Source organism: Lampetra planeri, chromosome 11 (genome assembly GCF_965212315.1).
Source record: "Lampetra planeri chromosome 11, kcLamPlan1.2.h2, whole genome shotgun sequence".
Taxonomy (NCBI): Eukaryota; Metazoa; Chordata; class Hyperoartia; order Petromyzontiformes; family Petromyzontidae; genus Lampetra; species Lampetra planeri.
In genome coordinates, this window is record NC_136117.1 from 5,935,635 (window position 1) to 6,079,813 (window position 144,179).

The following is a 144,179-nucleotide window of genomic DNA, read 5'->3' on the forward strand; positions in this document are numbered from 1 at the left end:
CGCCAGGATTAGCAAAATAAACTTGACCTTCCAGCAAAAATGGAAGTCGGAGGCACGGAACTCCATGGGTGGAAAAAACCCGATTTTCCAGCGGCAGGCATCGGGTTTTTTCTTTAATACAATTAAACCTGATTTCGGGGAATTAAAACCTGGTTTAATGAATACGAAACTCTGATCCAAGGCTTAGGCTGCTTCCTCGTCGGTGCTGCGATCATCGTACTCGGGGCCGTCAGGCACGGGATAGTCGTAGAATGCGGGCAGGTTGGTCTTGATGAACACGAGCTTCTCCACAATCGTGTGCGCCAGTGAGTTCCTTAGCTTGGAATGGATGAAGCCCATCGTTGAGAAGTTGGCGAAGTGCGGTTCTGCAATTAGAACCAATTAAACCGGATTTCTCCCAATCTCAGATGATCTGGTTTAATATAAAAGACAATTAAAACCGATTGTAATAAACCCGACTGTGCCACCCTTGCGGAACTCACAACAATCATCAGGATGCCAGATGGCACAAACACAGCAGGTTGTCGGAGTGGCGAATCGACTCCTGAGCTCGGACCTTTGAGGTCATATGTTGAACAAAGACAAGGAAGGACGGTTGCATCGTTACTAATGACGCCACGGTGGCGAGATGTTAACTACCTTGCCTGGTATACAGGGGGTCGTTGGTTTAATCCCAACCCTGACACCTGCTGTATATTTGGAGTTTGCATGTTCTCTCTCTCCTCGTGGTCGCGTGGATTTTTCTCCGGGTCCTCTGGTGTTTCCCTCCACATTGTTTAGAGTATTTGGCTGCTATACATTTCCACGTGACAAGCCACTTCCTTGGACGATCATTTGTGGTCTGAAAAAAGAGCTACATATTAAACGTAGTTAAGAAAAGAGTTTGTCTGGGTGTATTCGTGCTCTTGCCGTCTTGTATGACCAACTAATGACGGGAATTATTTGAAGGATTATGGCAACCGTCAAGTATAATACATTCGTCAGAGAGCCACGTTCACCAATCGCACACGCAGTCACAGCAGGGGGCGCTATAGACACACCTAGGGCACACATACACAAAGATACAAAGACAAAGATCCCCCTTATAGCCTTAACAGACTGTAGGGGTAAGTGCTGTTAGCGACCACCTATGAAGGCCAGAACGGTACACGAGGGGGTGGGTGGCCAGCACCACGCCCGACCGCCTTTGTCTCCCCAGTGGCGATGTTTACACACCGCACCATTCGACACATACACAAATACAGCAACACATGCAATGCTGACATACTGTAAATAAACCATGTGTTCAGCTTAAAGTGTGTTGCAAGTGTTTATGCATAGATTGTCGGCGGTCAACTCAGTCTTTGATAATTTCTTCATCATAAAATATTATATCATGTTGGGGAAGTCAACAGTCGTTATCCTCTGGACAGAAAAGCCACTGCCACGGCACAATGACTTTTCCACCACTTCTCCACGGTTACCAATTTAGACGAATAATAATATACTATTAACAAGCCTAGCCTCGCTTAAGTTTCTAAAATGTTCTCAGGAGGGTCCTGTATTGGGATGTTTCACCGATTCCATTCATGGGTGTTTGGCATGTGTGGATAAATCAGTGCCCAGAGAAAACCTGTGCTCTGCGAGAGGACACCACGCAATTCTCCATGCAGAAGGATTCAATCATCCATTTTTTTTCCTGTGTACTGCCATCCCCCTGGCCGCCTTACTGCCCAGCGGGTGTGTGTCAGCTTCACGAATCTGTATGACCTGACGACCCTTCCTTTCACAGCGACGGAGTACAACCACTCGCGGCCCAACACCGGCTCACGCGCTCGAGTGTCACCCAAACCTTACACATAAACACGCGTTGTGTATACAAAGCAAGCCAACGTGCATTCAACGTGAACATGCACGACGGGAATTTATTCAAGTGTTGTCAAAACAACAGCAAAAACCATCACGAGCAGCTCGTGGAGACAGTGAGGGAGCAGGCGCAGTAGATGTATCCAGTTTACAGTTGGGGTAAAACGACGTGGCATGCCGCACAATGCCTCGTAGGTGCATGAAGCTGGGGAAGCATTGGCATCCTGGTGTAGAATCACGCGCCTCCATAGGCTGGCTATAATGTTGGCTGATCATTGATAGACTGCGAAAACATTCTTAGCTTGTTAATGGGTATTTGTTTGGTGTTTACTCATTGACTGGGACCTTTTTAATGGCTCAGCGGATGCATCGTTGTCTAAAAACTGGCTATTTTAAAGGGATAAGCTTGATTTTTTTTCCCGGAAGAGCACTGCCCTGCCTAAGCAAAACAAAGTTGGGACACCCACATGTTTTCAAATATATTTAATGTTCCGCCATCATTATAAAGCAACTTATAGGACAATTGTAGTTGTTGCTCTACATCAACATCAGCCATACGAAGATGAGGATGGGCAGTTGTTGCTACATCGTAGATGTGTTCCTTAAAACATCAAAGAGGTAACGGAGGGGCATTACGGTGGCGAGATGTTAACTACTTCGCCTGGTATACAGGAGGTCGTGGTTTCGATCCCGACCCTGACGCCTGCTGTATATTTGGAGTTTGCATGTTATCCCTGTAATCGCGTGGATTTTTCTCCGGGTCCTCCGGTTTTTCCCTCCACATTTCGAAACATGCATTTGGAGTATTTGGCTGCTATAAATTCCCACGTGATAGGCCACTTCGTTGAGCTATCATTTGTGGCCTGGTCGCTTCTGAAAAAGATCTTACCTGGTAAAATAAACATAGTTTATCGTTGTATTTGTTTAACTGTGTGAAGCATGTGGGCCATTGGTGGCCGATCTCATAAATATTAGAGAGCCGATTCTATTCCAACTTGAAAGATAGCAAGTGCTGTACTGCGTCCTTAAAAGTAACTAATCCACGTTGTATCAATAAAACCCGACACATGAAAATAACTGCAGCCTTCTCAGCAACAGGCGGTCTTAATTGACCTGCCACATTCAAATGTCAATTGGAGGTCATCCGTGTAGCTAGATAGCATGTTGGAGAAAGAGATGTTAGCTAGCGTACATTCGGGCTGCGACAGGTGTGCAAGACAGCACTCAGGATTGGTGTCGTCCAGGGGTCGGGATTGGTGTAGTTCAGAGGTCCACTTTGGTGGAGTCTAAGGGTCGGGATTGGTGAGGTTCAGGGGTCGGGATTGGTGAGGTTCAGGGGTCGGGATTGGTGTAGTCCGGGGGTCGGCAACCTGCGGCTCTTCAAGGACTGCTTCGTGACCACCACCATCTCGTATTCACATGGCTCTTACCAAATTCAAACACAAAATGGCTCTTCTTGATATTTTGGTGTCTCCCGGTATGGGCAGTACATGCACACTCAGCCTCCTTTGTCTCACAGCAGTACGTGCTGAGATTGGCATCCCGCTGCACCAAGTACATTCCTGTCAAGCATCCCTTTGAGATGGACAATCTCATTTGCAAGGATGTTCCAGGGTAGTGGGGCACACACGCACACACATACATCATATGAGCCCTGCGTATTTCGCCTGTATGCAAAGGAATTGCAACCGTGCACATATGCTCTACATATGGTCAATTACACTTTAATGGGATTGCAGCCTGGGACACAGAACCTGATCAAACAGCGTAAGCTTCATTTCGGGTTCTACAGTGTCTATTTTTTGTTATGTAGCAGCTTGGCGAGGTACATAAAAGAGCCCGTTTCAGTATGCGTACCTGTCAACCCCTTATCAGTGCCCTACCTTATTACAGACCAATTCAGACCTTATTAGTCACCCCGTGCCCCTTATACATCTCAACGTTCATCCTACAAAGTCCCATCAGAAGGGAGAAACACAAACGCATAGACACAAAAAGGTGTTTTGTTGTTGCCCGTATTGAAACGGCTGTACGCCGTATGAACCTGAAAACTCAATTTCCCTGTACAAGAATACGGGGTTGAACCGTATGGGTTTGACAGGTTTGCATTTATTCCATTGAGTCCGAGTTGACCTATGACAGGCGTAAAGGCTCATATGCCGTTTCCATCTGGTGCTATCTAGATCGGGCATCGAACGTGGCTTGAATGGGCTGGTGGTATTTTGCAACAATCACGACACTACACTACCCTATGTAAACACATGGTGTGTGTTTGTGTGTGTTGGGATAGTGGCTGGTGTGTTGTCAGGGGGGTGGGGGAGCAGTAGTGTTGTGGTTAGTGCTCTGCGCTACGAACCCCATGAAACCAGAGTCCGATTCCTACTCACAACCAATTAACCGTGGGGCATATGTGGAGCAGTCCTGGGCCTCCCCTAGGTCGACTCAGCCTTAGATGAGTACCTGGCACTGTGTAAACATCAGCACATGGAAGACAAAGGCGGCCGGGCGTGGTTTGGCCACCAACCCCCTCTCAAGGTACTATGCTGGTCTTTGTAAGTGTTCGCGAACCTCCCCTAGGTCGACTCAGCCTTGCCCCAACAGTCTGTTTTAGGCGAGAAGGGGTAGGTCGTTGCCTATAAAGTGGTTTAGTGGAGTGATACAATCTAAGTGACCCAGGTTAAACCCATCCGAAGAGAACATCGATATCGGTGGCAAGTGGTATCCGAATCTGACCCGGGCATCCCCTAGGTTGATTCAACCTTAAATAATCGCCCGGCATGCCACGCAAACATCATTATTACTGGTGGTGGTGCCCACACCAGTGTCCTTAATAGGTGTTCGCTAACAGCGCCTTGTCTCTGTAGTGGGTTCGATTGCGGCGCACACTCAACGTGGAGACGAGACTATTTATTAACGCATAACAACCAACGTGAACATTATATACAGGGTGGTGACCACCGTTCCTAATCTCACGAACACTCGGGGAGTACTACACAGCGTGGCCAGGGCAGGTGACGGGCTGGCTAGTCACGGACGACGATCGGAGACTCGAGGACCGCTGATGGGGGTTTGAGAAATGTGACGTCACACCAAAATGCGGAACTTTAAATAAATATAGACAACACTTCTACTTAATTTAGACTTTTTGACACATGTTTTATCCTACAACATCAGAGTGCATCGCCACATTAAATACGCACTACAATGACAATAGTTGAAAGCGATTTGAAGCATTTTTTTTGGGGGGGGGGCAGAGCTTTGTGACGTCATATTTGAGGGGGGCGGGTTTGACTTTTTGTGACGTCGTGTGACATAGCGGGGGTGGGTCAAATTCGTCCAAAATAGCGTGACATCATTTATGAACGGCCCCCTACGTCGGTCGCGTTCTAAGTTGGCAACAGTTATAGTGGTCACGGGGTGGGCTCATCGCCGTCCGTCACCTCAGTGGGGGCGACCGCGTGGCACCTGCTGGGTCTGTCCACTCGGTCTGTCTCCCTGCCAGCGAGGTGTTCGACACCCGCCCCCCACACACGTGGCCTTAACGTGCACTAAGCCTGGCACAGGCGCCGTGGTGACGTCACCGCCGAATGGCGGGTGTTGTTGGTGCTCGTTGTTGTTGTGTAAGTTGCGGGGTGGAGTGGTTAAGGTGCGCTGCTCGCTACGAACCTCGATTCCCCCGCTCACGGCCAACACCGGTGACGATTATATTATCTGAACCTCCCCTAGGTCGACTCAGCCTCAAATGAGCACCTGGGTTGCGATGTGTAAAACATAAACTTCCCAACTGGGGGAGACAAAGGCGGCCGGGCGTGGTGCTGGCCAGCCAACCCCGTCGTGTGCCATTCCGGATATCATCGATGCTACTTGCTCACAGCACTTGCCCCAACAGTCTGTTCAGGCGACAAGGCATCATCTTCGTGTGAGTTGCCAGAGTGTCGGGTGGTGGAGGGTGACGACACATTTATAAATAACGCGATCTAACCCAAAAACGTGTATTATGTCCAAACAGAGAGTTGTTAGAGAGTTGATGGAGGAGCTCTCTGCCTTTTTTGGGGGGGAAGATTTGCTGGTTTATCCAGGATGTTTCTGTTGCGCGTCGTCGCTTTAAGATGTTCTCCGTTCATATTTTGTGTGTTGCGGTTGCACCCGACTTAAGAGCCGCATGGCTCACAGGGCTACACCAAATAAATGAAACATCACCAGAGCTGATGAGCAACGACTCCTCTGGGCGTGTTCGTGTTCACCGGCGTGTCCAAAGTGTAGCACTGACTTGCTGCTACTGCTGCTGCCGAAAGCTGCACGTGCTTTTTAATTGTTTTTGCCGAGGGCGTGTGTCTCCGTTTGTTGTAGTGCAGGGGTCCTCAAACTACGGCCCGCGGGCCACATGCGGCCCGTCGAGGACATTTATCCGGCCCATGGTCACTAATTGGGCTGCGCTTGTGAGCACTAATTGGGCTGTGCTGGTGAGCACTAATTGGGCTGCGCTGGTGAGCACTCATTGGGCTGCGGTGGTGGGCACTGATTGGGCTGCGGTGGCGAGCACTGATTTGGCTGCGCTGGTGAGCACTGATTGAGCTGCGGCGGTGGGCACTGATTGTGCTGCGGCGGTGGGCACTCATTGGGCTGCGCTGGTGAATGGTTCAATGGGCCAATTGACTGGACTTGCCCCCCAGGCCTAAGGCTGCCAGCCCTCCCCTGGCTGCGCTTGACTGGCTCTCCCTCCCTCAGCTCCCTCACTTGCCCCTCGGCTCCACTCCCAGTGATGTTCCTGTGTGCTGGGGATGTAGATCCCCAGCACACGCACCGCTGAGTAAATGATAGAGGGGTAATAACAGAGTGATCTCTGATCTCTGGAGGGGCTGCCTGCTGTTTTCCCGTGCTGGTCAGTGACATACAGCCGAGGAGTAGGAAACCCAATTTAAATGACAGTAAGTGCATTTATATTCTGATTGCTATTCAGTTGTATGAGGTTATATGTTGTATGTTGTGTAAACCCCGGTTCATACTGTTGCAATCTCTGAGCAGTGCGAGTTCAGCCATATGCTTGTATGGCTGAACTTGCATTAGATTGGGAAGAAAAAAGGCACATGTGCCTTCTTTTTTCCTGCAGTGGAACCGGATCGCATGGGTCTTCTCCACACTGCGATCTGTGAACAAAACTGCAGGTGTAATTAACTTTTTAATGGCACCCGCACCAGTGTGAGCCTGGGGTAAAAGCGGAGTTCCCCCAATCAGACTGCATTGATGGGCAGCGCAGTCTGTATGTCTCTGTGTGGGCAAAGTTATTGCTGGTATATTGTTTTTGTAGCGCTGTATATATATTGGTATTTTACTAATAGCAATTTTGACTCCCTAGGAACAGTGGACTTATGATTACTTTTCCATGCAGTACAAGGAAAGAGCTGTGTGTCTGATATGCCAGAATATAGTGTCTGTGTTCAAAGAATACAATTTACGTCGACACTATGAAACTCAACATAAAGATAAATATGATTGTTTGGTCGGAGAAGTGAGAAAAGATAAAATATTAAAACTGAAAAATACATTAACAACTCAGCAAAATCTTTTGTGAAGCAGAAGCAGCTAAATATTTCATCACTGCGAGAAAGTTTTCAAGTTGCCAAGCTAATAGCGTGCACTGGCAGACCATTCGTGGAGGGAGAATTTGTTAAAGAATGCCTTCTTTCTGTTGCCAAAGAGATGTGTCCAGAGAAGGTCGATTTATTTAGTACAGTGAGTCTTTCAGGACCTACAATTACACGGAGGATTGAAGAAATGGGAGACAATTTGCATCAGCATTTGCAAAACTCCACAAAAAAACTTTCCTATTTTTCCTTGGCACTCGACGAAAGCAATGATGTTCGTGATTCTGCACAACTTCTAATTTTTATTCGTGGGACGAATGACTATTTCGAAGTCACAGAAGAGCTTACTGCACTGCAAAGCATCAAAGGAACAACTACAGGAGAGGATATCTATGAAAAGGTTTGCCAAACTGTGAATGGTTTGGAGCTGAACTGGGCTAAACTAGCCAGTGTGACAACTGATGGTGCTCCTAGCATGGTGGGGTCTAAGAAAGGAGTAATTGCTCGCATTAACCAAGAGATGGACAAACATAACCATTCTCATCAAATAGCCATACACTGCCTCATCCACCAACAAGCGCTGTGTAGTAAATCACTGAAGTGGGACTGTTATGAAAATTGTGGTATCTTGTGTTAACTTCATTAGAGCTCTTGCACTAAACCACAGACAGTTTCAGGAATTTCTGTCTGAGCTAAATGTTGACTATGAAGATGTTCTGTACCACACTGAAGTCCATTGGCTGAGTCGAGGGAGAGTTTTGAAACGTTTCTATGACTTAATTCCACAGATTACAGCTTTTCTGCTTTCAATAAACAAAGAAGTACCAGAGCTCAATGATGCAGAATGGAAATGGCACCTTGCCTTTCTGACAGATGTAACAGAGCTACTCAACAATTTTAATGTGCAACTTCAAGGAAAGGGGAAGCTCATCTGTGATATGCAATCACATGTCAAAGCATTTGAAGTAAAATTAGGCCTCCTCATCAAACAAGTGAAGGAGGAAAACTTCTGCCATCTCCCCACAACTCAAAATCTGTTAGCAGAAAACCCATTGGTTGCATTCCCAAACAAAACATGTGTGGATTCACTGGAAAAATTGCAAAAGGAGTTCCAATTTAGATTTAAAGAGCTTCATCTCCATGAACAGGACATACAGGTTTTCCGTAACCCATTTTCTATTGACATTGAAAATGTGGATACAATTTACCAAATGGAACTGGCTGAACTGCAGAATTGTGACTCTCTGAAAGACGCATTCAAGTCAAGCAGCCTTCATAATTTCTATGCATCTCTCCCCTCTGAGACATATCCTCATCTCAGGAACCATGCACTCAAAATGGCAACCATCTTTGGCAGCACTTATGTCTGTGAACATAATTTTTCCAGAATGAAACATTTGAAATCTCCAACCAGATCTAGACTAACGGATGCACACTTGCATCACTTGTTATGAATAGCAGTGACAAATATGGAACCGGACATTGACCATCTCATTAGCCAAAAGCAGGCCCATAGTTCCCATTGAAATACTGGCAAGTTTGTTGATTTAACTTTACTTGTTCTTCATTTTAAATATTGTATTTGTTCCCGTTTTGTTTCTTCACTTCAAAATAAGATATATGCAGTGTGCATAAGAATTTGTTCATATTTTTTTCTAACTATAGTCTGGCCCTCCAACGGTCTGAGGGACAGTGAACTGGCCCCCTGTTTAAAAAGTTTGAGGACCCCTGTTGTAGTGTGTGACGTCGACATCCTCCCTCCCTCCCTCGCTTTGAGGGGGAAGTCTCTTATCGATCGACATAGCCGAGGCTGTGGCCAAAAGTGAAGCCACCCACTTGAGAACTTGCAAGCGCCAACAACTGCAGTCCGCCCTCACCCCTCCGTCGGCTGCGGGACGTTTGTCCGACAGGAGGAGAAGAAGAAGATGATGATGGCAAGTAGTGGCGTTATCTTTGCCCTTCTTTGCCACGTCGGTGTTGTGCTCTTTAAATTACTATTATTACACGCTTTTATTTAACTCACTCCGTCTGTTGTCGTATCCTCAAAAAAATCTTGTAACTCAATTTTTATCCACTTCTCAATGCGCTATCGACGGCAAACTTTGTATACTTATGTCAAACTGATGACAAGACTATATTCTATCATAAAAAAAAAATCCAAAAGATTTTTTGTTTAAACATTTTACACGCTTTTATTTAACTTTGTTGTCGTATCCTCAAATCTTGTAACTCAATTTCAACCTTTCTACAATGTTGTATCGACTACAAACTTGGTATAGGTATGTCATACTGATGACAATACTATATTCTATCATTAAAAATTAAAACTATATATTTTTTAACAATCTTTTTTACGGGTCTAATTGTCCACGCTCAACTCACGTTGGCTTTAAATCACCACGCTCCCTTACATTATGGCAAGCTTCGGGGCCACTTCCTGAAGTCGTGGAGTTCTGCCATTACTCGTACGGTACATTTCATTAAAAAAAGTATTTTTTAATGTTTTATTAATTCACCCCACTCGTGTAGCTCCATGTCAAACAAACTGCAGTTTTCGCGTTGCTGTTCGCCGCACTGTGGAAATGCGGTGCTGCAATTGCGGAGTGTTAAGTTCAACTCACTGTGGGAAGGTCGCGAGGTCAAATACCCTTTCAAAGGGGGTCATCTCGGTTCCGTCATCCGTTTAAGGTCAGATTCAACTCGTATCATTTTGGGGGGAAGGCAATCGTCGTCGTTTTTTTTCATTATCACAGATTAGCCCACGAAACTTTAATCGGCATCATCTTCAGACATGTCCAATCAACTGCTGGTTGAAGGCCTCCCCAAACCATCACATTATATCACGTTCGCAATTCTGTCCTGTATAATCCACTTGGTACCTGCACACGAGCCGATGTCATCACTCCATCGACTCTGTTGGTGTCATGTTAGGCGTGTTCCATTCCTTACCTGCCAGTCCCTTATTATTATTCATCACTGGTCATCATCCCTTCTAGCTACATTTCCTGCACAAGTCCACTTAACAAATTAAGTTATGCCATTGACCTGAATGCGTTATTTCATGTGTAAAGTTATTTTTCTGTCTCTAATAGACATTCCAAGCATGCATCTCTAATCCTTGACACACGAATGGTAGAATTTTATGTTGGAAGCCACTGGCTTTGGACTACCAACAGCGATACGTGCCATCCGATTGCTAATTTTTTTTTATCAGGGAAGTGCTTAGATTTTGTTTTCAGCTCATGATAAGATCAAGGTTACCTCTCAGGTGGTAAAGTAGTGTGCTCTTGTGAGCTCCCCAAATCAAATCCGTCATCTCACTAGGGTTAAGAATATAAGACCATTTGATGAGGCTGCACCACTGAGTTGGAAGTTAACGTTGACTACATTGTAACAGACTGGCGCTTGCCATAGTAACGTAGATTGTCAGCAGTGTTGAGAAAGAGCATTGGAGATGCATACCAATAAGTGCTCAGTTGACTATATAGACACGTTGACTTTTGCAACGTAATATTATACATCGTAATATTATTTTGTATTTTTTACGTGTTTGGTTTGTCCACGTAAAACACAAGTTAGAAATGAATGACAGTACTGTTTCACTCGATCTGTTTAAGATGTTTATTATGTGTTAATGGCCATAGCTGAAGCCCAAGATGGCATTAACTTGGCATGGACATTAAAACAACGTTATCAATGTGCTGGTCACAGGGTGTCACAAATACCAGTGGTTTGTAGACTTTCCTAAAGTTGGAATTTAAACAAGCCAAAGTTGTTGAAAACAAATGCAATGTATTGAAAATGTTATATAACAGTTTTACACATGACAGTACAATCCATGCAGTGCAACTTGCTTATAAGTAGTTTCTATTTTAGGCTTGCAGAGACATCAAGTCTCAGGATATGCAATCAGCGAAACTGTACATACATCACTGTAGAGTAGCTATTAAACTAAATAGTAACGTATGAAATAGTGTTGGTAGTCCTCTGTATATATGTGTATCCTGTTTTAGATTCGTAGAGCCACAAACGTGATGAAAAATCGAGTCAACCGAGAGTAGGTTAATAATGGAACGCAACATACCATTGTGCCTAAATAATGTTTTAAATATGTCAAGCATGAGCCACAGAGCCAACTGGATGGATGTACATATATAAATTATAACACGATACTGTACTCATCATCAATTCTTGTATTTTTATCGGCGTTATCATCACACTCCATGGCAGGAATAAGTTCTGTCATTAATGATGGGCATCATTTATATGTAAGTGTTCAGCATGATACTTAAATCAGTTTAGAACTTTAAGTTGACTCAGCCGTGTGTGTGAAAGCATAAAGAATGGACGATGTTTGTGCCAAATGTAAGCTTTCTAGCCCTTTTATAACATCATTCAATCATGTGTGTATAAGTCACATGCCAAAAGCTCAAAACAATATACTAGGAGGCACGTGAGCTCACATCCCAATAGTCACAGAGCGCCACAACATAAGCACACACCACACGTGACACTCACAGAACCATGGTGATTTCCTCACGAGGAAAGTCGGTGAAAATACCTGAGTCTCAAAGAAGCCAACCAAAGTTGCTCCTATGGTACAGGCAAAGGCACGTGATGAGGTTGGTTAATGAGTGACATTACACTTTGGCTGGTTAATGGGTGATGTACTACTTTGATCGTGTACACTATAACGTCTTCCTTATGACCCACCAAAAGGGAGACACAACTATGGTTACCACCTCTGAGCTACAAAAAAAATACCTGTACGTAGCATGGGAAGAAGAATATCTCAAACTATCGAAAGAGGGGCGAACTCATGCAAATGCATCGTCTTGAGTGGTCTATTCTTACCAACTGACAAAAAGTGGGACTTTTAATGACCCGTGAAGATTTTGAGACGTATCAGAATAGCAGCTAACTCAATGAAAGGATGATTCTGGGAAAATCAGGACAGGTGGCAACCCTAAATACAAGCCAAAACACGTAACTCTAAATCTTATTTTGTAGATGCGTACCGATGTTCTGTGTTCTTGGTTGTCTGACGCGGTTTAAGGTTTAGTAATGAGAAAAAATATATATTCTAAAGTGACTTGCAGGTGCTTCTGTAGTAATGCCATATGAAATGGTGCAGCAGGTATTTTTTAAAATTGTATTCAATTAGTATAAAAAATATAAGCACCACATATTGGGAAATAAACATTGATTATGCTGTGGATATACTGGCCCCAACCAGCATAATGTGAAATTTCCGATAGAGATGAGTTTATATATGAGAGGCTCAACACCAAATGCTTGTTTGAGGCCTACTTTGAATTGCTAGGGTGTTATCCTTCCAATATACGTGCGCATCTAGCAACATGTATATTGGAAGCTCCGTTGAGACACAATAGAGATTTTGTTGTGAATCTGGGAACGGTTTGTTTTTATGGATTATTTACAGAGATGTTATGGCGCTACCACACAAAGACCTGGTCTTACAAACACAGCCCCGGGATCTCTAGATAGATCTCGATATAAATTAATGCTGCCGTCAAACAAAGACACCTCACATGAGCCCAAGAAAGATGGAATGTGTAAATGCTGCCTTTCATATCACAGGGAAATGGCTGGGTTTATATAAAGTACGTTTAGAGAAAAGCATTTCAGAAAGCAGCACTGATAAATATTATAATTCATCTGCATCTTCTCGAGCATTGCATATACGCATTTGACACCAAGTACTATACTATAAACGCAATACAGACGATTGTGACTGAGACATTGATGTAAATTATAATGATGTTCTGCAAGGAGCCTTGCAGATTAAATGTTACACAAATATAGTGGAGTATGTGCTCATAGGGGGAGTGGTGACATGGTGGTTAGCACTGCATTACACTGGGAACCCAGCAAACCTGAGTTTAATTTCTGGCCTGGGCTAATTAAACAGCAAGTTACATCTGAAATAGCTATGTGATCTCCAATTAACTAACCCAGCCTTACCAGTGTGGTGAGGTATGGTCAAACAATCCACAAAAAATACATGTGGGTTTATCATAGGAGTGTAAATTATTAGTGTATGCTCATACCTAGATAAATCCAAACACAAATATTTTTTTAATATGGGCTCCTCCAAAATTATAGCTTCGAGGTTAATTTTGCTCACAGGACTGGGCAGCCTAAAGTTCTAAAATGCATTAAGTCTCGTGATAAACACATAGAAATATAAAATTGTCATATTCGGGAACCAAGTACATTTCCTCCCATGGGTTGTGACACTGTCAGTTTACAATGTCGTTCAAACTAGAAGGCACACTATTAATTAGAATACATTACAGGGGTGGTACAGTCGTCAGCACACTGCATGCACTATTAACCTGTCGACCAAAGTTCAATTCCTGGTCATGGATAACATCAGTGGCAAGTGATATCAGAACCGGTCCTGCCCGCCGTCTTCACCAATTCAAAATGGTGAAGTATGGTAAACAATACCCACGGCCAACATGGTGTTTGGATACTACTGTATACACACATTCAAATTTTTATTTTTGCAGACACCTTTTTAACCTTACAGAATACGACCGTTGGAGCATAACTCTGTTAGCGAGCTCATATTTTCCCACACCTCCGATTAGCACGGTGTGAAAGAAGTTCAATATTAATAGATTAAAATACATCTGCCATGTGGTATAAATAATTTACGTAAATAGAGGCCAGCAAATGGAATAGAGGTGGTGTCCATGGTGTCAATTGTCACATACATATCAAACACAATGACATGTACACAAACATTTAACATCTATAATAGCGGATACATTATGATCTCTCCACGATGAAGGGCCACTGCCAAAAAAAATCGCACGTGTATTTACTTCTTTATTTATTTCAGAATGTGTTGACTTATTTCAGCCCATTGAGCTCAGCAGCTCTTTTGCAAGGATGACCACAGCCCAAGATTCCCAACAGTAATGGCATCGTTATTGACGAATGTGTTGAGTTTTTCTTTTTTAATATATACGTGTGCTTATGTGTTCAAAAGGAACCATTATAATTTTAATGTCGGTCCTGCTTGGGATGTCTGGCCAACATCCTTATCGTGAAACAGTATTCTTACGGGCGCGACAAAACTTGAGTGCCAGGGAGTGGGAAAACAAAAACAACCCATGTGTATGAGGAGGTAACCCACAAACACACATCGGTTAGCATCCTGCTTCCCATACTGCATCATAGATGTCGCCTATTTAGCTGTGCAAGTAGATGTCTCGTGCATGCTGCATATCTCAGCGATCACCCAAAAAAACACCTTCAAATTTCCAATGACTGGTTTTCTCCAATACACCAAGCAAGCGTTTATGTACTGTGGCTCAATTGACATTTGGTGTAAAAATAAATAAATAAATACGCTCTATTGACTTCACGTGAACAGATAATATTTTTTTTCTTTCTAAAATACGGTGTTCAAGTGAGGAAGGCCGCGCAGAACTTCAAACTCTAAAAATCCCATTAGAAAACGGTCGAACCAGGAGACGTATGTCAGTTTATGGCAAGACCATGTTCATTTTTCAGACTGCAGTGTGTTTTTTCCCCATGCTTATACGGCCATTTGTCGGATTTTCTCAAACTGTGTTCCGTGAGCCCATTATTTTCTGATCGTTATGTAGGGGGGGGGGGGGGTGAAGGATTTTACGTTTTCAAAATCGAGACTTCATTCCAATTGATCCGTGAATAAATGGGGGTGCTTACGGGAACATCATATACTGTGCACTGTAACGGCAATCCCTTGGTGTTCGGAAGTGATCAATGCAGCTGCGGCTGAAGACAGAAATCACATCCAAGGGACTTTTGAAGTGACGTTACAAGGTTGCAAAAGGTCAAAATGTCATGGATTTTGGCCATTCAAGTCTTATATGACACTGATGTATTAAGTTGAAAGCTGATTCGACTGCTGTGTCTCATCCTGGTCATTTTAAGAATAAGAAAACTAAGAATAGTCGAAAAAAATCGTACGATACTTTATTTCTTGGAATAAACTGCACCCAGCCATAGCAATGTGGAATTTCCACAGCTGTCTCATGGCCTTCAACGTCTTCGAAGGGGAGAGCCACTGGCTATTGTTCATGTGAACAGGGCGACGCTTTGATAATTAAAAAAATAAGTTGCAAAATGAACTCTATGTGTGTGGAGCCCGTTTACTGTAGGTGGGGGTAGTGTTGTGGTTTGCTAACTGTGGAACAATTTGAGTCACGTGTGTGCAACGTATGGTCACTAGACACGGTTGTCTGAACATTTCGTAAAATCTCTGTAGGCTATTGGAGCAAATGCTGTTAGCGAGCATCTGTTAAGGCCAATACAAGAGATGAAGGGGAATGAGGCCAGTGATGTATATGTCCATCTGCATGTCTCCTCAGCCCTGATGTGTTGCTCAACTTAGGCTGTTAGCCTCGCAGAGGCTCCGTCCACCTTCAGAATACAATTAACAAGTGGTGTTTTCATTCTTGCCAAAGGAGTTAAACCCAGGTCACCGGGGATCAGTCCACAGTGTTGCTAACCACGATACCACTGCTCTGCAGAATCACGCAAACATAGAGTTTAGTCCATTGGAACCTCATTTGCCACTAAAATAATATGATAATTGTTTTTTTACCCTTCTATCTGGCAACAAAACTGACACCTTTTTTTGCGCGTCTTTTGGCGTCCTCTGGTCCAACCCATGTGAGACTAGGCTCTAAGGAAAGCTGTCTCGGGTGTGAATCAATCAACTTCAAGGACAATGCATATATTATCAGAGTTGTGTTTTTTGTTTGCATTATGGCTGCAGGTATTGTGGTCTATGCAAACATGACTCCTTGTAAAAAAAAGGTGTCAGTTTTGTTGCCAGATAGAAGGGTAAAAAAACAATTATCATAGAATTAGTCTCAATGACTTGCTGGCACAGGTACATACTGTAAGCAAGCACCTATTAAGGGCTGGCATTGTGCATTAGATGGGTGGTGAGGCCCAGTGCCATGCTCAGCTTCCATGCCTTTGCACAAACTCACACAGTCAAAAGCCTGATGTCACTGCATCCTGTTTACATCTTAGTTTAAAGTGCCGAGGGGATGCCTTGCCACAAAAAAAGCACTCCCCTCTCCTCCAGCTGCCATCGACCATCTACAAGAGCGTTGCCATTGAACCCGCTCGAATGCGGGGGGGGGGGGCCTTTGTGTTTACAGCTTCTATCGCTCTGGCGAGCACTGCCCCATGAATAATTCACACGAAGATCAATGACCGGCCATTGGCGGTCACGTTCACTCGACAATAGGGTTACATTAAGTGTACAATACGGCTTTGATTGTTGAAGACCAACGCTGCAATTGGTTAACAGCACTGCTAACATTAGCATTGCGATACAACAAAACAGGGGTTAATTTGCCATACACAAGAGCTATATTGTTCTGTATTTACAACACAGTCAATAAAATAAGTGTAATCCATTAATCCAAGGTGGTGGTGCAGTGGTGTTAGTGGTTAGTGCACTGCGGTATGAACGAAGCTACCCTAATTCAATTCCCGACCACAGCTAACACTGGTGCAGAGAGATGTGATCCGGTTCCAAGTCCCTCCTTACAATCCTGCACGAACCACTGTGACGAAGTATGGTCAAACAACTTCCATGACCAACATGGTGTGTGGGATGCCATCATCTAGCGATGAAATTGAAAAGGTTGTAAATTCTGATTTTATTGCAGGCAGAGGCGTTGTTGAAATTGGAAATGTTGGATATCACATTGCATAGCTGTCAACCCATACGGTTTACCCGTATTCTTGTACAGGGAAGTTTTCAGGTCAATACGGCGTACAGTAGTTTTAATACGGGCAAACTATCATATTTTTGTCTATTTGTTTGTGTTTCTCCCTTGTGATGGGACTTGGTAGGATGAACGTTGAGATTTATAAGGGCACAGGGTGACCAAAAAAGGCTTGAATTGATCTGTACTAATTTAGGCACTGTTAAGGGGTTGACAAGTACGAAATTGGCATTAAAAAACTCTACTTTTGCAAATTATACCATAGGTTCCTAGATATTCACTTCACGGTTGGGGGGGGGGCTTTGTTAATACAAGGCGGCAGCGATTACAGTGCTTGGCAAGTGCGGAAGTTAAGTTGCCAACTCAGTGAAAGCGAGCCCAGTATCCTGAAGCCAAATGAAAAACACCCACACTTTGCATGCTGCCTCTGCTTGTTGAAATTTAACTCCAGTGCTGTGTATATACAGTGCTGAGAAAAAAGGTTGTGAACCCCAATGATAATTATGGAAATTCCATAGTTTTACCATGATAGCCTTCAATCAAAACTGGTCTTTTCCTAAATACCCAATAGGGTTTATATTAACAAATTCCATGTCTTTTGAAAGAAAATGATGTATGAATTAAACAAACAATGAGTAATTAATGTTCAGTGTATGTGAAAAAGTAGATTAATCCTTGGTTTCATTAGCTCAATTAAGGGATTAATTAGAATTAGGTGTTTAAATAATTAGGTAGCTCTTCAGGGATGAGTTTGGGAGGCCCTACCCTATGTAAAGATCATCAACTTTGGTCTTTACCATACAGGTGTGTGGAAACAAGTCATGTCACGATCAAAATAAATATCTGTGGACCTCAGAAAAAGAGTAATTGATGCTCATCAATCCGGAAATGGTTACAAAAATTTCTAAGGATTTGTAGTTCCACCAATCCATTGTCAGACAGTCTACAAATAGAGAAAGTTCAAGACCACAGTCACTCTACCCAGGAGCGGTTGTCCACCCAAAATCTCTCCAAAAACAAACCGGAAAATCGTCAAGGAAGTCACAAAGAACCCCAGATAAACACCCAAGGATCTGCAGGTCGGCTAATGTGAGGGTTCATGACTCAACTATCGGAAAAAAACTGAATAGGAATGGTGTTCATGGAAGGATAGTAAGGAGAAAACGACTGCTCTCCAAAAATAACATTGCTGCCCTTCTCTAGTTCGCCAAAGAGCACACAGATGATCCACAAGACTTTTGGAACAATGTTCTCTGAACAGTTGAGTCAAAGGTAGAACTTTTTGGCGTCAATAAGAAACGTTATGTTTGGCAAAAACCAAAGACTGATTTAGAACAGAAGAACTTCATCCCAACCGTCAAGCGTGGTGGTGGGAATGTGATGGTTTCGGGCTGCTTTGCTGCCTCAGGACCTGGATGGCTTCCCATCATTGACACAACCATTAATAATGCATTGTATCAGAATATTCTAGTGGAGAATGTCAGGCCATCCGTCTGTGAACCGAAGCTGAACCGAAGGTGGGTCTTGCAGCAAGGCAATGATCCTAAACATACGAGCAGATCTGCAATGGCTGCAGAAGAAGAAATTCCGCGTTTTACACTGGCCTACTCAAATTCCAGATCTAAACCCCATCGAAATGTTGTGGCAGGACCTGAAGCGATCTGTCCATGGAAGGCAACCCTCAAATGTCACAGAGTTGAAGGAATTCTGTCAGGAGGCTGTCAGGAGGAATGGCCCAAAAGTCCTCAAATCCAGTGTGAGAGACTGACGAACAGTTACTGGAAATGTTTAGTTGCAGTCATTGCTGCTCAAGGGGGTGTCACCAGTTACTGAATCTAAAGGTTCACAAACTTTTTCACACATGGTTATTGAATGTAGAATCATTTGAGGATGAATCAATGTTGAAAGATTATGTTTTTGTGTCATTTGTTTATTCAGGTTATCTTCATCTAGTATCAAGACGTAGATTAAGATCTAATAACATTTTAGGTTTGAAAGATGTAAAATATATGAAAATCCTAAGGGGTTCACAAACTTTTCTCGGCACTGTATACTTATCGCATTTAATATTGCCATTTTCAAAAGCTCATTCCCTCTACAATCTTGAGTCTGAGGAAAAAAAAGGTTTTCCTTAACATTATTTTAAAACACTTGCATTACACTCCATCCTTCTCCACCTAATGTGAGTTTGTATACTTATAATAAATGTTGATAATTCTGATTGATCACAAGACTCAATACTGTATGTAGCCTATTTGAGTGCATACCTCATAATGGCATATAGGTCATGAGCTGCCTGGTTGGTTTTGGGGTTAAAACTGTGGTCAGTACACTGAGCCAACACTCCTGAGATCAGATTTCGAACGTGGGTTTAGCACTTTTGGCTACGTACGGTGCAAAAGAGGTTCCACATAAATACAAACCAGGTTGTCAAGTCTAACTTGGTCTAACTACAGCAGAACTTCACTAATCTGTGATACAAAAATAATCAATGGTTTACGACTGCTCCTGTCATCCAGAAATCTACGACACACAGCGTCAGCAGGGTTTGTGCGGATGAAGTTACCTAACCGGCTGCACCAACCTCGTAATCCGCACATTTTTTGCGGATTTTTGGAATATTGCAGCCGGTTCCTCTCGAAATTTGCGGCACATTGACAACGAACCATGGTCACGAAACCGCGATGCGTAGGAGTGGGCAGGGCTTACGGAGAGCTACAGAGAGACAAAAGAAGCTGCAGGGGAAAGTGGAGCTGCGGTGGGGAAAGCGAGGTTGCAGAGGGGAAAAATTGAAGGGATTGTTTTTTGATAGAAACTTTTTGGGGTTTACGTCGCACAGACTAGATGTACTGATGTGATATGTTAAGTAGAAAATTGTCTTTGCATTTTTACTGATTTGGATAATAAATCTTAACAAAAAAATGGAATATTTCAGCTCATGGGTTTAAGCAAACATCGTCTCCTATAATCCATAAATTCCGCCCATCGTGACAACACACAAACACACACATTAAAGTAATTCTGAGAGTTTGGGTTAGCGATGTTAGCAAGTACTTTTCAAGGGTGGTGCAGTACACGGTGATGGGCTGGTGTGACCAGCACAGCTGAGTGCGCCTAGGTCAGGCCCAAGACGCACACACACACACTCTCTGAGTAAAATCAAGGGCTTTTAAGTTCAGAGTGCTAACTGGCCTATCAGAATTGTGTAGGTCATGCACACAAACACACAGTGAATTCAGTGAGCCATTTAGTTTGGTTCATAAATGCATGACACGATTAACACAAGTAAATGCGCCTGGGCATAACACATGGCTAGATGAGATACAACTAAAACTATTTTTTATTTTACCAGATAAAGCTCACTGAGCTATATAGCTCTTTTTCAGAAGCGACCTGGCCACACATAATGGCTCAACGAAGTGGCTTATCATGCAGAAATGTATTGCAGCCACATATTCTAATCGCATGTTTTTAAAAGTGGAGGGGGAAACTCGAGGACCCAGAGAAAAATCCACGCGACCACGGGAAGAACATGCAAACTCCAAATATACAGGCGTCAGGGTTGAGATCGAACCCACGACCTTCTGTATACCAGGCGAGGTATTTAACATCTCACTACCGTGGCGCCCAAATGAATGAAACTGGTGATGGATTGGCAACTGAAGGAGGGAATGCTTCGAAGAGGATAACCACCAAATATATAGAGCAATGAGGTCAGTTTATGTGCAGGTGATGAATGGTAGCAGCACTCGACTGTAATGGATGTCAATAGCGTGGGGAGACCTTCATCCAGCAGTTGATAGACAATGGTTGCTGCTGCTGATGACGATGAGACATGTGTATTCGAACAATAACAGCTGATGTGCGGAAAATGAAATGCAAATGAGGATGTGATTTTTTGTTTGTTGTCAGCAAACTCCACAGGTTACATTATTAATTACAGGGCCAAGGAAAAAACGGAGAAATGTAAAAGCTGTGTGGACCGAGGAAGTGATTAATTTTAAACTCGACGGCAGCAGGTGCATAACTGCTTACACGAAGATTTTCAATTGCCAACAAGTAATTTCGTACGTTCATACTGCAGTTAATGTTAGATTAACATGAAGACATGAAAACAAGATTACAGTACTGCAAAATAGATTCATTTCACCATGGCTACCATTTGAGCAGTGTATGTAGGTGGATGTTGAAGTTGACTCAATGCTAAGATATCCATTCATTCATCACACATAATTAGCGAAGGACCCTTGCCCCAAACGTGTGACCTCTTGCGACAGCGTTTGCGTAAACTGCTCTTGCTACCATATACTGGCGTCTCGAGTAATTTGTTGGATCCACGGATCACGGGGGCGACCACGGGGACGACCACGAGGGCATCACGGGGGCGTCGCTTTTGCTTTGAGGGTCGCAGTCCACTGTGAACGTCAACCGCCAACCGAAATTGGAGTTTGTGCATGCGCTGTTCCTATGACAGATAGTGCATTTGGTTTTCTGCTGTCCTACATCGAGGAACACAGCATCGAGAAAATGCGCGGGCAAAACACCGGACACACGGGAACCGACAGTGATGCTAGCTCATTCATGCACAATTTTGTACACTCAACGTATAACAAACTGTGAATTGGATTACTTGAAAGAAGTCCTTATTTTTTCAGATGGCTTAATCACGGGGTTCATGTCACGCTTACGAAATGCCAACTGGCACTGACTGTAACTCAACTTAAAATACAGTTAACCCTTGGCAGATTCTCAGGGTTGCGAGGTTGCAAATTAACCACGCTTGGAAATAAATATGTTTACGCATGTGCCGGTTTCATTATGAACAGCTCCCTCACTGCTGAGGGCCCGTGACTCTGCGCACTTGATGACAAACGAGTTGGCAAGTGACACAGTGTGTGTTCACCCCCATGCTATGTAACTAAACAATGAATCTTGATCTTCTTGGTTCACGTAGAAGGGAAATAATAAAAATAAAACATAATCAAATATATAATATTATTTTATTGTTTTATTTTTATTATTTTATTATTTCCCTTTTACGTGGCTTTTCACGTAGAAGGGAAATAATAAAATAATAAAAAATAAAACATAATAAAAGATATTATATTATTTTATTCTGTTTTATTTTTATTATTTTATTATTTCCCTTCTACGTGACTTTACCGAAAGAACCAAGAAGATGAAATCCTGCAGTCACGAAAGCTTTACATTGAAATTTAATGAATCTTGACTTAAAGCTTTCGTGATTGCAGAAATTCATATTTTTTGGGTGTTTCGGTAAAGCCACGTAGATAGAAAAAATAAAAACAATATCACGACGTTTCGATCGCAACACAAGCCATCGTCATCAGGTGAAAAAAAGAGGGGGAAAGCTGCTGAGGCAGGCTGTTTATAAAGGTTTAGCGATGGGCGGGGCAGCTAATGTTAATGTCGGAGAGGTCTCCGTAACCGGCAGTAGGTCTAACCCAATCAAAGAGCCGTTTACAAAGGTTTAGAGATGCTTGTAAATGTTAGCTCGGAGAGAGCTAGGAAAGAGCTATTGTCACATGGAAGTGGAAAAGGATGGCAAGCCGCCATTTACTAACACAACTAACGGTGGCTGTGTTAGTGAATGTAACTCAGAGAGTCGAAAATAACTGGTAACATAGGTAGGTAGGAAGGGAACATCACAGCCAGTTATGACCTAAACTGGTTAATAACGTCCTTCCAATGATTGCTCAGTTTGTACCCATCTTCTCAGTTGAAATTGTGTCTGTGTTTATATATCTGGATGGCTTCATGAACAAATTTTTTTTCACCTGATGCTGATTGCTTGTGTTACGATCGAAACGTCTTAATATTGTTATTTTTTTTCTATCTACGTGGCTTTACCGAAAGACCCAAAGAATATAAACAATGAATGTTTCTGTAATTTACATGTTTTGTATTATCCATGTTTTTTGTTAACCACCCCTCCTCCCCATCACCCTGGATAATCAAGAATTGATTGCACTTTTTTGTCAACGTACATTTGAGAACCTATTAGTATCCATAATAGAGTTTTTTTTGGTTATTATTACTAGTTGAACATGTGTGCAAAATGTATCCTCAAACGAGCAATGTAGCTTTGATAACCTCGATTAGGCAAGCCCTGAACCGTGGCTAAAATTCCACTTTAAAATGACGAGGCAGTTCCAATTAAATTCAGAGGTTGATATTTTGCAAAGCAGTAATGATTTTATCTACCTCGAAGGAATGGTGGACAACCTTACAACCGTGATCCATGCAGTCTTAGCAGTGTCACCCAGATAGTCAATTGTTGTCTACTGATAGACATGTAATGATTCACCCTTTGAATGAGATAAAGGGTTCATCCTGGCAACGACGAAAAAGCTCAGAGCCGCGGCAGACCCCAGTGTGTCACTTACGAAGGTGCTTGTGCAGAAGCAACAATACAGTTCCGGTCTCGAGCGGTACCAACTCTCTGATCCCCGTTCACACGTCGCTCACTCCCATACCCACTCTCCCAGGAGAGCGACGGCGAGGATGGCGATGTCAGACAGAACGTCGCAGGACTCCCACGCTACGGCGTCACCATCGCCACGGCTTCACAGGACGGAGGCTCCACCATTTACGTCATCAAGTCGACTGCGGTGGGTGGACTTAAACCTCAATATACTCCGCCACACCAGCGAAACAGATCCACTTCATCTTCTTGGTTCTTTCGGTAAAGTCAAGTAGAAGGGAAGTAATAAAATAATAAAAATAAAACATAATAGAATAATTCTCACGACGTTTCGGCCACAACGCAAGCAGCCGTCCTCAGGTGAAGACGCTGTCTCCCCGACAGATCTGGTCTTCACCTGAGGACGGCTGCTTGCGTTGTCGCCGAAACGTCGTGAGAATTGTATTTTATGATGTTTTATTTTTATTATTTTATTATTTCCCTTCTACGTGACTTTACCGAAAGAACCAAGAAGATGAATCCCTGCAGTCACAAAAGCTTTAATTCGAGATTCACTTCAATCAACGGCGAGCAGCGCGAGACTTTGAAATCCCAAGAACCACTGCATGAAGCCGATGAGCTCAAGTGAAGCGTATTATTATTATTATTTACTCCAATGTTCATCTTGAAGATTGGCGCTGTGGTTAGAGCACTTGACTCATAGCCTGGAGGTTGTGAGTGAGAATTCCAATCGAAATTAAGCCTGACTGATTATAATCATCCCACTGGGGTCAATCACGAGACTCATGACAGCGTGGCAACCAAAGGGGAGAACACTTCCAATAGAACGTCCACTGCCAAGACGGGGCAATGACATTGGCTCGTGTGCAGGTGCTCGATGGATTGTTGCTTCGCAAGAGCGTGAGAGATAGCGATGGCTTGTGAAGGCCTTCATCAGCAGTCAATAGAGCATGCCTGATGATGATTATTAGCTTGGTAAGTGAGTTCTACCATTGGAACCTCATTTGCCTTTTGGCGTCATCTGGTCCAACCCATGTGAGACTAGGCTCTAAGAAAAGCTGTCTCGGGTGTGGACCAATCAACTTCAAGGACAGTGCATATATTATCAGAGTTATGTTTTTTTTTGCATTATGGCTGCAGGTATTTAGTGGTCTATGCAAACATGACTCCTTGTAAAAAAAGGTGTCAGTTTTGTTGCCAGATAGAAGGGTAAAAAAACAATTATCAAGTGAGTTCTATTTTGTGGGAAGTCAACATCATTTGTCTCATGTGTATACTGATCCCCACCATGGAAATGTGGGATTCTCAAGTTTGAATCAGGTCTGCCTGATTTGCGTACTTTCTCAGGCTTGTCTTAGTACAGGGCCATACTGATGATTTTCAAGAATGTGTCAATTGGGTCTCAGGACTAAGGAAAAGCTCACTAGGGATGTTTGGCATATTTGTTGTCAAGTAATGTTCCATGTTGAATGAAATCTATTTTGAATTAAACCAAAGAAAATCTAGATATTCGAGTTTCCAGTTTTCACAGAAATGAGAATTAGCCAATCAACGTTGAGTGGCCTCAATTGGCAGGCCTCAGGCAGAGTTGGAAATTCCACATTACCATTGAAGGTATTATTTATTTTTATTGCGCAACCACAGTTGACTTCCGACAGAAATAATTTCCATTTTTAACTGGCTGAATTGCTCCTCAACTTGAATGTGAACTCACAACCTTCTGATTGAGAGAGAAGCGCTCTGCCACAGAATCACCTGGCCTGACATTATTGAGTGTGGTGGGGCGGTGACACAGTCGTCAGCACACTGCGCGAAGAACCTGAGCCCCTTAGTTCACATCCCGACCACTGATGGTATCAGTGGCGAGTGAAATCTGAACAGGTCCTGCACTTGACCGACTTCTTCACCAACATGCACTGATCAGTGGGGTGGTAAGGTTTGAACAAACAATCCCCAATGATCGACACAGCATGGGGAGACCTTTCATTCAGCAGTGGGTTGACTAAGGGTTGTATATTGCTATTGCTATAGACAAGTGAATGAGCCGCACTCCGCTTGCTATATTAACTGCACCGCGCTCGTTGTGTTTGTGGTTGCGCGATTGCATCGGCAGCTGGAAAGTGGCGTTTCCCAGAGCGTGGACCGAGAGTATGAGGACTTTGAGTGGCTGCACCAGAGTCTGCATGAGCAGGAAGGAATAGCAGGCCTGTCCGGGGTCGTGGTGAGTTGCGCGTGTGCAAGGAGCGCCTATCACGGTCAACGTTTGCCAATTTTAACACGCAGACTTTCGCGACCAGTGTTATCCATAAAATGAGTTTTGGGTTAGATTTCGGGAATATACATTATGTCATGAACCCGCCACCACTCGGCAAAGTCAATGAGCCAATTAGTAAGGTTTGTTATGTAAACCAAACGAGTCAATTAGTTACTACTTCAGTACACGGGTGTGTTGGAGAGTAAACCCAGAAACATTTACAATTTGAGTACGACTTTTTGCTGGTGATTACAATCAGCTTCATCAGGCGATTTTCCAAAATTGTACATGTTGTTGGGTTTACTCTCCAACACACCCGTGTACTGAAGTAGTAACTCATTGGCACGTTCTGTTTACGTGACAAACCGAACTGATTGGCTGTGTCGGGTGGTGGCGGGTTTAACAACACGCAATCTAACCCAAATAAAACGTTATTATGAACATTTGCCAACTATGAGCTGTACAGCTGTTTGATGTGTTTTCATCATTGCAAAAAGGGATGATGTCCGATGGTCAAGGGTGATGATGGAATGGCAGCCAAAGCATGGAGCATACCTTAGCGGAGGACCACAGTGGGCATGAAGCGAAGAGATCGGCTCAATGCATTGTTGCATCGGAAGACTGAGTCCTTAATCCAGCAATGGACAGATCAAGTTTGATGATTATTATTATCATGACTGGCAATGCCTGTTGGGTAATAAACGAGGAGTGCATGCATTAACACAATGTGAGTGCTGGTAAAAGAGACCTACTGAAATTATCTGAAGAGTAGTTCTCAGTTCTGTGTCATCATCCCCTGGAGCCATTTGCGAACAGGACATGATGCTCTACTGACTTGAAGGAGTTCCAAAAAGTAATTGCTGTGCCTCGTGACACGACTGCCATAATAGCACAACGGATGTAACTGCAACGTGTGTGTGTGCGTGCGCGTGGCATGAACACTGTTCAGTTCCCTCCGCTGCCGCCCGAAGCTGGCACCCCCATCACCAGCGCAGAGGCCAAGATGAAAAAGCAACTTGGTGAGAGTTTTTGCCCACACCAACACTATGACGCCCATCAAAGACATATACAAAGATAGGCTCATGTAGCCTCAACAGTTTTGGAGCCAGTGCTGTTAGCGAGCACTTATGAAGGCTGGCACGGCACAAGGGCGGCCAACACCACGCATGGCTGCCTTACTTCTCCTTTGTGGAGGTGTTTACAAATTGCACTGGGTACTCATTTCAGGCCGAGTCGACCTAGGGGAGGCTCAGGACTGGTTTAGATAATCGACGTTGGTGTTGGCCGCTCTCCACTAAAGCCCATCAAATCACACACACACGTCAGACTACGATGATCAGTAGTGGGTGGTGGTGCTCGCCCATTGTGGGGCCCTAAGGATTTTATTGGTAAAAACTTTATTGAGAAGACATAGACAAGAGATATAGATATCATGAGAGGAGGGAAATGTAGACAAAATAGAGATGTAGTGAGATGACAGATGCAGACAAGATAGAGACGTGATCAATTATTTGGCGTTTATGTTAATGAATCTGTTTTTGTTTATTAGGATTTTAACTTGAGCTGATATTGATGCACCTATATGTTTACATCAATCCGGAGCTCAATTGAGTATACTTAGGCTTTGGATTTGTTATCTTTCTTAAACCTAGTGCCACTACCGACGAATCACATGACGTGCCACGCACAGTTGTGGGGAAGACATACCACAATCTATTTGCAAATCCAACAGGAGATGTGTCAGATGCATACACAACAGGCGATTCATATTTGAGTGAATTATTTTTATTGTTTTCCTCCTCCACACGTTCTTTCAGGTGATGGGGAATGTGTATGATTGGGCGAGATATGTTATTTTCATGCTTGTGTTACACTACAGGGGGCAAGTCAATAGGTTTTGAGTGCAGAATATTAAAAAGTAAACATAGTCGCGCACACTCATTCCATGGTTTGTAAGGGTTTTATAGGATACTGAATGCTGTGCCTGGGCAGTATTGCAGCTGATGACACTTGGCATGCTTCCGTGCAACAATAAAACGCAAACCATACTAATGATACTATCTCTGTTTCATTACTAATGCCCATGGATGACTAAGACGTTCAAAAGAAAGTGTACCTATTAATGTGATAATACATGCCAGTGTGGCTAGCGCGTGTGGGTCTAAAGTGTAAGCACATAATTGGATGGAGGTTTTCTTACTGGAATGAATTGCCAGATTGTTAAATACACGGTTTCCAACCATCAGTGCACTTTTTTTAATGATGAGTTCGTAAAGGAGCAAAGTCGTCTTCCTCAATAGCAGTGGTGACATTTACTTTAATTTGTTATTTAAAAAACGACATAGTATTTTTACCGATTGTTGTATTTAATGCATTGCATACTATAGACATGTAGGTTTTCTCGACCAATATTATCCACAAGAGGTTTTTTTTTTTGGCGGATAGATCGCATTAATATAAATGTGTCGTTAAACCCGCCACACCCGCCACAGCAAATTAGTAAGGTTTGTCCTATAAACCAAACATGCCAATTTGTTACTAGTACAGCACACCGTTGTGTTTGAGAGTAAACCCACAACATTTACAATTCGAGTACGACGTTTCACCAGTAATTACAACTAGCACCATCAGGCGCTAGTTGTAACGGTTGTTGGCAGGTTGAATGACACATTTATCTTTACGCGATCTCGGTCAGCAGGAGAGCTACCTTTAAGGGAGTTTTGTCAATACTTAATTTAGGAGCTTTCGTGACTGCAGGAATTATTCTTTGGTTCTTTTCGGTTAAGTCACGTCTAAAAATAAAATAATAAATTAAAATAACATATTACGACGTTTCGATTGCAACAATACATTTTCCAGTACTATTTCATGTGCAGAAAAACCCCCCACATGTTACAGGGGGGATACCTCTCAAGATTTGCACACATCGTTGGATAATATATTTTACTCTCCTGCCACCTGCAGGCACTATCTCGTTCCCCCGTAAAATACATCTTATTCACACATCATCCCTCCATGTCTAGATGATCCACCAACCCTGTCTCTAGGTTGAAGTAATTTCATGACACCAAACCCTTAATGCTACAGTACGTACATTCATTTAATCTTGAAGAGCATACCTTCCTTTGTCAGATTCTATCAACACAATGCAGATATATTTAGGCATTGAACAGATCACGGTTCATGTGTGTGTAGTGACGTCAGCCCCACAATGGCTTAGGGCTATGATATACTGTATACCACGTGGGTACAATTGAATTCAGGAGTCACCTTGCTAAAGTGTGACAGCCCTCTATAGCGGTCTCCACTACATCGGCATTCCCTACCCCATACACCCCGATACCAATCGGTATGACCGGTATAAGCCCAGAGGTATGAAGAGAGGGGATTGGTGGCTGCGAATGAGAAGACAGGGACGAGGGGAGGGAATGGGAGAGGGGGCCGCGTGGATAAGAGGGGACATCAGCAGGAGTGAAGGGGAAAGAGAGCTGTGGATGAAGGAGGGAGCTGTATATGATGGAGAAGGTGGAATAAAAGTATTGGAACTCCTTACCTGTCTCTGCTGGTTGGTGAGGAGTATCTGCTATATAAGCATTGGAGTACGACTCTTCTCTGTTAGTTGCAGAGGCTGACAGGGGCCAGTCCCTGATCAGTGCTTCTTTTGTTAAATAAGTGACGAAAATATTCATCAGCAAAGTGTTTATTTATAGATTTCAGTTTAGTTTAGTCAACTATGACCATGTTCGAATTAACATCTAACATGACAATTACTTGACTTTAAGCTTTCGTGACTGCAGGAATTCATATTCTTTGGGTCTTTCGGTAAAGTCACGTCGATAGGTTCAAAGAAAATAACCAAAAAGAAAAAAAACTACGACGTTTCCATCGCAACACAAGCGTTCGTCATCAGGAAGAAGCTAACCCCCTCTTCCTGATGACGAACGCTTGTGTTGCGATCGAAACGTCGTAGTTTTTTGTGATTTTTTGTTATTTTCTTTGAACCTATCTCCGTGACTTTACCGAAAGACCCAAAGAAAACGACAATTACTTTGACCGTCCACCAAAGACCCAAGCGTGTGACCGACTGTGGCGAGATGACATTAACGATAATTTAGTAACATTAATAGTGACTGCAGGGGGGGGTGGCGGCGAGTGGGGTGATGCCCCTCACAGCAACATTTTATAACAAAGGCTACATGAACACTGGGGTTGAACTTCATCAAAGCACCTGAAACTCATGGCCTTCAGATTTTGTAACCTAGTACTTAGTTCAATTGGAAAACCCTTTCTTGACGTAGTTTGCCGCTGTAAGTTACAATATAAATGCCGATTCCTGCCGTTAGGCAATGCTATTTGTATTGTTAGAGTTTGGCTCCGGCTCACTGAACAAATTGCCCGTGAGGTTACAAAAGCAGCTCTTGTTGCTTGTACAATAGATGGCGGCTACATGCACGTCAATACAATTGCTACACCCTCACAGCCCCCTAACCACTCACAAACCACTGGCACAATGTAATAGAGTGCAATAAGCCGCTTATGCTGCTGGAGCATGTCATGACCGCACGTGTGTGTGGCACATTGTGGCTCGTGTGCACATGTTCACGAATAAAGCCCGAGTTCCTAGAGCATTTGGTTTGATACCCGCTCTAAAGGTATGTACGGATGTATGTTGAACTTCTTTCGCACCGTACATGGCTAACCACGCATAGTCAACCACGCTAACTGGTATTTGCACAACAAAATAAACCACAAAGCACAGTGTAATACCGTTAATGTGGCGATGTGGTGTGAGTGCATGTATTTGATGAAATGTACTGGGATGCACGGTTCGGTGGACTGCACAGAGATGGAGCTGACACGAAACACCCACTTGTAAGCGATGAGAATGGAGCACAGCAAATAGTATTTGTTTTCACGCACCTGGGTTTAGATTGTGCGATATTCGCCCTCGTTCTTTTGGGTTCTCAAGATTCTTCCAAAATGCACAAATACACTGAGCAGGAATTGACAAAACATCCAAAATCAGATTCCATCGAGGCTTTTCTTGTGACATTAAACAGATTGAAAATATTTTTTTGTTTAGTGGATATTGAGTGTTTTTGTCTGTTATTTTTTTTACAAGTTTTCTCCAGACACTGGTAATACCCCACATGTAATGAGGATAATTGGCATATTCCCAGTTGAATCTTGTCTGGCCAAAAAAAAACAATGATCAATCATTAATATAACATAATTTTGTGACACCGCTGCCGTGTGCCACCTTATTTATTGACGCTTGAGTCTCGCACTGAGGCTACAGAATTGGCATCAAAGGGCATCGCAGCAAAATCCATGTTTGTATTGCACTATGTTCCCACGTCTATGCTCCCCACCTTCACCAACCCTAATATATAAGCAGCCTAATCACAATAACCCGATGACCCGCGCAGAGTGAGCAGGCCCTTATCCAGCAGTGGAATGACAACAGGGCTGTACATGTACACGTGTAACAGAACTACCGTTGGTCTCCTGTTTAATGGATGCCTGGCTGGCTCTGCGGAACAGGAGAGCTGTTCACGGCAGATGAGAAGAAGAGGGAATGCAGGGCTTTGGAGAACTACGTCCTTGCTGTGCTGTCTCATCCCATCTTGGGCCACAACCCTGCCCTGCGCAGCTTCCTGATACAGAGAGATGTAAGTGCACGGGCACTCATCAGCACTAATGCCAATAGCAACGGTTCTTAGGGTGGTGATGTGGCCTAGCGGTAGCGCGTTTGCCGCTTATTGCAGGTGTTTACGGTTCGAATCTAGCGGCCGCCCTGGTTATTACTGCGGGTGTAATAACCGAAAGGATACTACAAGCTATCTGCTTCACAGTGGATGTTAAAGATCCCTTTATGTGTTGACTTAAAGCTTTCGTGACTGCAGGAATACATATTCTTGGTTCTTTCGGTAAAGTCACGTAGATAGAAAATAAAAATAATAAAATAAAATAAGATGTAAATAATACATTGAGAAAAAAACATTTTAATTATATTTCATTATTTTTATTTTCTATCTACGTGACTTTACAGAAAGAACCAAGCATATATCCCTTCATGTGGTTCGCAAGGGGAGGCCATTGTGTGCCGGTGTCGGGGTCCAATTGGAACACTCGCAAATTACATAATTGGGACGAGACATCGCAATCATCGCCCCCTACTAGTCGGTGTCATTGCCCAGGTCACTCTTGCAAAGTGACTATCCTGGCGTCTTGAGTTCTCAGCTGATTAAACAAAATAAACTTGAACTAGACTGCAGACTCAGTCCACTGCTCGATGTAAAACCCATCACGGAGCAACACGAGCCTGTGCTTCCTCTGCTATGATGTATGGATCCGGAACGTGGATGCTGACAAAGAAAATGGAACAAAAGGCGAAAGTGCAATATGAATGGAAAGTGTACGTTTGGAATTACACTGACAGAAAAAAAAGATGACCACATGGATCACAAAGCAAATACAAATGACAGACGTGATATTGACTCAAGACAAATAATTGGGCTTTGGCAGAGACACCTATTGAGATGATCTATGAAGTCAGACTGTGTTGTCATCTCCAAGGGCCAATCCTGATGATGAGACTCAGTTATTTGATTCCTGCTGTGCTTCAAATTTTAGGCATTAGTCTTTCCTCTGGGGTAAAATTATTTTATATGCATTTTGAAAAAAAAAAATCTGCTTTGTCAACGCGCATGACAATTACCCTTTCGGGTTTAGACAGTGAACGGAATAAAACTAACCTGTAAAATGTGTAATTGTTTCAATAGACCAGAATTAGCTTTCGATTTTGAAAAAAATTATAATTCTTGCACATTACCCATCCAGATGTGCCATGCTGTGTTGTGCTGTGCGGAGTCCTTGACTCATAAACGGACTAATGAGCTCTAATCCTGGTTCAGGATCAACTCAGCCCATCATTATTCTGGAATCAACAAATAAGGATCACTTTGTGGATAGCCAACAATGGTCGTCCTTAATGCTAGGTCCTGCCATATGAATGTGGAATTATCTTCCACTGGAAAAGAGCTATCAATTGAAATAAGCACAGCCCAATTACATTATGAGCACAGATTTGCTATTGAAAAATGTGGTTTGCTTCAAACTTAAAATGCAGCAGTAAAATGTGTCCAGTATTTCATATCTGCGAAGTATAAAACACCATCTGGACAGACACCTATGCTAGTTAAGTACATTGCACTTGTGAATTATATAAGCCGCCCTTCACTTAGCGGTCATATCTCTGCTGGCAGAGGGCCTCTTTCATTTTAAGGAATATTCACTTCCGCATGCACCTCTTTTGATCTTCGTTCTTTTAGTTAACGCCAAGGACAAAAACCAGGAAAGGCATTTTCAGCAAATTCTCACTGGCAATGGAAGAAATGAGAAAAGAAAACCACAAGGTAAATATGATTGACGATCAAACAAATCAATGTGTTTCTCACTTATTCTGCGTTTCGCTGTCACGCATAATGCACCGTGTGCCTCTACCATAGGACACACATGTTGTTTTCAGCTTTTATAATCAATATTGCACTGAGAATGAAGGATTTAAAGTAAATAGTTGCGTTGCTGACAATATATTCCAGCGACCAGATTATCAGGTTTAATATGTGTAGTCTATGCACAAGATATTCGTTATTTAACTTAAAATGTAGGTTTTTATAATTAAAAAAAACTAGCACTTGATTTCTGGGTTCATTACCTAATGAAACTCAAAGCAGTTTGAAACGTCGTTATACATGGCGCACTGAGATCCTTGGATGAATTGTGCATTACAAATGGCAACTAATTATTGATTCAGTCGTGAGAAGATGAGCTTCATTGGTCGGAATTTTATCGATATGGTAACACAACAGATATGTTTGTGAAGGTGACCATCTTGTTGGGTGGTGGAGGGCTAACGACGAGAATTTTGGCATTAATACTACTACGTGGCCTAAACAAAAAAAAGCAAAAATGAATTACTCCTTATTTCCTTCATAAATGAAAAGATAAGACAATAAAACTAAATTATAGTAACTTCACTGTTTTAAGGAATCTGCCGATAATTCTCAAGCAATATCCTCCCGAACAAAATATATGAGATTCAGTGGCATTTCCCACGACTTATAAAGTAATTCTGAACGCGTACCCAACCAACCTCTCTTTTTGTTTTAATACCAGGCTTGAAAGCGTCAATGATGTGCCCGCTTGTGTCAGTACGGCAGTCACGCCACCGGGTGGCAGCAGGGTAATAGCGCAGAGGGTTATTCGGAGACGTGCAACACGGTTGGTGAACATTTGCAGACTTGTTGCTCACTGGCAACGGAAAATCCGAAATAATTCTACCTGTGCGCCAATACACGGCCCACGGACGTGACCTGTGAGAGAGGCTTCTGACACCACGCACAAAACCTGCACAAACGCATTCTCTTTAGTCACCTACGTGCATTCATTCCCCGCGGTCGGGTACACCCCGCCACCGCCCACCGCCTCTTTCCAACCAATTTCAACTCAACCCCAAGATACAATGGCTTCGAAGATTAGTTTGAGCGGTGTGTAGATTCATCACTGCAATGTCGGCATGATAAAATTGATTAGCGGGAGAATTGATTCATTGCCTAATCGTGATGAACGGACAATTTAATGCGACGTGACAATTTATTCATGCTCACAGCCATCGGCCACGTGTGCGTTGCATTTTTGGCTGGCTGGTCAAGAAGATCAATTTTTTCAACTAGTTCAGAATATAACACGATACAATGTAGATGAATCGATATGGGACCGCCGCTCAAGATGCTGCTCAAATAGAGGGGGGGGGGATGTGCACGTTGCTCCGTGTAGCTATGGAAACATGGAGGGTTCTCTGTTCAGGAGGGGAGTGAGTTGAGCGGTAGGAGAATACAGGGCGGAGAGGAAAACGAGATGGTAGGATGGTGAAGATGAGAAGAAATGCACTTCGTAGACAGACACACAGTCAGCTGTGGAGGAAAACCTTGAGCCTGAATTTGAACAGGGGAAGGATGTCAGCAGTGTATGAAACTGCCAAAGGAAGAGACTTCTAGACAGTGAAAAAAAACAGTTTGCATCCTTGCATTCACGAAAGCTTCAAATCTAGACAGTGATTTTGCAGTCTTTGGTAGAATGCAGATAAACAGAGCACGTCTTTGAATAACGATCTGCAGGTAATGCATAGGCCTGGACAGTATTCAAGCGCAGCCATTAAGAATTTAAACAATCTTGCAAGAAGACGAATCTTTCTTTTACAAAAAAAGCATCGCCGAGACTCAAGACTTTTTAAATCCTTTTTATTAAGTTCACTTGCGCGCTTGCTTGATTGCTTACGACCGTGCAAATCTTTCGGTCGTTTTTTAACCCACTTTCCGTGATCCAATCGAGCTGACATTTTCCACACAGACTCGTTGTGCGTGACAATTAATGTTCGTGAACATTTTTTTCAAAAATTTTACACTTAAAATATTATATTTAATTACCAATTGCTTAATGGTGCCATGCAATCATCTGACCCATAGGTGGCAGCCATCTCAAGCCAGAGGACGAGAGGACTCTAGCCGCCACGCATATAAAGGATTTATAGTGAAAAACTTTGTTTTTACGGGTTATACTTGTTTTCAGGATGCTCTTGCATTGGGTTGAAGGACAATCCTTTACTTTGTGTGTGTGTGTGGCAGGAAACAGGCATTCAGAGTAAACCAAACACACATTTAAAATCCATATGGATAGATCAGCAAACTTACTGCACTGCCACACATCGGCCACCTCATCGTCTCGCGAGTCAGGAGTGATTGACACGATCAAATCTTTGTGATCCATCAAACCCGTACACAAAACCATGGATTGCATATCCGGCATGAATACCTATCAATAAGAAACGGTGTTTAATGTGCACTGATTACTTTCCAAATGAATGTAAATTACTCTCCTCTATAAAAAAAAAAATGTATACACATATATAGATGTGTACGCGAGATAATAGATTTTTTGATATTCTCACAAAAATGAGCAGATTTATATGAAATGAAATTCTCTTATAATATAATGTGGATTTGGAGATTACCTACATATGGCCATATCTCAAGACTGCAGAAGCAGCGAGCAGAGTATGAATTATGAACGCTGCGATTGCATTTGAGTGCGGGTCGAGGAGTGACGTTTGGTGTGCACTCATCATCATACTGTGAAGAATGCATTCTTGATGTATGGGATAATAAATTGATTACTTTTTACAACTCATTTGTATTGCTCAGGACAACGACCCCATATTTCAACAGGAGAGGCAAGTCAACACGACCCTTATCAATGAATCCAAAGCTGCGTTGGAGGTAAGAGCCTTTAGCTACATTTAAAATTATTGCAATTCAACAGCGCTACAACAATTGTGTATTTGTTCCCTCGTACCAGTGCGACTATTTATATATTTCGCTGCCTTTTCGCGTGTAAAAGCATACATTATCTAAACGGGCAACTTTTATTTATTTGCATAGTTTTCGGAGATTAGCCATCTTCCCAGGGTAATTTTGTGTCATTATATTTTCAGCGACAAATATTAACACGTCAAAGCGCAAAGTAAACATTTCGCATTAAAATGCAACTCTGAAAAGACAGTTTCAAATTTGCACAAATTGCTTTTCATTCAGTGGAATATTAATGCAAACGTACCATTTTACTGCAATACTAATAATGTGACACAAGCCACGTGGTCCTGACCCAGCCAATAGAAAAGCAGCACAATTAACTTTGATAGATATTTAAAAAAATTGATGCGAGATTAAATTAAGCAATTTTATTCATGAATCGGTTTTCATTCTGATTGCTTGTTTTGTAATGTTTAACGTCATAATATAAAGAAGGGTTATTTAGGATTTTCATGAAAATTGCTTAACCCTAAGAGTTGAAAATAACTCTGTGTAAAGACCATTCACATTACTGTCGTGTCGTTAATTTTTGTTTACATATTTGTTGTTCATAATTTCTCATTTCACATTTGCAAACACATCCACAATACAATGAACTGATTTTGTTTTTCTATTATCACAGAAACTGCTGGAGTTGGCAGTGGCCGAGCAAAGTAAGTTTTTGCATGAAGTTTATTTGAAGTCAGTGTGTATGTGTCGTTAGACATGCATTTGAGATTCCACCGAAGTATGTTTTTAGCCATGTCTAGTTGAAACCCATGCTTGGAATAGAGGTGGTGTGGTCGATCATGAAGAGATTGAACTTTTATTCATGTGAGGGGCTATGTAGCAAGTAGGTTACTGGGTAACTTTGTGGTCAGAACACTCGGATCATAATCGCACAGGTTGCAAAAGTACAACACGTGTTAGAGTTCAACTCAGCCATACTATTGTTATCGCCAATAAAGCAAGTACCGTTTTGTTGAAATTCCCCAGCAATCATCAGACTGGAAATGAAGAATTTCCACTTCTGGCTTTGGGTCTTTAACATCCAGCAATTGCCTCATAGCTTGTTTTTATTAGGAAGAGTGATATTTAAGTTCACGTGTGATTTGTAAAAATTTGAATAGTAAGTGTGGGCTTTCTCCAGGCGCTCCAGTTTCCTTCCGGCTCTAAAAAACGGAAACAAAAATAACCAGCCAAACATCTCAAACAGAAGCCACCTGTGAAGATGCTCTTGAGACGCAGTGTTGTTTTACTGGGTGAACATTTATGCAATGATCTTTATGTGATTTATAGACATGATATTGATGTGGGACAGTGCCTCTACCTTAGTTGCTGTGGGAGGCCCATCGGGAAGCCTTGACAGGCCTTCTCTTCTTCAGGGCTTGCACTGGCCTGTGGTCATTTGTCTACCACGTTGCTCTCCACGATCTCCGAGAATGACAGCTACAACGAGAAGCTCTTCTGCAGGTGACCTGTGACGCACACGCACAAAGACAGTGATTCCACGTGCGCCCTTCGGCAGGTCAAGTGTCTGTCAGTGAACATCTATTGATGTCGGCACGGCGCATGAGGTGGTGTGGCCGGAGCCAAGTCCATCCACATGTCTCCCCAGTGCTGATGTTTATAGACTGCACTGGGTACTCCTTTACAGCTGAGTTGACCTACGGAGGGCCCAGTATCAGATTTACGCACACACGTAGAAATACATATGCCACTAAAAGCCTGATCTGACAGCTGGAATAGGGGTGTACTTGGCAGAATTCCAGACATTGTACAAATACTACTTCAGCAAGTTTTAAGAATATATAATACGTTTAATAATAATAAGTGTATTGGTGGAAATTCCTTCAAGTAAATTTGTAACCTAAAACAAACGTGTTTTTAGATATTATTTTAAAATAAAAACATACTTTCACATCAGTCAGGTGTCCAACCACAGTAAGCTCTGATGCTATCACTGCATCAACATTAAAATTAATGGGATCGACATTAGTGACATCACTAGATTGCCACGGACACACATTCGAACGTAACTTTAACATATATAATCTCACAAGCAAAGCGTCAACCTCATGTGCAATAGCCAGGGACATAAAACCCAGGTAAGTATCTGCAAGATTTGAGAATTTTTCAGGTAACATCATCTACGACTGCCTACTGCCCCCACCCACGACTGCCTGCTGCCCCCACGAACCACTACGTACTGCTGGACCCCCCCCCCCCTCCGCTTCCACAACCCCCACCACTACCCACTCATGCTGCCTCTAGCTCAAATCAACAACGCAGCTTGAGTCCAAAGTTTCCAAGTCTCACAATTCCCAAACCTGTCTCCGGAAGAAGGCATGGGGCCTAAAGAGGAGGGGGCAGGGGGGAAAAGTACTTACATCTGCGTAAAGAGAAGTGCTTTAACCATGCACTTCCTTGTTGGTTTAAGGAAAGTGGTGGTGCAGTGGTGCGTGTAGTACGCCATGAAACCGCTCGCGTTTGATTCCTGGCCATGGCTAACGTCAGTGAGTGTCCCAAACTGATCCTGGCCCTCTCTTCACCAACCATCCCCCATTACCCACACAGCATGGGCAGGCGTTCATATCCTACATGGATTGACAAAGTGCTGTAAATTATTACGAATGTCCATCAGTGCATTGCATGAGACACCCACGTGTGTGTCTCCACCGTAAGGGCTCGGCTGTGAGCTACGTTTCATTTCGTGGTACTGCTGCGATAAGGGCACTCGACTACCATTTGGTAGGTTGTGAGCTGGAAGTTGACTCAGCCCATCATACTTTAGGGTCAATAAAGTATGTACAACTCTGTGGAAAGTCAAGAGTGTGTTTCTCGTGGCTGGGCTGGTACCCACCAAATTTAAATTTACATCAACCCACACACAGAAAGACAGACTGCTAGGGCAGGTGCGAATTGAAAGCAACTGTTAATGCCACCTAAGCACACAAGGGGAGTGGGTGTGAATGGCCACCTTTGTCTCCCAAGTGCTGTTTTCACATAGTACCAGGCACTCATTTAGTGCTGAGTTGACTCAGGGGAGGGAGAGGACATATTTAGCTATCACTTGCCACTGACATTATCCATGGGCAAGAACAGAACCCAGAAAACTGAGAATAAAGAATAGTGCGTAAACAGTTACACCACTACTCCCAATACTGCACCACTAAACGCACACACACTGTAATGCACAAAACAAAGATCCCCCGTATAGCCTTAACCGACTGTAGGGGCAAGTGCTGTTAGCGAGCACCTATGAAGGCCGGAACAGTACACGAGGGGGTGGGTGGCCAGCACCACGCCCGACCGCCTTTGTCTCCCCAGTGGCGATGTTTACACACCACGTACTCATTTCAGGCTGAGTCGACCTAGGGGAGGCCCAGGACCGGTTCAGATAATCGTCACTGGTGTTGGCCGTGAGCGGGAATCGAACTCGTGTCGCTAGGTTCATAGCCAGTCCCTCCAGAAAAACGCGGAGTTTTTTGGTGATTGTTGCGGGCAAAAATCGTTGATTATGCGGCACGTTTTCTTAAAAAATGCGATGGAATATGCGGGATATTTATGCAATTTTATGCGATTAAATTGCGGGAACTTGCAAAAATTGCGGGAACTTGCAAAAACTGCGGTTTGATGAAAAAGAGAAAAAAAAGTGATTCCCCCAACACCCTATTCACTAGGCTACTACTTTAATGTAAAGAGTCATTTCTTATTACTTCCTATGATAAGCAAGCATACTACATCACAGAAAGTGCTGGGAATATTTAAGTTCTCATCTTGTTTTATTTCAGACCTTAACAAACAGATGGCTCAAACTTACAAAACATTGAGTCGAACAAGTTCTGTAGCTTTACAAAATTAATATGCTACAACTTCTGTAAAAATGAATAAATAAAATATAAAAAAATAAAATGTGTGCTTTCTGTTTTACAGAGGTAGCTATACAAAACAGACATCTTCTGTTAAAATAAGTGTTTTCAGTGCACAGTAACATAAGCAATACAGTAACAGTACAGTCTTACAGTAATGTAAATTTACATACTACTAACAAAAAAGTGCAATCTTACAACTGTAAAGTTGCATAAACTCTTCATCATGGTTTCATTGGCATCGCGGGGTTTGCAGCTTTTCAATGATGTCGCGTAATGAGTGACGTCACTTCATAACGTTCCCATGGCAACAGGGGAAATGGCTGCGCTTGTGTGAAGTAAACGCAACATTTTTCAACTTTCTGCTAAGATATATGTGACTTTTTGCAACGAAAATGCGGGGATTATGAAATCATGCAAGCCCGCATATTTTGCGCGCAGAAATCTGCAATTATGCGGCGAAAGTGCGGCGTATTTGAAAAAACGCGCCCCCCGCATAAATATGCGGACTTTGGCTGATTTTGCGTGGAATCTTGCGATCGCATAATCGCGTTTTTCTGGAGGGACTGCATAGCGCAGCGCGCTAACCGCTTACACTATCGCTCCCCACACTCACACGCACAAATGCATCCATCCACACCTGCAAACTCGGGCATGCTGACACGCAAACACATGCGCGCGAAAACACATGTACACCTTCTATGCACACCGCCTTATCGCCCCGCATTCGGGTCAGCCACTTCTTACTAGGAGCTGCATTAATGTCCATTACGGGATGCTCATTCGAGGTGGCCGCTTGGCAGTTTGCCCGGCCTGCCTTTGTCTCCGCCGCCGTCAGAGCCGGCACTCATTTATTTCTGCGCGGATCGGTTGACCTGCAGCGCGCCATCGCTCACTCGCTCGCAGAAACGGCAATGTTAGTCCTTGCACGCCATCAACCCCCTTCGCCGACCCATCTTGCCTCGTATGTCGGTCGTATTATTACGTCAAATGAAATGCCTTTTACATTCATCATCATCCTCCCAACAGCTGTTAACAACAAATCATCATCAGTGTATGCAGTCAATCGCTTAGGCAAAAAAAAAACACGGTTGATTCTGTTTTTAATGAAACGGAATTGATTTTATGTGTCTTCCATATGTTTCATGTTATACACTGTATATCACAGCACTTATATATTTGTGCAAAGTAATTTTACAATATTTACTGTTTTATAGTCAATGCATTTTTCTCATGTATAGCACGTCAGGTTAATTATGTATATATCTGTAGGCATGCTATTAGTGGCTGTGGGTTGAGATGCGTTGTGAATTACATATGAGGAAGTTGATGATGATAATCATCATCATCATCATCACCATCATCAACTTTAAGCAGTCATCAGCAATCATCATAATATCAGTTATCAGCGATAACCATCATCATTGTAATGTTATCAATTGTGATCGGCAATCATCGTGCCCATTACTGCGATGTTTTTCTGGGTCATACTGCACGCGCGTTGTTCAGCACGATGTCTTGACGCGCTTCCCCTCGACGTGCTGGGAGCATTCTCCAGAAACCCGAATACCTATCGGAGAGCTACATCATTGTCAAATCAAACTTTACTTACACAGCGCAATTTGTGAAAAGAATGCAACACAAAGTGCTTCAAGGGACACATTTAAAGTGATTGACACAATGTAAAGAATCATCTTCTTGGTTCTTTCGGTAAAGTCACGTAGAAGGGAAGTAATCAAATAATAAAAATAAAACATAATAAAACAATTCTCACGACGTTTCGGCCACAACGCAAGCAGCCGTCATCAGGCGACGAATGAAGCACCTCCAAGCTTGGAGCGTATATTTAAGCTGGGTTAGACGGGGGGAGGTGGGAAGAAGAGCGCCTTGACAAAATAATTTGCATATCAAGAGGAATTCAGCATATGGAAAATGCGTAGGAGGTGGGCGGGGGGGGTTCCAAATCAATACTATGCCCGTGCATTATGCAGGATTAGCAGCATCAAAGGGGGGGGGGGAGGGGGGGTAGCATTAACAAAGGAAAGGAATGTTAATAGTATGTAGCTGCAGTTACTAAACCACGTAAAAAACTAAAGTAAAAAACTGCATAACAAACTAAAGTATAAACTACATAGCATCATCAGTATACTTACTATACTCTACAATAAGCTGAGTTACTAACAGTAAGTAATACATAAAACATTCTACGTTGTAAAAAATTATATAATATGCTTCCATCTAAACTTTATTCTCTTACATCACACGCGTCTATACCGTACTATATACTGCCATAGGCCAACCCAACATTAAATTACATACTGTATTGCTATAAACCACTCTATACCTTATACATTTTAATATAACACTATGTATTATTCTACCCACCCTAATGTGTATCGAAATGGTTTATTACGTCCTTCCAGTGATTGCTAAGCCAGAATCCATCTTCTCGGTTAAAATTGTCTCTGTGTTTGTATATGTGGATCGCCTCATGAACGAATCTCTCATGATAGCCAGATGGCTTGCAGAGAACCTCTGTCTTGGAGAAGTCAATGTCATGTAACATAATAAACAAACAAGCAGAGCATCCTTATTAAAAGCCATTCTAAAAAGGTAAGTTTTAAGATTTCGTTTAAAAAACATTCACTGATTCTGATGCCCTCAGATCCTCAGGCAGGCCATTCTAAAGGTGAGGACCATAGACTCGAAAGGCTGCCTCCCCATACGTTTTGATTATCAGCAATTAGCACCATCAACAGCAGCATCAGCACCATCAACAGCAGCAGCATCAGCAGCAGCAACGTACCATCATCAATTGTCCACAATTTGAGACGGGCCTTGGTTTGCTCGTGCATGCGTCACCTTTGAAGGGACATTAACGTCAATCCTTACTTGTACCTCAGCAGGGACAAATAGCCCAGGGCACCGGGCAGCGTGCCCCCCCCACACACACACAGCCCTCTCCCTCCGCTGCCTATCACTTGCTGCAGAACGCAGCCCCCTGTGATAACAGCCATGTCAGCATGGAGAGGATTCCTTCCAGCAGTGAGCTGATGACAGCGATGATTAGGGAACGGCAGGTGCATGACTGCACTATCACCGCCCAACGGGAATACAGCCTCCCAGCTATTTGCGTTATGCAGCAGGCTGTGAGGTGGTCAGGAGATGGCAATACACAAAGTCGGTTTGTGATCTGCTTGCGTGGATTGTTTTCGGGATATCCCCCCTCACAGATGTGGACTTTTTCCCCCAATTACAGTGACGCCCCGATTTACGGCTGCCCCCCTTTTTACGTCGTTTCGCGAATACGTCGTCACTTTTATCAAAACCACGACTGCACGTGACTTGCGTCGGCTCGACCCCGCACTCGCGTCGCTGGCAGCCTCGTCCGTCCTTTCTCGTGTCCGTCGCCTCTCAACCATCGCCTCCACCTACTACCCTGTACACGAGCTACGTTGCGTCACGCATAAAGAAATGTACCGTACTCTAGAGTCCAACAGATTATTTACGTGCAGTGTTTTGGTAATTGTTATTAGTGTACTGTACATTATTGTACCCTGCATCATTTGTGTTAAAGTTTACTGCTGTACACGAGTGTTGAATATACTATGTTTTGTAATCCAATGGAGCGTTGTGGGTACGTCTAAAATGAAGATGCGCGTGTTAACATACAGCTTAAATGTACCCTCCGTTGTCTTTCGCTTTGATTTACATGATTATGATATTCGTCTTCGCACCCTTTAGGAACACATCCCCGACGTAAACCAGGGTGCTACCGCACATTCCTCGCGCATGCAAAATATTCATTGGAGACGTGGCCAAACCTACAAATGCAGGGATGTTTTAATATGTGTGGAGCATCTATAAGTCTCTTCTGAAAATAAATATGAACTAATGTCGAGTTATACCCAGGATTACGTTGGTGAATCCCAAGTCTCCCCACTAAGCTTGCGAGGTTTTTTTTCCCCGAACTTGGCAAATTTGGGCCATGATGGCAGCATAGAATGGAACGCGCTCCTTCGAGTGACATGATGGGATCGTTAGGATCCCACTGTGAGAGCAGACGGTGCGTATTTTACGGTTAATACACCTGCAGTGTTAACCAGTGCAGCTTTCTTGATTCGAACCGTGCACCTGTTGAACCCGGTGAAAACTCAAGAGAGACTACGGACAGCCGTATTTGCAAGAATGACCTGGGTAAACAATATGACAAGCAAAAAAAGAAATTTTCACAAAAACATGTACAACTGTATCACATGAAGAATTTCAAATATTGCTCACATAATTGCCTGCAGTGCAAATCAGCTCAGGCAAGATGACCTCCATTGTTATTACGACTATATTTTAAGAGCAATGCAAAAAGACTGCTAATTGGGAAACAAATTGTAACCTGGAATTAACACCTCTTGTATAATCAGCCCTTTACAAAGAGGGCTCTGCGATTCTGCTTTGGTGTAATGAATGGTCAGCAAACCGGACTTCCAATCCACAATTTGCTGTTTTGATCTTCTGGTGCAGCAGTTGAAATGATATTGCAAGTTTCTTAAATACCCCCACCACTGTCCATCCAGCGGTATCAATGAGCTGTGTTTACTGGCAGGTTGCGTGTGGTGGAATAAGTAAGCATGGGCACTCCCACCTCTTTCAAGACGTCTGAACAGCATGGAAGATTCAGTCAAATCACCCTGTAGAGGGGCTCTCTAGAGCTCCCTTTAGTCCCTTTAGTCTGTCAGCAGTGATGCGAGCAGGAAATTACAGGACTGCACCTTTACCTTTTATAAAAAAAAAAAATAGAAGCCTCATTGAGTCTCAAGACTTTTGTATCAGGAAGGTTTTACATTGGGATGATTGGCCACGTTTATTGAATATTTGGCATGTGTGAAGAAACCGGAGTACCCAGAGAAAGCCCGTATGGAAGAGGGAATCACTCGGAGCTCCGTATAAATATATTTGAGAATCAAATTCTGTACTCCATCTCTTAGCCACCTCGCAGCGCATGGCCACGTCGCTGCTAGAGACAATGGCTGATGGGAGGGAATGGCTGCCAAAAGGAGAAACGCACGCCTGAGAGGGTGACCACCACGGTGGTGGAGTTATGAAATCGGCTCATGCAGAGGAGCGAGATGGACCGTTGCATTGTGGGACTGTTGAGAGATGGTGACAGAATGGGGAGTCCTCCATCCAGCAGTGGATGGCCCATGGCGCCAATGATGAATAATTGTATTAGTTTGCTTTTGTCATGACCCACTATGAATGCCAATTAAATGAATGGTAAATACATAGTTTAGTCGATGTGCTGTGGAAAAAAGGTCATCATCAGAGGAAGTATGAAAAAGAAAAGGCAGATGAAAGGGAGGTAGATATTTGGTTTGGTTGGAAGCTTCTAATTCGTTTTTAATTAGTATTTTTGCAAATGAGGTTAATTGCACACAGCAGGCTTGCCGAGATAGTTAAGGTGCTGTTGTGCGTTTGGGAAATTACCAGGGGGAGCTTTTGTTTGCGGATGGGATTTAAAATGATGAAGTTGGAAAAGAAAGTAAAAAGTTCATTGTGCTTGTGCAAAAAAAATGTTGATCAGGTTTTGGGAGAAAAAAATGCATGTCTTTGTGGTTCAGTCTGTGTGTGCTGGCGCGTGTGGATGTGTGGTGTTAGGGTAGTGGTTTGCATACTGCGTTTTGAATCCGGCAAACCCGAGTTCGATTTCTGCTCGTGACCAATAACAACGGCAAATATTTGGACCAGTCCTGGGCCTCACCTTGGTCGATGACGCAGCCTTAAATGAGTTGCCTGGTGTAATGTGTAAATATCAGCGGAGGCAAAGGCTTGGCTTGATTGGTGTTGGCCACCGATCCCTTCGTGCAATGTCCCATAAAGTATATTAATGGATATTTGTCTATGTTGCCTGTGTGTGTGTATGAGCTTGGGGAGCGGTAGTGTAGCGGTTAACGCGCTGCGCTATGAACCCGGCGACCCGGGTTCGATTCCCACTCACAGCTAACACCAGTGACGATTATATGAACCGGTCCTGGGCCTCTCCTAGGTCTACTCAGCCTCAAATGAGTACCTGGTGCGGTGTGTAAAACATCGCCACTGGGGAGACAAAGGCGATCAAGCGTGGTGCTGGCCACCCACCCCTTCGTGTACCGTTCCGGCCTTCATAGGTGCTCGCTAACAGAACTTGCCCCAACAGTCTGTTAAGGCTATACGGGGGATCTTTGTCTTTGTATGAGCATGCCTGTGTGAGTGTCCCAGGAGCTATGAATGGATTAATTTATGTTGTTCCCTGCCGTGGTGTCTCATGCACTCTCTCCTGTTTTGTTCACTTTGCAGGACACTCATAAAGTTGTCGGACGCGATGCACGTTGCAAAGGTAAACGGCATTCTCTGCTGCGAAGCTGCATTTAAAATACATGTTGAAAAACAAATAACTGCAGATCAGCGTAAATGTTAAGGCAGTGTTGACGAGTCTAGAAATCTACCATTTGTGCTCCACACCCAATTCGAAAAATTAATGAAACATGACTGCTTTAAGACCAAACAATGTGCATTCAGTATTCCTAAACACCGCACCATATAATGTCGAATACTTGCAAATGTCACCAAATAGCTTTCTGTCAGAATTAATAAATTGATACTTGATATTAAACAGAACGATATTTAAGGTCGTGTGCCTGACATTGAATTGCTCACGTACACTATGAAACCCAATAAGCAAGTTCCCTTGAAAGTAGATGGTGAAGCAGTTCCCAGCCTTCGTAAACAGTGGCGTTATTTAAAATTCCCATCACAGCCAAGTGGGAGTGACACTCGTAAAGTGTGGTACAGTTGCAGTTGTGTAGGAATGTGAATTCTTAATTACATTGCCAGGGGTATGTGGCTTGCATGGGGTGCATGTGCGCCTTTGTATGCAGCGGCTATATTTGAGCACACATTATTATCAATCAGCCTCCATTCAAAGCATTAACAAAAGGCACTATTATTAGATGCTGGCATTAAAAAGAGATGATGCATATGTGGGTGCGCCATCCCGCCTTGGTTCACCTCAGTTGAACCATTTATTTTCCTCGGCATTGAATTTTTTGTAAAATAAAAAAGCCCTTAGGCTTTAATAAAACGATAACAAAGCAACTATTAAAAATAAAAATAGCAACAGCATGTGCATTGCCTCTTCTGGTTGTTATCCTCCTTACACAAAAAACCGAGAGAATAAATAGTTGTATTTACACGCAACACTTTCACTAATGATCCTCACCACTCCATATAGAATCGGTTTGTTTGTTTGTTTGTTTTTAAAAGCGCACGATCGCATTTGTTGTCTATTCAAGGAAGGGTCCACAGAGAGACTCTTTTCAAAGCTCTTTAAAGGAGTTTTAGAGGTAAAATATTTCTAGGATGGCTGCGGAGCACCTGCGCCAAAAGTAAAGTGGAACGTGAAGTGGTCTCAGATTTCTGACTGCAGAGATTATTAACGTACGTGCCCGTCATGGGAACGCACGTCATCGGAACGCACGTCATCGGAACGTACGTCATGGGAACGGAATTGGAAGAAAAAGGCCATGCGGGAGGGTGTAATGGCACAGTTTGGCACGCCAGGTATCATAAATGACGGTCGTATCGCTACGGTTCTTTGCAGTGAGTACAATGTCTTTAAACACAACGGCGCTATACCTCTATAAATAATACAGGGTGCTTAAAAAAATGTTAACACTTGCATGGAACTATCTTTTTAATGTGAAAAAGAATGGATAATACACTGTAACATGATGACAAATGTATTGTTAAAAGCTTTGAAAAGTCAAAGAGTCTCCACTTGTTCGCCATCATTGTCAACGCGTGCCTGGAATCTTCTCCCAGGTGGTCTCCAGAGCCCGGAGGCACATTTCTTGTGGTATTGTTGCAAATTCTCGAAACATTTTTTTGAAGCACGCTGTGTTAATGCCGAGCCGCTTGCGCGTTCCGAGATTCAGCGGTGACCGGGATCCACCTTGCAACTTGCAGACGGAACGGGAAAGGGTTAAACAAACGTAGCCACAACAGCTCCCCGTATGGACAGCATGGCTCACATGCTCAATAATGAAAAAACAATAACAAGCATGATTATTGTCGACAATGCAATTGTTGGTTTGTGTGTTTAAACACCACTGGGTTTCCAATGTGCGTTTTGGCTCAGGGTATTGTTTAAAAAGTTAAATAATAAAAATATCTGAAAAAGTCAATAGGATATATATTTTTTAAAGAAAATAACTTGTTTTTTTATTGCATTCAAGACCAGATCTGGTATCTATTTACGCATCCATAAAATATTGTTTAGAATTAATACACTTATAATGCTTTCTTATTACGGTACAACGTTGCATATCCGACCATTATTTGTCCGCCCTGACCAATTAACCGGCACAATTTGTGCGTGGTGTGTAACGGCCATTTTCTGTTCACCCGATCCTTCCCATTGCGTCAGATTCGTGACGTTTGACTGCATTTTGTGTAAGTAGACTGTATGTTCATACGTTTAATTGTAAATCCAGTGTATGTGCGTGTGCACATGATGTCAAGTCATAGTGTCTCCCTCATGAAAGCATGGAGTGGTGCTCATCTCCATTGGCAGCCCTGAGTTTGTGTACTTTCCACATTCCTATGACAAGGCAGTTTTTTTTTTCCATTGGACAATCAATGCTCATTTTGCACAGAGCATACTTAGTTAAAAAAAAAACATCTCACTCAGCGAATGATACTGACAAAGGGCATATTTATTGTGCATAATGGTGTGCATACCTCCTGTCTCATGCGGCTGTAATTCATCTTTTTCTGACACCTGCCCTGATTTCATTACTCTATCTCCCCTTTGGGCACAGCCCAGAGTGAGTTCACGGATACCCATGTCGTTTGAATCACTTGAAAACCATTATAAATGCATGAAAATTGCTTGAATTTGGAAGTTGAAGAACGTGCGCGCATAAAAGCACTTTAAGATAATTTCTGTGTGGCTCGACTTTGCCCATATTAATCTAGGATAACTTAAAATATATATATATATATTTTGAACATTAAATAAATTATTTGTAGGTGGCTCGGGAGGAGACTAGTAATGTGCACGTCAGGGGCAATACGCCGGTACTGTTGAGATCCCAAAATCACGATCCAGGTAGATAGGTTGTCAACCTACTGCTGTACTGCTGCATGTTATTGCCAATCTCTGTATAATCCATCCAACCTGCCACACAGAGTGATGGATTACAACCGTGGGTCACCATACCAAGAGATTGATGGCTTCTAAAACATTAAATGTCTCTGTGTATATTATATAAAGTATAGTGTACACGATACATACGTACACCCTGCACACCTCCTGGACACACAATATGAGAGTAACACTTTGCAGGAAGTCACCAGTGGTCATCCTACACTTAGAATGGTGACTGCCATGGGAATTTGGAATTCATACCACTGGCTCTGGGGGATATGAACATCGCCCGATTTCTCATTTTCTAAAGCGGAAACTTTGACATGATGTTGGTCTCGTGCAGGAAGTGTTGACAAAAACTAACATGTTTAAGCGCAGAGACTCACGTACGTACATAAATAAATATGAATTTCAGTTGACTAATGTTCTGTTTGAAAAACAGGATCCATGTTATGCAATCAGAAACTTCAATACATCATATCATGCCTATTGATTTGCAGACCCAATGACTAAACCGGTGAGATGAATGGGCATTGTAGGCGGTGTTAATCAGTCTATTTTCTATCAAAACAGCAACCACCGCTAATGCCTGTGCTACTTCTGTGACCAGCACACGCCTCCTCATATCTATGAGACAATTACACATCCCCCAAAATAAATTGTGCAGTGCAGCCTGTACCATATCACAAACACATTGGCTCTGTTCAATATCTCAGTATTGCTGTTACAACAGCATAAGCTGGCTGTAAGCACACCTTATATTAGCTCAGTTCCCATATAAGCTACACATGCTTAGATTGCACTGATGCAGGCGGAAGTCGAATGGAAACTTCTGATACAAGGACACTTCTAATATAAGCACACAAAGCTTGGCTCGATGGGTTGTGCCTATTGCATTGAGCACTGAACATGCTTAGAAAATGTCCATGGTGATGTGGGGGACCAATATCGTGTATCCCATTATCCGGGGGGGGGGGGGTTAGGTGCGATTTTACTGCACTTGTCCTCAGGAGAATAACCCAGGTAGCTGCGTATAATTGGAATAATAGTGTCGCTGATTTATAGGAGTATTCCCAGATTCAACGGCTCCCACGGATAATAGAAGTCGCAGGTAATGGGTAATGAAAAGAGGAGTTCACCTGAAATAGCAACTACACTACCAATCAATGTAACGTATTTAAAACACGAATTAAAGAAAACAATATACAGTGATGCAATAATAGCACAATTTTCAGCAGCAGAGAATTCGACTCAGTTGGAGATTTTGAGTTCAAATCCCGGCCGTGTGTTGACTCAGCTTGTCATCATTCATGGATTGATACAATACGTACCAATTTGTGAAGAGCCAACAACGGTGGTCACCATTGTCCTCTGGAAGCACTGCTGTGTGACTTTACCGAAAGACCCAAAGAGTATGGGAGGGTTGAGTTACTGCCACCGGCTCGAGATCAGTGCCATCCCACGCTTGTCGATGGGGACACACTCTGGCTTTTAGGTACGGCGCAACGAACGGTAACATTGGCCACCTACGATACACAAGGGAGGAGTGGCGGCACAGTGGTTAGCTCACTGCGCCGTGAACCCATTCGTGAAAGTTCGATTCCCAACCCATGGCTAACATTTGTGGCGACTGATGTCTTAAAGGTCCAAACCCCTCCTTCACCAACCCGCACGGACCAGCAGAGTGAATTATGGTTCATCAAACAGGTCCTCATAACTGAAACGGCACAAAGAAGCCTTCATTCAGCAGTGGATTTATAAGCAGCCTGCTACCAACGGACTTCAGGACACCAAATTGCATGATGCAAGGCGACGTATTGCAGAGAGCTTTCATCATCTCGTTCCAGTTGTTACCGGAATGAGAGTGGACGGCTTCGTGGCCACACCGTGACCCTCGGATTAGCAAGCTCGTGGGAAGTGACACGTCGGAAACTAAAAGGCTCGCACAGTCCCAGGTGGGGGAGCAAACAGTCCTCCGTGTGCAACCGTCGAAAGCAAATTGGTCAGCAATAGGACTTCAAAAGAAAACTTAGCAAGAATCACAAGAGTAGCATCTTTGGGTCGTTTTAATTGGCCATCCCCATGACTGACTACGCGCCCGTAATTGATGCATTGTCGCCGCAAAGCCCGCCGCCAATTATTACGCATCACGGTAAATCCCCGCGCGGTGCGCAGAGGGCCGTGAGCGAGTGGCTGCGTGCTGATCTCGGCGTTTATTCAACCTGACCGAGGACGACGGTGTACGTTTTACTCGGACGGTGTCGTTTCCAAGCTCATGATGTCGACGCGCTTGTATTATTCCACTCGAGGCAAAGGACTGGGGGCTGCCACAATGTGCCTGATATAATTTCATCACAATTAGCCTTGGTCAACGCACAGATGCGCAATGGAACATTCAGACTGCAATCTGTATGGCTAAATGGGGATAATTTTTTTGTAGTTAGAACATATAACTATTGTACAATGGGTTCCCACGTGGTGAGAAAGATTATGAATAGTGTATCTAAAATAAATGGATGATCATGACAGAAATTAAGAATATGACTGACATACATTAAATGTTCTAGAAGGGTCAGCCAGCTGGAATTGGCAAATATAATGTTGAGTCTACGCTTGTCACTGTAAAAACTTGAAAACTATATATTGTTATTTTGGTCCTCCAAAAATTATGGCCTGGAGATGTATTGCATTCATTCATTGGGTAGAGTCTGTCGAAAGCCATACATGACTTGAAGTCATCTGCTAAACAATTAAATGTGTTCAATGTCCATTATCAAATATCATGTGACCCAACTGTTTGGGAGGATCTGGCAATCTACAGATGTTTGAGGACCGGTTCGAGACGTTATTTATTAAGGATTGTCTCTCGTATTCACACTCATTGCGGCTCTTGAAATCTTGAGATTTTTTTTTTACCAAATTCGAAAAAGTCTCTCTAATTGTTATTTTGGTTACTAACCCCTGGTCATGGTAAAGCTGATTGGAAGTAGGCAAAGCCCATTACCGAACTCTGTGTGAAATATGTATTAATATCATAGTAACCTAGAAAAACTTTCACTGGCTGGATTCCTGCCTGGCTGGCTGGTGCACGGCCAAGTGCGTGTGCATGTTGGTGACGTCACTGCGGGCAGGCAGGCAGGAGGAAGGATCATGTTTAAGGGATGCTGTTTCTTTTGAATTTGTTTTTGTCTAATAAGTTTGTCACTTACAAATACATTTTACAAATTATTTTCAGCGAAGTTAAGCATATTCCTTCCGAAAGCATACAGCCTTTCAGAATATGCCAGCAATAGCTGCTTTTGAATACCTGTAAATATTGGCCAAACACAAGGACCCAGTGTGGCTAGCAATACACACAATGCACAAGGTCAAGTTCATCTTGGAAAAGCCTAAGGCAGGATCAGATACCATCTTCCACTGATGTTCTGCAGTTGGCGTTGAACCCGGGTTACTGGGATCGCAGCTCAGCGTGCCAACAACTGTGCCACCAGTTTCCCAGACACACACACACATTATTTACGATCAGATGAAAGCCTTTCAGATACAATGTATTTTTTCAGAAACGAAACCTGGGACATGTGAAGAATTTCCTGAAATGACCCCGTCACCTCGGCAAGCCCGACCTCTCTCTCTCTCTCAGCCATGAAGCTACTCAGCAGGCTGCAGGGCCACCTGGGAGCTGCTGCAGGTGCTTTGTTGTCAGGAGCGCCGCGAACGGCTGCCTCGGCAGCGCGCTCCGGTGTTTCAACTGCTGCGCGACCGGCCCGTGCGCTCGAGATGCGAGCAGACGTCGCGGGGATGGCTCCCACATCGTTCCGCTTTGTTCCGCTGTCGCCAGGGTGGGATGGAGGATCTGGTGGCGAGTGAACTCTGGACTCTGGGGCTCCACCTGGAGCACTACGTGCACCACCAGGAGGCCGAGAAGGTGGGTGCAGCACCCGTCAGTGATGACAAGGGGCTCAGCTCTCGTCAAGTTCTTTCTCCAAGTGGCATTGACTTGCTTAGCATGTCCTGTTAACATTATTTATATCAGGGTTTCCTGAACTCCAGTCCACGTGACCCACCACTCTACCATGCTACGTCGTTCCAATGTACTCCAATTCAAATACAAATTAAGTCGCTCCATGCGCCTGATAAGTGTTAATATCACACGTGACGCTCGAAGCAATTCACACTGTCTGCTGCACAGAGAAAACGTGTACTCCACACGCATACCAGGGGCTACATCTGAATCAGCTCTCTATTAACACAGACAGCATTAATTGCGTAGCGTTTATCAATCATCAGGCGCGAGCAGCGTGAAACAACTTAATTTGTATTTGAATGGGAGTAACTGGTAAACGCGGAAAGATGTATTGGCATGGTGGGTCACGTCAACGTGTTTGGGAAACCCTGACACATGTGCCGTGTATAAACTCAATCGGTTAGTTAGACTCCTGTATAGCTTTCTGATGTGCTGTTCAGTTCTACGCACTTGCTTACCAACCGAAAACACAAATACATTAAAGTCCACCTGAGACCCAATAAATGCGTCCTACCATCTCCTGGCCACCTCACAGTCTGCGCTCCCAAAAGCCGTGACACCTGACATGCATTGGTGACGAACTCATCCAAGTAGGGGGGGCAGCCCCTCCTTCCCTTTTGAGATACGACACAATCAGGTGCAATCAGGGTGATGTGGTTGTAGCTCGTGTGCACGGTTATGAAGCCCGCCGAATTATTGGCTCGTTGTATTCGGCTTTCACTTATTAAAGTATATCACCTGGAAAATCCCTTTGAGATGGAAAATCTCATTTGCAAGGATGTTCCAGGGTAGAGGGGCACACACACACACCTACTTCATATGAGGCCAGTGTATTTCGCCTGTATGTGCAGGCATTGAAATCGCACACGTATGCTCTGCATATGGTCAATTACGCGTTAACGTGATTGCAGCATGAGACTCAGAACCTGATTTTTTTTAAATACGTAAACATAATTTGGGGTTCTAGAGTGTCTAAATATTTTGTTTACACAGCAGCTTGGCGAAGTATATTAAAGAGCCCGTTTCAGTATACATACCTGTCAACCCCTTATCAGCGCCTCCCTTATTACAGACAAATTCAGACCTTATTGGTCACCCCGTGCCTCTTATAAATCTCAATGTTCCTCCTACAAAGTCCCATCACAAGGGAGAAACACATACAAATAAGACCAACACAAATGTACCAATATTGAAACGGCTGTATGGGATTGGACCTGAAAACTCCATTTTCTTATACAATAATAGGGGTAAACCGTACAGGTTGACAGGTATGAGTATGGTGCTCAATATGCCCGCAGTGTTCTTGTAATGCTGTTACCGTGACATTACCCATTCACACTACTACATATATGGACTAGCTGCATTCAAAATCACTCCGATAATGAATGCTAAACAATGTAGACATTATTGACAGCCTTGGTGGCATCATTGCTAGTCTTTGTAAGCGTCCTTCATTAACACAAGAGAAGCAGTCATTTGTGGGGTTTTTATCTCCCCCCCCCCGTGTAAGACGGGAAGGGCGGTGAAAAATCCATGCTAATAAGTAGCCACTTCAGGCTAATTACTCGCACATCGATTCCACACAGCTGCACGCGCCGCTTGTTACGCACGCACAGTGCTTTTACGGCATCTTAATTTTAAAGGCCATTAACCAGGTGAGGTGGTGATCACCTCTTGCATTACTACAATTACCCAAGCAAAGTCAAAGCTCTCCCTGTTCCAAGCGAGCAACAGGGCGGCACGCACCTCAGCAGCGTGGCCCTGGGTCAGTGGAGACAACTCCACATTCTCATTACGGGAGCTGGGTTTCTCCATAGAATGCCCACTGTTGAGTTTTCACAATGCCAGAGGCCAAACGCCACAAGCCCAGGGGCCTTTGAGGTGGAAGCCAGTGTCAGGGCCAGTGTCAAGGCCAGTGTCAAGGCCAGTGACAAGGCCAGTCAAGGCCGGTTCCTCTAGGCCAAAGCAAGTGTCTCGGCTGGTGCCTCAAAGCCAAGTCATTGGCCGACGCCGTAACCCTGAGACCACGGTCTAGGGCAGGGGTCGGCAACCAAAATAACAAGAAGAGCCATTTCTTTACAATTCGGTACAAAATTCAGTATTTCAAGAGCCGCAATGCATCTGAGTACATACTGTACTCACGTACATATCGTCAAGAAGCAGCCCGTAAAGAGCCGCATGCGGCTCCGGAGCCGTAGGTTGCCGACCCCTGGTCTAGGGCAAGAGCTAAGACAATGTCCTCGAACCAGCTTCAAGACCCAGGACTTGATGATCCAAGACCATCGCAGAGTAATACTCATGCTATTGACTGTGGAAGAACCATGGGTCAAGTTGGCCATAACTGGCATTTAAACTCGACTAAGTTGAGTTGATCACAGTACCACCCAGCTAGATATTGATTATATTGTACTTTTATTTATTGCCTTTCGTATTGATAACTACAAAGATATCCTACTTCAGAATATGATAGGATCTGGCCCACTGAACTTCTGCAAAAGCTGTCATGAGTCCTGCCGTGCTGAGAATGTGAACAACATCACCCTTCTTCTCAGAAACCTGCTTCCAAGTGAACATGAACAACAAGGTCAGCTCCTTGAAGATACAAACGAATGGACTGCCTCATGGGTTTGTTATTGCCCCCAGCACTCTTCAATATTTACATCAACGACCTACCGACTATAAAGTCACAATTATTTGTCTACGTGGATGACATCTGCATCGCAGTGGCCTGGCCATAGCAGCGGACTACTGCGGCAGATGGCTACGACAGCCAAGCACAATCAAGACCATTTGCAGTGTGCTCCACCTGCGTAACGCCAGAGCCACCTATGACGTCAAAGTGCACCTGAATGGCCAGTTGTTAAAGCACCACCCGAAGCCTGTGTTCCTTGGAGTGACGTTGGATACGAGTCTGACACCGTACCGTCCAGAAGGCAGCCAGCAAGTTGCGCTCGCGGCAGCCCAGCTGGCTAGCTCAACGTGGGGCGCTGGTGTCCCACACCCGTATGGACTCGATCAGCTCACAACAAATTGGTGGACACTTACAGGAGCTGATTGTCACCATGCAATCAGGACAACCCCACTAACGTGGCTGCCAGTACTTTGCAACATATCCCCACCAAAAATCGGTCGCCAAGATACGACAAGGTATATGCGGCACCGGAGTTGCCCCTTCACGTCGATATCTTCAAGCCTCCACCCGTGCGTCTGAAGTCCCGACACCCAGTGTGGGTATTACTACAACCCGAAGACTCGAGTATGCGGGATACCCGCACTGCCTTGGGTGAGGAATGGAGATTTGTGTGCTTAACAAGGACCTCATCGGAGATCCGTCGGTCTAGATGCCTGGCTTCGACCTCCCAAGGTGCCAGTGCGTTTAGTTGAACCGCTTCCGGTGTGACCAGGGGATTTGTGCCGCTTCCGAACATCGATGGGGCGTAGTACGCGACAGCCGCCGCTGCGTGAATGCGGGGAGCAGGAGACCATGGTGCACATCGTCTCCGGCTGTGAAGTCCGTCAGGGTGTGCCGGGCGAACTGGTTGCCCTGCACGTGCTGCAGTAGTTTGGCTGTCACATGGGTCTGTGGCTCTGTGGGATGACGTCAACTCACAGAACATTGACACTTTTTTAAAAATCAATTTTTCTTATGTATCTGGTGCTCTAACAGTGTGAATGTCACACGTGAAATAATTCACTAAATCTTTTTTTTTTTCTAAACTGTTGCGATGAGTGTTTTTTTTTTAGCGAGCAGCTTTCCAGGACAGCATAGCTCATAGGAAGGTGATGAGGCCAGTACAACAACACCAATGCGCATGCTCACACTGCATTTAGTGATAAATTTCGGCCTGAATCAACGAAGGGAAAGTCAAAACTTGGTTTAGGTACCATTTGCTACTGGCATTATACAGTTTGAAGAAGAGAATACAGTTTTATCAGGATCGTAGACCCATTCACTCACCACAGTGCCACTGTTCACCGTTTAAATACACGAAGTGTCAACTTAAGTGCAATGCAATACACGCAGACAAAATGCCAAGTGAAGTGTATTTACATATGTGCGTAGTACATACGTACACACATTCATTCACATGTACGCACGACGTAAGAACATAACGGAATGAAATCGACGGATAGTCTGTTGCTCAATCAAGTGCAAAGAAAGCAGGATCATAAAAAAAGATTTCACCAACATTTATCGGTGCCATATAAAGCTTTAAAGTGTAAATGCACTAAGTTCACTGTAAGATATAATGTGTCTTTGCTACGTGAGTTATGAAACAAATCGAGAGAGATTGAGTGCAAGCTTAAAGATAGCACTATGAATTTGTACTTCATAAATGTATGAATACCAAAAGAAAAGTGAATTTTAGTAAATTAAAATAAGTAAGGCCCACATGCTGGTTTTTATGGATTATTGTGGCTCTGATATATTGAAATGAGATATTGAACATTTTTAATCTTGTGACCGCTCGTGAAATTTATACCCCACTGCTTTCATTGAGGTCTATAATTCTCAGTGCGCTTCCTTAACAATTTAAAGGCACAAAATCACCTTCCTGTTCTCGAAAATTATGCACAGGCTGAAGCAGCTGCATGCCCTCCATCAGCGGGATTGACATCTAAGCCTTTGGACAAGTCAGCCCGTGCATGGCTTCTCATACAACACTTACCACTACTATATGTCCCACACGAGGCAGATTGTGGCCGCTAAGGCCCTTCCCAAAACCCACGAGAGAGATTCTATGTATTTGAGGTACGGGGTTTTTGGTCAATTCACCTGAAATGCGACCACTGTGCACAGCAGGTGATATAGGCGGCTGTGGGACTCCGTGGTCGTGCATAGGGTAGTGCAGCGCAGCACATTGTTCTGTACAGTACTTTCATGTTCCCACAGCTATGATGTCTTCACCTATTCAGATGAACCCGTTTGGTGAAGAAGAGTCCAGTGTGTAATCCCCACGAGCTATTTGATGTGGGGAAGCCCTCATTAAACAGTCGATTGACCAAGTGCTGGCTGGATGCAGACTTGCCTCAACTGCATGGAGTGACATTGCTTCCACGATGCATTTACCAACCCTGCGTTGTGGTCACGTTTCCATTAAATATGAACTCAAACTAGTATGCAATGACAAATGTAAATGTTTCGGAAAGTAATGATACAATCAATGAAAGCAACCGCTCCGAATGCATTGTAAGCGAAGGGATCAATTTTAATACAGCGTTGTTATTCCAATGTATCTGATAACAAATGACTAAAGTGGGATTACACACAGCGATCACCCCCACCGACTGACAGACTAATGAGCCGGTCACTCTTGCAAATAACACTATCGGGCATCTCTCGAGATCTCGCCTGATTAAACAAAATCAGATATACACTGGGAAGGAGCAGTGCGCGCAGCGGTTAAGCGCGTGACACTGCACACACCAGTGACTTGAATTCGATTCCTGGCCACGGCTAGCATCAGTGGCGAGTGATATCCGGACCATTTTTTTGGGGTCCCCCCAACCCACACATGGTGACGTCAAACAAATCCCCGTGACTGACACGACATGAGGACGCCTTCATCCAGCAGCGGATTAACATAAGGCTGAAAGTTATCATTTACATTACTCAAGAATATATCGTCGCAAATGTATTTTAGTCGTTCAGGACAGGGCAGCCTCATCACGTCACTAGAATAGAAACAGGCCCAGCTTTCGTCTCACCTGATGAATTTGCGTGTACAACAGTTGCCCTTTCAGAGTTAAACTCGCATGTGAATGTAAACGATTGTTTAGCATTGCAGAGACAAGCACCCAGGCCTGATAGTTGAACGTAAATAATTAAAACTCAAAATATCACACAATTTTGGGAGTTCATCGATTTTTAAGTAAAAACGATAAAAGTTTTATGTTCTGCACATTGTGCAGTAACTACATTGGTGGAATTGAACAAACCATTTCAATGCTCCCATGAGCAGTGATGGTAGCAGCTGCCACCATTAGTCAGTGTTCTACCTGCATATGCAATGTAACTGTGTGCATGTGTGTGTACGTATTTGGGGAGCGGTAGTGTAGCGGTTATCACGCTGTGCTACGAACCTGGCGGACAAGAGTTCGAATCCCGCTCACGGCCAACCCCTGTGACCATTATCTGAACTGGTCCCGGGCCTACACTAGATCGACTCGGTCTCAAATGAGTACCTGGTGCAGTGTGTAAACATCATCGGCACTGGGGAGACAAAGGCGGCCGGGCATGGTGCTGGCCACCCATCTCGTGTGCCGTGCGGGCCTTCATAGGTGCTAGCAAACAGCACTTGCCCCAACAATCTGTTACAAGCTGTACAGGGGATCTTTGCTACTGGTAGGAACCTCCTGGTTACACCAGCCCACAGGGGATTATTGTGTCCGTCGTGCAGGGAGGGACTGGGTGGGGAGGGAGGGGCTGGGTGGAGAGGGGAGGGTGGGGCTTGGTGGGGAGGGTGGGGAGGGGCTGGGTGGGGAGGGTGGGGAGGGGTTGGGAGGGGTGGGGCTGGGTGGGGCTGGGTGGGGAGGGGTGGGGAGGGGTGGGGAGGGGTGGGGCTGGGTGGGGAGGGGCTGGTCACCCCGTGGTGTGCTTTTAAAACTCAACGTTTAACCTACTCACGCCGGCTTGTGCCCGCCCTCACAGTCGGGCATATTTGCGGAATCCACCACGCCGCCGTTCACCCTGGCCATTGACCGAGCAACCAACGTTCCCACCAGCTCCCTCCGCAGGAATGTGTTTTTTTTTCAACGTATTAAAATTAACGTGTGCATGGACACAAGATCGTGTGAACTCATCTTTAGGTCTTCTTGGTTCTTTTGGTAAAGTCATGTAGACGTGAAATAATAAAATAATACAAAATAAAACAATAACATTCTCACGACGTTTCGATTGCAACACAAGCAATCATCAGGTGTGAAAAGCAAAGCAAGACATTTCACACCTGATGATGATTGCTCGTGTTGCAATCGAAACGTCGTGAGAATTTAATTGTTGTATCTTTTTTATTGATATTTTTTCCTTCGATGTGACTTTACCGAAAGAACCAAGAATATGAATCCCTGCAGTCACGAAAGCTTTAAAACAAAATTTCATCTTTACGTGTTCGTGTGGGGAGCGACAGCCAGGATTCGATTCTCAGCCATGGATAACATCAGTGACCAACGGGTATCAGAAGTAGCCCCAGACCTTCCCTGGGTTCACAGCAGAGGTGTGGACTCAAGTCATGTGACTTGGACTCGAGTCAGACTCGAGTCATGAATTTGATGACTTGCGACTCGACTTGGACTTGCATAACAATGACTTTGTCCCACCTATGAGATGTGGACTCGAGTCATGTGACTTGGACTCGAGTCAGACTCGAGTCATGAATTTGATGACTTGCGACTCGACTTGGACTTGCATAACAATGACTTTGTCCCACCTCTGGTTCACAGCATTAAATGAGTACCTGGTGCTGTATGTAAATATCAGCCCTGAGCTTACAGCCCCCTTGTGCAATGTTCTGGCCATAAGAGGTGGTCACAAACAGCATTACCACAAAAATGTATGTGGTCACATGCAGAATCTTGTCTTCACGTGTACATTTAGCAGTGACAGTGGCATAGTAAATAAAACACTGCCCAAACACCTTGGCAACGTCGTTTCAATATTTGTGTGGATGTGCACTTGAATGTATCCGTGAACATGGATTCACACGCTCATACGCACATAAAGGAAGTCCTCCCTACACCATTTCTGACATGGCGGTTGTTTGACTGTACTTCACCACGCTGGTGGTGTGGGGGGGGGACTCAGGACAGGTTCAAACATCACTCACCACAGATCTTATTCAAGGTTGTAAATTCCATCGAAGGGTCATTGGGTTCATGAGACGGTGCGACGAGCCGCTGTGCAACTGTTCCCCACCCGACATGAATATGATTGAGGTTTATTAATAACCAGGTCAGAGTCCACGTTGAGACGCAAGATAAACAAGAACATGACACAACCGTCAGGGCAAGGAAGACAATGTTTTCACACTATTATCTGGGCAAGTAGTTGCACGCGCACGTGAATGCTGTCTGTGCATGCGGTGGTGGCAAAGCGGAGGTGGAGCGGTTAGCGAACCGCACTTCGAATCCGGCGACCCGAGTTCAACTTGTTTTGGGCCTCCCCTAGGTCTTAAAATGAGTACCTGGTGCGGTGTGTAAACATCAACATCGGGGAAACAAAGGTGGGCGGGTCTGCTGTTGGCCTCTCACCCCCTCGTGTATCGTGCCAACTCTAATAGGTGCTCACTAATAGCAGTTGCCCCAACGGTCTCTGAAAGCGAGACGGGGAATATATGTCTTAGTGTGCGAGGACGTGACCGTTTGTGTCCATCTATGTGTACGTGAGTGCGTGTGTCTGTTCGCGTGTGAGCTTGTGCATTCGTGTGTGCGTGAACATTCACACGTGTGTGAGCGCACGTGTGTCAATGCGCGCGCGTGTCAATGCGCTCGTGTCCTGTGCTCATCTCACAGGAGATGCTGTTCAGGAGGACATGCCGGCTCATTGACGTTGAGAACGCTTCACGTGCGCTCGACAAGGCCAAGCCAGCCAAGAAGCCACCCGTGAGTGCCCATCCCCATACACGCACATTGCATCGCCAAGGCCAAGTGATATACGTGAATAATAATAGTACTAATTCACAACCCTTTCACAATTCTCTGCTGGATGAAGGCCTCCCCACGCTATGTCAGTCAAGGGGTCCAGGATTAGTTCAGATATCATTTTCCACAGATGTTAGCTGTGGTTGGGAAACTCATGTTTATCTACGCCGAAGACAGAATTACATGCCGAGGTCTTGAATGATTTCTTTTTTCATTCCTGTTGCTCTATGCGCCGGTACCGTTCCCGTTCTGCTGTAATGTGCACTGATGCCTATTTTATTGAGGGCGATATTGGCACGTAAACTAAAGACTGATTGATTGGGCATGTATAGTCTCACTATTACAATGCTCTATTGAGCAACTGCGGTGCTTAACGCCATTAGCAGGCCTAAGACAGTGTTAAAATTCCACATTCTTAAGGCCGAGATAATTTTCCTCTGAACAACTACCGTGGAAAGCTTCCCCATGTAGTGGAGTCTCAATAAGTACGAACTGCTGTGACATGTGGATCAGAAATATGGACACAGACGAAGAAGATGAAACAAAAGCTCAAGTTGAACAGATGCATGCTTGGGTATTACACTGAGGAACAGAATGAGGAACACATCGATCAAAGAAAAAACACAAACCGCAACGGTTGAGTGATCAAATCAGCTCTTGCCTCTACATTGTAGGCCAGTGAGAGATGGTGACAGTTTGGGGAGGCCTTCATCCAGCAGTATTTGTCCAATGTTGATGGTATAGTTTCATAAAAAGTGTGAATTTTACCGACCCAGAATGAAACTGATGACGATGTTGATGAGTATTCTTTTTTTACAGTGAGGACTTTGAAAGATGATCTTTTACTGATCATACTTATCTAGGAATGCCCTCTTTATTAGATAACTTTAAACCTATGTCTACAATAGGTTTGCTGATCGACTGTAACTAGGATTTGAGTTAAGAACTCTGTAAATATAGGAAAATGAACGTTTATCTTGGCATGACAAGTAAACTATTTATACGTGCACTCACAAGCACACGCCAAAGGATATTTCTAAAAAAACTGAACACAATCTTGTTATGTTTTTCAATCTCTGTGTGTCGGCAATATTAGAATTGTTTATAAATCCCATACGATCAAGAATAATCTCGGGAGACACGCTGCAGCACATCCCCAAGATAAGACCCCACGCTTTTATTTTAAGTGGAACAGATTATAGACATTAAACCCTTGATTTCAGACCAGATGGGCTGTAGAAATGGATGACGATAGCCGAATTTCCAACACATAACCTTTTGTCCACTGCTTGCTGAAAATGTGTTTCCCTGCCGCGTGAACACAAACTCAGGGCAGCCTTGCTTTGCCAAAGAGCCTTTGTCTGGCCATCCAAGCGCCCAACTATTGGGAATATGCGAGATGCAAGCAGCATAAATTCAATGGGGGGGGGGGGGGTCCTAGATCCCTAGCGACGGTACAAATTGGTGGGGCAGGTTTCCTGTCTCTTGGGAAGAATATGAAGAGAAGAAAAGTGTGTACACCGGCGTGCAGTTTTATCTTCACACCACTTGCAGGGTGTCTCATTTCGCTGTGCTGCCCCAGGTTTTCGTGAGATGCACGAGTGGTGTTTGTGCCATAGATTACCTTGCCATTTTCATTTTCCACAAAAAGCCCTTGTCATTATTATGTGTACGTTTTCAATTTGTTTGTTTATAATTGGTCATGCTGTAGAATGCAAAAATTGCCTGGATTGAGGCCAATCAGCCAGAGGCATGCATATTAAACATTGAGCAATCGGGTTGGGATATAATGAGCATCATTTTTTTTGCTTTGAGTGCACATGCGCAACAAAGACAAAGACCCCCATATAGCCTTTGCAGACGGTTGGGGTGGCCAGCACCACGCCATGTCGCCTTTTACTCCCCAGTGGCGATGTTTACACACTACACCAGGTACTCATTTGAGGCTGAGTCGATCTAGGGGAGGCTCATGACCAGTTCGCATATTCGTCACCGATGTTGGCCGTGAGCGGGAATCGAACTCGGGCCGCCGGGTTCGTAGCGCAGTGCACTAACCACTACACGCGCAACACACAACAACAACAACCGCCATTCGCCACTAAGTGGCGGTGACGTCACCACGACGTGTGGCGCAACAAACGCACACAGACACACAAACATGGGGCAAGTGCTCTGTGAGAGAGTTCACCTCACGGTCTGCACCACAAACAAGTGAATCAGGAGGTGACACCACGCATCTCCAGCCCAACTCTGTCTAATTACCATTGCCAACAGTGCCATGGTGAGATACTCATTGGCCACTCGTGCTCTGCACGAATAAAATTATATAATTAAACCTGTGTGGCTGCTAACATGATGCAATGTTTCAAGTGTCATGTTTATTTTGGTTAACCAGATGAGAGCCAAAATACCGCCATGGTCTCATTTTGGAAAGACTGACCTGGGGCATTCGTCTGCCAGTAGGAGGCGATGATGCTATAATCCACGTTGAGTCATTCACTACCCTGTCACCCCCCCCCCCCAAAGGTACAGTACACATATGTATCTCACGTGAATATATATGTGCATACAATTAGAATGCATTTCATTCCTAAGTCATGATCGATTGGAATTAAATTGCATTCCACTTTCTATTGAAGACCCAGTGCTGAATTTAACGTGACAACAACAGCTGCTACAGGTCATCAGCTGTGGGTCCAGAGGGTGCATGCTTATATGAAGCATTGCCAAACCCTCAACCCTCCCCATAACAAGTCACAAATTGGACAATTCTGCCGAAGCATACTCTGGCGTGGCATGCTCCACTTTCCACAACGGGTGCCCATTCAATCATCAAACCTGGGACTGACGATCAGGCACCCGCGAGCCCCTAACTCCCACGGGCGTCACAGTCCCACGTGTCCCTGTAAACACAAACCGTGAGTGAAAGTCTGCCACCCTGCCGGCATGGTTATGTATTGAGCGCAGTTCTATGGAACAGCACAATTGAACTGAAATCAACCAAGTTCATTGGTGTGGTGTGTCGCAGTCAGGGAAAGCAAAATTTGAATCATAATATTTATACTGGAGGAATCTGATGAGCTATGAAGCTCTTTTTCACAGATGGACAGTCGAGGATGGTCAGAAAGTTACAACAAACAATACAAAAAAACACGATAGAAATGCAAATTATAGGAAAGGTAGGCAAATAAATAAAAAAATATGCTAACAATTTTTACCAGGTAAAGCCCACTGACCTATTAGCTTCATTTTCAGAAGCGATCTGGCCACAAATGATAGCTCAACGAAATGGCATATCACGTGTAAATTTATAGCGGTAAAATTATATAATGGCATATTTCTAAATGGGGAGGGTAAAAAACCGGAGGACACAGAGAAAAAATCCACGCAACCACGCGGAGAACACGCAAACTCCAAATATACAGGTGTCGGGGATGGGATCGAACCCACGACCTTCTGCATACCAGCCGAGCAAGATAACATTATAATGCGACGAAAGTTAAGCAAATGGCGCCTGGTTTCATATGAGTCCGAGACAACATTTAATGAATACTCTGTGATGCTGCACCCTGAAGTGGCCTGCAAGCTTTACGCTACCCTTTGCATATTTCCAGAGTGAAACATTTGGACAGCGCTAGTGCACATTTTAGCATTCCTCCTAACGTTTCAAACGAGGCTCCCAATGCAACCCGCACGGGGATGTTTATCCCACACCATTATAGCACGGTTGGCTACGTACGGTGCGAAAGAATGTCAACATACATACATAGATTGCCCATTTAAGGAATGTGACTTTAAACTTAATCATAATCATCTGAAACATATCATAGTGAGCATTATCTATGGTAAAATGGCGAATCCTTGTATATGTACAGTTGGTTGTGATTCCTGCCCATACACACCAGTGGCAAAATATATCTAGCTAAAATTAGCACTTGGTGCGGTGTTAAAACATTCGCAATGGGGAGACAAAGGCAGACAAATGGTTAAGACCCAACTATCACAGAACATGCGCTGCTGACCTAAATAGATGCCCATGAACTACACTTGCCCCATCAGTCGACACAGTGTAGATGTATGTGTGTGTTCGTGTGTGTACGTGTGCCTCTGTGGGGGGCAGTGACACAGTGGTAAGCACCCTGCGCTATGAACCCAGCGACCTGAGTGAGATTCCTGCTCACGGCCAACACAAGTGACGATTTTCTGAACCGGTCTTAGGTCTCCCGAAATTCGTCTCGGCCTCGAATGAGTACTTGGTGCGGTGTGTAGACATCGCCGCTGGGGAGACAAAGGCGGCCGGGCGTGGTGCTGTGCCGTGCCAGCCTTCATAGATGCTCACTAACAGCACTTGCCCCAACAGTTTGTATGGCTATGGGAGTGTGGTCTTGTCTTTGTATATATATGCATGTCTGTGTAGGTAGTAGTTACTTGCAAACAGCACTTGTCTGCAAATGGGGATCTTCATCATTGCGAGTGTGTGTGTGCTACCAATGATGTGTGTGTGTGCTACCAACGATTGTGTGTGTGCTAACAACGGTGTGTGTGTGCTACCAATGATGTGTGTGTGTGCTACCAAGGATGTGTGTGTGTGTGCTACCAACGATCTGTGTGTGTGTGCTACCGACGATGTGTGTGTGTGTGTGCTACCAAGGATGTGTGTGTGTGTGTTACCAACGATGTGTGTGTGTGTGCTACCAACGATGTGTGTGTGCTACCAACGGTGTGTGTGCGTATGCTACCAACGATTGTCTGTGCACGCTTGTGTCTGTCTACACGTATCCCTAGAACTTGCTCTTGGTACCAACCGTACCAACACCCTATGTGCAGTGCTTGGCGGTAGTACATGCTTGATAGCAGCACTTGTGCTTACGTTCGCTCTCGGGCTAAATGGGAAATCTTTGTGTGTGTCCTGCATCATCTGCGTGCGTGCACGTGTGTGTGCTTGGGTGCGCGCGCCTGTCCAATGCTTGCTCAATACATCTTGCAAAGAGCGCGCGTTTCGCAAGGTAACATCTCACTTTCATTGGATCCTGTGGCTGTTGCAGAAGCAGCAGTAGTTTTCCAGAGCGCCGTGACTGCATTAGGCATGAATCATTATATATATGTACACACCTTTTCCCATTATGCCGTCACAGAGCCAAAAACATTTTTATGCGATCCCATTGCCTTATGCTTCGCAGGCAGAGGAGGTGAAAAAAGAGGCTGAAAAGGCACTCGAGGAGATAACGGCGACAGCCAGGAGCGAGGTATTGGCACGCGTTTGAGCTTTTAATATTCTCATTTATGCACTGGTACCAGGGCAATGTGAATAGATTAAATCTGTAATGGCTTTACTCAACGACACAACACAACATTTTCAACAATAACAAATAATGCGTTTTCGTTTTTCTCAACCCCCCCCTCCTCCGCCACAGTAACTTTGGAAAGCCATAGGAGCTCATAAAGAGCAGGCATTCTTTCATTAAAATTCTAAAGGATACCAAGATAAAGTGTAGTAATTTCTCAAAGGTCGTTTGTTGCGGTAGAAATCGTCAAACCTGTTTTTGTGTATATTTGTGAAAACATCAGAGTGGCAGCACAGTGGTAATAATTGCGCCTCGCAGCAAGAAGAGCCTCAGTTCGATTCACGAATCAGGCACCTTTTTGCGTGGAGTTTGTATGTTCCTCCCTCTGTTCCGCATGGGTTTCCTCAGGGTTCTCCGGATTCCTCCCATAGATACAAAATAAAAGAATAAAATGTAACCGTTATTTGTTCAAACATCCCAATGCTGAAAACGTGGTCGGACCCTCCTGCAACAAAAAATACCGTGAGTCTTAGTGAGGCTTATCTGAGTCCAACAAGCAAAATAATAACACTCATCAGTATGCAAAAGTAGTATTTGTGTGAAGTATACTCTCTTGAAATTAAAATTAATTTTTACAAATTTTGAAATTAAAATTAATTTTAATAAATTTTATTTTCATTTTTTACCTACGTGACTTTACCAAAAGAACTAAGAGTATGAATTCTTGCAGTCACGAAAGCTTCAAATCTAGAATTTGTGTGAAGCTTGATTTGAAGCTTTCGTGACTGCAGGAAACCATACTTTTTGGTTTTTCGGTAAAGTCACCACTGCAGATAGGCAGAATAACTCAAAATACTGACACTGTAATAGTCATTTATTACTCAGGAATACCTCACGGGAGTCCACAAGTTTAATTTGAAGGACGTACTCGGAGGCTTCGCCAATTTCTTATTGAATGTTTCAGTATGCGTCACGACACAAGAATTCCCAGAGAAACCCATGCATATGTGACGGGATAACACTCAAAATCTGCAAAGCTTTGTAATTAGTTAATTGCTGTACTGTAACCTTATAAAGGCCATACTCTTAGGTTTTTTCGGTAAAGTCACGTAGGTACAAAATAATAAAAATAAAATTATAATAAATGAAAATAATTTAGGTAAAGAATGATTTATTTTCATGTATTATTATTATTATTTTTTACCTACGTGACTTTACCGAAAAACCTAAGAGTATGATTCCTTGCAGTCACGAAAGCTTCAAATCTAGAACTTATAAAGGCCGCCACGTAGCCCCGCTGGTGGCTGTCTTATGGTGATCTCTGCATAATTAACCAACTCGACTCGTAAGGGTTAGCTCAAATTCGTGGAGTACCACTTAAAATACGATCAGAATCTTGATTTACACTGGAGTATTGCAATGAGCTATAAAGCTATTTTTCACAGATGTCCAGATTACTAAACTTTAGCAACATTATGGGGATGTTGTCAAAGTGGTGGCATGGTGAGCGCACTGGATTTGCAATGAAGGTCGCTGGTTCAATCTCCTAGGCCTACAGTTGAACCACGTGATCATAACAGCCCCCCCCCCAACCTCTGTCTACCCAGACATATAAATGGGCACTCTACAGACAGTTATAGTGGTGGAGTACATTTGTGGTGGAGTAAATGTGGTTCCCCCAGCTCTTCCAGGATGTTTGGCCAGAGCGTGGAAAGTAAGCCCAAATATAAATAGCGGAGCTCTCGAGAGCTTCCTGAAGTTCTTCCGCCAGCGGTGGCATGAACAAGGCATTTTACGGTTGTTTCTTTACCTTTTACGAGCATTGTATGCTTGGCTCTGTGGTAATAATGCTTGAGTCAGAACCAAACTGTTGCAAGTTCAATCCCTTATCAGGGGTTGATTTGAAATATCCTATAATCCCTCTAAGGTCAACAAAATGAATACTGCTTTGTAGGATGTCCACAGTGGTTGCATTATGGAACCAACTGTTCCCTGGCATATGGATGTGGAATTTTCACCACTGATTAAGAGCCTCTATCACAGATGAGCATTGTGCAATGCTCATTTAACACTTTTAATATTGATTACGGGACCATGGAATATGTTTTCAAATGTAATCTGGCATTTGTTAATGTGATGGCATTAATGTGATTTCAGTCTCTGCTCCAAAAAGGAAATGGCCAAACATCCCAAGCAGGATCCCCTTGAGAAAGAGTCTTGAGACTCAATGGCTGTCAAACTGTGGTGTGCAGGAGCGCGGGATGATTGATAATTAATTGAGCAACGCTGTGTGTGTGCTTGTCGTGGCTTAGATCGACGCGTACCGGAGCCACAGAGGAGCGGCCGGCCTAGATGCGCTCTCCAGTTTTGCGAAAGCACAGGCCAAGGTGGCCAAAGACGTCCTGGGGACCTTCCAGGAAGAGCTGGAACGGTTCAGGAAACTCTGAGAACCACCCGCTTCAAGAAGCTCTCGCCGGGCAATCATCGGACAATCCGTCATTAACTTCGCTATTCAGAAGCACCAAAGAAGATATAAAAACACGCATATATATATTTTAAAAAATCCACTTCTCAATTGGCGGTGCAGTCATTAAGTTTCCAGCGATTACAAATGCAGGCCTGATTGATTAAGGCTCGTCAAGGTGTTTCATCAGTGAGGACTATTGTTCACGCGTTTATGCCGACACACGGATTAATTATGCCGCATTTATGCAGCCAATAATGTGAGTGTCTTCGTGTTTCACAAATTTCACGCAATTATTCCTTCTCTCACTTCATAATTTCTGAATAATGTATTTTGGTCTTTCTGAAATGACCTTCACAATGTCAATGTTTAATGCGCTTGTACAACATTTTTTTTATTGGAATCGAAGCAAGTTTTAAGCAATGGAGTTTTAGTTTTTCCCCACCAAGAAGTTACGTAAAATATGCACTACAATTAAAGAGTCCTCAAATCTGTATATTTAAAAAGTGGAAATGCATTTTTGTTCCATAATCATTGGCCATAAATCAATATTGTTTACAGCCCTGAGCCAGTAGTGGAAATCCAAAATACAACTACTCACTATTGTCTTCCTACAAAGGGGTACCTATTTTAGAGAGACCCAGAACGATGAATGGCTGTGCCTTCCCCTAACTGGGGTTTGAATTCACACTTCCAACTTATAAGCCGTCCACTTTAATCGCAGCACCACCTGGCTGAATCACAATGGATACTGTGTGCATTATAGTAAGCCACAATCTACAAGTTACTCTTAAGTATACATTTTTTTATGGACAACCTTTGAACAACACAAGTCCATATTAAAGTTTGAAAATGTAGTATTATGTATTCATTTCAATATGAAAATGTAAAAAATGTATGTAAGAAAAATGTGTTAACTCTCAAATCCTATCTCTGAGCTTGAATGCATCGGAGTTGTCATTCCACTCTTCGAGATCCATGCACAATTGCATCAAGCGATCCCATAATCCATCATACATTGCAACATCGGTGCGGTGTGTTTACTCTCGAGATCCTGCCCTGGTGTAAGAGTTCATACACTGGACTTGCAATCCAGAATTCACCAGTTCAACTTCCCGGCATGGCAGTCAAAAGAATGGGCCAGTTGTTTCTGAAATTCCAACCACCCACCCACCCACCACGGTACTGTCCACCCAGCAGTATAAATGGGTTCATCACAGTAAGTTGATCGGCAGATCAGGGTGGGGTTAAGTGTGGGTACTTCGTCATCTTCCAAGCTGTCTGACTCGTGTGGAAGAGTAGACCAAATCTCCTCTCAAGTGGCTCTCGAGCTTTCTCTTGAGGAGCCCCTTCTACAGAAGTGGTGTCAGTAAGGGCTGCACCTTCACCTTTCACATTTGCTTCATATGCTTAACCTTGGACTCCTAAATGCCAATTTAACCGCAATGAATCTTGGGGAGCTGAACGGAGTTCAAAATGACTTCCAAACAAAACAACTAGTTGTTAAAGACCTAACGCAGAAGATCCCTCTGTGTTCGATCTTCCATGGAGCTCATGCTCCACCCTAAACCGCATCCGCACAAACTGGCAGATGAGGATACCTGATGCACAAATGGAAAAAAAAACCTCTCCAATAGTGTGCGATTGTGGTCATTCAGAACAGAACAACGTATAACGACACAATGCCCGATCCACAAATATGAAGGAGACATCACGGCGATACCTACTATTCTGCTTCTGACGCGGTTATCTGGCTTGATCAGCTGCATGTGAAATTGCAGTCGTCGATCTGCATCTACATCAGCAGCCGTACAAAAAAAGAAGATTTGTTCCGACTGCACAAAAAGTGGGATTCACAACATGGTTCTTTGGGAGTGGGTCTGGAAAATGAGTTTCAAAAATTTCTCACTACAGGGTGCCAACATCACAGCAATGCCCAAATTTTGGGGACTTTTCAAAAAGCACATTTTTCTCTTTTCATTCTCTGTTTTTCTAGGTTCAGAGATTGTTCAATTTAATCAACTTTCCATTCAGTTTAAATTCATATACAGGGGGGATGCTTTTTAAGCTCTCAGCATGTCTCTAAACCGAGCAACAGCACTGGAATATAATCTTCCCGAGGGAAAAAACAGTGCCCGTGGCATGCTTTTGAAAATGATGAAATATTCCTCGCATAAATCACACACACATCTGTGTGAAATCGCGACTTTTTTTGTCTTTTCCCAGAATTTGACATTGGTTATTACCGACATGATGTCAAATGAAAAATAATCCCATCTGAACACTCGCAGAGCAGACTACCCATCGCATATTTCAAAACATTTCATAGAAGGAGGTACCGAAGAAGGAGATACCAAAGACCTCATTTCTAAAATCTCTCCAAGCAACCTCTTTTCTGCACCATGGGGCAGGACTTTCCCACCCACCCTTCTGCAGATAAATGTTTGTCACATGGCAGGCAAACCGGTATTTTTAATTCTCGGCTGGAATTTAGCCAAATTCAGTACAAACCCACAATTTAGTTGAACGTTTTATTGCGCGGTCATGGGTAAACCAAGTTAAGGCCATCAACTCAAAATACTTCAGAGCCCAGTTTAATGATGGGCGGCTGTCCAAATACAACCCGAGGATCTCAGCTGATACCAGCTCCGCACTGAGACCTTGGAGCCAAACCAGCCACATCTACAGTGAGGGAAAAAAGTATTTGATCCCCTGCTGATTTTGTACGTTTGCCCACTGACAAAGAAATGATCAGTCTATAATTTTAATGGTAGGTTTATTTGAACAGTGAGAGACAGAATAACAACAACAAAATCCAGAAAAACGCATGTCAAAAATGTTAGAAATTGATTTGCATTTTAATGAGGGAAATAAGTATTTGACCCCTCTCAATCAGAAAGATTTCTGGCTCCTAGGTGTCTTTTATACAGGTGAAGTACCGGTAATTACGCTGGACACCCAGGTTGAGGCACACGTATCTTTATTACAAGTTGTCGGTACAGGACAGCACTAGAGGGGGTAGCGGCCCCCTCACCCGGATAACTGGGGATACACTCTAGCTAATCCTGACCTACCCCCAAGTCCTCCACTAACGGGCTAGGGGAGGCTAACTGGCCCGACACTGGTGAGTCGGGCTACGGTCTCCGGAGTCCCAGGGTACTGACCCTGGTTCACGGAACCACGCCTCTGGCTCGATCCTCCGCAGCCCTTACAAGGGCGGCGTCGAGGGGAGTCCAGGGCTTCTAACTAGAGGATCTTCCTCCTTCGTTCCCAGACTGAGCCACGAGCTCTCTCTGTCCTCCCCCTTTATACCCCCCCATCAGGATCACAACCCCCCAGGCTGCCTGATGCGGACGTCGCTGCGGGCACCCCCCCCGTGTACTCCCGGAGCTCCGCCCACTGTGTTTGTTCCCCGTTGGATCTTATGCACCTACAACCCTCCCGTAACAGCCCTACACAGGTAACAAGCTGAGATTAGGAGCACACTCCTAAAGGGAGTGCTCCTAATCTCAGCTTGTTACCTGTATAAAAGAAACCTGTTCACAGAAGCAATCAATCAGAATCCAAACTCTCCACCATGGCCAATACCAAAGAGCTCTCCAAGGATGTCAGGGACAAGATTGTAGACCTACACAAGGCTGGAATGGGCTACAAGACCATCGCCAAGCAGCTTGGTGAGAAGGTGACAACAGTTGGTGCGATTATTCGCAAATGGAAGAAACACAAAGGAACTGTCAATCTACCTCGGCCTGGGGCTCCATGCAAGATCTCACCTCGTGGAGTTACAATGATCATGAAAACGGTGAGGAATTAGCCCAGAACTACACGGGAGGATCTTGTCAATGATCTCAAGGCAGCTGGGACCATAGTCACCAAGAAAACAGTTGGTAACACACTATGCCGTGAAGGACTGAAATCCTGCAGCGCCCGCAAGGTCCCCCTGCTCAAGAAAGCACATATACATGCCCGTCTGAAGTTTTCCAATGAACATCTGAATGATTCAGAGGACAACTGGATGAAAGTGTTGTGGTCAGATGAGACCAAAATGGAGCTATTTTGCATCAACTCAACTCGCCGTGTTTGGAGGAGGAGGAATGCTGCCTATGACCCCAAGAACACCATCCCCACCGTCAAACATGGAGGTGGAAACATTATGCTTTGGGGGTGTTTCTATGCTAAGGGAACAGGACAACTTCACCGCATCAAAGGGACGATGGACATGGCCATGTACCATCAAATCTTGGGTGAGTACCTCCTTCCCTCAGCCAGGGCATTGAAAATGGGTCGCGGATGGGTATTCCAGCATGACAATGACCCAAAACACACGGCCAAGGGAACAAAGGAGTGGCTCAAGAAGAAGCACATTAAGGTCCTGGAGTGGCTTAGCCAGTCTCCAGACCTTAATACCATAGAAAATCTGTGGAGGGAGCTGAAGGTTCGAGTTGCCAAATGTCAGCCTCGAAACCTTAATGACTTGGAGAAGATCTGCAAAGAGGAGTGGGACAAAATCCTTCCTGAGATGTGTGCAAACCTGGTGGCCAACTACAAAAAATGTCTGATCTCTGTGATTGCCAACAAGGGTTTTGCCACCAAGTACTAAGTCATGTTTTGCAGAGGGGTCAAATACGTATTTCCCTCATTGAAATGCCAATCAATTTATAAAAAATTTTACATGCGTTTTTCTGGATTTTGTTGTTGTTATTCTGTCTCTCACTGTTCAGATAAACCTACCATTAAAATTATAGACTGATCATTTCTTTGTCAGTGGGCAAACGTACAAAATCAGCAGGGGATCAAATACTTTTTTCCCTCACTGTATTTGATTTGAGAGAGAGAGAGAGAGGTTATTTATTTCAGCAGGAAGGGTCCTATAAGTTGTTAGGCTCTGTCGCATTGGCGTCCTGCGACGGTACAAATGTTATCCAGTACAGATCTTAGTTACAATCACGGTTAAATAGGGCGCGATACAAACGGCAAGTATCGGTACGTGCTTTACATGTTAAGGGAATAAGGAACTGGTAAAACAAAAATGTTAAACACAAAGCGTGACTAAATAATTTTACAAACAAAACATTGAGTCCATCATGACGTGTTAAATACAGCACACGAGCGGCACAGCAGGTGCAGCCTGGGCATGCTGTCTGCACGCGTTGTTCGCCGTTTCACTTTTCAGTGAATACGCCGAGTACAGCCAACACCACCACCACCTGCCCACACTTGCTGCTTCAACCACTGGCCGCGAAGTGTGATCACCGACTCAGCTGCGACGCGTGCCGTCTATCCCGACGACAACCTGCGGGGACCCCAACCACAACACCACGAGTGGGAAGCAGTGATCAACTGATCACTTCTTCAACAAGTCCCCTGGTTTTAGATTGAATATAGCTAGAAATTAAGATAATTTAATGGTTTGTATTATTTTATTTTATTTAGCTAGACTTGCTTGGGACGTTTGCACGCGGAATGAAATCCGAGTAAACGGGATAACAGACCAAAAAATCCACACGTAGGCGAGTGGCCTACTTGCTCTACTGCCTGAAATGAAAACCAACGACGGCGCCATCCCACCTGTCATGGCAAGTGGCGGATTTTGCTCGTGACGCACTCGTGGACGAGCTTGTGAATGGTCGCGGATAACACCTGGGGGGGGGGGGGGGCTCGCCACGTGAGGCTGGGAGATCGAAACATCAAGTACCCGACGAGGCAGTAGAGCAAGTAGGCCACTCGCCTACGTTGGGATTTTTTTGATTTGTTATCTCGTTTACTCGGATTTCATTCCGCGTGCAAACGTGCCAAGCAAGTCTAGCTGAATAAAATGAAAACAAACGATTAACTTAAATTCTATCTATTTTCAATTGACTGACGGATGAGCGCCCATTACGGTCATGGTGGCCCCTTATCACCACCCCCCGCCACATTGGTCAACGTGGGTTGGCGAAGTGAGCAAGGGGAGAGCAGGGCCTGCTCTGGTGTCACTCACCACCGATGTTAACCGTGGCCGGGAATAGAATTTGGGTCACCGGATTCACGGTGGAGCGTGCTCTACCAACTGTGCCACTGCATAATGAGACTCGATGAGGCTTTCCCGAGTAAATTATTATTATTATCGGACATTGCACCGAGCCTCAATTTATCCACCCAGAAGGTGATTAAGTGCACACATAAACATGTCATGAGTTTATCCCCAGTGTGCATAAGGTTAAATAATACAGCGTCATAAAAGCCACATTTATATGCACATGTATGTCGATGTAAAGTAGGAAGAATAGTGGTGCACAGTGGTGCATTCATAAGCACACTGCCCCGATGAACCTGATAACCTGAGCTCGATCACTGGTCCCGGCTAACATCAGTGGTGAAAGATATCCGAAATGGTCCTGGGTAGCCCCTTTCATTCACCCGCACTAACCAGCGTGGTGAAGTATGGTCAAACAACCCTCATCGCCGACACCGTGTGGGAAGGGCTTCATCCACCGATGTATTGGCAATGGGTTGTAAACTTTTACTTCATTTAAAAAAATATATCAGCAACTGGGCTTGAGCTGGACAAATAACTAGAGGGTATTGTAGCCGGTGGCCGAGGCTAGCAGCGGAATGGCAGCCAAAGGAGGGAGAAACACCTGACAGGTTTCCCACTATGGAGAAGTAGCAATGAAATCGGCAAAAAAATAGTTATGTCTTTTTTAAAATATTTAAATAATGATTACTCATTTACCAGGTGCTTTAGTACAGTGTAATTTCTGCACAAGATCACACGTTCTTTCAACCATGTTATTTCATCTTTTCTGCGTACCCATTATGTGTGTAGCCTCTTCAATGGTGAAATCGTCGAAGCCATTAAGGGCCAGTGACTTCATTTTCTGGGAGGTATAACTCGTAATTTTTAGTTGTCGTCTAATGGCACATTTACAGCAGTAGGCCTTGTAGTTAAAGAACCCATTGAACATGAACGAAGCTGTAATGTCTCCCTATGCAGGAAATGAAATGCTATACGAATATATTTTGGTAATTTGTACCCTTTAAAAATTAGCGCAGCATTGCACAAAATGGATGTTTGATTGCTTTTGTGTGCACACTTTCATAAATAACCCTGCACTGCAGGAATCTATTTCAATAATAGATGTGTTTGTATGGACGTATGCCTCTGCGTGCCTGCGTGTGTGCTTTTATTTCAGTACCCATGCTAAGGAAATCAATGTAAGTGAAATTAATGTTATGTAGGGTGGCTGTGACACTGGCAATTAAATGCTGAAATAAGGTTGACGAAAAAAAGATACACCCTCTTATGGGTATATCACACCATCACCTGTCCAGAATAACTTATAATCTTCTTTATAATTGGCTTCTGTGAAAAAGGCGCACCTTATTTATTGTGCAAAATCTCCCAGTGTGCACAAGCAGGCACACGTTATTCACTTTCAATTCCTCAAACCGCCAGGATTCAAGATTAAGGCAGACGCGTACTTTTTATACGTATAAAGGAACAACACGCAAACAAAAACACATTTGTCCACAACACTGCCGGCCTTAAAATGAAAATGAAATTTAACAGGCCACGTTTTGATCAATGGCCTTTGCCCACAGCACCTCGAGAGGCCAAAGATATAGAGGCATAGGCTTGTTTAGATTGTTTACATCAACTTATTTTGCTTATTTCATTTACACCGTTGTCATGATGTACTCTGTCACGCAAGGTGGATGAATACCCCTGGACAACAAAGTCGGATGTGCGTCCCCCCGCCAGCAAGGCGCTGCGTACACCTGCGCCTTGCACAGACACGGCACACACACACATTGTTGTTGGGTTGCAGGGTATTTATCACACAAATACTTTACATGTCAGCATTGTCATTGGTCATAATCAATCCACTGTTAGATAAAAGCACCCCCCCCCCAAGCTGTCATCATCTCTCACGGTCCTACAATACGACAATCCATTTAGCTGCTCTCTCGCTGGCCGTTGTGAAAAATAGGGCAAAATTACCACGTGGGGGATCTCGAGTGGAGGCCTTTCCGCCAGCAGGGGCGTGAGCAAACAATTACAGGGCTGCAACCTTTAGGTTTTGCAAAAAAAAATATTGATTGCATGTGAAGCATTATTTTCAATGTGATTGTTTTTGCCCTGATTTCTATTTGTTTTTTTTTATTTTACGTGATTGTGTTTGTCAATGTGGGTGACCCAGGTCATTCTTGCGAATGAGACTCATCCTGGTCTCGTGAGTTCTCGCTTTGTTAAACAAAATGAATGTGAAACTTTAAATTTGGCACCAAAATGACGTAAGAAAGTTACAAAAAATGCACTCGCTTTCTTTGCGGCGATTCTGGTTTCAGTTATTTATTTTTTCGTGTTTAAAATTCAATTTTGAAACAGAGTGGAAATAAAAACGCTGCCGTGAAAATCCACCCACACAAAGGCAAGACATTAAGCATGAAAGAGGCGTCTTATGTCTGCATTATGGTTTCTGTTTCAAAATAGCGGCGGCATTAATACGTAATGGCCTCCATTTGAATAAAACAGCTCACCCATCATTACCCGCACAGTTATGGCCTATCGGTATTATGTTACAAATATTACTTGTCCTGGGGAAAAAAGTATATATATAGCGAGAGAGATAAAACATAAAACCTGTTCAATGTATGTCCATACAAATAACTCAACAATTTACAAGCATCTTTGCAACCATGCAAAAACAACAACTTGCAGCCTGCTGCCAATCCACTGCTGGATGAAGGTCACCCCATGCCATGTCAGTTATGGGAGTCGTTTGACCATACTTCACTGCTGTGCTAAGTGCAGGATAGTGAAGGGGGGGGGGCCGACCTGTTCACTGCGACCAGGAATCCGTAGTGACTTCACGATCTTCTTGGTTCTTTCAGTAAAGTCACGTAGAAGGGAAATAATAAAAACAAATATCATAAAATAATTCTCACGACGTTTCGGCCACAACGCAAGCAGCCGTCCTTAGGTGAAGAACAGGTCTGTCGGGAAGACAGCGTCTGCTTGCGTCGTGAGAATTATTTTATTATATATATATTTTTTATTTTATTATTTACCTTCTACGTCACTTTACCGAAAGAACCAAGAAGATGAATCCCTGCAGTCACGAAAGCTTTAAATCGAAATTTGACTTCACGATGTTAAAGGCTCTACTCTCTCAACCCACACACACCGTTACGTTGCACTTTTTTACTCTATTTAAAAGGCGCGTTCTCTCCTGTACTGATTGCCTGCAAGAAGTCAACAGCTGACATCCCTTACCAAAGGAATATTGAGTGTCCACGACCAGCTCAGATATGGCTAAGAGAAATGGTCACTGTCCCTTCACTCAAAAAGCACATGGTGACAATTTACCGTGTATATATCACTTATCGATCGTCTTGTTGAAGCTCTCTGGTGTCTTTTAGGGTGGCCGGGGCTACCTCTAGGTTGACTCGACAGAAAATGAGGAAACGGTGAAAGCGGCGTGTGAACGTGAGCGATGGTGAGAGCAACATGTTTGCTGCCCGGTGCTCCACTCGTTGTTGTGAGCACCGCTCATCCACCCTTCGCTGTTGTAGTAATGTTCATGTGCCTCCTCCATTAGAGTCCGATTTTGATATTGCTGGTACCAATCTTCGGTAAGTGCACACAGCTCCATATCCTCCTGTACCACATCAGCCCATCTCTTCTCTAGGCCATGCCGCGCCCATTTAGCCCCTCTATCCAGCATGCGGAGGCTGGGCATGCGGGCTATATGACCCAGCCAACAGTCTTATCTGCCAAAGCAGCTTGCCGATGGGACTGTGTCCAGATATTTCGAGGATTTGTAAGCTCACACAATCCTGCCTGGTTAAGCACAGGATGGATCATAGGCAGGTCAGCCTGAATATTCCTAACCACCGCAGATGTTCCATTTGAGGGGTCCACGTTTTGCAAGCATAGAGAAGGGAGGTCATAACTGTGGCCAAGAAGAGCCAATGCTTTGTGTGGAGCGACAGATCAGGTGGCTTCCACACAGCGTTATGCAGCTGATGACAAGGCAGTGCTTCCTGCCTCCCTACTGATTCGGAGTAACACCACTGTCAAACTACAGCTGGTTAAAGCACACTGCCCAGGTACGGAAGCTTTTCCATTCTCTCCACAATTGCCCCATTACTCATAGGGAGTTGAGGTGGGGGGTGTTATCAGGATTGGCTACGTACAGTGCGAAAGAAGTTCAATATACTTAAGTACATTACACAAAATGCCCAGACAGGTGCTAGTTTTTGTGTGGCTGATAGGAAGGCCCCACCACTTAGTGGCACGCTCCAGGTTCAGCAGCAGAGGCCCCAACTTCTCGGAGTGAGCAGCAATTGCCAGATCATCAGCATGGCTGACCAACAGGGAGTCATCCTGCAACCACACCCTGAGCCTCGATCAGACTCCCATTGTATCTGTACCAGATGGAAAGTCCTCTGGTATTGCCATGGAAAGCGTCTCGAACTACGTAGTCGAAAAATATGTAAAATAATGTAGGAGCCAGAGGACATCACCGTAGCACCCCAAGGTGAATATGGAATGGCTCGTACTCTCGGCCAAGTATGTTTACCTGGGCCTGGCCACCATCGTGAAGGTACTTAATGATTGATCATCTATTACAAAGAAGACTAAGACAAATATCCCTGTATAGCCTTACCAACCTTTTGGGGCAAGTCCTGTTTGCGAGCACCTCTGAAGGCCAGCACAGTACACGAGTGGCGATGTTGATACACAACACCAGGTACTCATGAGGCTGAGCCGACCTAGGGGAGGCCCAGAACCAGTTCAGCGAATCGTCATCTACTACAAACATCCACGTAATTTTTTTGTGCTTGATAATTGGTTGTTTACCCTTCTATCTGACAACAAAACTGACACCTTTTTACAAGGAGTCATGTTTGCATAGACCGCAATACCTGCAGTCATAATACAAACAAAAGACATAACTCTGATAATGTGCACTGTCCTTGAAGTTGATTGGTCCACACCCGAGACAGCTTTCCTTGTATTATGACTGCAGGTATTGCGGTCTATGTGTAGTGGTGGTGTTGACGTGCGCCGACAGTGATGGATCACGGGGCGGCACGGGGTGCGGGGTTGGGCACGCATGTGGGCGTGGTGTGGACGCGCGCGCGGGAGTGAGAGATCACGGGGCGGCGCGGCGTGAGTGGTGAGGCGCGCTGACACTGTGGGAAAAGAGGATCGTAGCCAGCGCCCAGTGATTGGTCAAATGGGATGGGTGCTCTCAACGACGTCCGCAGGAGGTGTATAAAGGGGGACGCGCGAGAGCACTCAGGGTTGTTGTTAACCAGTTGAAGATCGAAGACGGAGTGAAGAGGTAGTGCCCTGAGACCCCTAGTCCCGCTGTCCTTGTTGGGACCGGGACCCTGTGTGGCTCGGAGGCGAGACTGTGGGACCCGTGGTCCGACGCCCATGTGGGTCGGGACTGTGGGACCCAGAGTCGAGAGGGACACCCCGGCTGGGTGTGTTCCGAGAGGCTACGGGGCGTAAGAGCCCGTGTTGGTGTAGCCAGGAGAACCGTGTGGGGTAGGCTGGTGTTAGCCACCCGTGTAGCTAAGGGGTGTTAGTCACCCGAGTAGCTAAGTGGGTGTTAGTCACCCGAGTAGCTAAGTGGGTGTTAGTCACCCGAGTAACTAAGTGGGTGTTAGTCACCCGAGTAACCAAGTGGGTGTTAGTCACCCGAGTAACCAAGTGGGTGTTAGTCACCCGAGTAACCAAGTGGGTGTTAGTCACCCGAGTAACCAAGTGGGTGTTAGTCACCCGAGTAACCAAGTGGGTGTTAGTCACCCGAGTAACTACAGTGGGTGTTAGTCACCTGTGTAACGAAGTTGGTGAATAAAAGAGTGTGCTACCCGTGAAGTCGTCTCCCGCCGAGTTACTACATTACAACTGGCGTCAGAAGTAAACCTGTCTTCTAGAAGAATGGATACTAGGACGACTACCCGTACCCACGAGCGAGATCGGGAAGACGACGGCGTACCGGAGACACCAACCTCGGGAGGAGAGGACGAGGAGTTGCCGCCGATGCAGCACTTCGCGGCGATGGCCGACGCTCCGCTCGCCTCCGACACCAGCCTACAGGACGCACACTCCCGCCTGGCGGAGTTGCTGCTCGCCGCCGCTGCAGTTTTGGCGGAGATCTCCGTTCCAGCGGGCGGAGGGACAGCTGCGGGGTTGGAGGAGGCGGCGCGGCTGGAGGGATCCCGCCAGAAGGCGCTTCGCGCCAAAAGTTTTGAAGTTGGCGCCGTTTTTGAGGGTCCGCCATTAATTGGCGGGAAGCGCGGACACCACGTGGGCGGTGAGCTCCACTCAGAGCGGCCCGCGTCATCGGCACGCGCCGGAGCTCTCCATTATGTGCCTGCAGACGGAGCCGACATTTTATACAACCACAGCGGCGCGCGGGAAAATTGTTTCGACGACGACGACGACCGGGTCCTCCAGCAACGCTTGCCCGCGCTGTCGGCGTTCAAGGCAGACGGGGGCGACTGGGGAGCCTTCCAACGAAGGTTCCTCGCACATCAAGAAATGTCGGGGTGGTCCGACACCACTGCCCTGCGCGCGCTGCCAGCGATGCTCGACGACGACGCGCTTGCAGCCTTCACATCGGCCCCTAGGTCGTCCCGCTCAACGCTCCAGGTCGCGCTACACCTAATGGCTAAAGTGTTCGGGCCGCCCTCGACCTGTCGCCACCAGTTCTACGATCGGCGAAAGGTGGTTGGAGAAACAACGCCCGCCTATCGCACGGCGCTGCTCGCCCTGGCGGACGCAGCTTTTCCCCGCATGGACAAGGAGGGGAAGGACGCCATGGTGACGGAGCAGCTGTTGGCGTTAGCTCACGGCTTGGGAGTCCCCATCAATACGGCGGACGAAATGGACATCTGCTCCCTGGGGATTGCCACGAGTATTCACGCATACGAGGTCCTCAAGCGCAAGCCGACGGTCATCTGCGCATCGGCGGGGAACGCGGCAGTGGCTGCCACGGTCGCCGAGCCTCAGCCTGCTGCGGCTCGGGAGGAGGCCTTCACTGTATCGAGACCGGGGGAGTGGAGAACGGGAGGTCGTTCGCCCACACGTTCATCCCGCAAGCTGGAGCAACCGAAACCTACGACGTCCCTCGTCGTCTGCTACAACTGCGGCCTTCGGGGTCATGTCGCAGCCGGGTGCCGGGCTCCGCGTCAGCGCGCCACGGGACCACGTCCGGACGACGACCGGGGCCACAAGTCATCGCAACTAAACCCGGCAAGTCGCGGCACCTCACACGCTCGGTCCCCATACACGGCACGTTCGGGTCACCGCTTGGCGGTGCGGGGACCGCATAAGGGTACCGGGGGTTCGGTTCGGCGAGGAGGGTTCGTACACGGCCCGGAAGCAGTCGAATGGTCCGAATTGGCCCACAGGATGGTGGCTGCGTCGGCCGGGTCGTCCGTGGTAACGGGGTTTATTGACGGGGTTGAGGTCCGGGTGCTTGTGGACACGGGTGCGTCGGCCACTATCATTTCGGACCTTATCTATAACATTCTTCCCGTCCAATGTCGACCCCTTCTGCCGGTGGACGTACCATTTTACGCGGCGAACGGGGGATCCCTGGGAATCATCGGCCAGATTCGGGCGACTATTTGTATTGGCGATATCAAATTGGCGGGTCCTATTTTTGTATCATCATCGCTGGCCGTTCCTTGTTTACTAGGTACGGACTTTCTGTCCAAAATGCCCATCAAAATTCTCATAGATCAAGCCTGCATTGAGCTTCCATCGGGACGGCGGCTTGCGTTTTTGACGAGCCCTACTAAAATACGCACGGTTTGTGTGACGGTGCAGGCGCTGGCAACTCGGACTGTACGGGTGCCCCCGGGATCGCAAATGTTGGTACCCCTTCGGTTGAGAAAACCCCTCGGGGTGGATGCGGGGGCACAGGGAGTTCTGTTGGGGCCGTCTAACAGAGCCAAAGGGGGCCTCGACTTAGCGGTAGCTCAGACCATGGTGAGGTGGGACAGTGAGCCGTTCGTTATGGTCCTGAATACGGGGTCGCGGCCGGCCGTAATTACACAGGGAACGGTGCTGGCTCACGCCGCGCCGCTACCCGTCGAGGAACAGCTCGTTGCTCACGCGGGATTGAGTGCCGATACGCATCCTCAAAGTAAGGAGGGGACAGAGTGGGTGGACTCGTTGTGTGCCGGGTCTAGTAACCTGTCCAGTGTGCAGTTGGGAGCATTGAGGGGCTTGCTACTCGAGTTTGCTGACGTGTTTAGCAGTCACAAGTACGATATTGGCTGCACAGACCTGTTGCGCCACCACAATGCTACGGGGGACGCGGCTCCTATTCGACAGAATCCCTTCCGACTCAGCCCAGCCGAGAAGGAGCATGTGCAGTCGGCGGTTAATGACATGTTGGCGGCCGACATCATTTCGCCCTCTTCCAGTCCGTGGGGTGCTCCTATCGTCCTAGTTAAAAAACAGGACGGGTCCTTGCGGTTCTGTGTCGTATTCCGCCGCCTAAACAAAATCTCTATGGCCGATGCGTATCCGCTCCCCAGGATGGATGAGTCGCTGGATGCCTTGGCGGGAGCACAGTTTTTTTCGACGCTCGATCTGCTGTCGGGATTTTGGCAATTGCCCCTCGATAACGAATCAAAACCTAAAACCGCTTTCCGGACGCCGGGAGGCCTATTTGAATTCAACCAATTGCCCATGGGCTTACATTCCGCTCCCGCCACGTTCCAGAGGCTCATGGAATTGGTTTTGTCGGGCCTCCAATGGGACACCTGTTTGATTTACCTCGATGATATCATCGTTTTCAGCCGGACTTTTGAGGAGCACCTCCAGCGTCTGAGAGCGGTGTTCCTCAGGATGCGTTCCGCTAAGCTTAAATTTAAACCGGCTAAATGTTTTCTGCTCCGGGAATCGGTCAGGTACTTGGGCCATATCGTTAGTCGTTCAGGGATCTCGACAGACCCTGCTAAGACGCACTGCGTCAGCTCATGGCCAACGCCAACCTCGGTCACTGAAGTCCGCAGCTTCATAGGATTCGCCTCCTATTACCGTCGTTTTGTCAAGCAGTTTGCCACCATAGCCAGGCCCCTGCACGCTTTGACGGCTAAAGGTGTGCGGTTTCACTGGGGGCCGGAAGAGGAGGCTGCGTTCTGCTCCCTTCGTGACGCCTTGGTGCAGGCTCCCCCCTTGTGTTACCCCCGATTTCACGCAACCGTTTTTGCTCGACACGGATGCCAGTAACACGGGTATCGGGGGAGTGCTCTCACAGGTGGTCGGGGGGGTCGAACGGGTGGTCGCCTACGGTAGCAGGGTTCTGTCCCCTGCGGAACAACGCTACTGTGTGACACGTCGTGAATTGCTGGCGATTGTGTTTTTTATACAGCAATTCAGGCCGTATCTTTACGGCCGTCATTTTATGGTTCGTACGGACCATGCGGCTCTCCAGTACGCTATGCGGGTGGCGCAGCCATCCGGCCAATTGTCCCGATGGTTGGAGGTCCTTCAGGACTACCAATTCACGACGATTTACCGCAAGGGATTGCGCCACTCGAACGCGGATGCCTTGTCGCGGTTGCCGCCGCGCACGGAATGCGCATGTCTGCTGGGATCGGCGCGGTGTAAACCCCCTGTCGCCGTCCCCGCAGAAGTTGTGCTCACCGCCACTGATACTACGGGGGTCGACGCTCCCACGGGGAGGGACTCGCTGTTAGCGTTGCCTCTCATCGAGTGGGGCCGTCTCCAAATGGCCGACAACTCCCTACTCACGCTACGTCGGAAGGTTGACGCTCCCGAGGGGGGGGAAACGCGGGTCGGTTCCTGGGTGTGCAGACAGGGCCTCTTGATGAAGTGGGACAACATGTCCCGGCGTCACGCGCTCGTTGTGCCATTTGCTATGCGGGGTAGGGTCGTTCTGGCTGCTCATGAACGACTCATGCATCTGGGTTTTCACAAAACGCTCGCCCTAATCCAGCGAGACTATTATTGGCCGGGGATGGGCAACGACGTGGCGAACATTCTTAAGGGATGTGTAAGGTGCGCCCAAAGGAAGCCGCCACCAGTAGCGGCTAATCCACCGCTGCAATCCATTCAGGTTTCGCGCACAAACGAATTGGTTGCGTTAGACATCTTGGGGCCCTTTCCCGCTACACCTAGGGGGAATAAGTTCCTGCTGGTTGGCGTAGAGTACTTCACCCGCTGGCCTATGGCGTGGCCACTCGCCAACCAGTCGGCTGCGGCAGTGGCGGACGCCTTTGTCCAAGGTTATGTTTTGGACAAGGGCGCCCCTGAACGCTTGCTGACGGACCAAGGGAAGAATTTTTCGAGCGTTTTGTTGCGCGAGGTGTGCGACCTGTTGGGTACAAAGAAAGTGCGTACCTCCCCGTACCACCCGCAGACGGACGGAATGGTTGAACGTCTGAACAGGACGATTACGTCTATGCTGTGCCAACAGGTCTGCGACGATCAGGTTGATTGGGACTTACAGGTACCGGGGGTGCTCGCGGCCTATCGAATGGCCCCTCATGCGGCGACGGGGTTTTCCCCATTTTTTCTTATGTATGGGCGGGAGGCCGATCCGGCCATGGACGTCCAACTGGGGATTTCCCAGCCACGTGCAAAATCTAAATTGGCAGACCACATCAAGTTTAATATCGCCAAATTGGCTGAAGCGCGAGAGGCTGCGAGATTGAATTCGCAGTCTCGGCAGATCGCGAATGAGAGATTGCATGGACGGAGGGTGCATACGCACGATTGGAAACCAGGCGATAAGGCCTGGCTGCATTGTCCACATGCACCGTTGGCTACGTCCCCCAAGTTGTTGAGACCATGGAGGGGACCGGTGGAAATTGTGCGGGTTGCACGACCCCAGAGTATACAGATTAAATGGGAAAAACGCCGTTGGTACGTGCACCCCTCCCGACTGAAACCCTACGCGGCACCGCGTGACCCCGTTTTGTGCCGTAACGACCGAGCGTGTGATGTGACCGTCGACTCGGGGAGGGATGTGTCGCAGGCTGATCCTCACGTGTCTCCACCTGACTCACCCCCAGGTGTCTCGGGCCTGACGGCGGTTGACCGTCGGGAACCGGAACCCCGCGGCACGCGCGGATCCCCGATGCCTGGCCCGTGCCTTCCTGAACTGCCGGCACCACCGGACGGTCAACCGCGTCTGGTGCCGTACGACGGACTGGCAAGGCGGACTCGGGCTAGGACACAACACTTTTCATGAGAAAAAAAATAATAATAACATTTTTAAACCCGGGCTCACCGCCGTGTTCCCCCTCTGCCGGGGTAATGTCCCGTTCAAGGGACGCTCGGGAAGAATCAGAAGAAAGAAAAAAAATATTTTTTTTTGGCATACACATTTATTGTTGTCACTCGCCGGATTGTACATATTGTTCTGTTGTTGTGGTGGCATTTGCTGATTTTTGCGAATGGCGGTGTTCGTGTTGTGTTATGTTGTTATGTTGTTGTTGTGTTACGGGGCACACATGGGGGGGGTAGGGGATGTTGTATATTTTTTATAGCACCCGGGTCGGCTGCGAGCTATGTGGTAGGGGGTGATGTAGTGGTGGTGTTGACGTGCGCCGACAGTGATGGATCACGGGGCGGCACGGGGTGCGGGGTTGGGCACGCATGTGGGCGTGGTGTGGACGCGCGCGCCGGGAGTGAGAGATCACGGGGCGGCGCGGCGTGAGTGGTGAGGCGCGCTGACACTGTGGGAAAAGAGGATCGTAGCCAGCGCCCAGTGATTGGTCAAATGGGATGGGTGCTCTCAACGACGTCCGCAGGAGGTGTATAAAGGGGGACGCGCGAGAGCACTCGGGGTTGTTGTTAACCAGTTGAAGATCGAAGACGGAGTGAAGAGGTAGTGCCCTGAGACCCCTAGTCCCACTGTCCTTGTTGGGACCGGGGCCCTGTGTGGCTCGGAGGCGAGACTGTGGGACCCGTGGTCCGACGCCCATGTGGGTCGGGACTGTGGGACCCAGAGTCGAGAGGGACACCCCGGCTGGGTGTGTTCCGAGAGGCTACGGGGCGTAAGAGCCCGTGTTGGTGTAGCCAGGAGAACCGTGTGGGGTAGGCTGGTGTTAGCCACCCGTGTAGCTAAGGGGTGTTAGTCACCCGAGTAGCTAAGTGGGTGTTAGTCGCCCGAGTAGCTAAGTGGGTGTTAGTCACCCGAGTAACCAAGTGGGTGTTAGTCACCCGAGTAACCAAGTGGGTGTGAGTCACCCGAGTAACCAAGTGGGTGTTAGTCACCCGAGTAACCAAGTGGGTGTTAGTCACCCGAGTAACTACAGTGGGTGTTAGTCACCTGTGTAACGAAGTTGGTGAATAAAAGAGTGTGCTACCCGTGAAGTCGTCTCCCGCCGAGTTACTACATTACATATGCAAACATGACTCCTTGTAAAAAGGTGTCAGTTTTGTTGCCAGAGAGAAGGGTAAACAACCAATTATCATATTTTTACTGGAAAATGAGGTTCCCATAGTGTAGATTTTTTGTGCTTGTTCACATCAGCTTTGCTTGCAAATTGAACAACATTCATTGATGGATGTCCACCTCGACACTCTGCAAACCCGATTTTGTAACGCGTTACAAATCGATAATGCGTCCCATCCTTGTTTGCAAAACTGTTTGAAAGTGTGCCCGAGTTAAGACAGTGAACGCACACTTTGCATGCTCAATGAAGCGACTCTTTTTTTTCATCGCATACTGAGCGGGGCCATATCTCAGCGCCTTTTGTACTTTCTGACGGCGATGGAAGGGGGTCCAGGCGTGCCCGCTGAAGGACGGCTTGCTCCTCTGCACGCCCCCCGTCTGAGCCAACCTAACCGCGACCCCGCCACGTCCAGAGGTGCAAGCACGTTTCAATTTACAAGCAGCTCCGAATTTAATTTCACCCCCCCCCCCTCTCTGCCGTAATAAATTGCTGGCCACAGCAATTCCACAATCTTGACGAAGAATGCACGACTGGGGGCTGGAGGGGTGGGTGGGGGGAAATCTTCCATCTGAAACAGGTCGGGACGGTACCACACAATTAGCGTAACGAGTGCGTTTCTCATCGCGTACTCCGCTTGCGTATGCGCATACGCGTGTTCATTTCGCCGTGGTCCCAACGTTTAGACAACGTAACCGTGACTTGAGTATTACTCGAAAGGAGAGCGATTGTGCAGCGGTTGGCACACGGCCTAGCGTCGGTGACGAAGTGATATCTAAGGCAGTTGCAGCCCTCCGAAACTCACACGGCATGTGAAGGCATTGGATCGACGCGGGGCTGTATGTTGAATTAGTTCTCACGACGCGTACATTTGTCCACGGGAAATGTGTGAACATACATGCTGCGCCTGAGTGCGTGTATACAGTACACACAATGTCTTGCTTATCTGTGCATACTCATCTATTCGGATTTCATGGAGCTGCTATGAAGGGGTCATGCCTGAAACGTCACCTATTATAGTTTTCATTTTAAGGCCACAGTCATGTGGTCGCTTGTGTACCACTGCCAACGAAGCAGCATCAGCATTACCAATGATGCATTCATGTGTGGATTATCAATGTTTGGGCATTGGCAAGTGCACATCTCTGTAGCTGGTTTTAAGCTAGTGTGCAGAAATTCCACATTCTGATGACAGGTCTCAAGTATATCCTGAATGCAACCACCGGTGACTTCTAACACAGTGCTACTAAGCAGAGGATTACGTATTGAACTCACCCCAGCATGCCAATTGTGATGGACTGAGCAAAGTGAAATTTTAGCTCAACCATCCCAATACGAGGGTTCTGCTCCTTTTGTCAGCTGGGGTATCCCGCCTCCATCAGCATCGTGTTTATTGCCGACACGAGGCCCCAGGCGCAATGCAGTTGAACATCACCACTCGTCAACCAACCCAAAGATCCAATTGTCTAGTCTCACAGCCTGTCAGAGCGAGTGTTGTTAGCGGGCACTAGTTAAGGCCAGTGCGGCACACGAGAGAATATTGTGTCGCAAGCGCCGTGAATGTCCAACCAACCAATGCTCGCGCGCTCTCCTCGATACTCATTTGAGGCCAACTCAGCATCGGGGAGGCCCAATCAGACTTCGCAAACCACTCGCCGCCGATGCTGTGCACGGCCAGGAATTGAACCCAGGTCACCGAGGCTGTGGTGCGAAGTGCGAACCACCACGACGCGGCGTATCCAGCGTCAGCTAAGCTCCTCGCGAATCAAATCGGCTGGTGTTGAACCCATCTCGCCTGGCTAACAAGGAGTGCGCAGTAATTTTGGCACGAGCGCAACTGATTTCGGCTCCAGCGTGGATGCTTAGCTTAGCGCTGCCCGGGCCCCATTCCTTCGTCCCCCATCGCCTCGCTTTTCTTTTATATAATTACAAATCGCCCTGCAACGAGCGAGTCTACCCGCGTGCACTGTGCGCACAATCGCAGTCTCGCGCGAGAAGCGGTGGGTCTCATAGAGATCTAAAAGACGAACCACCCCCAGTGAATGCCAACAAACAAACAAAAAAATCCCATTTATTTCGGCGCCATCAATCACAGCGTGCCCAACAGCTCGCCCGTCGTTGGATTAAAATTGCGGACGCAAATACATTTTGTTGCCATTAATTCATGTTTATGTTCTTTCACGTTGCTCCGAATTAAGTTCTGTGCAGCGGGGGTTGGCAGCTCGGCACAGCTGTAACCAGCGCACGGCCGGATTTAATGTTGATCGCGACGGAAGTGTCGATGCGAGGTGAAGACTTCTTGGGTTCAACGGGAGGCCAAGCTTTAGTTCTGGTTAACTATTTGTGCAGCTTGTCAGGTAAACCAAATCGGTGCTTGCAAGCAAGGCCGTAGCCATGGAGCCAACATTGGGGAGGACAAAATCTTCCAGGGGGTCTTGAGGTCCCCCCCCCCCCAGAAAAACATCTAAATTTTAAAACGAATTTCCTGCCATTTCCTGCCATTTCCTGCCTAACATATTAAAAAATTCACTAACACATAAAATTGACTTTTTATTTATTTTTTACAATAATGTCTAATAGTGTATTGTATTACATTGCTCTGTTTTTTTTACCTTTTCTTGTTTCATTGTATGTAATGGCAGAGATTAGGGATTAATAAAGTACAACCAATCGTATTAACAGAAATGTATTTTATAGCAATATATTGGGGGAGGGGCATTTGGAGCATATTTGAATATTTATTATAATTGCGGCCTTGCTTGCAAGTCGTCAGCGGAGGTCTGGCTGGTACTCGGCAAGCGCCCCTCGCTGTCTTCCTTTTATTTCGTAGCGCTTGCTGCATTGACACGATATTAACAGGCTTGCGTTGGGCGGTAGGGTTATGCAAGGTATGCCCGTGTGGTCATGGAGAGCCCTTGCTTTAATAAAGCCGATGCAAAAACCTCCTCTAATCATTTGGAGCCTTGATGTATGGAGTCCTGTTTGAGCTTGCTAAGTGCAGGCAGGCGAAGGCAATGTCTTTTGATAGATTTATGTTTTGTTAGGACTACATTATATGGGCTCCCTTTACAGCTGATGCAATTGCGAATCAATGCACATGTAGCCTTGATTCAAAATTAAGGACGTATAACTCGGCTCTAGCAATAAGCAGCATGACTGCTTGCCTTTGTACGTTAGGTATATAATACATTTGTTGAAAGTCTATTGTGCGTTTTTCTATATATAGTACATAACACAAAACAATAATTAATATCGGTTTGGAGAATGTAAGCATTATCTGCGTATCTATTTTATTTCTCGATGAAGGTTGGATCCCAGCAGAGGAGCATGGAATTTGGACCACTGGAGCATAACCACTAAACAAAGGCGAGTTTCGACCAATGCCTGTTGAGCAGGGAAACACACGAAACCAAACCATTTATTTTACTAGGTAAGACCCACTGACCTATATAGCGCTTTTCCAGAAGCGACTTGGTCACAAACGATTGCTTAACGAAGAAGCTTATCGCGTGGAAATGTATCGAAGGCAAATACTCTAAATGTGTGTTTTTAAATGTGGAGGCAAAATGTGGAGGGAAACCCCGGAGGATCTGGTGAAAATTCCCTGTGACCACGGGAAGAGAGACCTTGCAAACTCCAAACGTACAGGCACCAGGGTCGAGATCGAACCCACGACCGCCTGCATACAACGGCGTCCACTTGTCCACCAGCACTGCTTACTCCACCGCAATTGTATCGTCCCGATCGAAAAAAATATAGTTCCGTTCTAGCTGAAGACACGCACAGCCTTGTCCTGAGAAGGCATTACCCGGCGACAGATTATCTGCCGCGACCCAACCCTGGCCACGCGTGGGAGAGCATAGCCTTTTGATTTAATACAGCACTCAAGCCTCATCATGGAGGGCTTCCAAAAACCACGGGGGACCCTATTTCACAGCCCAAGCGTACAAATTCTCCATTTAAGACCTGCCCGGGGCCCGCACATGGCTCAGCGAGCACGTGTACCACGCTCAGGTTGATCATATAGTCTACGCATCGATCAATGTTGCCTCTGTGGCTGAGGATTCGGTCAATACCTGGGCAGGGGCCTTTTATCTCAAGCGGAGTGAAGTCATGGCATGGGACGGCTGGCCACTTAAAGGGCTGTAATGGCCTATTGCCTCAGCGTAACACACACGCGCACACACACACATTCATAAATTGATACAGTTCTAAGTGTCTGTATAGAGATTTCTAAACGAATAACATGCCTTATTTACACAGGAAGACCTCACTATTGAGCTTAAAGAGTCTGTCTTGTTCAGTCAAGTGTCGCGAGATTATGTTCTCAGCCAGGTCAACAATGGCCGCATACAGCAACAACAAAAAATGTGCATCATATAATATCTCATTTTGCACTTCATTTTTCTGAATTTGAGCTCTGAATGGTACACAAATCGGTTTGACTAGCACGCAGCAAGGCGACTTGGAAAGCGTGTCCTTAACGTGAAGAAGGGGTCACTTGAATAGGTTCTGCAACAGTTCTGCGATATCTTCTTCCGTGGATCCCTTCAATGCACTGCTCGACGAAAGTTCCGAATGGATTCTTCATCTCATAATGCCGATAGCTTAATCAGAATAGGGGAAACACTAATTTCGAGTGTTGTTCAGTAGAGTCTTCTGAGTGATGGTCGGCGAAATGATTCAGGAATGCTTAATGTGTTTGGGTGTAAACCACAATGCCTGGAGTCAAACTAAAAAAACACGTTGCATATAATCAATGCAACTGGAAAGGAAATGTATTGTGTGGATTTATAAAATACACTGTACCTATTCTAGCATTATGCATGCATATCTAGTACATATATAAAGTCGGAATGGAATGACTGAGCTACAGGCGAATTATATTTAAGGATTATAAAGTTGAATTTAGGCAAATGTTACAGTCGAGCCTGTGATTCTAACCAGTACAATTCAAGAACCAAACTTTTCAAATTTAGGGCCAAAAAAGTCACAGCCCTGAGGTCAATTAGTCATCCTAAAGGTCAATAGTCATGTAAGTCCCATGCTAAACACTTAAAAATACACAATTGTCATTCAGTCATTGGACCAAGTAAGCCCATTAAGTGTGTTGCTCAACCCAATGTGAAATAAGTTCTACGTACATATGCAGGAGCGAGGTGAAGAGTGCATTGCAGAGCCAGAATGGCTGGCGACTACGTGGGTAGGCCATCCTCCATCAGTGTACAGATAACGGCTGATGATAATTATATGTTTGTGTTTATGGATATCAATAGATGTCAAATATGAAGGAAAATACTTTATCAAATGTCTGCTATACTGTACATTCCTAAACAAATTTGTAATGAGTTATAAAACTGACATCTTCAGCCCTATGCTTCTTGCAAATGCCAAGTAAATAACTAATATGATGATTTTTGAAAGGTGAATTTATCGTTGGGCCAACATATATAGCGACTATGCTCACCATGGGGTACGATTGCAAAGTTTGGTAACCTAAGGTTTTTTTAAGGGCAAGAATTGTTGCACAGATGCCAACAGAACTTTTCCACTGCTACATGAAGTCCTTCCTGTGCCACGTTAGTCGATCATAATTCACCCACGCTGGTCATTAGATAATCCAGGACTGGTTGAATTATCTCGGAGTTCAATTCCCAGCTGTGGGAATCGAACTCTGGTTACAGTGTTCCGAACAAACCACTGAGCCACCGCTCTACCCGGTAAATATCGATAAAATGTTCAAAGCGTGACGTGAAAATGTATCTTTGAATATGACACACACGCAAATACGCAAATGAAGGGTTGTCACAGAGATATGAAAATGAGATTACCACAAAAAAGGTCAAACCAATCTAATATTAGAAACGTATTGAAGCCGTTATTCTAATCTCCCTAGATTATAATAGACCGTATTTATAGGAGTGATTATATTGGAACAGTAAGTGTCATGAGTATCTCCAGCTTTAATGAACCATACTCAAATCATCCTGGACAGCACGACCCTTATGAGTGCTAATCAGGAAAATGAAATGCTCAACTCTAACATGTTATATTTCTTTTAACGTTTGTCCAGTTAAGAGGAAGTACTGTTTTTCTTTGTTAAAAGCTTCAGGTAATGCTATGGCTTTGTAATGAAGCACTTTGGTAACTCTCACAGATGGCCAAGAGATGGCAGTACAGCAAATGGGTTTGTGAACCTGCGCGTGCAGACCTTGAGTCTTGTCCTCCCATGTAGGTTTTCACGCAACGTTCACAACACGTTATTTACAAATCCACAATAGGCCAATCACCCTAAGCCAGCAAAAGGTGGCCTCAGTGGGTCGGGGATAAGAACCACAATCAGCAAACACTTTTTTTTTGGGGGGGGGGGGGGGTGAGACCAAAAAATTCAATTAAAATCAATAACAATATATACAGTCATGATTCTAAATGATGATTTCCTAGATAAACCACAGATTTGTTTTACGCAGCATTACTATATAAAAAGGCCCCCAATGTTTAATTGTATGAATTTCTGGTGCAAACGTTTTGGCGAGCATCTATTGCGGTCGTCACAGCAGACAAGATTTTGGCCATGGCGTCACCACCACTGGCTTGCCCACCTTCTCAGTACCGACGTCGATGTAATCGTCGCCCGGTACTTAGTTTAAGCCGAGTCAACGTAGTCGTGGGTGCTCGAGACCAGACCTCAGTCTTGCGGCCGGCTTGAGGGCGTTCACGGGTCTCGTCTTGACCTTGGCCTTTCGGTGTCCTCAGTCAAAGGACTTCGAGGGACCGTGAGCTTTAAAACTGGACGGGTGAGATTTCTCATGACAACTCGAATACAAATGTCAAAATATTTACGGATGGCTGATTGCAATAGTATTGTAATGAAAACGACGTTTTGTCATTCATCGGATGTCATTCATGAAAAAATATAGTGCTGCCAGTAGTTCTACTGTAACACGAGCTTTGTTTACTGTCGCTCATCAGCCAAGCTCGAGGATGTGGCCTTCACTGTCCTTGACACGGGCCTCCTGGCCTTGATCCAAGACTGCGTTAGCCTAGGGGAGGTTTATAGAGGTTGAGCAGCCACATGCTGCTTTTTACGTGTATGGCAGGGAAAATAACCTGGGTTGTCAGCAATGCTGGGATGACAGGACACCCATCATACAAAATACACATATACTCCAAATAGCCTTACAGACTATTCCACACATTGTGTTAGTGACCATCTTTTTGAGGTCAGTGGAGCACGCAAGGGTGGCTGTTGTGTGGCGAGCGTAATTTCTGTCCGTCTTTGTCTCCCCAGTGCTGGACACAGGCTCGAGGGACAGGTTCATATTCCAATTTCCATTGCTGTCATCTGTGGCCAGGAATCAAACTCTCATCTCTGAGTTTGTATTGCGCGATGCCAAACACTCTGACAAGCACACACTCGCCCAAACAGCAACGGACAGTGGCTAAAACAGTCTCCTTTATAGTCGTGCAGACTGTCGGGGCCTGTGCTGTTCGCGACCAATTATGAAGGCTGGCATAGCACACAAAGGGATGGTGTGGCTTATCACCCGACTTCAAACCACCCGCCCATGCTGATGTTTACACAATGCCCCAGGTGCACATTTGAGGCCAAGGCAAACTAGGGGAGGCCCAGTACCAGTTCAGATAATTATCAGTGATGTCGAATGTGGCTGGGTAATCCAGCTCAGGTGGCTGGGCTCATAGCACAGTGCGCTAACTGCTACACCCCACCATTCCAAACAAAGACAGAGATCCCCCGTGTAGCTTGTGTAAAGGAGAGCCGACACAAGATTGCAGGGGTCTTGTCCTTTATTCCTTTTCTTCCATCCACACCTGTCCCCAGCCGTCCCAATATCGTTCCCGCCAAAGGCCCCCTCTTCGCGCCCGTTCTCTCCTTATATCTCCTCGATCACCCCTCCCACTAACCCACCTATTGGTGGGAATCCTTCCCCTGACACCCCTACATCACCCCCCCCCCGGAGAAAAAATAACTGTCCTCGGTTCTGCCTCCCCCATGGACCATTTAAGTCTCCCCATGCCTCCCACCACTGACAGTGACGACAGCCCTTACCCCCCCCCCCACAACCATACAATGCAATATAACACAACGAAATCAATTGCGCTGCCTGCCCAGGTCTCCAGCCAGCATCCCGTAACAGCCCGGACATCCACAGGCAGCAGATGACCGTGGCGGCTCCCTCCTTCGAAGACCCTCTCGTCGCGGTCCCTGGTTCGGTGGTGCCGGTGTCGCCTTGCCTGGCGCCGCTGTCTCTCCGGCCCCCGCTCGTGCCGCCGCTCTGTCAGGCCTCACATGGGGTGCTGTAGGTGACAAGGGAACACAGGGCACCGAACCCCCTGCCGGTCGGCGCGTGGTGGTTGGCGACCTTGGCCTGGGTAGGGATGATGATGATGTTGGCAGTGATGTTGGTGGTGATGTTGGTGAAGATGACGGTGGAGAGATGTATGGCTTAAGGCGGGTGGGGTGTACAAACCATCGTCGCTTACCCAGTTGGACCTGGACGCACTGCGGTCGGAGTGCTTTAATGACCTCGACCGGCCCTTTCCAGAGTCGGTGCAGCTTTGGTGAGAGGCCAACTGGCACCTGAGGACAGTGTAGCCATGCCTGGTCCCCGACTTTAAAGGGCTTGGCTGTCACTGTCCTCTCCCGTATTCGTACATTACTCTCTTGGCTCGTGGCTGATGCGGCCTCGGCTGCTTGGCGGGCCTCTCTCAAATAAATGAGGGAGGTCTTTAGTGCCTTCGGCCATGCGTCGGCTCTTGCGGGAATGTCCGTCAGCTGCACCTCAATAGGCGGAACGGGATCCCGTCCGTACATCAGGAAAAACGGCGAGAACCCCGTCGCCGCGTGTGGGGCCACCCTGTACGCCGCTAAGACCGATGGAATGTGGAGGTCCCAGTCGGAATGGTTTTCGTCCACCACTTGGGACAGCATGGCCGCTATGGTGCGGTTAAGCCGCTCTACCATCCCATCGGTCTGGGGATGATACGGAGATGTTCGGACCTTTTTAGTGCCCAGGATAGAGCAGACGTCCTTCAATAGCTGTGAGGAGAAATTCCTGCCCTGATCCGTGAGCAACCGCTCCGGTGCCCCCTTATCAAGGACATAGCCTCCCACGAAGGCATCGGCGATGGTCTGTGCCGTTTGGTCCGGGAGGGCCCACGCCATCGGCCACCTCGTGCAGTACTCGACTCCGACCAACAGGTAATTATTTCCCCGTGGCGTGACCGGCAGTGGTCCCAGGATGTCCAACGCAACCAATTCGTTGACCCTGGTCACCCGTGATGGGCTGTAGGGGCGCCCGGCTTACCCGGGGTGGCGGCTTTCGCCGCGCACATTCGACGCAGGTAGCGACCCATCGATGCACGTCAGCGGTCATACCTGGCCAAAAGTACCGACCCTGTAATGTGTACAGTGTCTTCCGCCCTGCCAGGTGCAGCAGCTGGCGGCCGTGTACGTCCATAACCAATTGTTGACGCAGCGACTCTGGAACTACCAGGCATCGCCGGCGCCCTGTCAGGTCCCATCGCATGAGGAGGTGTCCTCCCATACGATGTACTCCTCCCCCCCTGCCTCTGCTGAGGTGCGTAGCATTCGCAGTGGGGCTTCCTCCAGCTGTAGCTGTCTCCAATCGTCCAAGGTCAGCCCCAGGTCGTGGTCGGTCAGCTGGACCTCACCCTGTGCGCCCTCCGCCGTACGTACGGGAGCGATGACTGTCCCCTCCGGCCTCGCCTCCTTGCAGCGTGCCCCGCCTGTGGTGCATGCACAAGGGCCCTGGGGCGCCAGTCGGGACAATGCGTCTGCGTTGGCATGTCTGGTCCCTTTGCGATGCACTACTTGGTACCTGTACTCCTGCAGGCGCTCTATCCATCTGGCCAGCTGGCCCGAAGGCTGGTCGTTGCGGAGCGAATACTGCAAGGCCGCGTGGTCGGTGCGGACCGTAAATTTGTGACCATACAGGTAGGGTCGGAATTGCTGCACGAAGTGAACGACTGCCAGGAGTTCCCTACGTGTGACGCAGTAGCGCTGCTCCGCTGATGAAAGCACGCGACTACCATAGGCGATAACCACCTCCCGACCCTGCTGTACTTGTGACAAAACACTGCCGATGCCCACATCGCTGGCGTCCGTGTCCAGGATAAAGGGGAGGCCAAAATCCGGAAAGGCCAATGGTGGTGCATCTGTCAGATGTGAGCGCAGCTGCTGGAATGCCTCTTCCTCCAGAGGGCCCCAATAAAACCTCTGGTTCTTCGCCGTCAACATGTGCAAGGGCTTGGCAATGGTTGCGAAGTTGGGTACAAACCGGCGGTAGTAAGAAACGAAACCCACAAACCGGCGTACCTCTGGAACCGTTGTGGGAACAGCCCAGGCCCTCACGCAGGCCATCTTTTCCGGGTCTGTAGCCACTCCAGACTCACTGACGACGTGGCCCAAGTAGCGTACCGACGACTGCATAAGGTGGCACTTCGACGGCTTGAGCTTCAAGTTCGCGTTCCGGAACCGCAGGAATACCTGATGTAATCGGTCAATGTGTTCCTCGAATGATCGGCTGAAAACAATGACGTCATCCAGGTAGATGAGGCACGTTTCCCATTGGAGGTCTGCTAAGGCCAACTCCATTATGCGTTGGAACGTCGCCGGCGCAGTCTGGAGGCCCATAGGCAGGCAGTTGAACTCGAACAGGCCCTGTGGTGTCCGGAACGCTGTATTAGGCCGGGAGTCTGCGTCTAGTGGGACCTGCCAGAACCCGGACAATAAATCCAGCGTACTGAAACATTTTGCTCCCGCCAGTGCATCCAATGAGTCGTCAATACGTGGTAGGGGATATGCGTCGGCCAGCGTGACGGCATTGAGGCGTCGGAAGTCCACACAGAATCTCAGTGACCCATCTGACTTCTTGACTAGGACCACCGGTGCCCCCCAGGGACTGGAGGATGGAGAAATTATGTCGGCCCGCAGCATCTCCTGCACCGCTTGTTGAATGTGCCCTTTTTCCATTGGGCTCATTCTATATGTGTTTTGGCGCAGGGGTGCGGCATCTCCCGTGTTGATGTGGGGCTGCGACAGATTTGTGCGCCCTCGGTCGAACGGTCCCCGGCTGAAGACGTCCGAGAACTCCTGCAATAATGAGTGCAGCTGCTGTTTCTGGTCGGGCGGCAATCCCGGCTCAGGCCCCGCCAGCTGGTCCATCCACGATTTGGCCCCTCTGTCCTCGGACTGGCTGATGCTGCCTACAAGCTCGGGCTCTGTCCCTGGGGCTCCTAGTGACAAGGAACTAACGTGGGCTAGAACTGTTCCCTCCTGCACCGTCGCTGTTCTATCGGAGGTGTTCAGCACCTGAATGAACAGATGCTGGTTCCTCTGTACAATAGTTTCGGCTCCCACCAGCGCATGGCGATCCATGGCAGCTGACGCCGGAGACACCAGGATGGGTGAGTCTGGTCGGGCTGTCACGAGGGGGGACCAATATTGCAGCGGAACTAGCATCTGGGCTGCCGGGGGAATGGAGACAGACTTACTGACCAGAGCCTCCACGTAGGGTACACCCCGGCTGGCCCCCTCCGCCTTTAGGAAATGGAGATGCGTTCCCTGGACTTCCACCCGCCCATTGGCCAGATCGATTTTCATTGGCATCCGCCTCAGAAAGTCCGTCCCCAACAGGCAGGGTACGGGCAACGTTGCGGAGACAAGGATAGGTCCTGCTACCGAAAGCTGCCCAATCTGTATCGGGGCTTCAACCTGGCCCAGGAAGCCCATGCTGCCTCCATTTGCTGCAATGAACGTTGTCTTGACGGGGACTAAAGGTCGGATTTTATCCGGCAGCATCTCGTGCATGGTGCTCGAGATGATCGTGGCTGATGCCCCCGTATCCACCAAGATACGTGCCGACACTCCCGCAATTTCACTGACCAGGACCGAGGTTCCTGACGTGGCCGCTACCACCCGCCTTGCCAGCTTCCTCCATTGTGTGGCTGAGTCCGGCCACTGACCAGGCGGCGTCTCATTATCCTGTGGTGCATGGTGAAATGATGGGGGATGGATGTGAATGGACCGAAGATGGGGTTCCTCCCTTTGGAGTGCGTCGCAGCAGGGTGAACGTGCCCTTGTTACATAGTGTGGGCTTACCCCTGGGTTGCGGGCTGGGCTCTCTATGTGGTGAAAATTGCCCCCCCTTGGTGACGTAGGATGGGCCCCCCTTGTGGTGTAGGGGGGCCCCCCCATTGTAGGGGGCGGTGGGGACTGGGGGGTGGGCCTTCCCGTGAGCCCCTCCCTTCTCCCCTCCCTTTCCTTTGTCACGGGGGCGTGGTCCCCCTGGTTCCGTTTCGCTCTGCCGCAAAGCGGTGGCGAGGCGGGCCGTGGAACTGCTCCAGGGCGCAATGTCAATCTTGTGAGCTGCCTCCGCCCCCGGGCCGTTGCCCCTGGCAACTCGCCGGCGTCGCAGGTAACTGGTGACGTCACGCCCGCCGGCGACGTCACGCCCGCCCGCGAAACCACGCCCGCCCGCGACGTCACGCCGCCCGCGACGCCACGCCCGGCCGCGACGTCACTGCCGGCCGCGACGTCACCCCCGGCCGCGACGTCACCCCCGGCCGCGACGTCACCTCCTCCCGCGACGTCACCTCCGCCCGCGACGTCACTTCCGCCCGCGACGTCCCTCCTGGCCTCGGCGCGATTCCCGGCGCGGTCCCCGGCCTCGGCGCGATCCCCGGCGCGGTCCCCGGCCTCGGCGCGATTCCCGGCGCGGTCCACGGCCCCGGCGCAATTCCCGGCGCGATCCGCGACACCACTTTCGGCCGCGACGTCACTTCCGGATGCAACATCACGTCCATTCGCGACACCACTCCGGGTCGCAACGCCACTTCTGGTCGCGACGCAATCACCGGCCCCGGCGCTATCCCCGGCGCGATCCCCTTCCCCCGACCTGGACAATGGGGACCGGGGAACGACACTGACGGCGACCACCCCGGAGGAGACTCCCGGTAAGTTCGCGGCGTCGGAATTGTAATTGCTCGGCCCGACCGAGAGGCCGGGCGGGATGGCGTCACTCGCCTGGATCCTGTCGGCGTTCGGCCCCGGCGGGTTCCAGGTGACGTTGGCGGCCTCCGGCTCCGTGCGGCACCCCCTCGCCACATGCCCCTCTCGACCACAACGGTGGCAGACCCACGGGGCGTTCCGTCGGGGGGGCTCGGCGCGATGTTGTAGAGGCGGCTGCCAGCGACGCGGCGGCTGGTCGCGCCCCTGGTCCCTCTGCTCCGCCAGTCCCCGGATCGCCGCGTACACCTCCCGCAGCGATGGCTCCGTCTCAGATGTCGGGGGTCCGTTCCCAGCTGCCCCACAGGCAGCCTGTGGCGACGGTGCAGGTCCGGCGGTTGGTGTCGCTGGACCCAGTAGCGCCGCGGCAACGGCTCGGCTGTTCCCCCCCGCCGCGCCAGCCACTGGGCCCACGGGTGGCGCCCGGCCCATGACCTGCTCGTGGGCTTGGATGGTCCGGGCAGCCCACAGCGAGGTGCGTTCCCCCGGCGTCACCACGGGCATTACAACGCCGGCGCGGCAAGCGTAGGCGATGAGGTGCTCGACCACGAGGTCCTCGAGTGCTTCTTCAGCCAGGCGAGGGAAAGCTCTCCTCACCAACACGAGCAGCGCACCCCTGTAGGCTAAAGGGGATTCTTTAGCCCCTCGCTGGCGATCCTGGAACCGTTTAAAGGCTCCTTCCGCCGGGCATTAGATCTCCCCCAAAGCCTCGTGGGCCGCCTGTAGCGTGGACTTGCTGTGCGAGGGAAGGGAGGTGTAAGAGGAGAGTGCTTCTTTGCCCAGAACGGATGGCAGCGCTCGTAGTGCCTCTTCGTCTGTCCACTCGAGAGCGTGGAAGGCAGCCTCGAATCGGCGGACAAACCCCTCCCAATCTTCTTCCTTAGTCACGAACTTGTCGACGGGCCCCAGCCGACGCGGCCGTCCGGCCACCTGCTCTCCGTGTTGGGTGTTTAGCCCTGGGGGTTTTGGTGGGAGCGGCGGCGGCTGGCGTGACGAGGTTGGTTGCGGCTCCTGCCCGGCCGGCTGGTCAGCCTCCAGGTCCCGTGGCCTCTCCTCCCGTAGTACGCGTAGGGGTGGGGGTCCCGGTGCTGGCGGGCACCCCATAGGGAGCCTCTGCAGTAGCTCCTGGAGTGCCCTCTCCACGCGGGCCATGCGGTCCTCCATGGGGTCCTCCAGGCGATCCGGGCCCCCTGCTGCTGCTTCTGATAGCAGGCCCCCTTGTTGCCCGGGATGGGAAGGATCCCCGGCCCCTGCTTCCTCTTCCCTTGGCTCTTTTCCGCGGGGATTCTTCTTTGTAGCCATTGTAATCCCACCGCTGCCACCAGATGTAAAGGAGAGCCGACACAAGATTGCAGGGGTCTCGTCCTTTATTCCTTTTCTTCCATCCACACCTGTCCCCAGCCGTCCCAATATCGTTCCCGCCAAAGGCCCCCTCTTCGCGCCCGTTCTCTCCTTATATCTCCTCGATCACCCCTCCCACTAACCCACCTATTGGTGGGAATCCTTCCCCTGACACCCCTAAACTTGTAACAAACAGACTGTTGGGGCAAGTGCTGTTAGCGTGCACCTATGAAGGCGGGCACGGCACACAAGAGGGTGGGTGACCGACACCACGCCCGGCCGCCTTTGTCTCCCCATTGGCGATGTTTACACACCGCAACATGTACTCATTTAGGGCTGAGTCGACGTAGGGGAGGCCTAGGACCGGTTCGGAAAATTGTCACCCGGTGGTGTTGGCCATGAGCAGGAATCGAGCTCGGTTCGCCGGGTTTGTAGCGCAGCATAGCGCTGACCACTATAGCACCGCTCCCCACCCACACACACACACCCTGACACGAAGACACAAACGCACAGGACACCACGCATGCATAGATCCGGGAAAGTTAATTCGATAATAATGATTATAGCAGGGGAGTATTGTTCTCAAGGGTGCAGGGCATCCAGCCAGCAACGTGTCATTGCAGGACGGCAGCTCCACCAAACCCCACGAGTGATCGCTGTGCAATGTAGCACGCATCGGCCGCAAGTGCGCTCCAAGGATGAATGCCACTGCTTAGCAGCTGCAGAAATCTGCACCCGGTCTGTAAATAGAAAGATACTGTTTAACACGTAGGCTTTCGCGACCAATATTATTCATAATCAACGTTTTTGGGTTTAGATCGCGTTATTTACAAATGTGTCGTAACCCTCCACCACCCGACACGGCCAATCAGTAAAAAAGTGTCACGTTGACAAAAGAGAAATAGTTCACTGCTTTAGCCCACCGGTGTGTTGAAGCGTGAAACCACAACATTTACAATTTGAGTACTCAAATTGTAAATGTTGTGGTTTCACGCTTCAATTTGAGTACTCAAATTGTAAATGTTGTGGTTTCATGCTTCAACACACCGATGGGCTAAAGCAGTGAACTATTTGTATTTTGTCAACGTGACACTTTTTTACTGATTGGCCGTGTCGGGTGGTGGAGGGTTACGACACATTTATAAATAACGCGATCTAAACCCAAAAACGTTGATTATGAAGAAAGATACTGTTCGTGAAACGGTGAGGTTATATTCACAACTGCGCTGAATTAAACACAGCGAGCAAAAAATATGAAACGTTCACGTTTGCTCGCTTGCACGTCTTTCCGCCTACCCTCCATGTAAAGGCTGAATCATGGCAGTAGTTTTTTGAATGGCGCGTCGCCATCAATTTTGCCGGAAACAATTTTCTTCGAGGACCATGCTCTTGTGTTGGGTTTTGGGTGTGTGAGCAACACACCACAGTCCCATGTACACCACCATGCGAACTCCGGTCATCCTCGCAGCAGCAGCTTTTGGCTGGCCATCGAACAAAGACGTTCACTGTGTAGTATCTTGAAGGAGACGGAGACTTCTTTAGAGGCCACACGCTTTTTATTCAATAACAGCTAGACATTCTGACGCACTGGGGAATAGCCTAACCACACAACCTAGGGAGGTACAGCCTCCGATCTATTCTGACTACTCTCCTTCCCTACCCTACGGCTCCTTAGCCTAGGGAAGCTTAACACCCCACCCGCAGCCCACTCAGTCCCAGATCGGCGGCATCCTCGGGGCTTGGGATCCAGGATCTCCGGCGGCTCCTTGCTTCAGCTTCAGATGAGATGGACTGACTCCCGCTCTCCGGGAGCCGTCTTATATATCCCCTTTATGAGGGGCGGGGGTGTCTCGGGGCCCCGGCTCTTGCCAGCACCCTCCCCTCAGAGCGGTTCCAACCGCCTCTTTGCCCGACCGGTCCGGACCAGTCCAGACCGGTACGTACCCCTCCCCTAGGTTGTGTAACCTGTGTCAACCTTGACCACCACAACTGCATCGCGCAATTTCAGATGTACTGCTGCGGCCTTCTGCAACGCTCTTCCTACCAATGTTAGGAATCCGCTGGAGCGATGAACTTTTAAATCATCCGGATTGACAACGAATTTATTTAGAACTTATTTGTGTTTCGTTTGTTTCCCTTCCCCCGCACCTCCGATTAGCACGGTTGACGACGTGCGGTGCGAAAGAAGTTCAATATAAATATATTAACATGCATCTGCCATGTGGTATCATAAGGAATTTCTGTTACGGCCAAGTACTGGTCACATGCAACATAATTGTTTGTTGCCTGCTATTATATTATCTGTATTCTTTCCATCTGTTTTTTTTGTTGTCCATGGATGGCTACTCTAATGAGCTGCTTATGAGTTACACACACGGCCAGTGTATGTCCTTTACAAGTCACAGTGGGCATCTGGTAACTGTAAGACTGGGATGTGGCTTAATTGGGTTGAGATCACGACCATCGCCATCATCGCATACAATTGTATAAGTCAAATCTGGCAGTGTCCAAATCAGATTTACGATCTGCTCCGATTTTGAAATTGTGCTGGAAAACAACAAACCCCTTTTCACTCGACAGATTCCTGCTGCAATCCCCAAAGTATGATTTCGTTCACTTGCTGTCAGCTGACAAGTGTGAAACACTCGCCTCGTATGTCTCCGAAAAGGTCGAATAGACCACAGAGATCATTCTGGTGTCGAACTTTGCTCCTCTTCATGCCTGTCTTTGTCTCCCCACCACCTATCCATGACATCCTCCAGTTTGTCACCATGACCTACATCACTACAGTCATCTCGAACCTAAAATTCTCTGCCCACAAAACTCATCCCTCATTTTATAGTCGGGCGGTGGCGGTGCACGCCTGTATTCCAGCACTGTGCAGACGAGGGTTGGTGCATCGGACAAGTGTTGTGACACTCCTTGCCCGCGGGTGGCGAGGAGGTGTCGTTCCCTGGCTTCCCAGGCGAAGGCCGTACAGCAAATGTGGACTCTACCTCCTCTATATATGTGGGATAGAGCGTTGTCCCCTCACATCAGGGCCAGATTGAGGCATGGGCTTTAGCGGCTGCAGCCCAGGGGCCTCTGCCAGCTGGAGGGCCTCCAGAGATGAAGTGAAAAGTGATTTAATTTGTGAATGCTGAATTTTATGTTGTTGTAAGCCTTGTAAAAAAACATGTTATTTTTCTTTAACTTGTTTTCCTTTTGAAAATATTACTGGGGACCTCACAGTACCTGTTGCCCAGGGGCCTACAAATTTAATCGGGCCCTGCCTCACATATGAGTTTTTTTTAACCAAATTCTCTAATTTCTTTCCACATGTTAACACTCATTAATTAGCTAATAAGACCTCGGTACATAGAGGACCGCAGATCTTTGAGGGGAATTTGGCACCCTCGCTACTAGTTCTCCAAGATCTTTCTGCTGCTGACACCATAGACCACTCCATCCTCCTTAAGCATCTTCACAACTATGTAGGCATCTCCAACAAGCTTCCCAGACGATTCTGCTCATGCCTCTAAAACTGTTCACTCTACATGTTCATGTAAAGACTGTTCCTCTCACAAACCCCTGTGCTATGTGCATCTCCCAAAGTTCCATCATCAGGCCCCTGCTCTTCTCCATTTGTCTCCTCGTATATGACAACATCACTGGCAGTCTTTTGGGGTGCTGCGGTGGTGAGATGTTATCTCCCTCGTCTGGTATGCAGGAGGTCGTGGGATCGATCCCGACGCCTGTATATTTGGAGTCTGCGTGTCTCTCTCCCTGTGGTCACGTGGATTTTACTCCAGGTGCTCTGCTTTTTCCCTCCACCTTTAGAAACATTCGTTTAGATTATTGGGTTGCTGCTATAAATTCCCACATTATCAGCCACTGTGTTGAGTTATCATTTGTGGCCAGGTCAAATCTGAAAAAGAGCTGTATAGCTCAGTGGGCTTTACTTGGTAAAATTAAAAAAAATGTTTAATGTCAACCATATTTTCTATGCAGATGATGCCCCGTGCTATATATCGCCATTAACTCCATGAATCCAACCTCACCATCCTACCTTGACATGGTCTGACCACGGATTGGTCCTAACTTCCTCCAGCTAAACGTTGCCAAAATAAAAGTACTGCTCAGTGAAGGCTTCACATTGAGCATTCACTGACAATACATGCGTGAAGAAAGTGTGAAACATTTTCATTGATCTAAACCGTTTTTATTTCCACACATGTCAAATCTGTAAGACCGCATACCTTCATCTCAGCAACATCCTCTCTTCATCTGCTATTTGCTTACCTCAGCTGCTGATGAGACTCTTATTGATACCTTCATCATATCTTGACTTGGCAACTGCAACTCTTTCTTCGATAGCCTCCCCAAATCCCTCATCTCCACACTCCACATGATCCAAAATGCCGCTGCCAGACTCATCACCACGGGTGCCTCAATACTCTAATCACTCCACTGGCTTTCAATCTGTTCCTCCCTCAATTTGAAGATCACTCTCTCAATGTTTAAGTTCCTCCGTGAGCTCACCCCTGCCTACCTCTCCCCTCTCATCTTAACCTACTTCCCCCCTTCACATTTCTCCACCCCAGCAACCAAGGCCTCAGTGGTATTCACGATTTTTTTAGACGGGGGCCATTTTCGCCGATAATACATCGGTGTGAGGTCCGCCACGCATTAGAAACCATTTGGGATTGACCGCAGTATGATGATGATGGGGATGTTTTCACTCGTTGTGTATTGTCGGGGGACAGCACTCAAATCCACCAGGTGCACCAGTGGCCCGCAGGCCTTGCAATGAAGAATACAGCCCTATTCAACCTTTGCTTGGTGGGAGATTTATCATTCTCTTCTGCTGCCCATAGGGTCTGGAACAATTTTCCTCCCACCATCAGTGCTGTCGACTCCATGCCCTTGTTCAATCCCAGGCTGAATCTTAATTTTTAGCCCTGCCAATGACTGACTGCCTATCTTTATAAAATAAATATGCCCACTCTCTCTGTACTGTGTCTTGGGATGCGTTCACATTCATATACTATATAAATACACATTGTATTGCATTGGTCCAGGAATGCTAACTATGCTTGTTTGAGTAAAATCGCAGAATCTCTAATTATCACAAGTAAACAAGATGGACCATCTTCAACCGGTGGAATTCTTAAAAGAAAAAAAGCGCGCCTGCCATGATTTATATGGAGCAGTGAAATACTTCTGCAACTGGGTCACGTATAACAGTGACCTCCACTGCCCCCAGCCACCTTTGGTCCCAATGAACTAGTTCCGTGGCCCAGTTCATCTTGCACGCAGCCGAACGGATCCGTCTCGATTTACGGCACGTTAACAACATCCCAAAGGTAGCTCCCTTCACAGGTGGTTATTTGCGGATGCAAATTTGGAAACAATCTCCCACAAGCAGCACTATGCTGTCGGTTGCCATGCGACCGGCAATTTGTAAACATGCATGCCTCGCAGCGATGCTGGAGACCTGTGTAAACAGAGGCCCACCTCTGAAAGGGATATGGAAATGTATTCCGAGCTAGCCTTATAACCCGACCGGTTATTTCAGCTTGTCGTTTTTGTCTACCTTGCTCTGCGTCTTTAAGGCGAGCTTTGTTTATTGTGTCATTATTTTTTTGGCAACTGCGATAAAACACGAGAATTAGCATACGTCAGAGAAATCAGTTGAGGGAAGGGGAAGCTTACGAAGCAGGCCCGTCGCACCTTCGTGATAGCCTGTGTTATAAGATTGGCACAAGTACCAAATGTGTTTGTGTATTTAAAGGTTACTATACTGCGCATGCTATGGCCTATGGCTGTCTAACAGGGTTGTAGAACAGAATAATGGGTTATTGAGTTCACAAATTATCATACAGGCATTGGCTGGGATCATGAGTTTAAATCTGGGTTTTAGACACCCGAGATTAAACTTGGTACTCAAATTTATATAGGTTGATGGTCTAAGCCAATAAATCATCATCATTTTCACCACTCTCAGCCATAATATACCCAAGTGCTGCATGAAGGCCTCCCCAAGTATTTTGTCATCCCTCACGGTCGAATGATGCAACAATCCATCAAGCTGCTGCTAATGAACCAGTCATATCACTCCACCTCCGGTGATGGTTTCCACCTCCGTTGGCATTCCCATCGGCAGTCGAGACCATCAGCCATCATCCACACTGAAACACGCGTATCAATTGGCTGACACCTTCATATATAGAGGGCCGCAGAGCTTGTGGGGAGGAATTTTGCGCTGGCTCACTGCCCGACTGATTTTACCACTTTCCTGTGGTTGCTTGCGCCTCTTTGCCGCTCGCTCTCTGTGAGAGTGAGTGCATTTATTTGCGGTGTGTTACTAGTTGAAATTAGTATTATTATCATCACTACTGTGGTGGCCTTATGCATAAAATTCGCTCCCACCATAGGACCGTGGAATTTCCGCCACTGCCCGAGTGCTGTAAACGGAAGACGAATACTGCTTTCGTGTTCATTTTAGTTTTTTTTTTAAATCACTTTGACCTTTTGAGCCCTTAGATAGAGAGAGATGGAACCATATATTTAAATGAGGCATATTTTTAATTAGTCCACTGAATGTTATGCGGTTTTAGATATTTAAAAATAATCATATATCCCAGGAATTAAATGTGTTTTTAAATGAAGTACCATATGTGACACTTACGGGAGTAAACTCTGCCCATCTCATTAAGGAAAAAGGGAAAGCAGGACCAGCTGTTGGGACAAAATTAGCGGACCTATTCATTATTTCTTTGCACAGAAATTAATCACCACAGTAACAGAATGTTGCCTCAACAATTCCTCTATTCATGAAAAGAGAAAAAATGCGTGAAAAACGACAGACACACCGATATATATTGTTCATGAAGATTATTGGAAACAACATAATAGACAATTAATTTAGAGGCCAATCAGCCATGTAAGAAAGCCGGATTTAGCAAATGTTTATCTTCCATCAGCTGATTCATCAAGCACTAAACGAACCAACGATTAAATAAAAACATGTTTTATTAAATTCCGTTGTTACCATGGAATATATAGTAACCTCATAACAATGCTCTGAAACTTGGTTGCATAGTCACAAACAATATTGTTGGAAAGCAGAAGCAATGTCTCCAAATAGCCATGCATTTATAAATCGGCAAAATACAACAGATTAGTTGCACTGTTTAGCGAACTACATTATGAACCTGGCGATCAGAGTTAAATACCTGACCACGGCTAACATCAGCGTTGAGCGATAACTGAACTGGTCCAAATCTCTCCCTTCACAAACCCACACTAACCATCGTAGTGAAGTACGGTCAAACAACACCCATCACCCAAAATTGTGGGGAGGCCCGAGTTCATTAGCGGATTGACACATAGGCTGTAAGTTATTATTATGTTAAAACGTTTGGAGAGAGATCACATAACGCAATTACGCATGACTAGTTCAGTCACGGTGGCCTGTACAAGCACAGTGCCGTGACACTTTAAAGTCTACGTATTTCACGCCCACTTGTGTTGTTTTTTGTGATTTCAGTTTTTTTTGGGGGGAAGGGGGGGGGTGAACTGTTTACTGACCCCCATTTTGATTGCCGTGGCGAGCTGGCAAGAATAATTATCCCGTTCCAGAGTAATTTTAGCAACGCAAAGCACTGCGACCCATTCCCCTACGACCAAAACACTATCATTTACACGAGGGGTTGATGTTACTGCTGGTGGTTGTTCGTGTCGTTTTATTGCCGTTATTGAAGCCACCTTAACGTGTCCCGGAGCAAGAGAATGGACGTCAAGAGGATTCTCCATTATAGAGTCCTTAAAGCTATTTGCTGTTAAACAGCAGACGTGGGCGATGCCGTTATTTTCCTCTGAAAAATATTGCGCGCAAAAAACTAGATTATTATTGTCCATGAGCCACGAAAACTTCAAATCGAGATTATCCATGAGGTTTTTTGTGTCAGATCGCGTAAATGTGTCGTTAAACACGCCACCACCCGACACAGCCGATTAGTAAGGTTTGTCACGTGAACAAAATATGCCAATTTGTTACTAGTTCAGCACACCGGTGTGTTGAACAGTAAGCCCACAATGTACTTGAATGGTAAATGTCGTGGGTTTACTCTCCAACACACCGCTGTGCTGATTAGTGACGAATAGCCATATTTTGTTTATGTGACAACCCTTACTAATTGGCTTTGTCGATTCGTGGAGGGTTTAACAACACATTTATATTCACACGATCTAACCCAAAAACCTCTGTTATGGATAGATAGCAACTGTACATAGGCAAACACACACAGGTGTACTATATGACGTGACACAAGTGGACGGCAGGATATGTTGAGAAGTAATTAAAAGTTATTTCATGCAGGGCCTTTTTGCCAAAACGTATGATTGCGGCAAGAATCCATCTCGATTGAAATTAAAGCGCTACCATGCGGTTTTTGTGATTGAGATGCCTTATTATTCATTAGTGCGGCAAGTGGAGTAATTGTCCTATAATTTACAGGCGGCAGGCTGTGCTTTCCTGGCTGTGATGAGCCTCTCAGATGGAAATCATCTCTCCTATCTCTTTTTCAAGGCACCACTTCAATCATTAGCAAACCATTGTGGTGTACCAAAAACTGACAACGAGCAAGAGAATGAAATAATCTCAGAAAAGTCTTCCCAGCACATGGAGAAATCCATAAGTTTTATGGATGGAATAATCAATCGATTGAAATTGATCCCTGATGTTCATTAATACATGCATTGCATTTTCAATTGAAAACTTCAAATTAAATTAGTTGCTTTCATCCTGGTGTCCCTTGCTAGTGTAATAAAAGACTCGGACGCTTCTCTCTGTCCTGTGTCCTTTATTTGGGTTCGATCTCTTTTCCCTCACGGCATTCCCCTATATACTCTCTGCTCTGCAGCCCCAGGCTGCTGTCGCTCACGTAGCCAAACTCCCTCCTAGCAGACCCGCTGCTGTCTTGTCGTGCAGACCCCTGCTGCCCGACTCCTCCCTTGCAGACCCGCTGCTCTCTGCAGCCTCCTCGCTGCTCCTGCTGCCCGGGGGTCGATCACCGTTGGCCGACGGTGCCGATCCTCGTGGCTCGGGTGTGTGGCGATCTCGCCACTCTCTCCTCACCCTTCGCCCTGCGTGGCCTCCCACTTTCCCAGTCTCCGATCACTCCCGACTGCTTCCGTTTACCCCCCTTATAGACCCTTACCCTCTCCCCCACGTGACGTAACTCCTCCCCCCATGACGTCACTTCCGGGAGGTCGTTTACGCCCACATTACACCACCCTCCCCCGTAGAGAAAATCCAGCCGACCTCGGCTGAACACAACTCCAATAAGCAATGCGAGCGAACACGACCGAATACGAAAAAGGACACAGAACACACGATAATATACCGAAAGAACAAGAACACAACACAATAATTAACGAAATGTGAGGGATTTCGAGCGGGTGCGGGTCGCCGGGCCGTCCCGGACGGTCGGTGGCCCTCCCGCCGAGCGGGAACGTGGCAGGGTTTTAAGAGCAACAGGCTGAAGTTCGTCTGTCGCTATTGGAGGCCTGGCAACGTCCCGGTCCCCTATTTTCGAAGGCGCAGCATCAGAGGCGTCCCGCAATCGTGTCCGCGGCGGGGTTGGAAGGGCTGCGGGCCTCAAAGGTTCCGCAGCCGTGGTAGGCGCACCCCGAGCTGGGTCTTCTTTCCCCTGCCGCGTCACGGCCGGCTCGTCTGTGAAAGGCACGACAGGCGCTCTAGCAAAGTCAGCAGGCACAGGCAAGGGCGAGTCGGCAGCAACAAACCCCGGCAAGGCAACCTCAGGAGATGACGCATCCGGTCGAGGGGCCACGTATGGTTTCAACAGAGATGTATGGACGAACCAACGCCGAGAACCAAACCGAACACGCGCCGACTGTGGGTTGGGAACCTCGATGAGGCGAACCGGCCCTTGCCATGGCTTATGTAATTTAGGAGAGGTACCTGGCCGCACCTGTGGACAATGGAGCCAGGCCAGGTCCCCCGTTTTCCAGGGGCATTCCCCTTTTGAACGTCGCGCACACCGCTCGTTCCGAGCCTGGGCTTTGGCCGTAGCCATGCAAGCCCCCACCCGCGCCTCAGTGACTCGGCGAACGGTGTCCTGAATATAATCAGGAAGAGGCTTGACAGGTCCCCTCGCTCCGGTTCCCAACTGTTCATTAATCGGCGGTACGTTTTCACGACCGTACATTAGAAAAAAAGGCGAATATCCTGTAGCCGCATGCGGCGTCATCCGGTACGCTGAAAGCACCCCAGGGATATGCAAATCCCAATCCGATTGTTTTTCACTAACCGTATGGCACAACATGGCGGACAGGGTCCGATTAAGCCGTTCCACCATACCATCCGTTTGTGGGTGGTAGGGAGATGTCCGTATTTTTTTTGTACCCAGCGCCGCACACACCTCCCCCAACAATTTCGAGGAAAAATTCCGGCCTTGGTCTGTAAGGAGCCTCTCCGGCGCCCCTTTGTCCATAACATACCCAAATAGAAAGGCGTCAGGCCAGCGGGAGAGGTACTCCACCCCTACCAGCAAATATTTATTTCCCCTAGCGGATGGCGGAAAGGGTCCCAAAATATCTAACGCCACCAACTCATTAACTCGAGACACCTGAATGGATTGTATCGGCGGCACATATGGATGTTTAGGTGTCTTACGGCGGGCACAATCGGGACACGCGCGAACGTGCCCGACGACATCCGTCGTCATGCCGTGCCAATAGTAGTCTCGCTGCAGCGTCAATAGCGTCTTCTGCACCCCCAGATGTAAAAGCGTGTCACAATGCAGAGTCCTAATCAATTCGTACCGCAATGATGCCGGTACAACCAGACGCCAGCGTTCCTGCATCCCTTCCCTCCACATCAGCAAGCCATCACGGAGAGTGGTTTCCGGCAAGCCTCCCGCACAGAGTCGCCCACTCCCCTTCACAGGCCGCTTACGTAACGTTACCAAAGAATCATCCAACATTGGTTCCCGAATCCACACAGACCTCGGGAGATGTAGAATGCCATCAGCCGGTCCCCCATCAGCCGGCCCTGCATCAGCCGGCCCCGGCTCAAGCGGAGCTTCCGGCACTTCGACTGCCAGCGCGACAGGCGGAGGGGGGTGCTGAATCGGGCCACACCTATGCGTCCCCGACGCACACGCGCAAGGGGATCGCTGCGGCAGCCTGGAAAGTGCGTCCGCATTAGCGTGACGCACTCCCTTCCGATGGTGAATTTGGAAGGAAAATTCTTGCAGCATGTCCAACCACCGCGCCAGCTGGCCGGATGGTTGGTCCATTTTAAGAGCATACTGCAAGGCCGCATGATCCGTGCGAACAATAAACGAACGACCGTACAGATACGGTCGAAATTGGCGGAGAAAAAAAACAATAGCCAAAAGTTCCCTGCGAGTGACGCAGTAGCGGGTTTCAGCGGGAGACAAAACCCGGCTACCATACGCCACCACGCGTTCTACACCACCTTTGGACTGAGATAACACCGCCCCAATGCCCGTGTCACTCGCGTCCGTATCCAGAATGAAGGGATGTGCAAAATCCGGATAATCCAACGTCGGTGCCATAGCCAATAGATCGCGTAGGCCTCGAAACGCCGCCTCCTCTGGCGGTCCCCAAGCAAATTTGTGTCCTTTACCCGTCAGGAGATGCAAAGGCCTCGCGATCGTAGCAAAATTTGGAACAAACCTCCGATAATATGAGGCGAACCCCAAAAACCGACGCACATCCCCCACCGTGGCAGGGGTTGGCCAGTCACGGACGCACGCAGTTTTGTCCGGATCTGTGGCCACCCCGTCCGCACTGACGATGTGCCCCAAATAACGCACGGAGTGTTGCAGTAGGTGACATTTCTTGGGCTTAAATTTCAAATTAGCAGAACGCATCCTGATGAACATGGCCTCCAACCGCGATAAATGCTCGTCAAATGTGCGGCTGAAAACGATAATATCGTCCAAATATATAAGACATATCTCCCACTGCAACCCCGTTAATACCAACTCCATCAACCTCTGAAAAGTGGCAGGGGCCGCATTCAGCCCCATCGGAAGACAGTTAAATTGGAATAACCCCTGCGGCGTACGGAAAGCAGTCTTTTCTCGCGAGGACTCGTCGAGGGGAAGCTGCCAGAAGCCCGAAGAGAGATCTAGCGTTGAAAAGAACTTCGCCCCCGACAAGGCATCGAAAGAGTCGTCCATATGCGGCAGGGGATACGCATCTGCCACCGACACCTTATTTAGTTTACGAAAGTCTACACAAAATCGCAATTTGTCATCTTTTTTCTTGACCAAAACAACAGGTGCGCCCCATGGGCTGTTAGACAGAGATATTATGTCCGCAGCCAACATGTCATCCACTGCCCCTCGAACATGCTCTCGCTCAGCCGGACTCATCCGATGCGAGTTCAACCGAATAGGGGCAGCGTCCCCTGTGTCAATATGATGGTAAAGCAACGAGGTGCGTCCTAAGTCCAAATCATCGGAGCTAAACACATCAGAATAGCTCGATAATAATTTACGAATCGCACAACGTTGTTCCCCGGAAAGAGCTGAATTCTCCCCACACAATTCAGAAATCCAGCGGTCATCTACAGCTCCGGGGCCCGAAACACCTCCAACAAACCCCCGGCCGGACAGATCATCATGAGCTGTAAACGCAGTAGTGGCATGTGCCACAACGGTACCTGCCGGCACACACACACTTTCGGCACTCGCGTTAAGCACCTGCAAAAACGGCTGCTGGTCTGGCCGAACAATAGTTTGTGCCCCAACCAGCGCCGATCCACCCGTGATGGTGGCGGACGGCAACAACAAAACCCCAATCGCTCCTTGACGACAAGGTACAGGCTTCCGATAACGCAACGGAATGAGAATCTGTGAGCCAGGTGGAATATCAACAGACACTTCGGACAACGCCTGCACCTGGGCGACAGGAGCAGGTCGCCCCCAGGGCGACGGCAAAAAGGCAATTTTACGGCCTTCCGGTAATTGAATGCAGTTCTCATTAATTCTAATTAGAATGGGCATTTTGGCCAGAAAATCGGTCCCTAATAAACAAGGAACCGCAAGAGACCTCGAAATTAACACAATTCCCGAGGCCGACACTCCCCCGATAGCGATTGTAGCGTACACCTGGCCCACAATGCCCATGCTACGGCCTCTGGTGGGATGTTCAAGAGATGGAATATTACATCCGAAATAATGGTCGCGGACGCTCCGGAATCTACCAAAATCCGTACGTCCACCCCTTGTATCGACCCAGGTATGGTGGACGAACCGGTAGCGGCCGCGACGACCCGCCGAGCCAACTTACGCCACTGCGTTACTGAACGACAAGGCGCATTCAATGGCCTCCCGTTATTAAAAACACCCGGATCGCATGACAACGGTGATGAGTGAGGTGTCAAGCCTTGCCGGGTGTCTGGTGCGCACCGACTTGCCTGTGCTGGCGAATCCTTTCTTGGAGCGGCCGCTGTCGAGGCCTCCTGCTGGGGCGGACCCGGGCCGCGGGCCCAGCAGTCCCTGGCATAATGGCCCTTACGCCCGCAGCGGAAACAGTCGATGTTGTTGCGCCTTGCTGCGGGCGCCCCGTCCCGACGCGGCCGTGTCGGCGGCGCAGCCCGCGGCTCCGGCCACGGAGCAGCGGCAGCCGACAGCTCCTGCGGGCTCCTGTCGTCCGGCACATAAACTGCTTTCTTGGGGTCCCAACCCACGGCTCCCCCTTCGACGATGGGCCCACCCGTCCACGCCGTAACTTGCTTCCACCGGCGCAGGTTGAACTGGGCGTCCAGACACTTAGCCGCAGCCCAGGATGTGAGCTTCTCGTGACCGCACACCGGCATGGGAATGCCGAGATCCCGGGACAACTCCAGCATCTTCCCCAGGATGAGAGGTTCCAACAGGTCAGGCTCCATCTCCGGGTATGCGGCCATTGCCAGCTCCAGTACCGCGCCCCTATACGCCACCGGAGACTCCTCGGGTGCGCGTTGTCGTTGCACAAACCGGCGATGAGCATCATCCGGCGGCTCGTAAGCGTCTGCCATTTCGTCGAACACACCACGCAATGTTTTCTTCTTCGCGGCTTTTATAGAGCGAAAGAATCTAACGGACTCGTCATCAAGGAGAGTCGGAAGAACTTATAATGCCTCGGCGTCAGTCCACCTCGCCGAGCATACCGCTGCCAAAAATCTGCAGGCGAACACACTCCAATCGCCCCCGATGGAGAATTCCTTGACAGTCGTTAGGTGATGACTGCGACGCCTTGGCGCGTTCCCTCCAGCCGCTGACTCCTCCGGTGGCATGTTCAACATGGCGTCGCAGCGTGGTGTCGACAAGATGGCGGCCTTCCGTCGCGGAGGGCCCAAAATGGCGGCTTCCCACCTTTCGTCGTGCGCCACGCCCAAGATGGCGTCTTCGTGCCGCGTGGCTGATGGCGTCGACATCGAAGACAAACCGGGCTCCTGCGGACCACCAACATCGCCTTCCGACGCCGTCCTCGGCGTAACGAGCTCACACAACTGTGCAAGTACGTTCTTGAGAGTTTCAAGTTGCTCCGCCATCTGACTCCATCTTAAATCCGCGTCCTTTGGTGCAGACTGGTCCGCCGACGCGGCGACATCTTGGACCCCTGGACCCGCACTCGTCCCAGCACGGATCTCCTCCTCTGCCAGAGTCGGGTCCACCGCAGGAGGAAGGTCATCGTCGTCGGAAGATGAAGCCGATGCCGGAGACGGAATATTCTTTTTTCTCAGTTGTTTAGCCATACCGTTACACTTTTGACACCAGTGTGATAAAAGACTCGGACGCTTCTCTCTGTCCTGTGTCCTTTATTTGGGTTCGATCTCTTTTCCCTCACGGCACTCCCCTATATACTCTCTGCTCTGCAGCCCCAGGCTGCTGTCGCTCATGTAGCCCAACTCCCTCCTAGCAGACCCGCTGCTGTCTCGTCGTGCAGACCCCTGCTGCCCGACTCCTCCCTTGCAGACCCGCTGCTCTCTGCAGCCTCCTCGCTGCTCCTGCTGCCCGGGGGTCGGTCACCGTTGGCCGACGGTGCCGATCCTCGTGGCTCGGGTGTGTGGCGATCTCGCCACTCTCTCCTCACCCTTCGCCCTGCGTGGCCTCCCACTTTCCCAGTCTCCGATCACTCCCGACTGCTTCCGGTTACCCCCCTTATAGACCCTTACCCTCTCCCCCACGTGACGTAACACCTCCCCCCATGACGTCACTTCCGGGAGGTCGTTTACGCCCGCATTACACTAGGAAGACTCTTAGTCTCAATGGGCTCTTACTTGGCAATACGTACAAATTCCACTCATCTACTTCGTAGTGTGTGTGATCGGTTTGTTGAAACCAAGCAGTTATTATTGATTCTACGCCCAGAACAATGGCAAAATAGAATTGATTCAAAAATTGAATTGTGACCTAGAATGTTGACAATTTGTGGGCTATTGAAGGGGTGACTCATTACATTACTAATTGGTTTCTCAAAAATTGTTGGTAATCCGCTGATATGTAATCCCCTCTTAGACGTAATATAATGCACTTATGAAAGCCTCGCCGAGCCTCAAGACAATTTCAATGGAAAGTTTCATCAATTCCTTTTTAAAAAGGAGCGTTCGGCATGGATGATCGAATGCCAGGGTTTTCACAGATCGGTTTGTGAACCCATTCGCGTACACTATTATCTCATGGCCATCTTGCAGCCCAGGAGGAGTTTCAAAAACCTTGCGTCATCCATAAAACCCTACCCTGCAGAGCGACGAAATACAGGCACGCACCGCCATGCCATATTCAGACAAATACTGGACAAGTCAAAGTGCCAACCCCCCCCCCCCTGCTAATGGCACCCCCTCTTCGTGAGCGCCTCTGAGCCAATATGGTGGAATTTCTACAATGGTTTGACAGGAGCCATTCCCGCAATGAGATAACTGTGAACCTTCCACACAATGTTACTTATGTTATCGATCTCAGAGGATCAATTGGGTTCCTTTTTGTGTAACTGCCACTGCCCATGCATGTGTGCAGTGATGTCATAAACGCAGACGTGCACTTGCCTGCATGTTTGTGCGCCAGTCAGGCAGCCAGGAATCCAGCCAGTAAAACGTTTTTGTTCTCATGTACTACGATAGAATCACCATAAGTAATTCAAGTATTCTGAAATTTGTAACAACTCTTGAGACATGAGTTGCATATAGTTATAAAATAGCATATGTATTAGTACAAAAGCTTATGCAACTGTAGTGGTGGTGTTGACGCGCGCCGACAGTGATAGATCACGGGGCGGCGCGGGGTGCGTGGTTGTGCGCGCTGACACAAGGTGGGAAATAGGATCGTGGGCAGCGCGCAGTGATTGGTCAACTGGGGTGGGTGCTCTCAGCGACGTCCGCATGAAGGACTATAAAGAGGGACGCGCGGGAGCACTCGGGGAGTTGATAACCAGTTGAAGATCGAAGACGGAGTTGAAGAGGTCGGGCCCTGAGACCCCTAGTCCCGCTGTCCTTGTATGGGCCGGGACCCTGTGTGGCTCGGAGGCGAGACTGTGGGACCCGTGGTCTGACGTCCATGTGGGACGAGGCTGTGGGACCCAGAGTCGAGACGGACACCCCAGCCGGGTGGGTTCCGAGAAGCTACGGGGCGTAAGAGCCCGTGTGGGTGTAGCCAGGGGAACCCCGTGGGTTAAGGCTGCAGTTAGCCACCCGTGTAATATAAGTTGGTGTTAATAAAGAGTGTGCTACCCGTAAGGTCGTCTCCCGCCAAGTTACTACATTACACAACCACTAAAAGAGATGCACCTTTGATAATTGCCAGAAATAAAATAATCTGTCTATAAAATTACCTTACGAACAACTTAGTCTGCATTGAAAACACAAGCAGTGAGCGCACAACGCAAGCACTTTTATGAGTTGCCTTAATTTCGATATTATTTTAAATTAAATTGTCAAGAGCCTCCTATTGGGAGGCCTCTGCTTCGCTAACTATGATCTTGCCGCACACAGGCTCCGCTAAGCTGCATTGCAAGGGAAAAAATACTCCAACTGTTCCTAAGACAAAAGCGGTGTTTTATCACCAGTCGCTATATTAAGCAATGACATGATAAAATGTTCACCATTATGCACGTGCATTTCTAAATGCAAGCATACATGAGCCAACGGTTATCTTATTAGCATGCTTTATTATTGTACTTTGCGGTCGTGTTTATAAGCACCGGTGCAATTTTAAACGTAATTTTCCATTTAATGGCATTCATGGGTGAGAAGTAAATCGTAATGTTTTTCTTATTCGCCTGTTAGCCCTAGATTAAAACAATAATGCTCTTTTAGGACGACATCAGCTGCTCAAATAAAAAAAACAATTATGAATGACCTGGGTGGTTCCCTGTGAATAATGCCATTGTTCACATACCGGGTGGCCCAGTCGAGTGCAATATTGGGTCAACATTGGCCCAATGTTTTTCCCGTTTACTTGGAACACGTGGGTTCAAGTTTATTTTGTTTAACCAGGTGAAAACTCAAGATACCAGGATAGTCTAGTTTGCAAGAGTGACCTTGGATATTAGTCTTCCAGCAGGGTGCACTGATAGGCCACTTTGTTGAGCTATCATTTGTGGCCAGGTCGCTTTAAAAAAATAAGTTAACAGCCCAGTGGGCTTTAACTGGTAAGATAAAAATAGCTTAGTTTTATTACTATATTGTTTTAAGTGATTAGTTTACCTTTCCTAGACCTTGCATTCCGATTGTGTTTTTGTACTGTTTGTTGTTGTAACGTACTGACCCGTTGCTACTGGACATCTGTGAAAAAGAGCTTCATAAGCTCATCAGATTCCTTCCCTTAAATATTCTGATTCTGATTGCTATGTACGTTCCCTATTGAGTTATTTGCAGGTAATTTTCAAATTTGGACCGTGACGATGGTGCACAACGCCTTATACTTGCAAATACTGCCAGGGGATCTTTAACATCTACTGTGAATCAGACGGCGCGTATTGTTGTCGTTATTAAATCTGCAGTAAGAATCAAGCTGGCCACTGGATTCAACCACGAAACTCTGCAGCCATGCAGCGAATACGCGCTACCGCTAGGCCGCATCAATCGGGTTTAAGCCCTTGGGCTGTGTAGGAAAAACACGCTACAGAAGGTGTTTCACTTGAAACACGTTTGGTGGTCTCAGCACACGTACTGATGACTGTGCAAAAAAAAGTACATTACAAACTGTTTTAAAGTGTTCATCAAGGTGCTACCCTGGCAGGAAAAGGGAGCCGTGAAAATTGCTCGCTGGCTCAATGAGAAACTCAAAGAAGGCGGTGTTGGGTTGAGTACGGACCACATCGGCGGCTATTATGTTGAGTTCTGCAGTGCTCGTTGTCTGCGTGTGCGCTTGCCTGGGGTTGCGCTAATTTCAGCAGCGCCAAGAAGTTGAGAAAAGCGCATGCATTAGTCTGGTCGCGTGTGTGCGACTGTGATAGTGAGGGTGCATGAGAGCGTGCGATGCGAATTCATGGTATGTGATTAGGCACATTTGTGTAGTCGTTCACAGGCTGTGGCTAACGAGACTACTGAATCGAGTTCCATTCCAGGCTGCAGCGAACATCAGTGGTAATTATCTAAATTGCTCCTGGGTGGTCTCCCCTAGGTCGTCTCAGCCTTAAATGTTGCAGTGCGTATAAACATCAGCACTGGGAGGATCAAGGTGACCAGGGGCAATGCTATTCACATCACCCTTTGTTCCAGCCTTCATAGCTGCTCACTAATAGCACTTGCCCCAATAGCATGTTAAAGGCTATACGGGGGACCTGTGTCTGTGTATGGCAGTGGTGGAGAGAGTGCACCACAATACAATTTGGATTCACATCACACACATTTGCAGCTTTTCAAAACTGCACCAAGATGAGATTATACATCCACAGTGAATCACTGCAAATTACAAGCTCTCTGGGTTCTATTCCTGGCCACGATTCACAACATCAGCGGAACGTGTTAATATCCACCCTTCTTGGGCCTCCCATCGACGTTCACTTTTTAAATCCTTTATATTAAGTTCGCTTGCTTGCTTGCGCGCTTACGACCGTGCACATCTTTCGGTCGTTTTTTAACCCACTTCGTGAAAAAAATTTGCAAAATGTTACACTTTTTAGGAATTTTTTTTAAATATTTAATTACCAATTGCTTAATGCTGCCAGGCAATCATCTGACCCATAGGTGCCAGCCATCTCAAGCCAGAGGACGAGAGGACTCTAGCCGCCACGCATATAAAGGATTTATAGTAAAAAACGTTGTTTTTACGGGTTAATTTTTTATGTCTTGATATCGTCGCGCGTCCCGACAGCCGTGGAAACGAGGCCCTCCCTCATTGGACACCTCATACGGTGGATGAATACACTGTGTAATATAAAAGAAAGTGTTTTTTGTTGTTCCTGGGTAGTAAGTGTTATTTTGAAATGTACATATTTTCAATGAGAAAACGTGGTGTGCACTTGTGTCATTCCTTCACGTAAAGTCCTGGTCACAGAAGCAACGTTTGTGGGGAATAATAGGCGTTTTCTATACTTTTTAGGCATAAGCAATAAAAAAAATAACACTAAGTACCTAGGAACAAAAATTGTGTTCCATAGTGATATCAGCACCGGCGAGACACAGAGAAGCTGGCCACACCACAAACAAAGATCCCCCGTATAGTCTTAACAGACTCTTGGGACAAGTGCTGTTAGCGAGCACCTATGAAGGCCGGCACGGCACACGAGGGGGTGGGTGGCCAGCACCACGCCGGGCCGCCTTTGTCTCCCTAGTGGCGATGTGTACGCACCACACCAGGTACTCATTTGAGGCTGAGTCGACCTAGGGGAGGCCCAGGACCGGTTCAGATAATCGTCACTGGTGGTGGCCGTGAGCGAAAATCGAACTCGGGTCACGGGGTTCGTAGTGTGGTGTAGTACTGATCGCTACACCACCGCTCCCCACACCATGCAGACACTCACACTAGGGCTGAACGATTTGGGGGAAATATCTAATTGCGATTTTTCTGACATTCATTGCGATTGCGATATGATTTGCGATTACATTTTTTTAAGTCAAGCTTCAGTTCAATATTCACTGTGTAATAGGTTTAAAACGTGTGATGGAGCATTACCACATGATACCATCAAAATATGAACTGCTCTATATATTCTAATGCAAGGATGAGCACTTAAATATATAAATTGCTTCCAACATGTATTTATGAAAAAATAATTGAAATAGAACAATCGAACATAGAACAATTGTTAAGTTAAATAAGTAAAGTTATAATAATACAAAAATAAAACAATTCCAATAAGAAAGTAATCGGACTTTTCAAATCGCAAAAAATCGCAGCCTTTGCGAGTTGCTAATCGCATTGTTTCAAATTGCGATTTCGATTTGAAATCGATTAATCGTTCAGCCCTAACTCATACTCAGCACTTGGTCCGAATGTCTGCGAGGATAAACTGGGAATATTTGTTCATTGTATGTGAAGTATTGGAAATGACGGCAGGAAACTCCTTGACGGGTAACACACTTCTTTTATTAAATCTTCGCTTATCTCGATACAACGTGTAGTCTCTATTCTTCCGCGTATGGTCACCAGACACCGGTACAACTCGTAACCTCTGTTCTTCTTATAACACACCGTACTGAACTCGTGTAGACTCCAAGCCTCTGGCTACACACGCCTCACTCGTCTCGTATAGACTCGCCTCGTGTAGACCCTATGCCTCTGGCTACACACACATCACTCGTCTCGTGTAGACTCTTCTCGTGTAGACCCTATGCCTCTGGCTACACACACATCACTCGTCTCGTGTAGACTCTTCTTGTGTAGACTCGTCTCGTGTAGACTCTTCTCGTGTAGACCCTATGCCTCTGGCTACACACTCGGCATGCTGACACTGCATGCTCACACTACCCCCGCCTCTGGGTTACACAGAGTCCCGGTCCTCGCAGGACAGCAGGACTAGGTACCGCAGGGCCCTGGCTCTTCCTCCCGTCTTCAGTCTTCGCTGGTTACACTCTCCCCGTGCGCCTGTGCGCATCCCCTTATATAGTCGTTCCTCCCGGGAGACGGAGCGGATGCGGACCTCGATGCGAGCATCGCTTGTTAGTGAACCAATCACAACGCGCTATCTCTACGATCCTTTTTCCCCAACGCGTGTTTTCACTCACCAACCAATCACGCCGCGCTGCCACTCGATCACTCCCACACCAGCACGTCACCGGCACCCAGCCAATCAACACCACACAACCCACGATCCCGCGCTGACCCCTGATCCCTCACCGTCAGCGCGCGTCACTACCCACACACCCAATCACAACGCGCTGGCACCTGATCGCTACCCCAGCGCGTATCACCACTACATCACCCCCCCCCACATAGCTTGCAGCCGTCCCGGCTGCTAACCAACAACCTCCCACATCGTTAACACAACAAACCCCCCCCCCCCCAGTGTGCCCCGTAACACAACAACAACACAACAGCAACCTATGTACAATCTGACAATAACCGCAAGACAAGGTAACAATACCACACACAACACCTTATATATATAAAAAAAAACTATATACAACCCGACGAACAACATAATAAAAGCGATTTCTAGAAAACGAACGCGCCCCGCGTCTCTGCAACTAACGAAGTGACGAGGCGCTCCCCCTGCCTCGACTCCTCACGTGGCAGGTCAAACAAAGTAGCGCGACCTGGCGCGAGTCCGTCTGGCCGGTCCGTCATACGGGACGGGACACTGACGACCGTCAGGCGGCTCCAGCTGCTCTAGACGGCGTGGAACGGCCCTGAAAGGCCCGGCCCCGCCGCGAAGATCCGGCCGCCGGTGGTCGGCAGCTGTCAGTTCCGAGACACCTGGGAGCAGATCAGGCGGAGACATGTGAGGATCAGGCAGAGACATTTCCCCCTTTGGGTCGTCGGTCACGTCACATGCTCGGCCCTCACGACACAATGGGAGGCCATATGGAGGCGAGAACGGTTTCAGTCGGGAGGGGTGGACGTACCACCGTCGTTTTCCCCATTTTATCTGAACGCACTGGGGCCGTGCAACGCGCACGATCTCCACGGGCCCCCGCCATGGCCTCAACAATTTAGGTGATGTGGCCAAGGGCGCCTGAGGGCAATGCAGCCAGGCCCTGTCACCCGGTTTCCATTCGTGCACGGACACCTTCCGTGCCCGCAGTCGTTCATTAGCAATTTGGCGAGCCCGCGAATTAAGCCGTGCGGCCTCCCTTGCCTCTGTTAGCTTGTGAATATTGAATTTAATATGTTCCGCCAATTTAGAATTGGTTTGTGGAGCGGACAGGCCAAGCTGCGTTTCCATGGGCGGGTCGGCTTCCCGACCGTACATCAAATAGAATGGGGAAAACCCTGTCGCTGCATGGGGGGCCATTCTGTACGCGGCAAGGACCCCTGGGACCTGCAGGTCCCAATCTACATGTGCCTCACACACCTGCTGGCACAGCATAGAAGTCAAAGTCTTGTGAAGTCTTTCCACCATCCCGTCTGTCTGCGGGTGGTACGGGGAGGTACGCACCTTTTTAGTACCCAATAAATGGCACACCTCTTGCAACAATTTACTCGAAAATTTTTTACCTTGGTCGGTCAGCAAGCGTTCGGGAGCCCCCTTGTCCAGGACATAGCCCTGGACAAAGGCGTCCGTCACCGCCGCTGCCGACTGGTTGGCGAGAGGCCACGCCATAGGCCACCGGGTGAAATATTCGACCCCCACCAACAGGTATTTATTCCCTCTAGGCGTGACTGGAAAAGACCCCAAAATATCGAGTGCAACGAGCTCGTTAGTGCGCGAGACCTGAATCGATTGCAGCGGTGGATTAGCTAGCACGGGCGGTGGTTTCCGTCTGGCGCACTCAACGCACCCCTTCAGAATATTTACCACGTCACCCCCCATTCCCGGCCAATAATAGTCACGCTGAAGCAGGGCAAGCGTTTTGTTTACTCCCAAATGCAAGAGGCGTTCGTGTGCGGCCAAAACAACTTTCCCCCTTACAGCAGAAGGCACCACCAGCGCATGCCGCCGGGACAAACTGTCCCATCTCATCAACATGCCCTGTTTAAGTACATAGGAGCCAGTTCGCTCCTGGTCCTCTTTAGGACCACCCACCCTGCGGCGCAATGCTAGCAGGGAGCTGTCCGCCATTTGGAGGCGGCCCCACTCCCCCAGCGACAATGAGAGCAGCGAGTCCCGATCCTGATAAGTAGCGGGGACATCCCCGATTGGCGCGCCCGCAGTCGCAGCCAATGTCCCCTTATCTTCCACAACCGGCGGTTTACAGCGCGCCGATCCCGATAGACACGCACATTTCTGACACGGCAACAATCGCGACAGGGCATCGGCATTTGTGTGTCGCAACCCCTTACGGTATGTGGTCGTGAACTGATAGTCTTGGAGGACTTCCAACCACCGTGACAATTGGCCCGAGGGTTGGGCGACCCTCAATGAATACTGTAGCGCCGCGTGGTCCGTCCGGACCGTAAAGTGACGCCCATAGAGATACGGTCTGAACTGTTGTACAAAAAAAACAATGGCGAGCAGTTCACGACGGGTGACGCAGTAGCGCTGCTCAGCCGGAGACAATACCCTGCTACCATAAGCGACCACCCTTTCGACTCCCCCAACGACCTGGGACAGTACCCCCCCAATGCCCGTGTTGCTAGCATCCGTGTCTAGCAAGAAGGGACTCGCAAAATCCGGATAACGCAAGGGTGGGGCACCCACCAAGGCGTCCCGGAGGGCGCAGAACGCGGCCTCCTCTTCCGGTCCCCATTTGAACTTCACACCCTTCGCCGTGAGAGCGTGCAAGGGTTTCGCAATAGTGGTGAAGTGCTCAACGAATCGGCGATAATACGAAGCAAACCCAATGAAACTGCGCACGTCTGCAACTGACGTGGGTGTCGGCCATGAACTGACACAGTCCGTCTTTGCAGGATCGGTAGAGATCCCCGAAGGGTCGACAATGTGACCCAAGTATCTAACGGACTTACGAAAAAGGTGGCATTTGGCCGGTTTAAATTTCAATTTAGCCGATCGCATTCGCAAGAACACCCCTCTCAATCGCTGGAGGTGTTCCTCAAATGTTTTACTGAAAACAATGACATCGTCAAGGTAAATCAAGCACGTCTCCCATTGCAAGCCTGACAAAACCAACTCCATAAGGCGCTGAAACGTCGCTGGAGAGGAGTGAAGTCCCATGGGTAACCGGTTAAACTGGAACAGGCCCCCTGGAGTCCGAAATGCTGTCTTAGGTTTAGACTCTTCGTCGAGTGGCAACTGCCAGAATCCCGATAACAAATCAAGAGTCGAAAAATATCGCGCACCAGACAATGCATCGAGGGACTCGTCCATCCTGGGGAGCGGATACGCGTCAGCCACAGAGATCTTATTCAGGCGACGGAAATCTATGCAAAATCGCAAGGAGCCGTCTTGCTTCTTAACCAGCACAATAGGTGCTCCCCACGGACTGGAGGAAGGCGAAATAATGTCGGCTTCAAGCATATCGTTAACGGCCGACTGAACATGTTCCTTTTCGGCAGGACTCAGCCGGAAGGGATTTAACCTGACCGGTGCCGCATCGCCCGTGTCAATGTGGTGGCGTAACAAATCCGTACACCCAATGTCATATTTATGTTTGCTGAACACATCAGAAAATTCCATTAGTAACTCGCGCAGCGCACCCAACTGCACCCCTGACAAATCGTCCGAGCCCGCGCAAAGCGAATGGACCCATTTAAGGTCCTCCCTCGGTTCAATATTCTGCGTGGGGCTCGGATCAACATGCGCAACCAGCCGTTCCTCCGCAGGAACCCGCGCTGCGTGAGCCAGCACGGTACCCTGCTGAATGACGGCTGGCCGCGATCCAGCGTTTAAAACCATCACAAACGGATCCTTGTCCGCCCGAACCAAAGTGTGAGCCACCGACAAATCGACCCCTCCTACAGCCCTGTTAGAAGGACCCAAAAGCATGCCTTGTTCTGAAGTCCCCTCTACCCATGGTTTCCTTAACCGGAGGGGAATTAACATCTGTGAACCCGGGGGCACATGCACGGTCTGCGTCGCCAATGCTTGTATCGTGGTGCACGCCGTCCGAATCTCAGTAGGGCTCGTCAAAAATGAAATGCGGCGACCCGAAGGTAGTTCAATGCAATGCTGATCGATTAGAATTTTAATGGGCATCTTAGCCAAAAAATCAGTGCCCAGTAGACAAGGAACCGCCAAAGAAGACGAAACAAAAACGGGTCCCGACAATTTGATATCTCCAATGCAAATGGACGCCCTAATCTGACCGATAATGCCCAACGATCCCCCATTTGCGGCGAAAAACGGCACATCCACTGGGAGCAGTGGACGGCACTGGACGGGGAGAATGTTATAAATGAGGTCAGATATAATAGTCGCCGACGCCCCCGTGTCCACCAATACCCTGACCTCTACCCCATCAATAGAACCCGCAACGACGGATGAACCCTGCTGAAGCAGCCACAATTCTATGTCCCAACTCCGACCACTCAATGTCTCTCCGGTCCCGGCCGAAACCCCCTCGCCGTACCGAATCTCCGAACCCTAACCGGCCCTCTTCCGTCGCTCCGCGACGGCCCATGCGTGTCGAGTGTGTGGGCCGAGCATGTGAGGTGCCGCGACTTGCCGGGGTTTGTAGGGATGCCTTGGGGCCTTGGTCGTCGTCCAGCCGAGATCCCATGGCGCGCTGACGGGGAGCGCGGCAACCGGACGCCACGTGGCCCCGGAGGCCGCAGTTGTAGCACGTGATGAGGGTCGTCGGTGATCTCGGTTGCTCCAGCTTGCGGGTCGATCGCAGAGGCGAACGACCCCCCGACCTCCAGTCCCCCGGTCGTCCCGCGGTGAACGCCTCCTCTCGCGGACTGACGACTTGTAGTTCGGTGATCACCGGACCCGGAGTTGAGGCCACAGCAGCGTTGCAGACGACCCCCTGTTTGCGTTGAAGGGCCTCGTGCGCTTGTATACTCGTAGCGACCCGTAAGGAAGAAATGTCGATCTCGTCGGCCGTGTTGATGGGGACCCCCAGGTCCTGTGCCAACTTAAGCAGCTGCTCCAAAACCATCGCATCCTGGCCCTCCTCGTCCATCCGAGGGAATGCAGCATCGGCGAGAGCCAGCAACGCCGTGCGATAGGCGAGCGCGGTCTCCGTGTCCGCCTTCCGCCTCGCATAAAAATGATGGCGGCACGCCGAGGGAGGTCCGTAGACCCTGGCCATGAGACCCAGCGCTGCCTTAAGCGTGGATCGGTCCGACCTCCGAGCTGACATGAAGGCCGCGAGTGCGTTGTCGTCCAACATGGCAGGCAATGCCCGCAGCGCCGTAGCATCGGACCAGGCCGACATCTCCTGATGCGCCAAAAACCTGCGCTGAAACTGGCCCCAGTCCCCGCCTTCCGCCTTGAAGGCTGACAATGCGGGGAGGCGCTGTTGAAAAATGAAGTCGTCCTCTGCGTCGTGGTTCCTTCCCGCCGCGCCGTCGGTGTGTAAGATGGCGGCTCCAATGGCGGACGCCTGATGGCGGTCCGCAGCGCGCGTCGATGACGTAAGATGGCGCGCTTGGAAACCCCCAACCACGTGGCGGTCGCCGTTCCCGCCAAAAGTCGCCGCCGATGAAATGGCGGGAATCGCCAAGTCAATTTGGCGGGAATCTGCAGGGCGACCCTGTAGAATGTCCGCTGCCGTCTCCGCTCCTGCCGACGTGCTGATCTCCGCCAGGATGGACGCGGCGGCGAGCAGCAGCTCCGCCAGACGAGAGTGCGCCTCCCGGAGCACGGCCTTGGTCCCCCGCCGCTCCTCCGGCGCCGCCGGCGGATCCTGCAGCGTGGGCCATTCTTCGTCCTCACCCCCCGACGGCAGCTGGCCCGGGTCGTCAAGGTTGTCCTCGCGGTCACTCCCGTGGGTCCGAACGGTCTTCCTCGTATCCATGCTTGGAAGACAGTTTCACTTCTGACGCCAGTTGAAGTATTGGAAATGACGGCAGGAAACTCCTTGATGGGTAACACACTTCTTTTATTAAATCTTCGCTTATCTCGATACAACGTGTAGTCTCTATTCTTCCGCGTACGGTCACCAGACACCGGTACAACTCGTAACCTCTGTTCTTCTTATAACACACCGTACTGAACTCGTGTAGACTCCAAGCCTCTGGCTACACACGCCTCACTCGTCTCGTGTAGACTCGCCTCGTGTAGACCCTATGCCTCTGGCTACACACACATCACTCGTCTCGTGTAGACTCTTCTCGTGTAGACCCTATGCCTCTGGCTACACACACATCACTCGTCTCGTGTAGACTCTTCTTGTGTAGACTCGTCTCGTGTAGACTCTTCTCGTGTAGACCCTATGCCTCTGGCTACACACTCGGCATGCTGACACTGCATGCTCACACTACCCCCGCCTCTGGGTTACACAGAGTCCCGGTCCTCGCAGGACAGCGGGACTAGGTACCGCAGGGCCCTGGCTCTTCCTCCCGTCTTCAGTCTTCGCTGGTTACACTCTCCCCGTGCGCCTGTGCGCATCCCCTTATATAGTCGTTCCTCCCGGGAGACGGAGCGGATGCGGACCTCGATGCGAGCATCGCTTGTTAGTGAACCAATCACAACGCGCTATCTCTACGATCCTTTTTCCCCAACGCGTGTTTTCACTCACCAACCAATCACGCCGCGCTGCCACTCGATCACTCCCACACCAGCACGTCACCGGCACCCAGCCAATCAACACCACACAACCCACGATCCCGCGCTGACCCCTGATCCCTCACCGTCAGCGCGCGTCACCACCCACACACCCAATCACAACGTGCTGGCACCTGATCGCTACCCCAGCGCGTATCACCACTACATATGTGTAGTGACATAGGACGTCACTACTGTGTCGGCCCGTACGAGGGCTGGGGGGCCCCAAGGGGGTGCCTCGGGGGTCACGTGGTGGAGGGACCCAGACCTCCCGTGAGGTGGGGGAAGGGAGGCGTGGCCTGGGAAGGGAGGCGTGGCCTGGGCGGAGCAGGCCACGCCAGAGCAGATATAAGCGTGGTGTGAACGCAGAGCGGGCTGTTGTACTCCGAAGTGAAGACATCATCGGTCCTTAAGTCTCGGGTCGTCGTCCTGGACCAGGCAGCCCGTCGCCTGCCTGGTCCACACTGTGTCGTGTTCCAGAGTGTTAGTGAGTTGAGGAAGGTGGTCACCACCTCATGTACAGTGTTATATTACTTACCGGTTAATCAATAGTGTTGCCTCCAAGCTGCGTGTGTGTGTGCACCTAATTCGAATCCACTACATATGGAAGGAAAAGATAAAGGTGCAGCGCCCGCGACTGCCTGCTCTTGCCACTGCTGGTAGAAGCGACTCGATTTCAACCTAAAACTATTTCTTTTAATTTTACCAGGTCAGGCCCACTGAGCTATAGAGCTCTTTTTCAAACGCGACCTGGCCGCAAATGATAGCTCAACGAGGTGGCCTACAGCAGGGTGTTTGGTCAATCGTTTTGGAAGAGGTGTAAGTACCCACACTCTACCCCACAGACGCACGACCCGCTGAATCACTGCTGGATAAACAGGGGTATTTAAGAAACTTGCCCCAATGTTTCCACCGACTCACACACGCACACACGTAGGAAATACATCCAACCAGAAGGCACTGTTAGATGACTCAAAACCACGACCAGAAGAGTTCAAACAATGCCCAGAAGTCAACTCGACCCATCATCATCATCATCCCTCTGGGGTGTGAGGTCAACAGGTGGGGGTTTAGACGTGAAAGGGTGACCCGTAACGCCCTGGGAATGTGCCATCTCCACCGCTCGTGCAGAATCCCCCCACAAATAAAGCGACGAGCGTCCACCCCCGTTTTACCTGAGCTGGGAAACACTAAGCGGAAAGAGCGATGATGTTGTTGTTGTTGTTGCTGCCTTTGGGCAGTGCTAACAACGGTCTTTAGGTGAAAGATGCGCGGTGTGAGCAAAGGGCGCCCAGCCACGTTGCAGACGTTGGGGCGTGTAACACTGTCCAGCAGTCCCCGGCGGTTATTGGGTAGGAAACAGATGGGATCGGTGAAGTTTGTCCTCCAATTAATTGCGGACAAGAGGAGTTCTTACTGCACTAGAATTACAGGGCGCTTCAAAAAAACGTTAACAATTTGGAGAATTTGCAACAAAAACACGATAAATGTGACTCCCGGCGTCTGGAGACCACCTGGGAGAAGATTCCAGGCACGCGTTGACAATGATGGCGAACAAGTGGAGACTTTTTGAAGATATTAACATTACATTTGTTATCATGTTACAGTGTATTATCCGTTCTTTTTCCATTAAAAACGATAGTCCCATGTAAGTGTTAAAAACATTGTTTGAAGCACCCTGTATATTTGACGTGCGGGACTACTGGCTCATTACGGACTCATTCCTGAGCCTTGTGTGCGTTCGCGCTACTGTGTGCGTCCATGTCCCGTCATCAGTAGTATTCAAGATTGATGCAACCTCGGTATTTTGCACAACGTGTTGTGGGAAGGGGTTTCTTAGCCCCCATGCATGTACACACGTTGGGTGTATCCGGACACACAACGGACCCCGTCGCAGCAGCGGTGTCCGGAACATAACCCTGGAAAGTGCCGTGCGAGGCGAGACGCTCCATTCCCGGTGGCGCTCAGCTCACCTGCCCACCCGTCTGCTCACCCTACGTGTATGTGTTGCATGTGTGTTGAACTTCTTTCGCACCGTACGTTAGCCAACCATGCTAATCGGAGGCGCGGAAGAAGGACAACAGGACTCCACATCCACCCCCCCCCCCCCTCCTGAAGCCTCCCTCCGGACCTCATTACGGAAACTCGGCTGCACGGGATAAATCATGTACGCGCACGGACAACAGCAGCGCAACATCACACCGGAGTCCGTTACTCCCCCCTCCCCGTCACCTGCAATTATTATTTTTCTCACCTCGGCTCTTTCCGGCCGAATAAATTGCAGCGGCGAGGTCGTGCCCGGCTCTGTTTGTCACGAGGGGAGCGGCCGCGCTGGCGAGATGCGCTGCTGATGAAGGAGGCGAGCGGGAGAGGAGTGGGGGGAGAACGAATCGCTGTGCATTTCTTTTTTAACGCGCAAGTGAGCAACCACCACCGCCACCGCCACCACCGCCGCCACCACCGCCACCACCACCACCACCGCCACCACCGCCGCCACCACCACCGCCGCCACCACCACCACCACCGCCACCACCACCGCCGCCACCGCCGCCACCATCGCCGCCACCACCACCGCCGCCACCACCACCGCCACCACCACCACCGCCACCACCACCACCGCCACCACCACCACCGCCACCACCGCCACCACCACCGCCACCACCATCACCACCACTGCCGCCACCATCGCCGCCACCACCGCCACCACCTCCACCGCCACCAACGCCACCACTACCGCTACCACCGCTACCACCACCACCGCCAGCACCACCGCTACCACCGCTACCACCACCATCACCGGCTTACCAGAATCAAAGTTGTAACCGACAACTCAAAACTCAACAGCCATGGTCTTGTAGCACGGTTGGCTACGCACCGCAGATGAGCACGGATGGCTACGTACTGTGTGTGAAAGAAGTTCAATATACACGTGTATAATTAGGCTGTGTCCTAAATTGCCTGACATGAGGGGTGGTGGGTGGGTGGGGGGTTACTTAATTTATAGTCATAATAAAATGTACTGCTATGTTGTAATGGTTGGCTCACTGGTCTTGCAATCCAGGTCGCTGGTTCGATCTGCCAGCCTCTGTATCCCCACCAGCAGTATGCATGGGTACACACCACAGTACGTAAAAGTACACCAAAGAGTCTTCTTGGTTCTTTCGGTAAAGTCACGTAGAAGGGAGGTAATAAAATAATGAAAATAAAACATAATAAAATAATTCTCACGACGTTTCGGCCACAACGCAAGCAGCCGTTCTCAGGTGAAGACCAGGTCTGTCGGGGAGACAGCGTGAGAATTATTTTATTGTTTTATTTGTATTATTTTATTACCTCCCTTCTACGTGACTTTACCGAAAGAACCAAGAAGATGAATCCCTGCAGTCACGAAAACTTTAAATCGAAATTTATACCAAAAAGCCTCTCAAATTTGATTTTCGAGCGGAGGCCCTTTTTGCCAGCAGTTGGGTGAGCAAGCAATTGCAAGGCTGCGCCTTTAGCCTCATGAGGGGAAAAACAAATCCGGTGTGAAACGCGGTGAGAGTTTCAAAATCAATGCTCCAGTGACATCACTCCATTTGTTATTTCGAAATCCTGGGAACTGATGTTACAGGGAAATCACTCGAGTGCTTGTCTCTCTACAGCGACACTGCAGACTGTAAACTGAACGTCTTTGTCTTCTCACGAATGCCTAAGACACCGGCCTAGGTGTATACATAGTACTGTCTCTACAAAAGCGTTGTTTTTAATAGGCTGCATCTTCCCTAACATGATGCGAGGCTGCATATTTAATTGTATAGCATGTTCATGTGCAATTGGTTCGTGGTTCAATTCTCACCAGCTATGGTGGTAATATCTGGAGATTGGCTCATGCATGCCGCTCACTATGAAGTTGATGTTAATGATCCCCGTGGTATCATTCCCAAGAGCAGGCCAAGTGTGAGTCATTCCATAGTCATTGGCTAGATCTAAATTGCAAATATACGATTCCCTTCCCAATCACTCTCCCCTTTATTCGAGATGTCCGTCCAACATTGAGATACATTGGTTCGCCACATTCGATTTGCAGGTGGCATGCGGTGGGGTAAAGTGTAGGCATTTCCCCTACTTACAAGACGTCTGGCCAGCATACAAGAGTAGGGGATGACAATACCCTCTGGAGCAGTGGTACACGCACCCCCTGGGGGGTACGTGGCAATGTGCCAGGGGGTACCCGAGGTGATTTGTCAGTGTGCGAAATTATATCATACATGAGAGTTATTTGGTGAATAATCACGTATGAATCTGCCAAAAATGAAATAACTACCATAAAATTGTCATCCATATGGTAACCTAGAACTATATAAAATAGTATAGATCATAAACAATGTGGTTTCCATGGGTAACCACGCATGGAAAGCGTCCGTTGTTTCATTTTTATTCGCTTGCAGTACTAGCTCGTTAGGATTACTCACAAAATGGACAACTGGTCAAAATATTGACGTTCATTTTTCGTACATTTATTTGCCAGGACCATGTTGGGCCAGGCAAAGGGGTACACTCGCTTGAAACAAAATTCAACAAGGGTGGGGTGGGGGGGGTACACAGTAGCCAAAAATCGCGGGGAACCACTGCAAGAGAGCCCCGAGAAGGGGCACCTCTTGCTCACGCCACGGGAGGGAGCTCTGCAGGGCTCCTCTGACGTGAGCAGGAGCGAGAGAGCACGACTGCACCTTCACAGTTCACCCATCAACCGTGGAAGGACGGTGGGCTGGATAAACCCGAAAAAAATCGTGATTTCAACTCGCAAACTTCCTACTGCGAGTCGAGCGTTCATACAACAGAGGCAGCCACGCGGACAGACTGTAATGCTTTGTGAATAGCGGGCATCCGTGGCCACGCTTCTTAATGCAGTTTTGTAGAATGGGATCAAGGTGAATGAGTACCTGGAGACGTGGCGCGGGATTCAGGGGCACCTCCCCCGGTTTAACCGCGCCAATTGGAATCACCTCGCGAGGAGCTGTCGGTACACAAAGGTCCTCGGCCCGGTCATGCTTTAACTATCGTTTCTACCATGCCTGGACTCCACGGAGTTGAACAAGAGTTGTGACCTGAATACACTAAGCATGGCTATGCATATACAAAGACGATGATGCCAATAACCACCATTTAGCCTTTTATACTGCACAGTCTATTTGGGCAAGTGCTGTTGGCGAGTAATGGAGGCAGTGACATGGCCCAATGGTAGCGCATTATAAACTAAACTTGATATTACGAAGTAAGGCCCACTAAGCTATACAGGTCTCTTTCACAAGCCAATGGCTCAAGGCAGCGGCTTATCATGTGGATATGTAATTGTGGAGGGATAAACCGGAGGACCCCGGGGGAAAATCCACGTGACCACAGGGAAAACGTATAAACTCCAAATATACAGGCGTCAGGGTTGGGATCGAACCCATAACCTATTGCAGACCAGGCGAGGGAGTTAACATTGCGTCACCACAGCGCATTCGCCACTCATTGAAGAGGGTCACCGTTCACTATGTAACGCAATTTTTTGTTCCTGGGTAATAAGTGTTATTTCGTAGTTGCTTATGTCTAAAAAGTATAGAAAACTTTTGAGGCATACTGTTCTGCCTCACGGCAGGAGTTTTGCCTCACGGCAGATGGGGGGGGGGCGTATGTACACAGGAATTTCCTGTTTTTGATGCTGGTTTTGGTCACGTGACCAGGAAGTTGCGAATTAAGATTCCCGCTTAACCACGCGGGCGTCGGCCATTACGCACATAATTCAAGATGGCGGCACACATCACGTCCCAGTGAAGCCAGCCGCAGTTGTCCATCGTGGGACTTTGAGAAGCATTGTCTGTAAGTTTGTTTATGTTCTTATAATATTAGCAATGCTGTTGTAATGTTGGAATGACTGTTATAGTGATGTAAATGCCTTTATGGTGCTGTTAAGTTGTTGTGGTAAATACGAGGCCTAGTTAGCAACGAAGCCTGCAACTTTCCTTATTGTGGATGTTACTTGTGATTTAGTAGGTCGAGTCAGACTTGTGCCCAGGTTGCTATGTTGCGATCCTGAGAGCAAAGATGACGAAGTATCTCATCCACAGTTTAGTGTTATGTGTAATGCTGTACATTTGGGGTGCAGTGTGATGAATACACGATGTGCCTTTATGCAACGCAGCGGCTTGTGCTCTTGTGTAGTTGTTCAGTGGTAGTGTGGGGGCCTGGTCCATCCAGGGTCTATTGCTGGGAAACATGTTATCTGGGACAATGTTCTGGTGCTGTGGTGTTCATTGTGTTGGTGTTTCCGGGTTATAACAGATGCTGTATCTGTGTTTTCTCACCAGTTTTACCTCGTTAAAACCAATAAATGACGTTTGGAGTCGGATGTTCACCCTGGCTCCGAGGGTTTATTGGACGCGAGGTTATCTACTCAGCTAGCGGTGCAACGCAGCGCACAGCGGGGCCGAGACACATACGCTATTATAAAATAACAATTACTACCCAGGAACAAAAGAAAATGTTACACAGTGTTATTATTGTGGGTGTATTAACCATGAAAATACGTACTTCAGTGGACATTACAGAGCCTATAATGCTATTTGTAAGAGCAGGCCATTGTGCAGTGGCGGCTCCTGCAAAATCTCTCAGGGGGGGCAAATGTCTGGATAATTGATAAGGATAAGGTCCACCCATGCAATGGGTAAATTAACAGCTTAAGCATGTTAAGGCAACTTCACTTCTTTAATATTAATGAAAAATAAAGTGACTCTTACAATACATCTTGTTTGTTTCTATACTCACTATTAATACAATCCACTCAGTTTCTTTTATTAAAGATTCCACTAGGTGGCGACAAATAATATTGTTGGATGAAACGTGCTTACGTGTGATGACGTAAGCATGTTAGTGCGAGCCCTCCCGGAAGCCATAGAGAATGCATTGCAGCGCCCGCCGTTCGAAAAAAAACATCTTTGAATGTAAGTCTATGGGAACACTCTGGGCGATTCTCAGCCGGAGTGAAATCGCCCAAAAAGAGGCGGTACTCCATAGAACGTGACATGAAGCTGATTGGACTATATCCAGAGGCACAGTAACGGCTCGCGAAACTCTGTGGTTGAATGACATTGGTGGTGAGTCGCCCAATCGCCCTAATGAAGAAACCGCCCCTGCCATTGTGTGCTGGCATCTCGGTCCAAATTTGCCAGTTTTTAAATAATAACAATAACACCAGCAAATTACTCAGTTGGAATCTCCATGGCAATCATTGCCCCCGACTCGGAAAACCCAGCAGGGCCCCTCCTGGAAAATTCTAGATTTGAAGCTTTCGTGACTGCAAGGATTCATACTCTTAGTTTTTTCGGTAAAGTCACGTAGGTTTAAAAAAAAATGAAATAAAAATTAATAAAAAATAAAAGAATAAAAATCTTACGATGTTGCGGAGGCAACACAAGCTTCCGTCTTCAGGTGAAACCGTCACAGCAAAATATCTGTATCAAGTGAAACGTTTTAGTGAGGCTTTGCTGGGTAAACAAGTGTGATAAAAAAAACTGTGAAGCTCTGGAACATGATTGGATGGTGTGGCCAGTACAACGCATGCCCTGCTGTCTATCGCTCCAGAGCCGACGGTGGCCAAATTGTATTGATTACTCACCTTTAACCCAGTTGACCTACGGGAAGTCCAAGCCGAAAACAAACGCTGGAGAAAAATCGCCTATTGGGGCAGGGTCTGTCAGCAATGCACTTCCATTGGAATAAATGGTCTGTTTTGCACAAGAAATTATAACTTGATGATCTCTCTCTCTCTCTGCTCATGTGTGGCATTAGCGTATGTATTAATTCGTTCATTAAAATAGATGTTAATATAGTCAAACATTTGCGTGATTAACAACGTACGATAATATCATGCACTGCAGCCTGCACCTACTAAATTTGCACATGCACATATACATCTGAGTGATGGACCTTAACTGCAGCCTCAGAACCCAAGGGGCAAAGCTTTAATTAAAATTAGAATTTGATATTATCATTACCTTAACGTGCACCACCAGTGTTAACTTGCTAAGCGACATACATTTCCACTATTCCTAAATAGGTCGGTATGCGAAAGGAAGAAACTTCACACGTTCAAAAAAAGTAAAGATAGAAAGAATCAACGGCTTACTACAGATATTTCGTCCCAAGACAGTTGGATTGTATACGTCTTTGGTTTTTCTTTATTGCTAGCAGGAACCAAACCGATCATTGTACAAATCGTGCCGTATGACAGCAACAAATCATGCACTTGTCATGATCAAAGTGTGCCTCTTTTCAGCCGGAATCGTAATCGGGCCATCACGTTTAAAATATAAACGCCCACTGTTCCGTGTTACTTTCATTGCCATGTCAAGAATATGTTGAGCCTTTTCATTCTTAGCCAATGTGCCTGGTTGTTAAAATTCCAACCTTAGCAAAACTGGGTGTCTCAAGGTAGGGGAATTGCTCAAGGCATGAATAAATATTGCGGTATACATTCTACAGCATACACTTGTGTATAATACGAAAAAAAAATTGTGTTTTTTTAATGAGTCTTGTTTTGCATTCTTCAACAATTATATTCCAACTGTGTGTTTGGCATCTAGGTACAAAGTAAAGTTTTTTTTTGCTACTGATACTTCCGAATGTAACGCTAGCTCATAACCAAATACAAATCCAAGCGCACTTTCAAGCCGAAGAGGTTATCCAACAACCAGAAGAAAAAACATGCAGCCCAGAACACATAAGCACATGTTTCTTTGAGGATTAAAGACATCAGATAACATTAGACTTTGCTTTGAGATATGGAGATGAGTGAATAAGTGAGTGAGTGAGTAAGTTGCAATACGTCTAATAATATTTCTCAAATAAGCCGACAAAGGTGAGCTGGGATAATCTGAAAATCCCTTCAGAATCTCGGTGATGGTGGCTTGGCATTATCACACGAGCATTGAAGCTATGAACCATTTGGCCCCTGAAAATCGGAAAGTGTAAAATAACATTAGCATGACAGATCCACCACCTTATAATCACTCCCTACTACCACCATTCTGCAACACGGTAAGCAACATTCAGTCACAGCTGTATATTAATATATTTTTTATATTACATTCCTGTCCATACACTGCTTGGCAAGGGTCTCCTCACACCATGCGGATTGTGGTGGTTATTTAACCATACTTCACCATGCTGGTTAATACAGGTTTTGAAGATGGAAAGCACAGATGTGGGAGCATAGGACAGAACAGTACAACAAAGGATGTTGGGGCACTGCCCTCTGCTTTCCACAATGTAATGCCACAGACATAGTTGAGTAAGGTGAAATTTAAATGTTAAAAGTAAAATCGTTTTCTACGAAAGTGTCGAAAAGTGCTCATGTCATGTCTGCAACCCAAACTATTGGTGTACACTCCACATTGCTATGACAGGAACAAGTTCATCCTCAGAACAAGCACTGCTCAGGCCTCGCAAATTGGTAGTTGTTTTATTGACCCCAGAGAGATGGAGGAGGGAATTGACCCCAGACCAGAATCGGAACTTGCAAACCTTGCAATCCCGAGCCGCGCACTCTCACCATGGCGCAACCCCTTCGGATTGTGAATGAGCAGTCGTTATTACCGAGTTAGGTCGATATGACCCCAGATTCACTTAATCCCCAACCTACACATTGATCGTCTGCGTCAGCATTTGTCCGGCTGGTCAGTAAGCTCCCAACGTGCACGCACAGTTACGGAGGTACGGCGCCGAGCGCCGGCTGTGCTCCGTGTGCAAGCGGGAGCTCCTGCCAAGGTGTCCTTGAGACCAAATGGCGAAGCTTAAACACCTGATAGCCACATTGGGACGGTCTTGGGAAGTTTGAGAAGGATCGGTCCAGTGGCCCTGTCTGGCAAATTGTCAGTGCATTCGGGGCAAGAGGCAGGCCTCGATCACGCGTTGTACGGCCTAAACCCCATTACTAAAATGTATTTTAGGAAGATAAACGGGAAACCGAGCAATTGTTTGGTTATGCCACTGCTGGTAAAAAGGGTCTCCCATGACGGGGAGCTCTAAAAAGCTCCTCCAAAGGGCACTTGGCCTACTCCTTCACGTTGGCCAGACACCTTGGTGCAGTCATGAGCGCAATGCACTTCTTCGAACCCGACAACCGACATTCGACTCCTGCCCACGGTTAACATCATCGGGCGAGCGATTTCTCAACTAGTCATGGGCAGCCCCCCACTGCCCCCACGCCAGCCTCCCCCTTGACGCAAACCTCACTGACCAGCGGAGTGACCGACTGTAGAGTCGAGCAACCCCCCCCCGCCTCCCCCACCATGCTGGGACGGCCTTCATCCAGCAGTGGATTTGCCAAAGGTCCGTGATTTTAATGACTCCGCGCAAAGCACGGGTGTTTCTTCCACGGCAAGGCGCGCACGAGCGCACGTTGCGAAATGGCAGTCGGCTGAGGGGTGAGAGACAATGGTTGAAAAGGGTTCTTTCCGAGCCAATTAACATTGCTTACCACCGCAACCACCGTTCGTGGCAAAGCATGACCAATTGCCCGAGCCAATTACACTAGCGGAGAGGAGCGACAATGTTTAGCCATTAAGTGTTCGAAGGGAACGAGAAAAAGCCTTATTCATTCGTCACATATATTTTAAAAGAAAAAAAAACAAACCCCTGCAATAACGTTTCCATCCAGCACATTTCAACATTGGCAGTATCCTCATTAAACACATCAAAGGCGCGCACACACAACTTGCGCGCGCGCGTGCGCACACATAATTGTTCCGAACAGCCAATGTACAAGCTGTTCAGTTTGAACTTCCTAGTAGCAAAACTAGCTACATATGCTACGGGCCCAGCACTTTCAAAGGCCAGGCGCTAAATGATTTCAAGCTATCAATTCCGGTTCAGCTATTCTGCACTTGCTCTATTACTATAGTACTATACTGCCGTTAACTTTTAGAAACGACTGGGTGTTTAAGGTTATAGATTTGTCGTATAATCTGGTTGTATAGCAAATGAAACAATACAATTACTTTACTATGCAAGTAAAATATTTATATATATATATATTTATGTGTTTGTATTTAGTAATTTAGGGCCCCTTTATAACATACTAGCTTGTTTGCCCATCCTAGGACGGAAGCTGTAATATTTACGAATAAATTGAGCAGAGTATAATTGAATCTTGTATAAATTTAATGGCGGTGAATCTTGCACAAAAATATGTCATAAAACGCCTCACTCCATGTCACTGTAACACTGTATATAACTGACCTTCAATTTGTTAAAATTCACTGCTCTGATACTTTATTCTCTTATGCTTTCGGTCTCTAGGGTTGAAATAAATTTTAATTCTATACAATATCTGGAAAATCACCGATAAATGGCTATTTTACCATAATGTAGAAGCATAAATTAGACTTACCTTTTGTCTCAAGTGCTGAAGAAACAAATAAAGACGCCAAATCCACTTTGTTACTGCGAATAATTATTTATTAGATTCACTTTCAATAAAGAAACGTCAAACTTAAAGCGAATTTACGAAGAAAAAAATGTCTTTCCGCTCGACCTTATTCTGCGTGAGTGTAAAAATTCACCCGCTCATGAATATTAATGACGGGGGAGGGGGGGTGCGGCATGTGGAGTGACGTCACGCGCGTTACACACAGACATTCTTGGCTCATCATAGTAGTAATGCTACAGGCCCCGCACTAGCTTAATCCGGCACTGTGCGGGTTTGGGAAAAGTGCCGCAACTGCAACAAGCATGGAGGCGGCGAACCCCGACCTGGGGTCACTACCCTCCCCCGGGCACACGGCAGGAGCCTTGGCCGCTCTATCAATGTGATTATTATGTATTGTCGTTAAAATAATAGTAATGATCGGTCAGGCAGCAGCGGTGGTTAAAATCGCTCGCTGCATCGGCGGGGAGGTCGCGAGTTTAAATCCCGATTCTATAGTCGGCCATAATTTGTTTAGAGTTTTTATTTTACTAGTTTTGCTTTGTGATAGCGTAACAGTGGTTTTGTTATTTGGGTGTAATGTCACCTTCCCACAGGAATGTGGGATTTTCCCAAATCGCTCAAGGCTGCCAACTTATTTTGGAGCTGCCCAGTGCTTATTTGGTCAAGGAGATTACATTTCCCTTGATAACTGTTAGAATCAATGACATGCATCATTATTATTCGACCAAACATTCAATAGTGGATCATGGCAAGCATGATACACTACTTACATTTCACTTGAAGTGGATTCCTTGGGATATTAAGTTTTTAAGATGACTTTAATGGAATAAACACATTTTTATGCAATTTGAAACTAATACATGTCAATTGTCCGATTGCAATCAAGGTATGTGATGAAAAGCACGTCTTTGTGGTTCCCTCACTTAGAGCAAGCATCACATAATTACAAGAGATTGCCCCATAGTATGAAACCTAATAATTACTTCGAGAGCCACTTGAAAAGGGGAAAGTCTCATTCAACAGTAGGTGGTGCTATATCACGGTTAGTAAAGGGCAACGTGGTGAAGGTCAAATAACCGCTACGACACCACAGCAGTGGATAAAGTAAAAGGGGATGTAGAGAGAAGTTAATTGTACGGAACGCTCACAACGCAAACTTTTTCAAAACAATCTTTCTAAGTCGTGGGAAATATACTCAAAGAACATACCTTTGCGGGCCGTTTGCCGCGGTCTTTTAATCCACCTGGCCAATGTGAAACGCTGAGCATCTCTCGCACAGCGAGCACATCTCGACCCCTTGGCAGCGTTGGCACTCGCTAGCCCGGTTCAAGTTCAAGTTTCATTTATTTGGTATAGCCCTGTGAGCCATTCGGCTCTTGAATCGGGTGCAACCGCAACAAACAAAAAACTAAAACATGAACAAAAAAACATTTTAAAGTGAATATGTGACTAAGTGCAAACAGAAAATTCAAGAAAAGACAGCAAAATATTGCAGAAAAAACACCGTACACCAACGCTGTGTGCAAAAATCCCAGTGGGATGCAAGTCAAACAACAACAACCACAAGACAACTTAGATTAAGGCCATCAGTCTAACTATGTACTACAACAAACAAACATGGCTAAACCAATACACTTTTAGAAATCGCTAGCCCGGTGTTCCCATGGCAAGGCCCGCAGGACACTGACGGTCTCTGGTGGCCTTTAGCGCGGCCCCTGAACGTGCGGGCCCCGACAATACACAACGAGTGAAAACACCCCCATCATCATCGTGCTGCTGTCAACCCCCAATGGTTTCAAATGTGTGGCGGCCCTCACATCAGCGAAGGTGGCCCTCGTCTAAAAATTCGTGAATACCACTGATCCAAGGCCTTGCTGGCGTGGAGAAAATGTGGAGGGGAGAGAGAGGTAGGTTAAGATGAGAGGTGAGAGGTAGGCAGGGGTGAGCTCTTGGTGGAACTGAAACATTGAGTGATCTTCAAATTGATGTGGGATCAGATTAAGAGCCAGTGGTGTCTTATTGGCGAAAGTGGCCCGCCTCTGAACATTATTGAACACTGCGCTAGCCAGTGACGACTTGCCGGGTAATCGCTGTGCAGCACCCAGCAAACTTTGGAGGCACTGCGGGTGTTCAGTGGAAACCATCAAGGGGAGCGTTTCTGCAGGCCTAGCCGGGTGTGCCGGGCGTCCGTACGCGCGTGCGGATTCAAACGGGCAGTGCTGCACTACGTGTGTCACTATACATTGAAGGGAGACTTATTATTATCACGGCTATGCTTGTTTACCCAGTAAAGGCTTCAGCAAGCCTCGTTACTCTTTTCGTGGGGATACCACCAACGTTTCGCCGTCGGGGTTGATTATTTGCTGTACATAT

At 47.3% G+C, this 144,179-nt stretch overlaps 1 protein-coding gene across 2 annotated transcripts; it reads left to right on the forward strand.

Annotated features, from left to right (window-relative positions):
- Positions 1-9,207: 9,207 nt before the first annotated feature.
- LOC144721230 (sorting nexin-5-like) lies at positions 9,208-70,273 on the forward strand. 2 transcript variants are annotated; one of them, XM_078598677.1, is made up of 14 exons: positions 9,208-9,364; positions 23,710-23,832; positions 25,759-25,866; positions 26,849-26,918; positions 31,444-31,571; positions 33,234-33,317; positions 36,165-36,239; positions 36,955-36,985; positions 37,697-37,784; positions 46,514-46,553; positions 53,203-53,289; positions 61,900-61,989; positions 67,209-67,274; positions 69,626-70,273. In XM_078598677.1, exons 1-14 carry the CDS (start codon positions 9,356-9,358, stop codon positions 69,758-69,760), a joined length of 1,134 nt encoding a protein of 377 aa, XP_078454803.1. In that variant the 5' UTR covers positions 9,208-9,355; the 3' UTR covers positions 69,761-70,273. The 2 variants fall into 2 exon arrangements, with proteins under 2 accessions (XP_078454803.1, XP_078454804.1); XM_078598678.1 differs by lacking the exon at positions 67,209-67,274.
- Positions 70,274-144,179: the final 73,906 nt, after the last annotated feature.

Excerpts from the sequence above, each read along its gene's own strand:
- LOC144721230 (XM_078598677.1), top strand. Across the intron at positions 26,919-31,443 it reads CAAGATGAAAAAGCAACTTG|GAGAGCTGTTCACGGCAGAT; the intron begins GTGAGAGTTTTT and ends TCTGCGGAACAG. Across the intron at positions 36,240-36,954 it reads AATCCAAAGCTGCGTTGGAG|AAACTGCTGGAGTTGGCAGT; the intron begins GTAAGAGCCTTT and ends CTATTATCACAG.